Below are 144,179 nucleotides of genomic sequence, written 5' to 3'. Positions count from 1 at the left end.
GAGAGAGAGAGAGAGAGAGAGAGAGAGAGAGAGAGAGGCAGTGCGCTTACGCGTGAGTGCCCACTGATAGGTTATAGGATAGGTTATAGGTTAGTGCTCATCCCATGTGATAGAAAAGGGTGTACATGTTACATGATGCATGGGATGGTGTCAACACATTATTATTGATTACAGAAAGAAAGGTAAGTTATACGGAATATAGAAAGCGAAATTTTAAATGTTAACTTCGTAGATCCGATGGCGAATGCTTCTAGAAAGCGAGAGAGAGAGAGAGAGAGAGAGACGGCGAGAGAGAGATCGAGAGACAGCGAGCGAGACAGCGAGAGAGAGATAGCGAGAGAGAGAGATAGCAATAGAGAGAGACAGCAAGAGAGAGAGAGAGAGAGACAACGCGCGAGAGAGAGAGACGGCGAGAGAGAGATCGAGAGACAGAGAGCGAGACAGCGAGAGAGAGATAGCGAGAGAGAGAGATAGCAATAGAGAGATAGCAAGAGAGAGAGAGAGAGACAGCAAGAGAGAAAGAGAGACAACGAGAGAGAGAGAGAGTGAGTGAGTTTAGTTTTACGCCGCACTCAGCAATATTCCAGCTATATGGCGGGAGAGAGAGAGAGAGAGAGAGAGATAGCAAGAGAGAGACAGCGAGAGAGAGAGAGAGAGAAGGCGGGAGATGTTTGGCCTGTCTGCAATATTCCAGCTACCTGGCATGAGTCTGTAAGTAATGCAGTATGAACTGGACAAATCCAGTGATCGAGAGCATAAGCATCGGTCTACGGAATTGGGATATGATGCCTTGTCAACCAAATCAACCAACTGCACGGCGTTTGTGAGGAACGTCAAAACTGGGATAAACGATGTAGGTTGTTTGGTTGTTGTTTAACGCCGCACTCAGCAATATTCCAGCCATATGGCCACGATCTGTAAATAATCGAGTCGGGACCAGACAATCCAGTGATCAACAGCATGAGCATAGATCTACGTAACTGGAATACGATGACATGTGTCAACCAATTCAGCAAGCCTGACCACCCGATCCTGTTAGTCCCCTCTATCGACAAGCATGGGTTACTGAAGGCCGAGTCTAACCCGAGGTCGAGGGGTGCAGACTCAGGTATATCAGGTACTAGTATCAGGTATATATATATATTGAGTAACTACATGAATAGTTTTACGCCGTTTCTAGCAATAGAGAGGGGGGCGTCTCTCTGACGGACACATGTGGAGTATGTCAGAGATATATCCGTTCTGTTCTACTTGGTTAAACTTGGCAACGCCATGTAAATACAGATCCGCGAAATTACATAATGTAAGCATGCTTTATGTAATATCTGTAATTGAAATGGTTTCATACTGTTATGATACAGTAGGTCAACAGACGTCCCTTGTTTTCTGCGATTAGTTGCAGGTAAGCACAATTCTGACCAATTATATAACATGCATGTGTACCGAATGAACGTCGGTCAAGGGTAAGACTGGTCTTCTAACTCTAGTGATGTACTGTTCTTCTATACTACCCATCAAAAGTTTAGACTCACTTCAAGCACTCACTATATGTTATGTATATAGTATGGTTACATCGAAGATGAATTTTTCCACTAACTTGGGGGAACCAACTGAAAACCTTATGCAGATGAATTGCACGAGGATCATGCATAAAATTGCTGTAAAGCATGTGTAAATATCATGCATGTGAACAGCTGCGTTTTGGTGTAAAGTTTTTTTTACGAATTCGTCAATTTTCACTGAGGGTCATCATTTATTGAGCTCATGACAATAATCTTTTCAACGTTACAAATGTGTTTTACAATACATCAGTTCATTTGTAAACAGTACCTTTAAACAGTATGGAAAGTTTTGCAAAATTTATTTTAGAACAGTTGACTTAAGTAAATGGCTACATTTACACTAGTGAGTCTAAACTTTTGATGGGGAGTATATAAAGACGAATGTCATGCTCGTTTGTAAAAGTACTCTTCTGTACATGGAGTCACTGACCTTTAGACATAATAAGGTTGAGCTGATAAAACAGCTTTACATGGCGTGACAAAACCACTTTCACCCACGTCACATAAAATGATCATCTCACTGTACTTCGCTAGCATTCCCACACCTTTGCGTTCATGTTGACATATTGGCACGTTTTATCATTGAAAAAAGAGCTTCAAATCACGATACATTAATGCTCAATACATCGCAAAGTATTAAGGCGTAGATACCAGAAATGGACAACCATGTGGGAAAGAGAACCCGGATCTGCAGCGTGATAAACGACTGCTGTAGCCACCCCACCGCTCCAGAGAGACAGAGATAACGGGGGCAAAATTCACCGTTGCCCCTGTAGATTTGACTAGTGGTTGGTTTCTAATGAGTGACCTCTCTTACATGGCTCACGAGCGCACGTGCGGAGAAAGCCCGCCTGGCTATGAAAGACTGACTGACTGAGTTTGGTTTTACACCGCTTTTAGCAATATTCCAGCAACATCACGGCGGGGAACACCAGAAATGGGCTTCACACATTGTACCTATGTGGGGATTCGAACCCGGGTTTTCGGCGTGACGAGCCAACGCTTTAACCACTAGGTTACCCCACCGCCCCGGCTATGAAAGAGCACATGTTGATGATTGTGTGTGGACCATACGGAGCATTAAACAGTTTATTCAGAAGTTCATTCTTCTTGATATTCTTGTCAAGTTCACACAGCAACTTACACCCCCCATGTGTAGCTAGGGTATACGTGCGCGAACATAGCAATGAAGAGTAGTATTGACTACATCCTTGAACGGTGACCGTACAACATTTGTATTTTATAAAAACTAAGCCATGGGAAGCCAAATCTCTTCCGCAGCATCAGATGAAGATGTTTTGAGAGGAGAAAAACGGGGTTTTTTGTAATAAAAACAATTTATAAGCTGTATGTCAGTCACAGATTATTACGATGTCAGCTTGAAATAGTTAACCTGCGCATAAACTTGCATCGGTATGCGAGCAACGTATGAGAGTTAAGCGTGATTGATTGTGTAGAGTGAAAAACACACTTAAACGCAAAGATGTAACTCGTTTTAGTCTAACGGTCTGTGATAAAAACTGGGTTGTATAAGGAGACCGAGGTCGGGAGCGACTTTTACATGACTTCGTGATGTAGTCACCATGTAAAGTTTTTACAGTTGATAATAAAACATATACATGTATAGTGACGAGAACTACTCGTTCCTGTTTTTTTATAGTTAAAGGTAAAAAAAATCAACATTTTCCAAGGATGATGGAACTGTCTGGAACACTGCGTGACAGCGTTACCCCAGTAACAACGCCGGAGTTCTGTACTTGTTTATCATTATCTGGCCAATAGGATATTCACTGCTGACCTAAAAGGAAAAATGGCTCTATATTGCTCTAACACCATGAAATAAAATAAGTAAAAAAACAGAAATAATGTTGAACAAGGTAACCATAGGTGACAGTGGGTTTTTTTTCATTTCGTCTAGTTCGCGGCAGTTGTTTTGTGTCCACTGAGTTGGTTTGGTTTGTTGTTTAACGCCACACTCAGCAATATTCAGCCATATCGCGGCGGTCTGTAAATAATCGAGTCTGGACCAGACAATCCAGTGATCAGCATCATGAGCATCGATCCACGCAATTGGGATGCGATGACGCGTGTTTACAAATATTTCGAGGATGACCACCCGATTCCGTTATTCGTCCCTCACGACAAGCATGGGTTGCGGAAGATCAATTCTAATCCGAATCTTCAGGGATCTCATCCCTTGTGGGAGGGATGTTGCGTCCTTTGTGGCCTGAGTCTTAGAATCATGCTTTTGATTTGTTATTTGTTTTTCTAAATCGTTTGTTAGTAGAGTTTGGTATTGCTACAATTTTCGTATTGCTATATATTGTGATATGTGTTGGCGTGTTGCAATATGTATTGCAATATATTGTGAAAGTGTAACACATGGGTTAAGGTAATTAAATTACATGTACTGTTTCCTTTCATTTGAAAGAATACCACTGGCCACTGTCAGGACTCAGGTGTAATTGTACAAGACATCAATTGAAAATGTTTCCAATTGAAGACTTCGCTCTAAAGTTTGGAACTCGAGAAAAATCGTCGGCAGGGGCGTCCGCCATTTTGGTTTGTTTATCCTTACCACGAGTGCCGGTTTTATTTATATGGTTTAAAATTAATCACACAAATGCAATTATATGACCAGTAAACATTCGCAAAACTATCAATGTATAATAATATAATGGAAATACAAAATTTAGTGTGATCAGTAATTTTGGCTACATCACGGAAAGTACCGATCGTATCGGATTGACCGGTTCGTGAAAAGTGTACCGCAATATATCGTATTGAGAAGTTAGAATTGCAATATACCAGTTAACCGGTATTATTGCCCACCCCTATTTGTTAGTCATGCCGAAGACCTAGGTTCTCTTCCCAATACCTGTACAATGTGTGACGCCCACTTCCGGTGTCCTCTGTCGTGATATTCTGGATTATTCCTTGAAGCAGTATATAACCATATTCGCTCACTCACTCGCCATAACTGCCCTCGTAGAATTCATCAAACATATTAGGACTGCATCAGTAGTTGACATACTTCTACACAAAGATGGCACGCCGTGGCATTACGGAGGTATGTTCAAAGTTGCATTTATCTCAGCTCTTTCGATCAGTGTTGCCTTACATCCGTTGAATACAGTACGCCAGTTTTCCTGATTTGGGTAGAACTTAGATGAAAACTCAACATGAAAATCACTTTGACCTTTATTTTAACCATTGTACTTTGACCATTTGACCATGCGTCCATTCGCCCCAAATACGATTGGACTGGACAAGCGGAATAAATGATGCATTATTCCCAGTAACGGGAAGTTCTGATCAAATTGTTCAACAGGGCCACAACGGTCGCCATATTGGAAGACATTGATGACCGCCAGCTGATGACCTTCCTGTGAACTGGGTGGTGTTCAGTGAACGTGTACAGTCGGCGTACAGACGCTAGGAATGGAATGTTTTTCTACAATTTTCAGAAAATGGTATTTTCTAGAAAATATATTTCGCATATACGACAGTAACATTCGACATATATATGTTGTCCGTGTGTGCAGCGATATCGCGGTCCGGCTGTTGTGACATAGCTTTAAATCGCTTTGTGAAGACGTACCAAAGTTCGCTGACTGGACGCATAATGGCTTTGTCATCTACTTGTAGTCAATACCATGGTCTTCTGCCATAAATAGAAAGTGGTTATCTGTGTTTCACCGAAGCCTGATTGAATGCATATTCGTTCAGTCCTTGGTGACGACTTTCGTTTTCAGTACAATGAAAGTTGGACGATGCAGTAATGCAGGGAGGGAGTTTGTGTAATCTGTTCAACGGCAGCTGGAGGACAGGTGCCCGGACAAGGGAAGGTCCAGGTCTGGATTCCTGACCGCGTCAAACCAAATGGCGTAAAAAGATGCTTTTTTGTTACTCTGCCTGGCGCTCAGCGTTAAGGGACTAAACATGGATTGTTCTTCTAGGAGTCTACTGTCTGTGTCTGTGTAGGGTATCCGTGTTATACCTTGTTCTGGCCTCTAGAAACTGGAATAATTGAATTGTCTGGTTCAGTGTCGATTAATTATAGACTGCTGCCATATAGCCGGAATATTGCTGGACGTGGTGTTATAGAACACACAAACAAAAAGCAACAACAAATTGGCTTTTAGTCTGGTCTGAAACATGTAGCAACACACACAGACGCACCAATACCATCATGCATGATAGGCGGTGTATCCACTGTAGATCAGTCACTCACTCTCACACACACATACACTCACATTCAACACACAACCACACACATGTTTGTACAACTTGTATCTCTTGAGTCCCACAGACTCATGCACGCACGCACACACACAAAATCACACACTCAACCACACATACACTCTCTCTCACACATACACCCACATTCAACACACAACCACACACAAGTTAGAACAAGTTGCACCCCCCTTGAATCCCACTCATACACACAACCACACACATACTCTTTCTCACACACAACACACATACACTCACATGCAGCACACAACCACACACACACTCACTCACTCACTCTTTCACGTTGTTAAATGAACGCAACAGTTTCAAAAGTAACTTTCAGTACTTTTTCATATCCCTCACTTTCGCATCAAGGACCATATTTGAAATCCTTGTAAAAGTGCCAGGAGAGTTTATAAGTCTCTCAGACGACGAGGAGGAAGTTTATTTCTCAGGAATCGCGAGAAAGGCATTGAGAAGTTGACAAGCAAAACATTATATACCCAGTAATGTGTCATTAAATTTAATGTTTTGTCGAACTTGACGTTTATGTTTTCAAACCAAGTTCATTTTAGGGATAAAATCTTTACTTTCATGACTAGACTTCTCTTCAAAGCACATGTTAATCAAATAGTTCCCTCATTTAGACAAGTCCTATCCGCGTAAGCAGATCATTCTAGGTTTCTGTGATCATAAAAACAAACATATTCAGTTCATAGCATACCCTGCCATCGACATAATTACGGTCTGGCTGGCAACTCTCTTCTCGGCATGGCAAGAGCCGTTTGTGTCATTTAAGCAATTGGATGTGAATGTTGGTTAGTTGTGGTTACGCTTTACAGGCAACCGTTTACAGTTTACATTTTGTGAAAAACACAAGAGAGGCATTATTTTTTGTCATCTTTAATGAGACACCGCGTACCTTAAAATGTTTTACCATGATTGATTATATTTGTGCATTTACGAAAGAGGTTAATTTCAAAAAGCAATTTCGCTTACAATGGAGTCTAAGTAAATGTGGGCGTCACGAGTTGAATTTTGAGTATGAAGTAGTTTGAATATGATGGTTGCCTTTTAGTTTTACAAATATTGAACTGGAGTAATATCCAGTTAAAACTTTAATAAGCCTTGTACCAAAAATAACTTTGAAGAAGCCTATTTTTTCTCTGTTATGGTTAAGGGGCGATCGATAAAGATTAATCATTTACACGTAGTTAGCCCTTGTGGGGGTAGGGGGGGGGGGTTTGGATGACTTCAGATTCTTCATGACATCAATCAAGAGGGTTGAATGACATCGGTCGGGGAGGGGTGAGCGACATCGGTCAGGGAGGTGTGAATGACATCAGTCGGGGGTGGGGGTGGGGAGGTGTTGAATTACATATCAATCAGGAAGGGGTAGATGTTGCTCAAGACATTAGCTTCATGTCTCATGTAACATGGACTCTTAAGCGTGGTAGCGTTCATTGCAGGTTCATCAACTTCACAACTAAGCTCTTTTTCTGAGATTTTGGACATTGTTTCCAATGTAAGACAACGAATAAATGGACGGAATGAAAGACACAAACTCAAAGTGTTTAAAAGGACTCCTGGATCGCTTGTACTGCCGTGCAACACATTTTGCTATCTCTGCACCTTGTTATGGGACCGCCTGGAGCCAACTGACTGCCTTGTTCAAACGAACTGTTCTTAACAATGGCGTAAAAAGGTCAATGAAAAAGCAACTGTCTTAAGCTGTCATCATGGCTTCATTTAAAGAATCCGCGAGGGAACAACTCGATCATACTCTTCTGAAAAAGGTGTTGATTATTGAGTTTTGTTTTTACATTTTGATTTAGAAGTTCCTAGATTGGGAACGTCACTTCACTCACTTCACACATGACGTTGATGACATTCGGAGTCGCCTCACTCATACTTTTTAGTCCTATAGAATGATTCTTCTTGAAGTGCCCAGTAGAATCGTCCTCTATGAATAAATAATAATCGGTCTGAAATATCTGCGAAGCGGATTCCTTTGGGAGTAAAATGTTCAGAAGTGGTTAGATTACAGGTTTGCATTTCTAGTAATCAGGAGCTCAGGACAAGTGTAAGCAGGTTGTGCTCTAATTTATTCACCCAGTATGTGTGTTCCTACAATAGTGTTACGTGTCCATATCCAGTTTGAAATAATAACTTTACCAGAAACCTGTTTGTGAAAGAATTCGGTATTAAAGCAACAAACGACAAAGAAATATTAATGCAATAAATAATTGTATATAGCACAATGAACTGTGTTTACAAATCATAATATACTGCTGAGGAATTCCATGGCAGTACAAAAAGAGAGGCAGTGCCAATACAATAGTTGATAAATACATAAGTACTGATTTTAGCAATTAAAACAGGTTTGATAATAATTGTGGTCAAGCTTATGAAATACGCCTGGTCACGGGATCTAGGTATGATGTGATTAAAACTGAATGTAATGGTCTCTTTGTGATGTGAGGCGAAAGAGACTGACTCTATGAAGTGTGTATATCTCTTCTAGAACATTCTGTGACAAACTGGGTTAGATGATGCAGGATTGTGCCGGGCGCTCTAGAATGCTTCCAGGGGCCCGTTCCACAAAGCGATCGTACTGCTGCGACTGCCGTTAAAGTATCGGAGATCATCTTAGCGCTACGCTCGCTTTGTGAAACTGGGCCCTGATTAATAACAAGCACATCTGTGCCTTTTAGTCTTAACAGAAACAATGTAATAGATTTGCAGTATTGATAAAAATGAATTAGACCAATCTGGAACAACAGTTATATGTGATCGCCATGTCCTTATAACAGTACATCTACCCACGGAACCTGGTCGATATGTACTTCACGGATACTTTGTGGGGGCGACAATATCAACTGAGAGCATTGATTGTTCAGATTAATGTTGAAAAAGCTTCTACGTAAACAGGTTTTTACATACAGGCTATGAAAGATAACAAAATAGAAACAAACATGTATTCTTTTGAAAACAAACCAGACTGGTAGTCTCTAGTGTCAGTCTGTTCAGCCATTGTGTAGCAAGGATTTGTGTTCTGGGCCAAAAGGGCATGTTTGTCAGGTGTTGTCAGCAACAATACTGGCAGGGAAACAGAGACCCGCGGTGCATGTATTCAGTCAATTAAGTCATTTATTAACTTGAATGATTTGATAGAAAGGCACAAAGGTTCATAAAGTACAACTTGGAGAAAATTGATCCAAATATTTATTATTTCACTCAAAGAGTTCTCATTACCGTTGTTAATTATTAAAATGATGTTGGTGAGCCTGATTATTGACGCAATGCGTGATTTATTCAGAATGATTAACCACGATTTCATTATTGACGTTTATGAGTTTGGTTTTACGCCGCTGTTAGCAATATTCCAGCAATATCACGGCGGGGGACACCAGAAATGGGCTTCACTCGTTGTACCCATGTGGGGATTCGAACCCGGGTCTTCGGTGTGACGAGCCAACGCTTTAACCACTAGACTACCCCACCGCCCCTATTTACGTACATAAACCAATGTTTGGATACATGGGATGTTTTGTTTGTTTGTTGTTTAACGCCGCACTCAGCAATATTACAGTTATATGGCGGCGGTCTGTAAATAATCGAGTCTGGACCAGACAACCCAGTGATCAATATCATAAGCATAATCGATCTATGCCAATGGGATCCTATGAGATGTGTCAGCCAAGTCAGTGAGCTTGACCACCCGCCTCTTACGACAAGCATGGGTTGCTGAAGACCAATTCTAACTTGGGTCATAACGGATCACATTTGATGTGTAAATGCAAGGTGTCGTGAGGTACAATTATTTAGTATCTAATGCACCAGTTTTTGTACCTGTACAGGGAAATGTCTGAGTATGTTAGTGTGTGTACGTGTGCGTTCGCCCGTCACGTCGAAGACCCGGGTTCGATTCCCCATATAAATACAATGTGTGAAGCCCATTTCTGGTGTCCCACGCCATGATGTTCCTGGAATACTGCTAAAAGCGGCGTAAAACACACTCACTCACTTTACACATTCAAAGCTTTCTGCTGAAGGAATGATACCGGAATTTCACAAGGTAGTTCTTATGTTTATGTCCAAAGTCGGCCTTTCATATTCGAAAACCGTCTTAGCATTTCCTGTCGATATTGTGCTTTAGATAACACGAAAACACCGTAAAGCAAGTCACGCCTTTCCGCCTCCATACTGACTCGTTGATGCGATTTTGTGTTTAGCCGTTTGATGTTGTGTCATGACCTGTGTTGGATCTTCTGAATCTTGTAATACGTTGTGATGAGTTAAGCATTAATGTATCGTGATTTGAAGCTCTTTTCAATGATAAACCATGCCCTTGGTAATATGTCACGTTGACGCAAATAGCCTAAGTAAAGGTGTGGTAATGCTAGCTCATTGCACGTACAGTAAGATGATCATTTGTGTAACGTTGGTGTAACTGTTTTTGTCACGCCATCTAAAGATGTGTTATCAACTCAACCTCATTATGTCTAAAGGTCAGTGACTCCATGTACAGAAGTCTAAATTTACAGATGAGCATGATAATGCTTATTTGTACATCTTCAATATGCCAAATCGTCATGATATAATGCTGACCTCTTACTTAGAGACCGTCGTTCATTCGGTACACCTGCACGTTATGTGACTGCTCGGGATCGTGCTTACCTGTAACTGATCGCAGTAAACAAGGGACGTCTATTGACCTATCATAATAGTATGTAACCATTTCAATTACAGATATTACAAAAAGCATGCTCATAGTTACGTAAGTTCGCAACTCAGTGGATCAGGACTTACACGGCGTTGCCAAGTTTATCCAAGTAGAAAAGAGTTGATATCGCTCTTACATACACCACATCGGTCCACCAGAGAGCAATACCAGAAATGGGTTTCACACATTGTACCCATTTGGGGAATCGAACCCGCGTGTTCAGTGTGACGAGCGAACGCTTTAACCACTGGGCTACCCTAGCCCCATGCACGTATATCTGTGTAATACAACCCAGTAACCAACGAAGGCCCAACTGTGTGAGACATCTGACGTTGATGTCACATCCCACGACCGTATGAATGATGCACACGATGTGCCATTCCCGAGGGAAAAGCTCTTTAATCCATAGCGGTTTTTTCACTCTATATTCAAACATTTCACCTTGACCTCATCGACGTTCCGTCATGTCTGACGTCTATTACGTGTGAACGTTACTGACGTAGACGTGACAATGCCAAGTATGCTGCAAACAGCCCTTAGACAGAATCACTCGCACCTGTGGGTCATATATAGCAGGAGGGTTTACGGCCAGAGCGTGTACAATATGAACGGTATGTCGACATACGGCGTCTTTATATCTCCGTAGATCACGCGTGGAAACCATAACTGTTAAAGTATGTAAATAATGTGCTCATTTTCACCAGAACTAAGCGCCGATTGTGGCACATGATCACATGGCCACAAGGTCAGCGTGATTAGGGGTAGTGTTTCCTGTTTGCTTTCAAGTTGCAAACGCCATTGTTGAACTTTGCAATTGCTGCTGCTCAAAGATTAGTGACATATTATTCTGTCCTAATTCTTCCATAGACAGCCCAAACAAGGCTGAGGAATTCCTTTAGTGAATGCAGTATGAAGGTTAAAGGTGAAGGTCATGAAAAAGCAATAAACATAAAAGGTTTTAAATTACAATTTAACACTAATTGATCATAAATTGTGATTTGCAACATTCATGACCTGCTGTTAAAGGCTAAATTAAGTCTAAGGTCAAGGTGAACATTCAGGCGTTGAAATAGTTCGTTCATTGTTCGTCTCTGAGGTATGGGTGAAGATACGATTCATTATATTTACATCCGTGTTTACGAAACCTTCCACAGCTTATGTTGGCTCCATGTACAGAAAACAGAATCATAGTTGTATTAATAATTGCAATTTACCATCGCAAACCTGAGGCCGCTGTCCTGTCACTCGGTAATGGCTGATGCATCAAAACCTAACAGATTAAAGTCAAGGTCAGTAAGTAATATTTTAGGCTTCTAGTTGAGAGGGGTGTTAAAGACTTTAGGAGAAAAAAGGGCAATTGGTCTTTCTGTACTTACAAATACATCAAGTGTCCAAACTGTTTCTAAATTGACTTATATGTTTAAATCGGCGACAGAGTTCATGCCGGCCTATGTCCAACATCTGACAGTGATGTCCTACTGCCGCTTAAATAGTGTCTTTATGTCGTGCTAACAACGTGAAAGTGACGTTTTACCAATACCGTGTTATTTCTCACTCTGTGATACATTTTACCTTGACACTAACTCGACGTAGCGTCACGCCTGACGTTTGTGGCGTTTTAGTACCGTTTTACGATCAGTAAGAATTGCTGAGAATGTAATGTATTCTCATTCCGCTCTTAGACACAATCACTTGCATCTGTGGGTCAAATACACCAGGGAGGTTTACGACAGGGCGTGTGTAGGATATGCACGGTATGTCGAAATACGTTGTATTTATAGCACCGTGGGTCACGCGCAAAACCATAACTGTTTAAAGTAGGCTTATTATTTTGTCAATGAGCTCATTTTTACCAGATCAAAGCTATTTACAATCAACAGTGAAGCATTTCTGAAAATGTAATGTTTTCGGGTCGATGGTGGCAGCTCATCACGTGATCAAAAGATCAACGTGATTAGCTGTATTGTTTCGTGTTTGCATTAAAGATGCAATCGTCACTTGTGAATGTTCTGATGGCTGCTTCAAGAAGATTATTGGCATATTAAGTGGTCGAACTCCTTTCAATGGCCTCTTCGGGATGGAATTATTGCACTTGGCATTTTTTAACATACCGCCTAGGCCAAGGTCACGAGAAATGAAAAAGCAGTAACGTTTGACATTGATCACAAAGATGTCATTAAAAATTACAGATAATTCTTCCGAAAAGGACCTTGTTGGAAGGTCAAGGTCATTGTCAGTTTCTGAGCCACCGTTACTCTCAGAGAAATGGAATTCATATTAACATTTTCCTGTGACATCCAGACACATTAAATATCAACTGCATTCCTAACAAAGGTCAAGGTGGCCTGTAAGATAACTGCCAATTATATTATCTTTTGAATATGAAACCTGCTCCTGTTTTAAAGCTCAGATATGAAATGTGAATTGGTCTCGTTTGAGGCATCAGTCTTGTATATGTCCGAAGTAGATGAACAAAATAAAAAAGGTATGATCAGGAATCTATTCCAAGATTCAGAATCTTCGCTCTCAACACCATCGAACCTGAAGTTCCTGTGTGAGGCCTGCATTTTTCGGGCTTCCCTCGCTCATGAAGCTGTCAAGCCATTATAAACCAAAATCCAATTGGACTCTGCCTGGGACACAACACACTAGACTATTACATGACGACAATTACCATAATATTAGATTTTTTAACACTGCGTATCTCTTACAAATATGTGGGTGTATGTCGGAAGTAAACCACATGCCACAGAAGACGTGCATGTTGTTAAACAGTCTTGTTCATTAGAGGTACTCCCTTACTGTGACAGGTCATTACACGTTTAAAAGTCCATCTAATTATAAAATGTCAAAGATACGAAACAGAACGCCTAAAATTGCTTTTTATGTTCCCGTGTGGATTTGAGGTCAAACACATACGAGTCTTGGGGTGTAAGTGAAGCTAATTGGAGCTTACATGTGCTCATTTATATTGTGTGGTGCAGATATTTGTCAAGTGCTTCTTGGAGATCTGATTACATTCATAGCTTGATAGTCTTTTACTTTGGTCTTTCTCAAGCTCACTACCTTAGGATGTTCAGGATAGGAATATCGTAAACGCTTTACATTCAAGTCACATTAAATTAATTAACTTAAAAAATGTAATGTTTCTTTGTTACAATTATACATGAAGGACACGCTGGGTCTTTTTGTAGCTCACAGTTTCAAGAATAGGACACCTTCGTGATCTAGTAGACAGAACGTTTGAACCCCATACGGGTCATGTCGAGATATATTATTTGATGGTACTTGTTGGTCTCCTGCCTTGTACTTCGTATTTAAGGAGTGAGTGAGTTTAGGCTACGCCACACTCAGCAATATTCCAGCTATATGGCTGCGGTCTGTAAATAATCTGGACCAATCCAGTGATCAACAGCATGAGCATCGATCTGCGCAATGGGAAACCGATGACATGTGTCAACCAAGTCAGTGAGCCTCTTACGACAAACATGGGTGAGTGAGTGAGCTAAAATTTAACGTCACATCGGCAACATTTCAGCCATATCGTGACGAGAACAATTAATTTTATGCATAATAAGCAATGGCAAACTATAAAAACCTGTCAACGAAGGACAGTAAAATAACTAGATTATCACAGATTCGAATTTAAAACTAGCAATCAAATCTAAAACAGTCTAACTATAGGACAATACAAGGTAAAAACCGGCTATATATTGCCAACAACTGAAGGTAGATCACCATGGGTTACTGAAGATCAATAATCTATTTAAGAATGAGATCGGAGCCTGTGTAAAGTGGCTGACTGGTTTGTGAGTGTAAAACTTTGAGATGGCATTATAGTGGGATGACGCACCTACAAACATGCGTGCATGTCTGTAAATAATCTGGACCAGACAATCCAGTGATCAACAGCATGAGCATCTATCTGCGCAATGGAAAACCGATGACAAGCCTGACCGCCCGATCCCGTTAGTCGCCTCTTACGACAAACATGGGTTATTGAAGATCAATAATCTATTTAAGAATGAGATCGGAGCCTGTGTAAAGTGGCTGACTGGTTTGTGAGTGTAAAACTTTGAGATGGCATTAAAGTGGGGTGACGCACCTACAAACATGCGGCATGTCGCGACACACGTGCAAGAATCGACGCCAAACCCCACTTTACCTAGCGTTAGACAGATCATGTCAAAGTGTGCTTCAATACAGTCACACAGCCACTTAAGCTAAAGATGATAATTATTATGAAACATTTTAGGGCAGTATATGATTGCACCCTAGCATCCTTACAACGTCCATTTAAAAATTAAAACAAGTACGAATGACAGTGAATTGTGGCAACCAGTATATCAGCTTATTGCTGCTGAGTCCGAGGTCGTCGACGTTTAAAACCATAGGAAAACATACGACGCAGTATTCCAGCCATATGACCTACCGTGAGGGACACCAGGAATGGATCTCACACACTGTAACCATGTGGGGAATCGAACCAAAGGCGAGCGAACGCTTTAACCGTTGGGCTGCTCCACCGCCCAGAAAACTAACGAACACGGGTTTGCTGCTGATAATGCATCATAGTCAGAGTGAACCTTGGATACAAACCCACGCACAGCCTCGACTGGGAAAATAACTAGGGGACGTAACTCTATTCTGAGAATTGCAGAGGCCTAGAATCCTGAGCCGGCAGTTGGAAGTAATATCAGGGAAATCATGTTTCGTGGCATTCAAAAGTGCTTTGTACGTAGTCACGGCGGTCATACCATTTGTAACCACACACTTATTATTCTTCTTGTTTAATAGACGTGTCCCTTCTCTCTAAGTCAAAAACCATTGTAACTGAGTTATTTGAATTGCACTCTCCCGTTAAAGGGTTGGCGTAAGTACTTCCGATCCATAATGCCAGTAGGTATCTTCTTGCGCTACATTCGCCGCCGGGACTATTTTATTACAAATCATGAATATTCATGAATTGTCCCTTTCCTGCAAAACATATTGTATTCAGCTGAAATAGCCACGTGAATCGTGACAGATGGGGATTGTTTTGCGCAAGTTAAATAAAGAAGATCATTTAGAGCAGGTTATTGAGACGCGATGTCTGAAACGGAACCGAGCCTTTCCGATAGTTTCCTTGTCGGGACGAATTACAGTAATCAACACTCTTTCCTGTCCGCTTGAACAAAACACGAATGGTTTAGCATAACATTTTCACGAAGCAGTTATCGTTATTATTCTGGTGAAGCTTCTGAAAGTTGTGAAAATATGTTAATATCTTTAAGTGGAGTGCAAATTTACCTCATTATTAAGACTAAAAACATACATTTAATACGAATGGTTTTAATGGCTATCCTTCTCTATAGTCTCTGCCATTCGTAATAACTCGCCTCTTTCCGTGACCTACAAGAAGACTCGTACCCCTATCGTACGCCATTATTGCCAAGAATCGTGGCAAACCAATCAAATCGCGCGTATTAAAACGCATTTCGAAGCATGAAAATGGCGACTCCGTTGAACGTTGAAACTTCGCTAAACTATGCAAAGCACAATTTAAACAGATACTTTGAGCTAAAGGTTCAGGAACTTTCAACACTGAAACATATTTACAAAGGGAATGACTGTATTGCTGTTTTGCCCGCGGAATATTGGATATTCTAAGAGCCATGTTTGGAAATTCAGAGTTATCTTTCCTTTGTAATAGTACTAGACTATTTTCATCTCCATGCCCGTTTGCGCTTAGACAGAGCCCAGTCGTAAGCATGGCCACGAGAGGGGTACGAGACGCCACCCCGGCTTGCCGGAATGACACGAGTAGTTACGAATGTAGTCTCTGCTTGACACGTCGTGTACTGGTTGAAGGCCGTTCTCAATGACTAGAGAGGAGACTTCGACTGTCAAACAGTCAACTTTCCTCTGTATGTCGAACAATATTGCAGTCGCTCCGGTCTTTGGTGTACACGCTTCCACTTTTGTATCCATGCTCACCGACAATTTCAAAGAGATGCTTCCGACTCTTTGAACTGGGCTGCAACAATCAATTTCCTTGACAAAGACGTTTTATTGTGGACGCGTGGACGACGTGTTATTGTGGACGTGTGGACGACGTTTTATTGTGGACGTGTGGACGACGTTTTATTGTGGACGTGTGGATGACGTTTTATTGTGGACGCGTGGACGACGTTTTGTTGTGGACGACGTTTTATTGTGGACGTGTGGAGGACGTTTTATTGTGGACGTGTGGAGGACATTTTCTTGTGGACGTGTGGACGACGTTTTGTTGTGGACGACGTTTTATTGTGGACGTGTGGAGGACGTTTTGTTGTGGACGTGCGGACGACGTTTTGATGTGGACGTGTGGACGACGTTCTATTGTGGACGCGTGGACGACGTTTTATTGTGGACGTGTGGAGGACGTTTTATTGTGGACGTGCGGACGACGTTTTGTTGTGGACGTGTGGACGACGTTCTATTGTGGACGTTTTATAAAGACATGGTTACAGGTGGCAGTTTTAGTCTGTCCTTGAAATACAACACCTTGAGAAGCATAACAAACTGTCAACAACATCCCTGGGGCTGGGACGGGAGACAGGCGTGGGGAAAGGGGATGCGGGGATGGGATTGGGGGAAGGGGGAGTAATGTTGTGGGCAGCGGGGTTGCTTTGTGGTGGAAGGAGGGGCAGAATTTGCTCTTATGATTTTAAGCTTGTTTTAGTGTTATATTTTCATATAATGCTTATCTCGCGGATCGGAAAACATTGTTGCCATTGAAATTTGGGAATTGCTTCCCAGTGTTGATTTGACCTTCAAGATTGTGGCAAATATTGCAAAATTATTTTTCAGTTTTTCAAACTATCAAGTAATTCTTTCGTATTCTATTTATATGCCAGTTTAGATCATTTCAAATTATTACAGACACAATCATCGGTCGTGTATTGACAAATACATTATTAAATGCCGTTTACTTCTCCGTTGTGGTCAGTGTATCTGCACATCTACATGTTAAAGCGAATCTTGAAGAGATTAGGTCGCTTTTTCAGTTCTCAAACCGCCGATGATCGATGCTGTTCATGGGAAAATTGTCAAACAGGGTGACTTTTGTGTAGACTATCGAGACTGTATACCTCACTGTATTTGGAGATTCTGTGATGTTCATGTAAAATCACATTAGTGGGTTTAACCTTTGATAACACCTTCTGACATGTCTTCATGTGTGTGTGTGTGTGTGTGTGTGCGTCAATAAGAAAACTCCGTCAGTATATATATGCACAGTATGGCCTTTAAACCACAATAAATACACAAATTTTGGCTAGGTTAACCGATTGCATTTCCATGTAGTGGAAGTTGAACTTTTCAAACCCCAGTTCAGCACTAAAACTGTCACCTACTTTGGAATATCTCTGCACACATTCAGCATAAGTCATTGTGTTAAAAACAACTGCACTAAATATTGGAAAATGTGGTCAGTTTTAATTATATTTAAAACACACACAAAATCTTACACAAAATCATCCAGTCAAAGCTGTAAGATGATTTTGCACTGAAGGAAAGGTGTTTGTTAAACTACCGATTCTGATTTGGTGTACCGTAACCTTCAGGTAGTCTATGTGGACGTTTGTTCCACGTCTCATAAAAACAGTGGTACATGTATATGTCTGTTGTATATCATGAGGATGCGCTTACCTTGAATGATTTACGCATGCTGTTTTCATGTCTATGGAAGTCTGGAGTAGTCTGTCTCCAAGATCCTAGAGAACAAAGGAAAATGGGAATCAAGCGCAGAATAACTTGGCAAGTTAAGAGTGTTCCAACTGTTGTTCTTCATCAAGCATTGTTTTTGTACATTTGAATTTTAATTTAAGAGAGATTTATTGTTAAATGGAATACTGTTATTCATGGGATTCCATGATACCGTATGTGAAATATCAGCCACTAAAATAATTTAAAATTCGTAGAGCATTAATAGGAGTTATGGTTCATTTTGATTGATCAAAGTTATGTTTACAAGCTATTTCGGTACCATTTCTGATTGTCTTGTCCATCACGTCATTGTCTCATCGCGACTCGCTGCTTAAATGGAGCACTGCTTTGTGGCGTCAGACAGCATAGAAATGCTTCTTAAGCGAATTGTGTGAGGGGCTACCGGAAGGACAGGTCATTTTCGCAAACACCTGGTGTCATCACTGATCTATTTTCTATGACCCATTCATATACTTTTACAGCTATTTTGCATTCACCCTCGATACTTTCCAGGGTATACGTTACGATCACTCTCCACTAAACCCTCGATGCATCCACGGCTTGGCCCGATGATTTTATTACCTCCCTTTGCTGGCTCCAATCAGCCAAGCCGCCTTTACGTACGAGCTTGCCAGTGTCAACAAAGATAGCGGTCGCAGTCGCGAAGGTTTCTTCGCAGTGACATTCAGCTTTTTGAGGAAATAATACATACCAATTGACAGGTCTGAAACTTTAAAAAAATATATAAAAGAACTCCTTCTACCGCTTTTAATTTCAGAGTACCTCTGCATCAATTGTGTTGCCAAGTTTAAACGGTTAGATAATTTAAGAAGCGAAAGTGAGTTGTGATTGGGTTCGCTCAACATCCCAGCGTAGACACCTGATTGGATAAAAAGCCAGCCAAGGGAGGTAATAAATCATCGGACCAAGCCGTGGATGCATCCAGGGTATAGTGGAGAGTGATCGTAACGTATACCCTGGAGATTACCGAGGATGTTTTGCATTGTACTCCCAAATGATCTTACCGCGGATACCCAAAACGTGCAATTCCCTGGTCTTCACATTTTATGTTTCTGTGTACTGAAACGATTTGGACAATCATGCGCAGGCGTAATGAATGATATCTAACTTTTAATCGATTGATGTAATCCTAAATGTCATCATGGTGTCGTATTCGAGGTGGTTTAATCCAGTTACTACCCATACCTCATTTACGACCTGCCACAAACCGTTATGCACTTTAGATCGATTGTCGGCAGTCTGCTTCCGGTATGCCTCGCTTTCGTTCAGTGGTTGTTATGAGGATCAGCCTTTACATGACAGATTCCAAATTGATTGCTGTGGGGATGGCCATTTCAGACTGTTGTGTAAGGGCATGTGGGTGTTGTGAATAAAGTCATGTGGACAAAGGGCCTGCTGCTGATGGCATGTGGCGTGTACAGCATCTCTGATTACAAGATAAATTCTATGGGCTGCAGAAATACATTCATGTGAAAGATTGGACATTAAACACAGCGAAAACGTAAATATTTTCGTTCATTGGACCTGCATGTCATTCTGTATTAATGATGATTCTTTTAATAACAGAAGCATGCATCTTTGATTTCTGTGACGGGACGTTAAAAATGAAATGTTCCAAGATGAAGGATTTAAGTCCAACCTACACGTAGTACCGACAGATTTGTCAGATTACTACAACTGATGTACATATTGTCGCCAAACCAAGACTGTTCAATGGCACAAATAGAACGTGAACCACATTATTTTCTCGTCCGCCCTGCCGTTACTGTTATACCATACTTCTAAATGATGCGAGTCTTGATTTTTCAGAGGGTCAGCTTTTGATTCTCCTATCTCACACAAACTCTATTCCAATGTAAATTGCGTTTTTCCTTTCTATTAAATCATACAACTAGTCTTCTGGACAGGGGGGTGGAATGTGATAATTCTGTTTGACCCTGCTCCAAACCCTTGCATTCCGGGCAATTAGTTTTTCAAAGTTATTTGACAAACACAAGCCACCTGAACATGTTTATTGTATTTCACCACTGCAGACATGGCACGAGGGAATCAATCATTGTACAGCCTCATTCTGGTGCAATTCATAGGATACAAATATTTCGGAGTTGTTGAGATACGATACTGCCTGTTCCGGCTACGAATTAGTGGTTATTTCATGTGCATGCTGATCTCAATGGAAATTTCATGTCTGAATATTGACCGTCACAATTGCTGAACCCATTATCCGGGTTCTAGATTAGGTTTTCTTTTCCTCAGTCTTCGTACGAGTCTTTCATCATAAGGATAGGATTTTGTTGCCAGGCATTTTAAGAGGGGCATCTTCAGCATTCCATGGACAACAAACACGTAGATCGTGAGCTGTCCAGATACCTGACACTGTAGCACAACACAAAGAGCCGGACACCGACCTCCATATCTTCGGCATTTTCCATTATATTAATGCGGTTTCATCAGCTTTCGCAGACTCCTCAATAGTCGGAGATCACGGCCTGGGATCCGCAGACTGACATCCCACAATGAGGTATCGTCATCAATTATGCGTGTCCTGCCAGAGAGGGTGTTTTAGCGGGTTGTTATTTTTGTAACAACTGTTTTTGTGATGCATGTGTCTCATGCCAACGGCAGCACTCCAGGATTAATACACCCTTGTTCTCGGCACTTGGTCTGTTGTACCTGCTGACTTGAGAATAGGTTGGAATAGTTGTACGAATTGACGATTGTTGTAGATTTGGCTGTTTGTGGATTTGATTGTTTTGTAACTAACTACCGTACGACCTATGGATGTGGTGGAACTGGTTTTGGTATGTGACTTTGTAAGACTGGATGTTGCTGATGAATGAGTGAGGGCTGTTTGTTGATATGTATGATTACAACTACAGTAATGTAATGCACATTACAACTACTAACAACTTTAGTAGATGATTACATTTATCAGAAAGTCTCATTGTATCAATATGTTTCCATAGTACACCTAATCTCCTTTATCAGTTTAATATTTTAGAATTCAGCAAGCATTCGTCGTGTAGTCTCTGATCATAAGCCCGTTGGTAATTGCCAATTACCATCTCCTCAAGTCGCCGGATATTACGTTTACAAGTACACTTGCGCGGATCGCTGACCTTGAACCACGTTGTGTGATCAACCAACAAATCCTACTGACTTGGTCAGAGACCCCGTCCCACATTAACGAAACGGTGTACAGGTTGCGCAGCTTGTCGTGGCGTCTCACCAACGACTTTGTCGATGGTCGTTGGCTGACGTAATCCATGAATGTGGTCTCAACACAGGGAGAACTGGTCGGTCAGACCTGCCAAACCACTTTAATCTTGATCTGGATTCATTGTGAATATGTTCTCGATGACTGACCAGTGATGGCCACTGACATTATTCAAGAAAAGCAGTTTCGACATTTTGTCTCGTACGTGCGAGTTGAACCCCAGACTTGTTCAGCGATTGTACTTAGACAGAGATATTTGGTTGATTTGTTTAGCAGCTTAACGGTATTACAAACAAACCGCATTTGCCTTCCGGGATGTTTAGAGGTATCGAAAAAGGTTTTCGTTAAAAATTTGTTGCCGTTTTTAGAGTTGCCATTTGTGACTGTTGCCATTCTGTGCAAATAATTGAAGTACCATGTGGAACTAGCGTTGCTCGTTTGCCAATCTGTGTGAGTTCCTTACACATGCTCGTAAGCAAACACTTCCAGACACTGACTGCCACCGCCGACCCCCATCTGTTGAAATCAGGGGTCAGCCGGGGGCCTTTAAGAGACTGTTAAATTCCAACCAAGATAACTGACCCTGTTGATGGCGGGCGGTCAGAACTTTTAATTACTGCACTAAAAATGTTCTGTTGACAGTGCTCTTGAGTTTGTGTAACCCCAGGCATGTAATTAATCAACAACAACCCTCTTTTTGTTTTCAACTTTATTCCAACGGGCGGTTTAGTACCATCGCTTATCACCAGAAGGGTACGTTCACATCATGGACCAAGCATCTAAATACTGCCAAGTGGGTTGTTTACGGTCATGAGCGCTTCAAGTTCAATTTATAGTTGCTGTCTGTCTGAAGTTTTTCGAGTTCTGAAGTCTTGTGTTAATGGTTACATAAAAAAACTCCAAATGATTATGTGGCATTAATCGACAAACCAAACGTATTTTGGGTTTGTTAGTATAAACCAGATAGTAATTAGGCCACGTCCACTAACGGACAACCGTTTTGATTGGTTGGTTGTGTTGCATTTAGTCCGCTGAATGATGTCGTTAAATCAACACAGCTGTTGTTGGTTCCTTCTTTATATATGTTAGTGATTTAATAGACAATCAGTGAGATTGATATTGTTATCATTTTATAAAGAAATTGCGGATGGACTCAGCGTTCAATTAAAGTAAAAAATTGAAGTCATTTTTGAAAAGGTATTTGATGAACTAGCTGTTATAAAGGTAATGTTACAAAAAGCATCTATCGTGGAGAACAGGTACATCAGACCCAGTATGACGACGGGGAATGGAAACTCATGAGGTCTTGTGGCACACGGTTCTAGTAGATTCATTTACATACCAATTGTTCAGGTACAGTACAGGGCAAAACAAAGATACTGAACACTTCTTTTGAAAAAACGTTATTAAAACGTCGCTAGGCTGGAAACTTTCCCTTCCCCGGCTTTTAGTTTGAAATAGAGTTCAGCAATTATATAGGTCTTTCATCTCACCAGTGTTGGAATTATTGTGATTATATTTGGAATAGTTTCTCAAAGAACTAAGGACTACAATTATCGTAACATTAGAACCTTAGATATATTAAGTACCAGTCAGAGAGCCTATGGATATATACTGTGTGCATTGATATGATTTAACTTATTATGAAATATGTCAAAAAACGATGCTACTATCATAGAGTCGATAGTGCCAGACATCAGTACCACAAGTGAATGACCCAATATTATTCAGGAACCAGGAACAGCAGGTGCCTGAAAGAGACTTCTAAATTTTAACCAAAATTCACAATTCTTACCGCTGAGGTGCAGCGGGGTAGCGTAGTGGTTAAAGCGTTCGCTTGTCACGCCGAAGACCCGGGTTCGAATCACCATGTGGGTACAATGTATGAAGCACATATCTGGTGTCCCCCGCCGTGATTGTGCTGGAATATTGCCAACAACGGCGTAAACCAAAATTCACGCACCTAATGCTGAACGGCAAAGGTTAATACCTTTTACTGCCACACTAATGTTCTGTTAATGGAGTTTGTTAGTTTTTATAACCTCAAGATTGTAATTAATCACCAGCAAACCTTAATTTGTTTTCAAGTTTATTCTAACATGTGCTGTTTAGCAGCATCGCGTTACAGCGGAAGGGCGTTTTGCAGACCGCTAAGCGTCGCATCTAAGTAATACAAAGAGGTTGGTTTCCGGTAATTAAACGTGTGTGTCTGTCCTACTTATCTTTGAAAAGGTTATTCACTTTCTGCGTCCTCTGTCAATGTTTATATGTGTAATTGGCTAACGAGAAGAGCGAACCAAGTGGTATCGTAACCCACATCACGGTTCCTAGAGAGCTACTTGAGATCAGGTATAGCGTCGGAGCCGGGATAGACCCGTGAAGACTTAGCGTTGCTAAATATCTACAGGCTAAAATCACAGGCTCATCTCAAGTCCCAGCAGCCGTATTCAAGGCACTGCCTAAACTCCCAAATCCTAGACTATAAATTGAATGGTAGTCCTTTTCATGTCTAGGATGATTTGGCCATTCTAGATTGCCTCAGCTCCTGAGCTCAATGTGTTGTTTTGGGGTTATTTTTAGATAAATATATTTTAATTATATTTGTAAATGAAATAATATTATTTCTGGAATCAAATGTCAGTTCAACAAAACACTCTTTTTGTACTGATAATAGATATCAACGTTTATCATTCGCTTTACCCCACTGGCTCAGATTTTATGCTAACGGCCAAAGAGTTATATACTGTGAAACTGGGATTCGAACCTTCCATTTACGGTTTTCAGGATCCTTCATCTAAGGTTGTGTGGTAGGTTACAACAATGGATGTCTCTGTAAAGCTTTGAACGTTCAGTGGAAGAATTTACACGAATCAATATACAAAATGATGTCTGAAGCATTTCCTCAGTTTGACCTGTACCATATGTTCTGGTGTTTTTATGCGAACATTTGTCTTGCCTGTGCATGTGTTTGGGTCATGTGCCATCATTGGTGCGCAACACGTTCACCTTTTCGCAAGCACCTGGTGTCTTTACTAATTCCCAAAGCGGTTCATGAGCTACTGATGTCTGAATGGTAAAACGGACTAAATTTCCAAATTTGATGCATCAGTGACAAAAATGATGTCCGATGTAATTCCCTATTTTGACATTTACCATACGTTCCCGAATTATTTCAGGTGAATAAATAACTAGACTTAGTATGTGTTTATGACCGGTGCCACCGGTGGGGCAGGATACGCTCACATTTTCGCGAACACCTGATATCATCGCTATTTCATAGTGATTCATAAACACATGCTCCGTCTTCGTATCGCATGGTGACAATCACTGGATTGTCTGATTCAGACCCGATTTGTTTACAAACAGCTTCATACAGCTGTAATACAGCTGAAACAAATATCTGCTCATGATATAGTCACAACTGTACAATCGGTTTTTGGTAGAGATTTCTTATGAATGTGGAAAGGGTTTTGTCGCTTCTATATCATTTCCTTATAAGAATGTTATTTGTTACTATCATCATAATGAACGGTTTAACATGTGTTAACAAGGTTGTATCCAGGTGTGATGAAGCTCTTTCTGAGTACCGATACATCTTTGTCAGTGTGAGTGATCGTGAGTGTACCTGAAGTACTAAAATAAACACTCAACAGTAGCTTTCGCAACAGCGAACCAAGACGCAATGGAGAAGCGTCAATCGGGCAAAACACATCGCTGTGGGAGAGAAAAGTGCTAACGAGCGGTCTGACTACGCGAGTAGGTTATCAGCGAGTGGGTGAGTGAGTTTAGTTTTACGCCGCACTCAGCAATATTCCAGCTATATGGCGGCGGTCTGTAAATAATCGATTCACACAAGACAATATCATCTAACTCAACATTTCGGTATTCTGCACCACTGGCTTGCTTCACACAAGACAATATCATCTAACTCAACACTTCGGTATTCTGCACCACTGGCTTGATTCACACAAGACACTATTATCTAACTGAACATTACGTGGTAGAGATTAAACACGTATATTTACATTAAGTGAGTGAGTGAGTTTAGTTTTACGCCACACTCATTAATATTCCAGCTATATGGCGGCGGTCTGTAAATAATCGAGTTTGGACCAGACAATCCAGTGATCAACAGCATGAGCATCGATCTGCGCAATTGGGAACCGATGACATGTGTCAACCAAGTCAGCGAGCCTGACCACCCGATCCCGTTAGTCGCCTCTTACGACAAGCATGGGTTACTGAAGGCTCATTCCAACCCGGACCTTCACGGGTCAGGTTATCAGCGAACTCTTTTAGACTGTTCTGTATGTGGGCCAGGTCTTCAGAAGGAACATACCCACATACTTTCCAGCAGTCATTCCAGTAGTCGTTCTTGTGGAATATTGCTGAGCGAAAAGTAACCACACTCACTCACTCACTCAAAATTGCAAACAGGGTTACAGAGCAGGGGTCAAGTAGAGGTCACTCTGGCGCATGTATAAAGAGTTACAGGTCGGGAGAGACATATTTCCGAAACAGATAGCCAAACTTAATGTGGCTCACCCGGCAATAGTTATGGTTGCGTGAACATGGAATGTGGCTCCCCCCGGCTATGTTGTCAAAACATGCTTAATGATTGAAACGGATTTCCGTATTTATCAAAACAAGACATATTTTATTTCCTCATATTTTAATTCAGATCACAACAGATTGTATTTCTATAATCAGCCCAATATTATGTAGTATTACTAATCTTACATATAATATTATCACATTATAATTAAAAACCTTAATCTGTAAAACATAATGGTAAAGATAACGGTTACTCAAGTCTTTATGAGTTGCTGGTCGACTCAACTTGAGATGTACTCGCAAGGGCAGGTGCAGACTTCAGAATCTATTCCAATCAGAAGGGGCATATTCCAGGGGAACTCCTTCAGTCCTCTGCTTTTTTGTCTGTCCTTAAATCCTTTGAGTTTTCTGCTCAATAAAGAGGAGGGGTACCATCCCGGACCCCTCAGCACAGATCCCCAACAGCGCTTACTCATCTCCTTTACATGAATGACATCGAGCTCCTTGCCAAAGGAGACGCCAATTTGAAAGACCAGGTTCTCCTAGTCGAGTCCTTTTCTAATGATATCGGCATGACTTTTGGACTCGACAATTAATACTCTTCTTTTGAAACGTGGCAAGGTAGTTAATGGTGGATCTTGGCGCAGATCAGGAGAGTGCCCGGGTTCTCCACCGGGAGCACAGCCCTTCTGACACTCTGGGTAATGCAGAAAGCTGCAGTGTTGGGGAGTCTACATATTTTCCGGAATGTTCTTGGTGGGTTCGACTAGGCAGCGTTTCCTGGGAGAAGTGGGAGAAGTCCCATTCGCTGTCTTGGCTGCGTGTAGAGGTCCCTGAGCTGATGATGAGCCTTACCAGCCTGACTGTGCTAGGATCACCCGAACCCTCTCTGCTGCATTTTCATCTTAATCTGTAAAACAATCATAATGGTTAATTTTTTGGGCAAGTGTACATTTCTTATGAAAACTTTCTGTGAGGCGTGGACGTCCACTTTTGGTCTATCTACGGTGACCCCAGTCTGTCTGTAGCGCTGAATAAGTCTTATAACCGTGATATGGTGGCATCCAAGGGCGTTGGCAACAGCACTGTATTTACACACTCTACAACAGTTATTTCTTGTTTTAATAATTGAAATATGGTGACTTTAAATGGTTTATCTCTGTCTAGAGCAGAATTTTATTTCAACCTTTCTTTTGGACATCTAAATCACTGTTATTGGTTTATTTCGGCATGGTCGAAAATAGGACAATTTAACTCTTCTGAAAAAGATGCATTTAACCTAAATATGAAAGCGTTTGAGAATTTGATTCGTGATTTGCATAAAGCTGTGTTGTTAAGCTTTCTTGTAAACTAATACCTTCCAGTATACTTTTGATAGTTTTTAAAGGTCACATGCAACGTAAAACACAACTTTGCAGATTCTGATACCTTTTGTTACTTACCATACAACTGATCAAAAATGGATATTCATAGATGGTAGGAGGGTAACGTTTCTTTTCGCGATTAGTATTTGGTCTTTTACCGGTTAAGGTAATCCATTAATTAATTAATCTACTGGAAATGTGGCTTTACCGGCTACAGCCATGTACTTGAAGCTCACTTACGTATAAAGCTCCCTTACAATTCGTTTCCTCTGCCCTCTTTCCGTAACCACTCAGTATATGGCGTCATTGATCCGATGATTTTAGCAACACTCTGTTTGTGCCGTGCAACTACCACCATTCCCTCAAAGCTTCAATAGGATCATTCCGAATGCTTAACAATAACAATTAAACGTACATCCTTCCCGGAACTAAGGTTAAACACTCTGAATGAACGAAATGTTTTCTCGCTGTTCACCATTAACATGGGATAATAATTTACACTGGCAGAAAACCTTCACGACTTCCGCTTAAATAGAAACAGACGACCATTAATCTTCGGGGTTTGTTCCAGGTAATCATAGCGCTAATGTTTACCACAGATACCCGTGTAGAAGCATGGTGTTTTCTGTTAATAACATATAACGGCCATTATCTAAAAGGAAGCTTCTTGTACAGTTTCCGTAGAGCTTATTAGTGGATGGTGAAAATCACATCATGACATTCCTTGTGGTCTGCTTCGATGGATGGTGATCAACATTGTTTTGTTATGGCGTTGGAGTTACTGTGTGAATGTGGTTTTAGGCCGCATTTGGCAATATCCCTGCAATATCACAGCGGGGCACATCCTATACTGGTTTCACACTGGTACCCATGACTGGAATTGAACCCAGGTCTTCGGCGTAACAAGTGAACGCCTTAACCACCAGGCTATTCGGCCTCCGTCGTTGATTTTTTGTGTGTTTGTTTTGTTATTTAACAACACATCATTTCGTGTCGTTTATATCTAAATACGCCTAAACGTTTGCAAGAATTCTTTCCGCAATTTGTAACTCTTTCTTGTATCAGTTTTATCCCGAGGTGAATCACCTAGACTTAGATAGTGTATATAATTGATTGGTAGTACATGTTTCAGCTGCTGTGTTTGTTTACAAAATCTCCCATTGTAAGAACTGTCAGGACCGCCACTTCTTCTAATGAATTGTTAAGTTGCATAGCAACTATGATTCCATTCCATGGTGAACGACAATACTGATCAGGGACAAAAATAAGAAATAGTTTTGATTTTGTCAGTGTTTAGTTTGGGGATGGGGTATCTTTAACTCGAACTATGACACATTTTTTTAAAGTGGAAAATTGGATTGTAATTACAGTGCTTTAATTTACGTATTTTATGGTGTGGAGTGATCCGCCGCCGCCGTCATCATCATCATCATCATCATCATCATCATCATCATCATCATCATCATCATCATCATCATCATCATCACCATCATCATCATCATCATCATTATCATTATCATCATAACTATATTTAAATGTACTTGAGTTAATATAACAGCCTACCACCGTGTACTTTTCAACATATCATTTTAACAGATGTTTTAACCATTCACAGTTCAAAAGCAAAGATTCATTTGTTCAGTGAAACTTAACGATTAACACAACACTCGTGTATTAATCCGCCTCCGCTAGGGACTATTTCGAGAACATTGCCTAACCCCATTCAGCAGGTGTCTATATCACGATCAGTGAGACGGCTGTCAACACTGACATGCCAACGCAATCAATCGGACACTTAAATGCATACTCCACCATAAAACGTCAAACACAATGGGACTTTCTTGTTCACGTAGCTCTCACGTGACAGGAAATAACCGGTTCCTGTCACCACGAAAGCCTCGTCTATGGGAGTATCGGAAAGTTGCTATATTAGAATCATTCCTCCTGGCTTTGTGTATTCGTTGCTAGGCAACGAACATTTTTTGTTATTGTTACGTATCTTGACAAACAAAAGCTGACTTCCTTGTACAGTGTCTGATTGCATGCTTCATGTTTTTAACAGAAATGGTTTGACGTTTGATGCCTTGAAAATACACTTTCTCAGAAAAAATCTGGCTAAATGTCAAACTACAAATGATTCCTGTACGATGATAGGTGGGCTGAAAAAGATTTCTAGCCGAAGAGAACACGAAATAAGTATTGCAAAGCCAAGACGCTGGCTCCTCCGTGGTTTAGAGGGTAGAGTGCCTTGCCGGAGAGCTGAATGTCAGGCGGTCGAATCCCGGCCGCGTCGTAACAAAGTGCATTAAAGATGGTACTTCTTGTTACTCTGCCTTGTGCTCGATCCGGGTTAGCATTGATCTTCAGTAACCCATGCTTGTCGTAAGAGGTGAATAACGGATCGGGTGGTCATGCTTGCTGACTTGGTTGACAGACGTCATCGTTTCCCAGTTGAGAAGTTCGATGCTCATGGTGTTGATAACTGGATTGTCTGGTCCAGACCCGATTACTTGCAGACCGCCGCCATGTAACTGGAATATTGCTGAGTGCGGCGTTAAACAATAAATAGTTCAACAAATCTCATCTCCAACCTCAACTAGCAAGAGTGTCGGCCGGCTCAAAATGCGCCCTTTTTACAACAAACAAACACAACAAATAGACTCACACATTTTCTAAATATAATAATCAAGACGTAATATTGCTGTATGTGATATGGAGATTTTTGCCACAACTATCCCATGATAACTGCCGTAAACAAAACACTAGGGTAAATTGTTCCTGACAGGAAGTGACATCATATATTAAAGAAAAGTCAATATGTGTCAGATTCTTGCACGACATCGTGCTTGCTGTTGGTCATCAGGTTTCGCAAGGAAATATCTTTATTCGAAAAGCTGGTGTACAATTATGTATTTGATCATTCATTTGTAAACACACCCAGAAACTAGCCTCCGTCAGTGTCGTAATTCTGTACACTGATTGTACGCGGTTACCTGAAAACTGGGAATGCAAAAGAAGCGATCCCTACCCGGATTCCAGAGAATCACCAACCCGCGAGTACACTGAGACGAATACTCCTATGGAAATCGAATGAAGTATGTGATCATCAGCTAAGCTAATTCCTCATTGTGTTAGCCCTTCCACTGCATGGCTCTATCTTGAGATTAGATATAATAATATAATCTTTTCGGAATTTGAATAGAAACAACTTTTTCAAATTGAAAAGGAGACCCAATGATGTTACCTGCAGAGATTTAAACTTGCTTCAATTAGAGGTTTTGCATTACAGACAGAGTTAAGCAGAAAGGGAAAATAACGTGGGTCTGGGATTGTGACACAGACTAACCTGGGTACATTTTTAAACTCATATACATTTTATCTATTTATAACGAACATGTAATTGTACACTGTTATAATATAGTTGATATACAATGATTTCAGTGTAAACAACCCGTGAAGATCCGGGGTAGAAAAGGTCTTCAGCAACCGATGCTTGCCACAAAAGGCGACTATGCTTGTCGTAAGAGGCGACTAATGGGATCGGGAGGTCAGGCTCGCTGACTTGGTTGACACATGTCATCGGTTCCCAATTGCGCAGATCGATGTTCATGATGTTGATCACTGGATTGTCTGGTCCAGACTCGATTATTTACATACTGCCGCCATATAGCTGGAATATTGCTGAGTGCGGCGTAAAGCTAAACTCACTCAATCACTTAATGTAAACATACGTGTTTAATCTCTACCACGTAATGTTGAGTTAGATGATATTGTCTTGTGTGAATCAAGCCAGTGGTGCAGAATACCGAAATGTTGAGTTAGATGATATTGTCTTGTGTGAATCAAGCCAGTGGTGCAGAATACCGAAATGTTGAGTTAGATGATATTGTCTTGTGTGAATCAAGCCTGTGGTGCAGAATACCGAAATGTTGAGTTAGATGATATTGTCTTGTGTGAATCAAGCCAGTGGTGCAGAATACCGAAATGTTGAGTTGGATGATATTGTCTTGTGTGAATCAAGCCAGTGGTGCAGAATACCGAAATGTTGAGTTGGATGATATTGTCTTGTGTGAATCAAGCCAGTGGTGCAGAATACCGAAATGTTGAGTTAGATGATATTGTCTTGTGTGAATCAAGCCAGTGGTGCAGAATACCGAAATGTTGAGTTAGATGATATTGTCTTGTGTGAATCAAGCCTGTGGTGCAGAATACCGAAATGTTGAGTAAGATGATATTGTCTTGTGTGAATCAAGCCAGTGGTGCAGAATACCGAAATGTTGAGTTGGATGATATTGTCTTGTGTGAATCAAGCCAGTGGTGCAGAATACCGAAATGTTGAGTTGGATGATATTGTCTTGTGTGAATCAAGCCAGTGGTGCAGAATACCGAAATGTTGAGTTGGATGATATTGTCTTGTGTGAATCAAGCCAGTGGTGCAGAATACCGAAATGTTGAGTTAGATGATATTGTCTTGTGTGAATCAAGCCTGTGGTGCAGAATACCGAAATGTTGAGTAAGATGATATTGTCTTGTGTGAATCAAGCCAGTGGTGCAGAATACCGAAATGTTGAGTTGGATGATATTGTCTTGTGTGAATCAAGCCAGTGGTGCAGAATAACGAAATGCCGCCTGTACATAGTTTCACAGTATTTTTATTAGCAAAAACCTAGATTGGACCATTGCTAACAGTACAGTAGTACTAAATGTTTATCACTGACCATCACAAAATCTCCATTCGCCCTTAAACGTTGTCTATCCCAAGAATGTCAGGGGCTCATTTGCTTGTAACATTACACAGTGCTTGCAGCTGTTGTTTCCAGGAGATGCCCAAGGGTACGCATCTGTGTAACCTTTGACCAACAAATAAATTGATTACGACAGACAGATGCGATAATTCTCTATCCTACGAGGATCCCAAGCATGTGAAAGTTGCCCGTTAGGGTGGTGATTATACTGATGCTATGACCTGCTGGGGGTGGGGGTGGGGGTGTGATGGGGACGGGCAGATGTTCTACCTATGTAGCAGCTGGGATACATTTCAATGTTTAGTGAGTCTGTTGAATGTTGTGTAAGCAGGAAGACATGCTACACCGTGCCAATCATTATTCTTCAGATCAACAATGCAGTCATATCTTTACAACGTCTTCAGTCTGTGTCCGTGGTTGGCTCCGCCTTCAGCAATATACCAGCATTATCAGGACGTGAGATATGGGAACTTTGCCTGTAGGGGTACTTTAGGTGTATACAGTAACGTACCCTAGTCAAACTCAGAACACAGAAACCTACCCTAGTCAAACTCAGAACACAGAAACGTACCCTAGTCAAACTCAGAACACAGAAACGTACCCTAGTCAAACTCAGAACACAGAAACCTACCCTAGTCAAACTCAGAACACAGAAACGTACCCTAGTCAAACTCAGAATATCGAAACGTACCCTAGTCAAACTCAGAACACAGAAACGTACCCTAGTCAAACTCAGAACACAGAAACGTACCCTAGTCAAACTCAGAACACAGAAACGTACCCTAGTCAAACTCAGAACACAGAAACGTACCCTAGTCAAACTCAGAACACAGAAACGTACCCTGGTCAAACTCAGAACACAGAAACGTACCCTAGTCAAACTCAGAATATCGAAACGTACCCTAGTCAAACTCAGAACACAGAAACGTACCCTAGTCAAACTCAGAACACAGAAACCTACCCTAGTCAAACTCAGAATATCGAAACGTACCCTAGTCAAACTCAGAACACAGAAACGTACCCTAGTCAAACTCAGAACACAGAAACGTACCCTAGTCAAACTCAGAACACAGAAACGTACCCTAGTCAAACTCAGAACACAGAAACGTACCCTAGTCAAACTCAGAACACAGAAACGTACCCTAGTCAAACTCAGAACACAGAAACGTACCCTGGTCAAACTCAGAACACAGAAACGTACACAGAAACGTACCCTAGTCAAACTCAGAACACAGAAACGTACCCTGGTCAAACTCAGAACACAGAAACGTACCCTAGTCAAACTCAGAACACAGAAACGTACCCTAGTCAAACTCAGAACACAGAAACGTACCCTAGTCAAACTCAGAACACAGAAACGTACCCTAGTCAAACTCAGAACACAGAAACGTACCCTGGTCAAACTCAGAATATCGAAACGTACCCTAGTCAAACTTAGAACACAGAAACGTACCCTAGTCAAACTCAGAACACAGAAACCTACCCTAGTCAAACTCAGAATATCGAAACGTACCCTAGTCAAACTCAGAACACAGAAACCTACCCTAGTCAAACTCAGAACACAGAAACGTACCCTAGTCAAACTCAGAACACAGAAACGTACCCTAGTCAAACTCAGAACACAGAAACGTACCCTAGTCAAACTCAGAACACAGAAACGTACCCTAGTCAAACTCAGAACACAGAAACGTACCCTAGTCAAACTCAGAACACAGAAACGTACCCTAGTCAAACTCAGAACACAGAAACCTACCCTAGTCAAACTCAGAACACAGAAACCTACCCTAGTCAAACTCAGAACACAGAAACGTACCCTAGTCAAACTCAGAACACAGAAACGTACCCTAGTCAAACTCAGAACACAGAAACGTACCCTAGACCGAGTCCTTTCCGCATTGTGCCGTTTTCTTGATAGTAACTGTCATAATGTTGTATTAGTTACATTTGAATGCGTTATATAAGAAACACGCGGACACAGTAGCAAATATTTCGCCATGCACAATACCGCTGGCAATTAGTTGAATGGGCATAGCTTCGTATGGTTTTGGTTTGGGGTTGTGGAATATGGACGTGTCGCCCGTTTAGGGTACCGGGTACGTGTCTGTATTTTGACTTTGTTTACAGTACATTGCTGCCTTCAGGAGTACCTCGAACCCACCTGCGGGAGAAGGCAAACGCTTTAATCACTAAACTACCCCACAGCTACCCCAAGTCAAGATTACAGTAAGGGTTTAGGAAAGAAACAAAAAGATGCTGTTAAATTGAACATGAGCCCAAGCGAGACGGGAAATTCAGAACCTGCGGAAATCTAGACTTGCTTCATTTCGGCTTTAGCATTGCAGAAAGGGCTGGACGGAAGAAAACTTATTACGGGTCAGGGCCTGTTAGACAGACTAGGTCTGGAGTAACACATTTAGCAGCCAGAGTGCTCTACACATCAATTATACTACACTAGAGCTGTCGCACGCATTTGTAATACCCATGGAGATCCGGGCTACTGGTCTAAAGCAACCCATGCTTGTCGTAAGAGGCGACTAACGGGATCGGGTGGTCAGGCTCGCTGACTTGGTTGACACATGTCATCGGTTCCCAATTGGGCAGATTGATGCTCATGTTGTTGATCACTGGATTGTCTGGCCCAGACTCGATTATTTACAGACCGCCGCCATATAGCTGGAATATTGCGAAGTGCGGCGTAAAACTAAACTCACTCACTCACTAATCATACATAGTTAGTTTTTAGAATACATTCACCAAAACCAGAAACTCACGTATCGGGGGCGCCTTAATGTGACATGCAAGGTACGAACTTCCTCTTTTGATAGAATACATATCAAATTATCGAGGTCTAACACAAGATGGTGCGTAATGGCACGGTCAGCTTGGTTTACATTGGTGCCACTGGCGAGTAGTAATAACAAGATATCCCCCCCACCCCCTTGATCGTGACACCTTATACTGTGCACAAGGACACAACAATATAATCCCTGTTTCATTTCATGGCAATCAAACCGGTTGATGACTCACAAACCTAGTTATTGAGTAGATACGACCTCCTTTACGACCCAAGGCAAAGGAAGTTCCGATAAACTAGATCCTTTATCTCAGTCCATGTACATATTTGGTCTAAACCAGGAGAGTGGTACACGGGTGTAATACAGATATTCCCAGCCTCTGGTGGTCGGTATATCCTGGTCGGGATATCGTTGATTGTTATCAACGGAGACAAATTATACGTCTGTACAGAGGTACTGAAAGATTAACTATCGAAAATAATAATTGTGTAAATCAACTCGTTAATAACCCAATATCACCATGGGCGGATTAGTGTGTTCTTCGTCGAGTAGAGTGACTGCGATAAGGATCAATGTGAAGTGATGACGACCCACTTTCGCTCAGTGATTCAGATAATGTTGTCTGTCTCTCTGTGTCTGAAACATGGTATTTTCACTTGTGCACAGCCCCTACTGTTACTCTACAGACCTTAGCCTGTTCAGATTTCCCATAGCTTCTAGACATTCTATCTAACTAAGATCCTTTTAAGTTTAAATGCAGATGTTTGTTTCTATCAAAATTATAAATCAGAAGCTATGTTAGTGTCCGACCATTACTTTAACACAAATGAAGTAGAAGCACTAAAATCGCTTTGTGTGTATAACCCTAAGCTCTCGTAATCCCTGAACCATATTGTTTTCGGTTGTAATCCGACTGCCTAGATTATCCCCAGGTTCGGGAATCTCAGTCTCCCATCTCACTGGGCACTGGTCCAATTTATTTATTTATTTCTATCAAAATGATAATTTTGCTGTGTCAGTTAGGCGTTTCTGTGTGCTGGCGATTAGGTGCCTGACTCTGAAAACGTTTGTTCGAATCCCGGGTGGAACTTAATCCAACAAAAGTACTACAATCTGTACTTTACTGAGAAAGTGTAATCCCGAATATACAATGTGTGGCGTTATATTGCGCCTGTATCCACGCTTTTATGCATGATCAAAAAAATGTACAATACAATTAGATGATAATATACAAAATATATATGGTGGGCTTGAAGAGTTAGCAACAGGTGTTCTTGAAAACATAGATTTGAAAGTTGTCAGAGAATCCGAAAGTTGACAGGCAGAGAATTCCACAGACATGGAGCTGTGGGAATGATCACTTGCCGAGTGACGCAAAGCGGATCTTGGGGACTGTTAGCAAGAGCTTGTTCTAGGATCGAAGAGTTCTGTTTAAGGTGTATTCTGTGACGAGATCAGTGAAATAAGCTGGCGTAAGATCTTGTTGATACTTGTAGACAAGGCAGAGAGGCTTAGAGTCAATACGAGATGGAATCTAGGATTTTGACATTGGCCTTTATGTCATCTGATTTTATAGAAACAATGCGAGCAGCTGTACTTTGAACTTCCATGCCTCTTGCCCTTAATGCCGACAGACAAGGTAACAACAAATAACATGTTTGAAGTGTTTTGATGTGCCGCGGTTGGGGACCAAAGTACCGACTACCCAATGGCCAGGGGAACGCTGTGTACATTACACAGCGGGCTGCCGTTCTCAAACAGGAAGTACGCAGGAGAATGATTTCCCAACTGCAATCAAGGTCTAGACATTGCAATTAGTGCCAATGCACCGTGGTAAATTGAGGCACGTATCCAGTTATGTTGCATCATTAGTTTCAAACGGCCAAGTGAATGCAGGGCTGGCTAAAATTGTCCACTTGTGCCGTAACTATTGAGTATCAACTATCTTAAACATCCGCCATTTGGACACTCAGTTTAAGATGAACAAAGTCTCCTAGTCGCCCGTTTCGTGTAAAGTACAGCTCTGATATTCCCCATGACACCTTTGGCGTTTCGGTGTGAAATTCATTCTAAACAAGACTGAAGTTTAGTCCTTAAAGTAACATTATTTCATTAAAAAATGCATCTTCAGCAAATACGGAATACCTTACAATCTTAGATCTGAAGCAATCGAGACTAGACGTGAGTTGGACTCTTTTTAATGTTTTCCCCAGGGCCTGAGAAACAGGTCCCAGATATATTCAACTAAATCGGCAATCAGAATCAGTAACTTGGCTAACTGTCTGTCGTTGTGTCTAGTCGTCGTGAATCTTCAGTAACTGTAACCTTCGGTGCCCAGGCTTGAGTATGTACACAGCCAACTATGGTTATAACGATGGCATCAGTAATTATAGTTCGTTATAACTGTAATTCGATATACGCATTTCCAGTAATATACACGACAAAAGATTGGGGCAAAAAAAATCGTGATGTCAGTCAATTCGTTATAACCGTGTTCGCGTAAATCTAGTTTACTGCAGTTGCCATGAAATACTGCAGGCGACTGCGTCGTTAAACGACACTCATTGCCTCAGCTAGTTGGTAAGCACCCTATCCCGACTGTACATTCTAATATGTCGGTACAACCAACCGTTAAATCATTGTAAATGATTACTTAATGCCAAACGTTCCACATATCTTTTGCTCCTCGTCATAAGTTCCTTGTCTCTAAGTGTTTTCCTGCGATAAGGCTTCTTGAAGATGCTCAAGAAAAACGAGTCACAAAAGAAGGAGAAACACGAGTAGTAACAAGAATGAAGTGGGTGCTAGCGATGCGCTCGGCTTATCCTGCTGTTACGTGTATGTATACCGTTATATCTCACTTCAGGACTGCTAGATGTACTGTGTGATAATGATATGTATGTATAACGAAAACCGGACATCTGTCATTCGATGTCAGTTTCCAGATTGCAACATCTGTGCATAGATGTTGCAGCAAGTGTATCTATTTAATGCACAAAAAGAGATTAGGAATGTTCCTTGGAATATTTCGGTTTAAAACATAAGAAAAACAACAACCTAAAACCAAGCCTTGATAATTCGAGATTTAATCTAACCTACTGTAACCTAATATGAAAACATACAGGGCTCCAGATACTTTTTCAACATCAGGAGTACATACTCCTTATTTTTTCAATATAGGAGTACTGGAAAAACTTAAGAGTACATTTAGAGTACTGAGTGAATTTTAATGGAGTATCGGTATTCTTGTGCGCCGTTTCATATATGCATCACATCATTGCTACTCTTGTGTAAACAGGCAGAAAAAAACAAAACTTTTTCAGACAAATACGCCTGTAAATGATTCTAAGACGGCACACCATTTCTGTGGTGCGTATCTACTACGTTTTCTAAATTATTCCCTACCGCATCATGCATATAATTTTTAGAGTACATACGCCGTAACGGCCCTTATCTGGAGCCCTGAACATAGTTTTATAGATGTTGTGTTTTTCGTGTAATTTCGAATTTAACCTGTTGCAGTTTTGAAGACAGGTCGGGGCTGGTAATATATTATACAGTTTGAGCTGTGTAATCCATGTGTAGTATTATGTCCCTCCCAAATGTGCGTCTCCTCTTGTTTCACTCACTTCAATCTCACCCCGCGCCACACCCGCATCCACCTCCTCAACATAAAAAGAACTCGACCCCGCCTTTGTGCTCACCCTTTACACTCGCCTTCACCTAGACACCTGCATCTTCACCTCACCCTCACCTTACCTCATCTTACACTAACCATACTCCTCGTCTGTTCCCCACCCTCACCTCCCCCAAACTCATCTTACACTCACCATACTCCTCGCTTCATCTCACCCTCACCTTACCCTCACCTCTCCCAACCTCATCTTACACTCACCATACCCCTCACCTTCACTTCATCTTACACGCACCACACCCATCACTTTACCTCACCTTCACCTCATCTTACACTCACCATACTCCTCGCCTCACCTCACCTTCACCTCACCCAACCTCATCTTACACACATCATACCCTCACCTTACCTCACCTTCACCTCACCTTCACCTCACCCAACCTCATCTTACACGCACCACACCCCTCACATTACCTCACCTTCACCTCACCTTACACTCACCATACTCATCGCCTCACCTCAGCTTCACCTCACCCAACCTCATCTTACACACAACATACCCTCACCCTACTTCAACTTCACCTCACCTTCACCTCACCCAACGTCATCTTACACGCATCACACCCCTCACCTTACCTCACCTTCACCTCATCTTACACTCACCATACTCCTCACCTCACCTTCACCTCACCCAACCTCATCTTACACACATCATACCCTCACCTTACCACACCTTCACCTCACCTTCACCTCACCCAACCTCATCTTACACGCACCACACCCCTCACATTACCTCACCTTCACCTCACCTTACCCTCACCATACTCATCGCCTCACCTCAGCTTCACCTCACCAAACCTCATCTTACACACAACATACCCTCACCCTACTTCACCTTCACCTCACCTTCACCTCACCCAACGTCATCTAACACGCACCACACCCCTCACCTTACCTCACCTTCACCTCATCTTACACTCACCATACTCCTCGCCTCACCTCACCTTCACCTCACGCAACCTCATCTTACACACATCATACCCTCACCTTACCTCACCTTCACCTCACCTTCACCTCATCCAACCTCATCTTACACGCACCACACCCCTCACCTTACCTCACCTTCACCTCATCTTTCACGCACCACACCCCTCACCTTTCCTCACCTTCACCTCATCTTACACTCACCATACTCATCGCCTCACCTCACCTTCACCTAACCCAACCTCATCTTACACACATCATACCCTCACCTTACCTCACCTCACCTTCACCTCACCCAACGTCATCTTACACGCACCACACCCCTCACCTTACCTCACCTTCACCTCATCTTACACTCACCATACTCCTCGCCTCACCTCACCTTCATCTCACCCAACCTCATCTTGCACACAACATACCCTCACCTTACCTCACCTCACCTTCACCTCACCCAACCTCATCTTACACGCACCACACCCCTCACCTTACCTCACCTTCACTTCATCTTACTCACCTTCACCTCACCTTCACCTCACCCAACCTCATCTTACACTCACCACATTCCTCACCTTACCTCACCTTCACCTCACCCTACCTCATCTTACACTCACCACACCCTCACCTTACCTCACCTTCACCTCATCTTACACTCACCACACCCCTCACCTTCACCTCTCCCAACCTCACCTTACACTCACCATACTCCTCATCCTAATGTTCATCAGGATGGCCCAAATAACATGTGTCCTTTCCTCGTGCCGCGATTGCTGTAAGCGTTAAAACTTTATAGCTCTACAATAAATTTCAAAATTCATGCCGTCATGTTTTTAATATGGGTCATTTGATTTTAAACTTTGAAGTACAGTAATACCAAACATAAATGGGGACACAAAACTCAAGTTCTCCCTAGATGTGCCAAATCCATTACAACTGATGGAATGCATGTCAGTCGTCACGAGACAAAGGAAAACAGGTCTTTGTTAGCGCCGAACTGCGACAGGGTGGACAATGGCACTCGGTGTATTTTAATATCCGGTTTTATCAACAGACTCATGGCGTGTTTCTGAGTTCGTGTCATAGTCCTGGGTCATAGTCATTAAAATTATCTTTTGAGTACTTCGGGAACAGAAATCATTTTAAGGAATGTTATCTTCTTCAATAATTAATGCCCTCAGGATAATAACCAATTTGTCGTAAAGATTAACCATTGTCACAAGTGCCCTTTAAAATTCATGTGTTTTCAAATACGAGGTTGTTCGTACTATCGGGGAAGATAAATTGGTTTATGCAACTTTATGACATTCTATGACGCTGTATCGCGTTATTTGACGTCGTATGACGTGAAATACACAATGAGCGGGTTAGGCGACTGACTTTGTGTGCTAGCGATTAGGTGCCTGTCTCTGAGGGTGTGAGTTCGAATCCCGGATGGGGCTCAACTCAAAAAGTACTAGAATTTGTACTTTACTAAGAAAGTGTAATCCCAAATATAACATATGTTACGTCGTATGACGTTTTAAAGAGTTGCATTTGACCCATACTGAAGCTCCAGAACTTCATCACCAACTGACATCTCAAATCTTTCCACGTGATCAGCAGAATTTGAACGATTTGCAATCTTCGAAAACCACACACATTATTTCAATACGAATCCATGCATATTTTATGCCTTCAGCCAATCCAGCTCAACTAATCGGCGTTTTATAACAGTACACATCGCAGTTACGACCGTCGTCACTGACGTCTTCACCTGCTATCGTTTCTTGTTTTAATGACCACATCTAAAATGTATCACGTAAAATTTAAACGTGACCCTTAAAGTCACAATGTCACACATCTTCGACAATATTGTGGCCTATATTATATATATTGGGGCATATGCACTCACTTAAGCTTCCTATTGATGCAATAAAAGACGTATTGTCCCTTACGACTTGCCGGAAATCGATAATTGAAACTTCGAGGCGACCAGCTGCAATATAGAGAATACGTGCCATATATGGAATGTGAACACTTGTCGGTATTTGCCGAACTGGTTTCAGTCACAAGTTGTGCGTAGGATATTCGTAAAGATCGCACCAAGCTAAGGGACATATATGGTTCGCTTGTTCGGCCGGTAGAGGGCGCGAGAGTTGATTAAATGCAACGTTGTATTAATTCATTCAAATTTTTCAATTTAATATTGTAATCTAAATGCGTAATTTTGGGGGGAATAAATTATATGGTAGCTTCCCTGAGGGCTGATTGTTAGTATTATTGAGGGAAATGCGTTATGTATTTTTAGAAAAGCGTGGTGTGACATGTAGACTTAACTCTTATATTTATTCAGGAAAAACTATTTATGACACATGTTATACAAGGATTACATGATCATGTTATGATCAATAAAAGTTATTGTGAAAATGTTTTATGTACCTTGAGGTTTTTCGAAACTGGTAACTCAACACTCCTATGTTTTCTGGAGTGATATCATTTATTTTTATTTAATGGCCATCGGCTGAAGATGGACGACGACGGACAATGTCAAAGTGTCATTTAAAGGCCTTGTTTGTGGTGTTACTCGCTCTTCCTTTTCCATTCAAACGAATGTTGAGAGTGGTGGTGCTGGTGGTGTCCAAGGTAGGCCATGCCTAAACGTTTTGTGAACACCCGGTGTCATCACTGACTTTCTTCACATACAATTTTCTTCAGTATTTTGTCCTCACGGCTAATGAAATCTGTTTAGGCAGATTATCGAGAAATATTATCATTGACGATATATATTTATATACGTCAAAGCAAAATCGTTATTTCCATTCCCCTAACGAGATATACAACAGTTTACACGAACCTTTTAGTGTGACTTGTTTTAATCATGATACAAAATATGTAATTTCCTTTGCAGAAAAATGGTAATTTCGGAAACTGAGAAATATCACATTTTCCCAGAGACTCACTTTTTGGTCATATTACCGGAACTACTTTCTATCATAAGAATAGTTACCCAATTCTTGTAATAACACCTCTTGGTTCCGACATCCAAGTTAACTAGCTGGCCCGAAAGTGGCCCCGTCGAGCCCACTCCCAATCGATAATTGTCGGGTGTTTCCGGTTTTAACCATATTTCTCATTGATCAGACGTAATCTGTACGATCGGAACGTATTCATCAAGATCAGCCAGGATCTCGGCAATTGACGTGTCACCTTCTTGACATACCACTTGATTATATCAGGATTGTCCTAATGGCTGCTGTCAAGCGTTGACAATCACGAACTCAAACACAATAAAGAAGCAATGATTTTAGATGATAAAAAATGATCATTTCAAGTTAGGGAAATGATTACATCGAAGCCAATAAAAACAATACTATTTCCAGATAATATTTTCAATTAACAACAGTTTAACAATTGAGAGATTTTAAGATTTTAAGTTTTCACATCAATCTGAATACATGTCTAATTCGACTGAATTACGTCACTTTAAAGAGTTGCGCCCCTTGTATGTGACAGGTTCCATATGTTGGTCTAATTAAAACCATGCAGAAAGAAAGGAATTGTAATTTATGAACCTATAATACTCACAATGTTATAAATATCTTACATTTACTTTTGAAAGAACACAAACCAACAAGCTGTGTAATCTCATCTAAATTAGAGCTTAAAGTATTGAAATAGGAAGCTCGAACCTAACTCAGCCTCGCTCCGGCTCCACCCCCAAACCGCAACTACAACCTTCCCCACCGACACCAAAATCCCCCACAGTGGATGACTGGCACTACAAACCTCCAGATATATATCTCCTTCAGATTACACGGTCCATGGACTGAGCGAAACAATATCCGCGTTCGCATTCGTTGTGTACGAGTTTTGAATGCTACTTTTATCATACTGCACCGAGCAACAAAGCTACAAATTCCTTCCCTGCAAAGTTATTTCATCAGGGACACTTTTTTGGCATATCACAATATAAATCGCTTCAAATAATTGCTCTATGAATCAGACTGACTGTATGTTTTTTTAAAGAGAATTCGTACTTTTTACACGTACTTAAAGAAATAAATCAAATAATTAGTAGCCCGGAAAGCTGTCTTTTAGCGTCACGTGATAATTTAGTTTATTAAGCACGATCACATAAACCATTCCGCATGAATGTTTTGTTCGGAGCTCCATTTTTGATGTTCTTCTACCGATAATTAGGAGTCGCTTTTCGCTTGCACTCATCAATTCTACTTTAACTTTAAGATTCTTCCGTTTATGAAAGACTTTGGGGCTATTTATCACGATTGAAACAAGGTTTCCCTTTAATAATGCTATCAGTTCGAAATTAAATAAAGGATTTGAAATGAGAATACGTTTCATTTTTAAGCTGGTCATTAAGATCAAAATGGCACTTTTTCCTACTGGCAAATAAGCCAGGTTTTTAGTAATCTATTCCAGTGTTGGATGGGATTTGAGCTGCTTTGAACAGGATTTCAGTCTTATACGAGTTTGAAAATCAAATGCAAACATAGCGGAAAACCAGTTTTCTTAAGGGTTGTGATGTAGTAACACCAAAATACACGTTCAGTTAGAAACAGAAGGGAGAGAACAAGCGGGATAGGGGTGGGATCCACGGATCTTCACACGTTCAACCGTGAGTGCATCAACGAGCCTTGATAATACGTCCTATGGTATTATGTGATGTCGTCACTTCCTGTATTGTAACTGACGCCGTTGGATTAAAGATATACAGACTGCACCATGGTCTGTAGGAATAAACTATGCCTGATTACTCAATACTTGGTATTTCGGACAGTTTGCTCAATACAAGTTCCCTGTGCAAAAAAGCTATCCTAGCATTGAAACCATCCTAACACTGATCGCTTTGTGGGGGTTGACCAAACTGTCGTCTCATGTCACTGCGTATGTCGAAATTCTTTGTTCAAGAATTGTGTATTATCCAAAATGGCCTTTCATTCTATTCAAACTATTCTTCTAATCGAGATACGTCATCAAATGGACCAGTAAGCCAGGGAGCTAACGTTTAACTCAAAGCTGAAACGATTTCATAAAGGCAATTATACATGCACCTCCAGAGTTCGATACCTTTAAATGTTTCAAGTACGGGCGCTGGGTTAGCCTACTGGTAAAAGCCGTCACTCGGCATGGCCAGGTTCGAGTCTTCATTTTGCTGAAGAAGCGTCAGCCAACATTCCACCTCTCTCGTGAGAATATCTATTCTGTGCTGCAACTGAGTAACAGATACATTCCCCCTCTTCTTCTGGTATTCCTCTCCTTAGTTCTTCTTCGCTTTCTCCAGTCTTCTTCTTCGTCTTTGATTTTACTTCTATTTCTTGTTCTGCTTCTGCATCTTCTATTTCTGTTTCCTTTTCTTCCGTCATCATCTTCTTTCGTGTCAGCCATTTCTTCTTCTTCTTCTTCTTCTTCTTCTTCTTCATTCTCGTCTGCTTCCTCCTTGTTTTTTTCCGTCTGTTACGGCTATCCACAATTGCCCTTCGTAAGTATGTTCAAGTTATGTTAGCACATGCAGTGTTTGGGGGGTTTCACCAAAGAGGTAAATGTCAAACGTGTATCACTTAGGTCCTTCGTTCCCCTACCCCAACCACTTCCCACCCATTCACTCTCACCCACTCAGTTCATAGCATCCTTAAACCACAAACAAATTAGCCTCCTTCTATATTCTAATCATCCAGTCATGTTATCAATTCCTCATACACTTCAAAATAAGTAATGGAAAGGTAAAAAAAACAGTCCCAAGAAAGACAATTTCTCCTCAACACCCACTTGATGTATGAATAGGAAATTGGATGGTATCGAATTCACCAGCACCTAACATGCCCACGTGAAACACATCATCCTGATGCTAGAAGGACGCCGGTGTACAAGAACAGTGGCCTCATCACTGGTTTTCCAATATTGGCAATACATGGATCCTTTAGGGAGCTCTCGCCAGTTTAAATGCAAAACACTCCAGACGAGGTCGTAATATGTCCAGCCCTGCTCAGCTGAAATAGAAGATGACTGAGTTGATATATCAGGAAAGACCGTCTTTACTGATTTGTCAAGCAGCTGATCTTAAGATTGGGTTTTTGTGTTTTGCTATAGTTGAATGGAACGTAGCCACGGCTGCTGCAGAATGGTCCGTGGTGTCTGTTGATGTGTTGTTAGTTTATTTGTTGCTTAACGCCGCGCTTAGTAGTAGTCCAGCGGTCTGTACATAATCGCGTATGCACCAGGCTATCCAATGATCGACATCATGAGCATCGATCTACGCAATAAGGATACGATAACATGTGTCCACTAAGCCAGCGAGCCTGACCACCCGATCCCGTTAGTCGCCTCTTACCACAAGCATGGGTTACTGAAGATAAATTCTAACTCGGATCTTCATGGGTCAATGTTCATGTGTACGTATACATAGATAACGATGAAAGTAATATTCGATGTAAAGTAACCACTATTAAGATAACCCAGAACATCCGAAGACCAGATAACTCACAAATTCAAGCGACAAAACTTGTTTTCATATCTACAATATATTTCTGCAAACAAATGAGTCGTTTGCACGATTTTGACTATATCATGTGCATAATTATGTTTATGAATTACTATAAAATGGTTATAAACACTCGGTGTTCGCGAAACGGTAAAGTCTGGAAACCATGATTGCCTATAAACCCTGTTAGTCAGGAAACCCCGGTTGTCAGGCAACGCCACGAGTACGAACTTTGTCAAGACATCCTGTTGTCTGAAAACCCTGTTATTTTGGGCATTCTGTTACTCAAGGAAACATGTTTCCCTGGAAACCAACAGTTGTCAGGCAACGCCTACAGAACGGACCCTGTTAATCAGGATACCCTGTTTGTCTGGAAACCCTGGTAGTCAGAAAACCCTGTTATTCTGGACATTCTGTTAATCTGGAAACGTCTTTAGTCAGAACGTATACAACCAATTGCGAAAGTTTTTGCTACAGATCCCCTTCATAAAGCTGGACTGTTACTGAGTGGGTGTTCGACTAACGCTTAGTCTTTGAATATATATAATTTTGATAGTGACAAATAATCCCATTTTGTTTGAAAAGGAGCCCCGATGAGATGGGAGATCCTGAACCTGAGGGAATCTAGACTTGCTTCATGTGGACCTTCCATCTCACCTCAGAACACAACCGGATTTAGTTGTCTTTAAATCAAATCTAAAGACTTCTCTCTTTACTGAAGTATTTGATGTGGTTCAGTGACTGTGACAGAGAGGAAATCTAGCCTTGCTTCACATGTAGAGCTTTAGCATTAGAGAAGGGACAGGCAGTAGGGAAAATAGTGGGGTTCACTGACTGTGAGAGAGAGGAAATCTAGACTTGCTTCATGTAGAGCTTTAGCATTGGAGGAGGGACAGGCAGTAGGGATAGTAGTGGGGTTCACTGACTGTGAGAGAGAGGAAATCTAGCCTTGCTTCATGTAGAGCTTTAGCATTGGAGGAGGGACAGGCAGTAGGGAAAATAGTGAGGTTCACTGACTGTGAGAGAGAGGAAATCTAGACTTGCTTCATGTAGAGCTTTAGCATTGGAGGAGGGACAGGCAGTAGGGATAGTAGTGGGGTTCACTGACTGTGAGAGAGAGGAAATCTAGCCTTGCTTCATGTAGAGCTTTAGCATTGGAGGAGGGACAGGCAGTAGGGAAAATAGTGGGGTTCACTGACTGTGACAGAGAGGAAATCTAGCCTTGCTTCACATGTAGAGCTTTAGCATTGGAGGAGGGACAGGCAGTAGGGATAATAGTGGGGTTCACTGGCTGTGAGAGAGAGGAAATCTAGACTTGCTTCATGTAGAGCTTTAGCATTGGAGGAGGGACAGGCAGTAGGGATAATAGTGGGGTTCACTGACTGTGAGAGAGAGGAAATCTAGCCTTGCTTCATGTAGAGCTTGAGCATTTGAGGAGGGACAGGCAGTAGGGATAATAGTGGGGTTCACTGACTGTGAGAGAGAGGAAATCTAGACTTGCTTCATGTAGAGCTTTAGCATTAGAGGAGGGACAGGCAGTAGGGATAATAGTGGGGTTCACTGACTGTGAGAGAGAGGAAATCAAGACTTGCTTCATGTAGAGCTTTAGCTTTGGAGGAGGGACAGGCAGTAGGGAAAATAGTGGGGTTCACTGACTGAGACAGAGGATATTTAGACCTTCTTTATGTAGCGCTGTAGCATCGTAGGGAGGACCAAACAGTAGGGAAAGTAATGCGTTTCAGGGACTTTGAGACAGACTATGAGGGTGTTAAACAACGAATGCAACCAACTGTAAGTGCTGACCATATTTCAGCATGTGCTATTTTGAGACTACATAGCTGTTAATTGCCGTTGTCATTAGAAGTTCCGATGTCGGCTGCCAGGAACGTGCCTACTCTCACCCTCCGCTATTTGCAGAACCTGGTTCAGACATTGTTCACATGCTGACCACAAGCGTGTACTTGATACATGTCGATGCATTTGGCACAGCGATACATTAACCATTATTATACTAATTGTCAAATTGACATGTAATTGAAATAACATGGATGTAATAGTACGGGGTACATCCTGCAGCAGCTGAACTCGTGTAGAGTTACTTCCTTCTAAATATCTTCCAATGTGATCCACATGTAACACTATCCTATACAGGTTTAGGCCTGAGTCAAATGGACTTGCCAACTGTAATGCATTAGGATCTGCCGTGTGACCTATTTGGAAACCATAACATGTAATAGATATATATGGAAAGCTCTAGGATATGTGCTTTCGGTGGCCTCACTTAGATCTTTCAAAACCACCGAAATATCACCTTATAGCTCTTTGAAGTTATGGGAATGTAGAACTTCCCGTGACTGGGTAACCCCTTATTCTTCAAGACCAATGTCGAAAACCCCAAATCGTGTGGTCTACGGTTAATACAGACATGGCAGTAATCTCGATCCAGACACACATACACTTTTTTAGACCCTTTTGGTAAAACATCTTTGACTGCAGACAAGAAAAATATATTTGGTTTTTTTCATCATTAATCTGGGCACATACGACAGTTTTTCCAAAAATATTAGCAGTAATCCCCGACTGTCTTATAGACCCGAACAGATGAAAAGGGCTGGGGCGTTTTGTCTGTCTTAAAGATACGATTGTTTGAAAAGGGATCGAGCGTTTGTAGGGAGGTTTATGACTGGCTTAAAGAGACGAATGAGTGAATATTACTGGGGCGTTTGTAGGGCGTTTTGACTGGATTAAAGATACGAATGAGTGAATATTACTGGGGCGTTTGTAGGGTGTTTTGACTGGATTAAAGATACGAATGAGTGAATATTACTGGGGCGTTTGTAGGGTGTTTTGACTGGCTTAAAGATACGAATGGGTGAATATTACTGGGGCGTTTGTAGGGTGTTTTGACTGGCTTAAAGATGCGAATGAGTGAATATTACTGGGGCGTTTGTAGGGCGTTTTGACTGGCTTAAAGATGCGAATGAGTGAATATTACTGGGGCGTTTGTAGGGCGTTTTGACTGGCTTAAAGATACGAACGCATGAAAAGGGCTTGGGCGTTTTGTGGGGCGGTTTAGGCAGTCTTAAAGATACGATAGCATGACAAGGGATGGGGCGTTATTGGCATGCTGGACACTTCATATGTGAAAGTGACAAGAAAAACTTTGTGAAATAGTGTCAATCTTGCAGACTTTCATTGTTTTTTTTAATTTCGAAAGAAATGATTGAAGGAGTCAGTAGTAGTCGGTGATGCATTTAACCACACGTCTATACTATCTGTATCAATATCTCCGGACAAATGAAGTAAAGAAACCCGTACATCAAAATATCACAAAAACTATTCGTTTTATAAAGTGTGAAAGTCAGTCCCGTCAAATTCTTGCACATGTTCGAACATTACAAAAACTCAAAACCGACATCTTGACATGTTTAAACCTTACCAAACAGTATATTGTTGTAAATATTTTCTTATTCTGGCAAAAACGGGGTCCTCATCATATTTTGTCCTTTGTCAGGAGTCAGAGAATACCATGGTTACAGTGCTCAATAAGACATCACGACAATTGAAGTTTTGTATTGACATCTATGGACTTCTAAAAGATCGATAAATGTATAGCATGGCGGCCAGGTAAAAAGGTATTTCCACGTCAACTATATTTTGTAATAAAACTATTCTATTACACATGACACATGAAATGAGCCAGTTTTCAAAATCCTTGGGTCATATTCCCAAGAATGTGTTTTCATCAAAGCTGTAAACGCTGAAATGTCACGTTAAATTGTTTATCAAGCTAATCCACACGGCAGAATATTTGATATTCTTTTGTCTTATTCCTTCCTTGTCTTTGAGTTGGTTGTATTCCCCGACTGGCCATGTTATCATCTCAACATTTAAGAATAAAGTTAGATTTCCTTCAAATATTGACACTAAAACAATGGGTCTGTCCTGCGTCATACGAGCTTGTGAATATGAGGTAATTAGTAAAACTATTATTCTGATTATTATGATCAACCCAGAGACTGACTGACTGAGTTTGGTTTTACGCCGCTTTTAGCAATATTTGGGTTTGACCTTTAAGACACAATGTCACACTTTTTCGACAATAATGTTACGTTGCATTAATTCATTCAAACTTTTTAACTGTAATCTAAATGCGTAATTTTCGAGGGAATAAATTATATGATAGCTTCCCAGAGGGCTGATAGTTAGCATTATTGAGAGAGATTAATTATTTATTTTTAGAGAAGTGTGGTGTGATATAGTGCCTTTAAAATTGCAAACGCTACATAAGCGTTACAAGACTGAACCCAGTCGCTGAAACACTGCATACTGAAGGTTCAGAACACAAGTATTATGTTCGTATGACTGACTGACTGAGTTTGGTTTTACGCCGCTTTTAGCAATATTCCAGCAACATCACGGCGGGGAACACCAGAAATGGGCTTCACACATTGTACCCTTGTGGGGATTCGAACCCGGGTCTTCGGCGTGACGAGCCAACGCTTTAACCACTAGGCTACCCCACCGCCCCTCAACCCAGGGAAGTATGATCTTATCAGGATAAGGAAAATTGGATAACTATATACAAGGCTTTGTAACGGGGTGGAGTAGGGTGGGGGGATTCACAGCACAATTGTCACAATCGGTGTCCTGTTAGATTGTTGTAATACCAGTGTTGATCCTGAGCATGATATTCTGTGATAGAATAGAATAGAATAATACTTTAATGCCTTTTCAGGAATTTGTGTTACATCAGCAGAGCTACTGACACATTAGAGAGATACCAACATATTTACATAAATTCTTGATTTAGATATCTTCACATTTGTTTAAGAGAGATATGGTACTTGGAATAAAGGATGTACGGGCTCTCTTAGTTTTCACAATTGGAACTTTGTATCGGCGGCCTGAAGAGAGAAGGTTGTATTCCGAATTTAAGTAGTGAGTACGGTCAGATATGATTTTGACAGCTTGATTCACGATTTGCCGCGCATATATTGATGATAAACATTCGAATCTGACTCCAGCGATTTTACTTGCAGTGTTAACAATTTTGTCTATTTTAGATTTGAGATGAACTGAGAGAGACCCGTACCAGCAATTGAAGGAAAATGTTAAAATACTCTGAATAAATGCTACATAAAAAGATGACATTCACAAGCCGTATCGCAAATAGTTATGATTAAACCGTTTCTTCTTCAGCTCCGAGGGCTCGACTTGTGTTTTCCACCAATTAAACCGTAGTTCAGTTACATAACGTTATCAGTTACAGCCGTTTTATATCAAGAACTGTTGAAAACATCTTCAAACATTTAAAGGGATGCTAGCCGTCCTATGATTTGTTTGTCCGGAACAAATTGGTTTCATTGTGAAGCTTCCGGATTGATTAAGATAATTGGCATCATACAGAGTGCAGCGATATTCGGAGATTGGTCCCGGTGAAATGGACGAACAAGTACACACACACTGAGAATATATCACCGAATTTATTTTATACCTATGTAAAAGATTTTATGTGTGAGTTTCGCATGACAGATATTTTCCCAAAATACAGAAGCCAGAATAACGCTAGTAAATGTTATGCGCAGATGACCCTCTGAGAAATCATTACAGATAGCGTCCACGTTATATGTCGTAACTGTTAACGACCCAAGAGATGCGGTAAAATGAAATAGGTATATGACGTAAGGTTTGTGACTGTCAGTAACATATCAACTTCCCATGAAACATTCGGTAGTTTATTTCGAGTATTTCCAAAGTCCATGAACCCGGTCTAGACCATAGCCATGTAAATGTGAGCTTATCGACGCTGAGATTCACATTGACATCAAACAGTATAGATCTACAATATTCTGATATGATTCTAGACGGCGTGGCCTTTTGAAACATCCGGGACCATTTCGTTTGATGTTTGTTTGTCGTTTGGACTATATTCGCCTATTATAAAAACCATTTCTACTGAAAATAACATTTCTATGGAAAAGTTCATATGGAGGGACACTTCAAAAAGGAGAAAAAATACGTTATAAGTTTTTTTTCAACTTTTCGTTAAAATAGATACAAGAAACAAGTTATTGATTTTTTAATATTTTGTGATTAAGGAAACTCATGGGCATATGAAGACATGGACCACTGAGAGAAACCGCCGAGAAATAGAGTGGTAGTATCTGACCATGTATCACAATCAGGGATTCGAACCTGTGATTGGTGGATCAGGGTTATTCTAATACAATGATTACGGAGCGGAAGAAGAGTTTCTAAATAATGACCCTGATCTTGAGGTTGTGTTCAGTTCATATTGACACCGTGTAATTGTTTCTGATGAGATCAGTCTGTATGATGTCCTTCCTGTAAAACTGAATGAATTGTTTAACGCCTGTATGAACCGGGTTTTAGTTTTTTCAGCAATATCAGAAACATGTTATTTTATCCCTGTTGTTGTTTCACTTGTACATTTTCAGCTATCTGTTTCCTAGTGTTTCATTCACCTGATGAAGGATAAGAATAATACTCGAAACATCGTGTTCCTTGAATAAAGAAGTTGACATTCATAAACTCTCGCCTTCATCAAATAACAAATTTCTAAGACACCCAAACCCTGCTTCTTGCGCAATGAGTGCGACCGTTGGATTCGAACCCTCAAGTAACGAGTCCTGGGACGACAAAGGCAGGCAACTCTGCACAATGAGTGTGGAGGATGCTGGGCCACCTGTTCCTCCGTAACGCATGTGTGTACGTACATGTTCATCAGCTACTTAGTCAGCTGTCGACACAGGTGTCAGAAGGATTGGATATACACACCCTGAAGTAATCCTCATTCATCGCCGTCTCTGTCTGAATCTGTGACTGGCGAACTAACACTCGGGGGCAGATAACATCAACAGGAACCTCTGCCCTATGTTTCGAGTTTCTGTGAACACCTGTTGTCATCACTCTTTTGGGGGGGATCTTTCCATGTATGTTAGCTCTGCTATTTTGTTTTTATGCCCATTCGAATCTGCAGCGTGGGATAGTCGAGACTGGTTATTCTGGCATTGATGGCATACAGTTGTTATTTGAAAAATAATTTTACCGGGGTTTTTTTGTGTGTGTGTGTGGGGGTGTGTGTGTGTGTGGGTGTGTGTGTGTGTATTATGGTTTTTGATGTTTTTGGGGTGGGGGGTTGTTTGGGTTTTTGTTTTGTTTTGGGGTTTTCTTATGTGTTTTTTATATGTACACCTCTACAGGCATAAGGTAGGAATGCGAAGACGCACGTTGTAAATAGAATGAATACTTCAGCCATGGAGTCACTGGCAGTGCCAATGCTATGCTGCATTCTGTCGACATTTGTGAGAGACACTGCTGGAGGTAATAATTAGACGATGTTCCAGTTCTCTCCGTTATAAGCGGTTAATCCACTCCACCATTCATTTAAATGAGTGAGTGAGTTAAAATTTAACGTCACACCGGCAATACTTCAGCCATACAGTGACGAGAACAAAGTTAGTATATATGATAAATATATGTCACAAAGGACAGTAAAACATTAGCAACGTACATGTATCACAGAACTCAAGTCTGAAGAGCTGCAAGTGTTACCCACCACGAGGAGGTTGCTCTTCAAGGGTGCCCCATGCCTTTGAAACAAAATGTCATAAATAATAATGTTCATTCTGAGAAGCAGATGCTTAATTGGCACTGATAGGTACAGCAACGGACAGATGGAAGACGCTGATGGAATGAGTTGAAGTACGGACAGGTAATTAACACTCTAATTAACACTGTAATTAACACTGTAATTGACAAGGGAGGGAATTGGTAATTAGTACCGAGACATGATTGTCATGGATAAATGGAAGCCAGCTGGATTAATTGCCTAGATGTATAGAATTGATGAATAGCCATCCAAGATCTTTGAAAGACATTTAGAAGGGATGCACATAAGGAAGAGTTTTATGGATGTCAACTTCTCTATTATGAGGAACGCAATGTTTCTGAGTATATCCTTACTCCTTCATTAGGGAGAGAATTGTATGGATGTCAACGTCTTAATTATGACGAACACAACGTTTCGGAGTGTATCCTTACTCATTCATAAGGCGAGGAAGATAGTTTTATCGATGTCAACTCCTTAATCATGAGGAACACAACGTTAGGGAGTGTATCCTTACTCATTCATTAGGAAGAGAGTTTTATGGCTGTCAACTTCTTTATCACGTGGAACACAACGTTTGGGAGTGTATCCTTACTCATTCATTAGGAAGAGAGTTTTATGGATGTCAACGTCTTAATCATGTGGAACACAACGTTTCAGATTATATCCTTACTCCTTCATGGTGACGAGAGTTTTATGGATGTCAACTTTTTATTATGAGAAACACAATGTTTCTGAGTATATCCTTACTCCTTCATGGGGACGATAATTGTATGGATGTCAACGTCTTAATTATGACGAACACAACGTGAACACAACGTTTTATCGATGTCAACTCTTTTATCAGGAGGAACACAACGTTTGGGAGTGTATCCTTACTCCTTCATGGGGAAGAGAGTTTTATGGATGTCAACTTCTTTATCACGTGGAACACAACGTTTCGGATTATATCCTTACTCCTTCACAGTGGCGAGGGTTTTATGGATGTCAACTTCATTATTATGAGAAACACATTGAGTATATCCTTACTCCTTCATGGGGACGAGAATTGTATGGATGCCAACGTCTTTATTATGAGGAACACAACGTTTCGGAGTGTATCCTTACTCATTCATAAGGTGAGGAAGATAGTTTTATCGATGTCAACTCCTTTATCATGAGGAATACAACGTTTCGGAGTGTACCTTTACTCCTTCATGAGGAAGAGAGTTTTGGTGATGTCAACTTCGTTATTATGAGGATGATGCTCAGGCACTGGTGATATCCTAGGGCTATTGTGATACTAGTGTATGGGCACTGCTGATGTGACGGTGCCACTGTTGTGGTTCGGGGCACTGGGCAGTGTTGTGCTGGTGGATTGTGCTAGTGTGATAATGACAGGACACTGCTGATGTGATGGTGCCAATGTTGTGGTTCGGGGCACTGGGCAGTGTTGTGCTGGTGGATTGTGCTAGTGTGATAATGACAGGACACTGCTGATGTGATGGGGTCATTGTTGTGGTTCGGGGCACTGGGCAGTGTTGTGCTGGTGGATTGTGCTAGTGTGATAATGACAGGACACTGCTGATGTGATGGTGCCATTGTTGTGGTTCGGGGCACTGGGCAGTGTTGTGCTGGTGGATTGTGCTAGTGTGATAATGACAGGACACTGCTGATGTGATGGTGCCACTGTTGTGGTTCGGGGCACTGGGCAGTGTTGTACTGGTGGATTGTGCTAGTGTGATAATGACAGGACACTGCTGATGTGACGGTGCCACTGTTGTGGTTCGGGGCACTGGGCAGTGTTGTGCTGGTGGATTGTGCTAGTGTGATAATGACAGGACACTGCTGATGTGATGGTGCCACCGTTGTGGTTCGGGGCACTGGGCAGTGTTATGCTGGTGGATTGTGCTAGTGTGATAATGACAGGACACTGCTGATGTGACGTTGCCACTGTTATGGTTCGGGGCACTGGGCAGTGTTGTGCTGGTGGATTGTGCTAGTGTGATAATGACAGGTCACTGCTGATGTGATGGTGCCCCTGTTGTGGTTCGGGGCACTGGGAAGTGTTGTGCTGGTGGATTGTGCTAGTGTGATAATGACAGGACACTGCTGATGTGATGGTGCCAATGTTGTGGTTCGGGGCACTGGGCAGTGTTGTGCTGGTGGATTGTGCTAGTGTGATAATGACAGGACACTGCTGATGTGATGGTGCCACTGTTATGGTTCGGGGCACTGGGCAGTGTTGTGCTGGTGGATTGTGCTAGTGTGATAATGACAGGACACTGCTGATGTGATGGTGCCCCTGTTGTGGTTCGGGGCACTGGGCAGTGTTGTGCTGGTGGATTGTGCTAGTGTGATAAATGACAGGACACTGCTGATGTGATGGTGCCACTGTTGTGGTTCGGGGCACTGGGCAGTGTTGTGCTGGTGGATTGTGCTAGTGTGATAATGACAGGACACTGCTGATGTGACGGTGCCACTGTTATGGTTCGGGGCACTGGGCAGTGTTGTGCTGGTGGATTGTGCTAGTGTGATAATGACAGGACACTGCTGATGTGATGGGGTCATTGGTATGGTTCGGGGCACTGGGCAGTGTTGTGCTGGTGGATTGTGCTAGTGTGATAATGACAGGACACTGCTGATGTGATGGTGCCACTGTTATGGTTCGGGGCACTGGGCAGTGTTGTGCTGGTGGATTGTGCTAGTGTGATAATGACAGGACACTGCTGATGTGATGGTGCCCCTGTTGTGGTTCGGGGCACTGGGCAGTGTTGTGCTGGTTGATTGTGCTAGTGTGATAATGACAGGACACTGCTGATGTGACGTTGCCACTGTTGTGGTTCGGGGCACTGGGAAGTGTTGTGCTGGTGGATTGTGCTAGTGTGATAAATGACAGGTCACTGCTGATGTGATGGTGCCACTGTTGTGGTTCGGGGCACTGGGCAGTGTTGTGCCGGTGGATTGTGCTAGTGTGATAATGACAGGACACTGCTGATGTGATGGTGCCACTGTTGTGGTTCGGGGCACTGGGCAGTGTTGTGCTGATGGATTGTGCTAGTGTGATAAATGACAGGACACTGCTGATGTGATGGTGCCCCTGTTGTGGTTCGGGGCACTGGGCAGTGTTGTGCTAGTTGATTGTGCTAGTGTGATAATGACAGGACACTGCTGATGTGACGTTGCCACTGTTATGGTTCGGGGCACTGGGCAGTGTTGTGCTGGTGGATTGTGCTAGTGTGATAATGACAGGTCACTGCTGATGTGATGGTGCCCCTGTTGTGGTTCGGGGCACTGGGCAGTTTTGTGCTGGTGGATTGTGCTAGTGTGATAATGACAGGACACTGCTGATGGATTGTGCTAGTGTGATTATAGCAGGGCACTAGTCATAAACTAGTGCGATATGTTTAGGCGGAGGTTAGGATCACACAGTCCTCAGTCTAAACATCACAAATATGCAGTTTATTGTCTTCAGCCACGAGTCATGGTTCAAGACTGTAATAGCATCATTCACATCGACTCGTTCGGTCCGGATTCACGGGGTGCCACTATTGACGGAGGCTTCACATGGTACAATTGTCGCTCAGCTCTCCCATTTGTGTATATTATAGTTATGCTATACCACAAAAATATCTCTTAAATTTAACTTTGTACTATATTCGTAGATACTATTTTTTTCCCTCCAGCTCTGTGGCTGAAATAATGCTGATGCCACGTTAAGGTTGAACTCTCACTATGTCAACAACGGATGTAACAGCGTGAAAACCCTTTAAGATGAACTCATCACACATACGTATTACGTACGATATATATTGTCCCAATGACTCGACTCGATTGTTTTACTGTAGCAATATTCATTTCCACCTACACAGTCGACAGTATGACCGATGGTTGGAAGGAACGATCTATCATTTTGTCATCATGATCTGATAGTACAAGAGAGTGAGTTTGGCATTACTTAAAAATTAGGCTCTCTCGCCGAAATGTGATAACATTGATAGTTGTTGAAAACACTTATTTCTCTGTATGTCTGAAATATCTGAGTCTTGAAACCAGTCTGCAGATGGGTTGTCATGGCTACAGCCATTTCAACGTTTATTTAACTTTAACTGGTTACACAATGACGCAGTTCTCTGACCAGAAACGCCCCAACTACTTCAATTCATGCCTCTATTTTTATGCGAACCCTTCGGAGAGAGGTCTGTTTTTGTTCTCTTGTAAAAACGTAATCGCGAATATATACTGAGAAGCACATTTCATTAATATGCCATGTTTTCGTGTAAACATATCGGAAATAGATTTAAGACTCATGTGGCTGTGACTTTATACATCTAGGTACATTCACACCTGGAATACAATAAACTGGTCTGTTTACGGTGGGTAATGTAAGCAATTTGTTCCAGCATTATCAAGGCTAAGCGGTCTGAAAAAGGCCTCCTCTCAATGTATCGAACCCAAAGATATGACGTGACAAGGAAATACTTTGACTCTAAGGCTAACCCGACGGCCCGCCATTTCAGAAAAAATGTTCCACTATTCTATAGCTAATTACTTTGAGGTTGTATTATAACACACAGAGAGAGAGAGAGAGAGAGACAGACAGACAAGTACACTACTACACTCACACAAACACATACAGAGAGAGAGAGACAAACAACCACACGCGCGCACGCACACACACACACACCAACACCAACCATTTTCAGCCACATACCACATATGCTGACTAACTGTAAAAGCGCACATAATTATATTATCATGGGGACACATATTCGGGTATTCACCCTTATATTAGGGTTCAGGCTCACTGGAACTATTGATCCAGGCTGCTTAATCTCTGGCGTTGCTTTCCAAAAAGCTTCAACTTGTATTCTTGCTATCCGACATCACAACTAGTATATCATGGCTTCAGCCCCATTTAGTAGTGATTACCCGATGCCCCTTTAACAAACAAAGAGGATAAATAAATGTAACAGCGAAGATGCTTGCTTTCGTGTTTATGAAGAAGCTCGTTCTTTACAATCCTAAATTGTGATTAATTTTCACCATCACCTTGTTCAACTGGCAGACCAAGATATGTTTGGAAGAAATCAATTATGCTGATAAGGACTCCTTGTGCTGTTACAAAAAAAAATGCAGTGTATCCAAATGATAAAAAAACAACCATTTCCATATTCAAAAGACATATCTGCTAAACTTGTGTTGAAACCAGGTGTCCGCGAACATGTGAAACCAGGTGTCCGCGAACAGGTGAACTTATATTGTCCGACCTGTGGCAACCATTGCAAGAACATACAAAGACAAGTCCCCAGGAACATATGGGAGCGCGAAGTACATGTCAAAATAGGCAATTACGTCGAGCATCATTTTTGCACCAAATCGTGAATGGTCCTCATCTCTCCCATAAAACTAACTGAAAGCTTGAACGAGGCGTTGGATGTTGGAACACTGATCTAACAACTGTAAAGGTTTGAGAAAAAACAATGTAACTCCAAAATTTCAAAATAACGATCAGGAAAAGGAACCTCCCGTGCATCAGGTGTGATGATTACAACGCTATCTGGAAAGTGGACAAGCCTCTTTAACAATACCAATGATTCTGTAACACACGTGTGCTGTTAGGTTCGCCATGAGTAGCTCCTACTTGTTACAATAATGGTCAAAACTGGGAATCGGGTGGTCAAGATACATAAACCTAATCGTTGTTCATGCTTTCAATCACGGGTTTGTTGGTCCATAGTTATGTCTTTTGGTTATTCTGATTATTACTGTGACATAGCTGGAATATTGCTTGATTGCAGCACAAAACAACTTTAATAGTAATACTGTTTCGAGAGAAAACAGGTGACTACACACAGGCTTCTAACTATTTGTCCAGTTGTCACATTCGCAGCTAGACAAAAGTGGACGCATTTATGAACTATAATATTCCAATAGTATGTATCTGATTAACCGGCTGAAGAACGTATACACTCATGTCTGGAGATGGCTAAAAATGAAACACACAACAAATGGTCATTCGATACTGATGTGATTAATATGGGTTCTGTTTCGACCGAGGTTTGTCGGTTTTCCCGACTGTTTTCAGTCTAGTAATTTCAATATTTCCGGGTTGTTGTTTTTGTCAAAATCCATTTTTCAAGTGTATACTTTCTTTTACCTGGCATTTGATTTGCCCTTGCAACAGATGGCCTAAAGTTATACCCTTTGACTAAAAGTGAATAATGTGTATATTCTGTTTTCAGCTGATTTCAATTGAGAGCAAGCATCACCAGTCATTCCTCCTGCACAAGGCAGAAATCAGATGTGTCAAACGCATCAACGCATCCGGTGAGTAATACGCTTTATGGTCAGCTCTCATCTCACATTACATGAAAATACCAGCTTCTGGACCCGTGAAGATCCGGGTTAGAATTGATCTTCAGTAACCCATGCCTGTCGTAAGAGGCGACTAACGGGATCAGGTGGTCAGGCTCGCTGACTTGATTGGCACATGTTATCGTATCCCAATTGGGTAGATCAATGCTCATGTTGTTGATCACCGCCGCCATATAGCTGGAATATTGCTGAGTGCGGCGTAAAACAAAACTCACTCACTCACCAGCTTCTGATTGCTGTGACTGTAATCTTATGTGGATATACATCTATGAATACACAATGCCATTAAGAATATACATCGTTATTTTTTCTTAATATTTAACTTCCAGGTGTCATGCGGGGTGAGGTATTGCCTCCAATCTTAATTTCGTTGTACATAAATGATTTTGAACAATTTTACTATCAATAAATTGTTTATCCTGCGACTGTAAATTTCTCAGTATATTTCTGTTCACATAAGCAGATGACTTGTTTCGTGTCTCTGAATCAATCGAAGGCTTACATTGGTAGCTCTGTATTACACCAATGGGATTAGAAGTGAATGTTTCAGGATCTAAAGTGATGGTCTGGAAGGGTTCGCAAGGTAAAGAACGAGGACATGCAATCATAAAATGGGGATGGTGTGGAAATAGTATATTTTCTTGTTGAGGATTTTATCAACCTACAAAATGACAAAATTTACATGCTGTGACAAGCATCGTGCAGATCAAGGTGGAACGCCTTCATTCAAGCTGTATCGTGATGACGTGGTACTTGCCCTAAATACTAAGACAACGCTCTTTGATACATGAACTGCTGGAGTAAATTACTGATAATAGCACCTTCAAGTGATGTCAGAATAAATGTTTGATAACTTTGGTAATAATGAGTAGCCGTCCCTAGCATAATGTTTTCGTTAAATTAATTTGAGGAACTAACAAGGAATAGCATACAGTAAGAAGCCAAATATTCAGTTTCCCTAAGCGTGTGTTATACAAACCTCTTTTTTGATAATCACGTTTCACAACTGACTTGAAAACTGTAGTGACTGGTTTGTACAGAAAAAGAAGTTTCCATATTTGGACATTGTTCATGTCCTTGTAACAGAAACTAGACAATACCAGGCTTTAGAATTTGATAGAAAACGACATGATTACGTTTCAGACATAGAACATGAATTTCATTTTACACTATTATGTCGTTGTATTATGATCTCTGGACAAAGTATATCAAATAATATTACTGAAATACTTTCCGTAATTAAACTTGTAGACCGTTTTAATTTAAAGGATGTAAACTAATATCATGTTTGGATAAATTTCTCGGTAAAGTATGAAATTGACATTTTGACGTTTGATAGTTATGTTCCTCCACGACACGTGAATCCATATCATATATCCTGTTTCATATAGCTGTATCGCCTACAACTAATAAGGAGTGAAGGATATAACCGGATTGAATAACAGGCCTACATACACACGGTGAACAAATCATCAAACCTGAACTCATATACACCAAAACAGATTAAAAATCACTAAAATAGCAAATAAACTTCCAAAACTGCCACAATATCCTCTAAAACCGAAACAATACATCTGTAATGGAAGACTACTCGTTTGAAATGGAAACAAAACTCGCGTATCAGCTACAAGAGCGCGCGAGAACGGTCGCCGAGCGTACGTAACGGCATTCATAGCATCCCAACACGGCAGTCATAGCATCCCGAAAAGGCAAACAAATCGTCAAAGATGGCGGGGAGGGGAGACAAATAGGCTTGGGTACATGTTTTTCGACACTATGAGTTTAATCCTGACAATTTGATATCGGGATGTAGCGCATCAACCCCTATTGTAATAAAGCTTCAAACTTATGTCCATACTTCTCAGTGTCAGGCTTGCAATTCTGCACAATGTGGTCCCTCGTTCGACCGAACAGGGTTTGTTGTCAACATGCCGTGCTACAGTTTCTCTTCAGTTTTTGTAAATGAAGTATTCATAGCATCACAATCATCATTACTATATTTTAGTGATTTAAAAAGTTTACAACAACTTTGCACGGGATGAGTCGTAGGCTCAGTGACAGCTACAATGTTATCACATGGCCACCTTTATTCAGACTGTGTGTTTGTCATCACACACAGAGTCAATATCACTTTCACGTCAAATTGAAAAGGGACATGTTTACATCAGCTCAGACAGCTGTCTGAATGCCAACTGTTTGGTAAAACAAGTATGCACCCTTGCTCGATGGTGAATCAGTACTAAACAAACAAGAATTAGATGCAGATGTATCAGTATCGATATTACCTGTATCACGATCTCAGTAACATAGGATCAGGGTCCAGGCTACCACCGCTCCAGATGTATCATTATCGATATTACCTGTATCACGATCTCACTAACATAGGATCAGTGTTCAGGCTACCACCGCTCCAGATGTACCATTATCGATATTACCTGTATCACGATCTCACTAACATAGGATCAGGGTCCAGGCTACCACCGCTCCAGATGTATCAGTATCGATATTACCTGCACCACGATCTCACTAACATAGGATCAGTGTTCAGGCTACCACCGCTCCAGATGTATCCTTATCGATATTACCTGTATCACGATCTCACTAACATAGGATCAGTGTTCAGGCTACCACCGCTCCAGATGTATCATTATCGATATTACCTGTATCACGATCTCACTAACAAAGGATCAGTGTTCAATCTACCACCGCTCCAGATGTATCATTATCGATATTACCTGTATCACGATCTCACTAACATAGGATCAGTGTTCAGGCTACCACCGCTCCAGATGTATCATTATCGATATTACCTGTATCACGATCTCACTAACATAGGATCAGTGTTCAGACTACCACCGCTCCAGATGTATCATTATCGATATTACCTGTATCACGATCTCACTAACATAGGATCAGTGTTCAGGCTACCACCGCTCCAGATGTATCATTATCGATATTACCTGCATCACGATCTCACTAACATAGGATCAGTGTTCAGGCTACCACCACTCCAGATGTATCATTATCGATGTTTCCTGTATCACGATCTCAGTTTCATAGGATCAGTGTTCAGGCTACCACCGCTCCAGATGTATCATTATCGATATTACCTGTATCACGATCTCACTAACATAGGATCAGTGTCCAGACTACCACCGCTCCAGATGTATCATTATCGATATTACCTGCATCACGATCTCACTAACATAGGATCAGTGTTCAGGCTACCACCACTCCAGATGTATCATTATCGATATTACCTGCATCACGATCTCACTAACATAGGATCAGTGTTCAGGCTACCACCGCTCCAGATGTATCATTATCGATGTTACCTGCATCACGATCTCAGTTAACATAGGATCAGTGTTCAGGCTACCACCGCTCAGATGTATCATTATCGATATTACCTGCATCACGATCTCACTAACATAGGATCAGTGTTATCAGGCGATACCACCGATCTCAGATCAGTGTTCATACCACCACTTGTATCATCGATATTACCTGCATCACGATCTCACTAACATAGGATCAGTGTTCAGGCTACCACCGCTCCAGATGTATCATTATCGATATTACCTGTATCACGATCTCACTAACATAGGATCAGTGTTCAGGCTACCACCGCTCCAGATGTATCATTATCGATATTACCTGCATCACGATCTCACTAACATAGGATCAGTGTTCAGGCTACCACCACTCCAGATGTATCATTATCGATATTACCTGTATCACGATCTCACTAACATAGGATCAGTGTTCAGGCTACCACCGCTCCAGATGTATCATTATCGATATTACCTGCATCACGATCTCACTAACATAGGATCAGTGTTCAGGCTACCACCGCTCCAGATGTATTATTATCGATATTACCTGCATCACGATCTATCTCACTAACATAGTATCAGTGTTCAGGCTACCACCGCTCCAGTAAAAAATGAACGAATTCCCCCTTTCCATAAAAACAGATTGTATTTTATCGTAAGGATAACAGTAAAAAAAAAAACACTGCCCAAAGTTTCAATTTTCTCCTGTCTTGTAATCTTCCCTATTGTCGTTTTTTGTTTTGCTTGGTTTGGTTTTTTTTAGTGTTTTTGTGTTTTTTTGCCGATGCAATGTCTTTGATATCATGCTGGCGTTTAACATTACTACACGACTGGTGCCCAGTATACTGACTCCTTGTCTGCTTCCTTAATGTCGAGGGCGGTGGGGTAGTCTAGTGGTTAAAGCGTTGGCTCGTCACGCCGAAGACCCGGGTTCGAATCCCCACATGGATGAAGCCCATTTCTGGTGTCCCCGCCGTGATATTGCTGGAATATTGCTAAAAGCGGCGTAAAACCAAACTCAGTCAGTCAGTCAGTCCTTAATGTCGACGGCCAGCCAGGGTAACAAAAATACCAACTTTTTAATGTCATTGATTATGACGTGGGTATGGAACCACTAACCTTCCTCTGTATCGTCTCCTAGTTACGTCATCAAATCCAACAGCCTGGCTTTTGAGGGCTGTTGTCACCATGGCAACAAACTAATGGAGAATGAGATCAATTTTGGCTTCCATCTTTCCTGTTCCCGTGTAAAACTTTATCGACAATGGATATGACGTCACGGTTTTATCTCCAGGCTGTTATAACATAATTTTATATCGGTTGTGAGGTTTCCTGGTCCAATTGGCTTCCACACCGTAAGCCAAGATGGAACCCTGTGATTATCTTGCTTAAACAAGTTATGTCATCAGAAGATAATAGCAACATGGGCCAGTATCTCTTCAGCCCTTGAGAATCCTACAGCCTTTAACATAAATATCTTGTCCTTTCTCCAATCTAGGTTGTTTGTCTGGGATTTTTTATTTATTTATTTTATTTATATTGTTTTGCTCTTTGATCCTCGTAATTGAAAAGATTCATACTGGATAGAATGCATAACAGTTTCTCCAAGAAAAGATATTTCGATCTTCTAATGACTAATGAACGGAAGGGGGATTATATACTACCCATCAAAAGTGTAAATGTAGCCACTTACTTCAGTCAACTTTATCCTCGTGCAACCCATCTGCATAAGGTTTGCAGTTGGTCCCACAAGTTGTAGAGAAAATCATCTTCGATGTAACCATAAATGTATACACAACATATAGTGAGTTCTTTAAATGAGTCTAAACTTTTGATGGGTAGTATATTATCACACTGTTGACGCACACACAAACCCATCGTTACTCTCAATGACGTCATCTACTCTGAAGCTCTATAACTTCAACTTCTTTCTGGATAACATGTACTGATAATTGCAATTCTCTATTTGTCGAATATCTGAAACAAATTCTCGAACTTCAGATAACTCGACACGTGATTTGTTGCCACTAGAATTTCGAGTTAACTCGGGTCCACTACATTTTACGTAAATATACTTATCTCTACCCCTGAAAGCAGCACATAGGACTGTTTATTGCATGATGCATATGTCTTATTAAATCAGATTGGGACTTCGACATACATGGCGGCCAGTGGTGCCCTCCGGCTTGGGACCGACTCCTCTGCTGGGACAAAGCCCCTGCAGGACAGACGGTTCACCAGCGATGTCCCAACTACATCAGCGGTTTCGACCCTGACCGTAAGTACCTACACTTTACTAACTTACTTTGGATATGTCGAAGTCCAAGGACACTCAAAATGAGTTCATGCTGTCAGTAGTGATGTCCACGACTGTAGCGTTGATTTTTACTCCTATATCATCGAACAATATAATCGTAATTGTTTTGTTTCTTTGTGTGAGAGTCTGATTAAATACCTTTGCGCTTTTGTCGTGTGCAGAAATGACATAACATCAGGACGTTACCAGGTCATGTGATAAATCAGATCTTCCAGCCTATCGATATTGGTCAATGGCTTTCTCTGTAGTGGGCTGACACTGTTTCTGACAGGGGTACAGGATGTACCTGTGATTAAAGGAGTGTAAGGGATTCGTCACTGGTCTGTCGGAGAGTGGGGTAGTCTTGTGGTTAACGCGTTCGCTCGTCACGCCGAAGACCCAGGTTCAATTCTCCACATGGGTTCAATGTGTGAAGCCCATTTCTGGTGTTCCCTGCAGTGATATTGCTGGAATATTTCTAAAAGCGGCTTAAAACCAAACTCACTCACACAGACCGGCCACTAACATGCCACTGAGATAACGAGAGTGCAACCATTTAGTTTTCAGGATTAATTCCTAAATACATACAGCTCACAACAATATTCAATTCACTTCTTTCCCCTTCCAAGTTCGACTTCATCTCACATATAATTTATCTTATCACAGCACACAAATTCAGTTCAGTCGAGAAAAAGAAAAACAACTTGCAAAACAAATAAGTCATTTTTTACGCAAAGGAAAGACGTTTTTCGATTGTATGACCCTTGTAAACATACTTCTACATGAAGACTACGATTGCTCCAATTTCCCCTTCCTCAGCCTTGTGAATTACAACGTCATCAGTTTTTACATCTGAGGATGTTCATCCGTCTAACTCGTCGTGAAACAGGAAGGAGGCATTGCAATGGAGGCCTCGCTGAGAGGGGGCCATCAATCTAATCCTCGATCGCTCTTCTCGGGGCACGACATCGTGGCTTCTCTGAGATTAACGCTTAAGGGCAGTTGCAGATGTTGTTAGATTGATGCAGAACAGGTTATGAAACCGGAATGATGGACATGTCACTGAAATTACTTGATGAACATACGACCTAACCCGGGTTCATTAAGGAAATACATGAGCAAATCAATTGTTCTATGAACAGTGATAAGATGACATTTTCACTGATTTTCTACATTACATCAGTCAGCTTGTAGCATACTTGTAGTATAGAAATGTAGGTGGCGGTTTTTGGAGGGGGTTCACAAGACCGTTTTAGCAATAGGTGATGAAGTGATGTAAAATGCAAACTTAATATGGTGCATAAGCTTATTGCACTTAAATAACGACGTGCATGCTGGGGTCAGGCTGTGGTGTTGGGGGATGGGTTTGGGTTCAGACAAATACTTGTTTAACATGCTTCCCCACTTAGACACAGTCCTCACGAACATTCCGCTTAGTCAAGGTATTGTAGTCCTAGCCAACCAGTTCTGATTTTGTTCCCTTGGCGAATCATTTTTAAGGTATTTTGGAATGAGTGAGTGACTTTAGTTTTACGCTGCCTTTAGCAATATTCCAGCAACATCACGAAGGGGGACACCAGAATGGGCTTCACATATTGTACCCATGTAGAGAATCGAACCCGGGCCTTCTTCGTGACGAGCGACGCGTTAACCACTAGGTCACCCCGCCGCCCACGTATTTTGGAATGTCGGGGTCGGGGAGCGAACCACCAATCTTCTGCATGACGGCAGAGTCCGCTTAACCAATGACCGCAGACTTAAGTATACCGGCCATCCTCATTGACGCCAACCTAAAGATGTGGGTTAGAATTGGCCTTCACTAACCCATGCTTGTCATATGAGACGACTAATGGGATCGTGTGGTCAGACACGCTGACTTGATTGACACATATCATGGTATCCCGATTCGTTAGATCGATGGTGATGATGTAAATCACTGGACTGTCTGATCCATCTCTTTAAAAACTAAAACCAAAATGCATACACCTTCATACAATTGCTCCTTCGTGTTTTCCCGTGGTTTAAGGGATTACAAATATTTGCTGTCCTACATCCACTGCTCAAGCTTCCGATGAATTGTGTTATATCCATAATCGGTTTAATCCGTCCAAATTGTCTGCATGATATTGATTGTCTTTGTGAATACATGGTGCTCACATTGGTAGTGTGTTCCTCCTTAGAAACACTTCATAAACATTATATCGATGAAAACTCACACGCAGCATTTTTAGTAAACACAATAAAACAAATACAGCTATTTTTAGTCCAGATTGTGTATTATTGGTGTTCTATATTTTATTCATAAATCGATAAAAAACAGAATAAGTTGCATTTCTTTTATTCATCATCAAAGAATACAAATAGTTTATACAGGAAATGTAAAACATATAGCAGTGCTAAAATAGACACAACCTGAATCAAGGATATTTCGATTGGGCTTCCGAGAGTGCTGAAGATGCTCGCCTCTTTGCGAATACCTGCCGTCATCACTGATTTTCAGCGATTCATTTATTTTTTTACTATTAACAGATATTTTGCCTTACGCCCGGTGTAGAATCTAGTTATCCTCTAGCTTTGACGGCCGCCTCTGTGTTGTAGTGGTTAGAGCGTCCGCCCGGAGAGCGAAAGTCGCAGGTTCGATCCCCGCCCGCGTCATACCAAAATACGTTAAAATATGGTACTTCTTGGTCCCTGCCTGGCGCTCGGCATTAATGGATACTACAAGGACTGATCGGCTCGGAGTCAGTATAATGTGTCTGAGTGGGGTATTCATGCTTAACTGAGGCAAGGCATCTCAGTAAGCTAGTACAGTAAAACCAGCTTAAATCTGGGCTAGTACAAGCCGCCACACATACACACGCATGCACGTCGTCATATGAGCGAAATATTCTTAAGTACGACGGTAAACCCCATTTCACCCCACCTCTACCTTTGACGTGTTCCCTTTACAAAATACCAGCATAGTTGATATTGAAGTAACCTCACTTTTTAACTATCTTGAAATATCTTTTTAAAAAAAGGAATTTTTTTTACCTCGTCACCAGTTCGTTCCAAAGCAACAAACGCCTCTAGAAACTCAATAATCGTTTGAAAACATTTTGTTCTGTATTCATTGTATTTTCAAGGAAGAAATTGAAACTAAAAAGGACTATTTAAAAATAATTATCATCTATAAGTTAGAAAAATATAACTTTTTCTGTCTATGGTTTCAGACTATGCTGAGAGAAGCTGCACTGAGAACGGAACATGGTGGTTTAATCCGGACGTCAACAAGACATGGACCAACTTCTCACAGTGCAGTCCAACCTTGAACCTCGAGAACCACGAGGTATTCAATCTCTGGCAGCATTGTAGATAGTATTGGTTGTGGGAAGTATGGTAAGGTGCACCCTTATACTCTCTAGTAGGGTTGTATATGGTATTGGTTGTCATGGTAGCTGGTTGTTGGAAGTGTGGTGTGGTGCACCCTTATACTCTCTAGTAGGGTTTTATATGGTATTGGTTGTCATGGTAGCTGGTTGTTGGAAGTATGGTAAGGTGCACCCTTATACTCTCTAGTAGGGTTGTATATGGTATTGGTTGTCATGGTAGCTGGTTGTTGGAAGTATGGTAAGGTGCACCCTTATATTCTCTAGTAGGGTTGTATATGGTATTGGTTGTCATGGTAGCTGGTTGTTGGCAGTAAGATGAGGTGCACCCTTATACTCTCGAGTAGGGTTGTATATGGTATTGGTTGTCATGGTAGCTGGTTGTTGGAAGTGTGGTGAGGTGCACCCTTATACTCTCTAGTAGGGTTGTATATGGTATTGGTTGTCATGGTAGCTGGTTGTTGGAAGTATGGTAAGGTGCACCCTTATACTCTCTAGTAGGGTTGTTTATGGTATTGGTTGTCATGGTAGCTGGTTGTTGGAAGTATGGTACGGTTCACCCTTATACTCTCTAGTAGGGTTGTATATGGTATTGGTTGTCATGGTAGCTGGTTGTTGGAAGTGTGGTGTGGTGCACCCTTATACTCTCTAGTAGGGTTGTATATGGTATTGGTTGTCATGGTAGCTGGTTGTTGGAAGTGTGGTGCGGTGCACCCTTATACTCTCTAGTAGGGTTGTATATGGTATTGGTTGTCATGGTAGCTGGTTGTTGGAAGTGTGGTGTGGTGCACCCTTATACTCTCTAGTAGGGTTTTATATGGTATTGGTTGTCATGGTAGCTGGTTGTTGGAAGTATGGTAAGGTTCACCCTTATACTCTCTAGTAGGGTTGTATATGGTATTGGTTGTCATGGTAGCTGGTTGTTGGAAGTGTGGTGAGGTGCACCCTTATACTCTCTAGTAGGGTTGTATATGGTATTGGTTGTCATGGTAGCTGGTTGTTGGAAGTGTGGTGAAGGTGCACCCTTATACTCTCTAGTAGGGTTGTATATGGTATTGGTTGTCATGGTAGCTGGTTGTTGGAAGTGTGGTAAGGTGCACCCTTATACTCTCTAGTAGGGTTGTATATGGTATTGGTTGCCATGGTAGCTGGTTGTTGGAAGTGTGGTGAGGTACACTCTGTATGGTAGTTTTGTAAATAATATTCGTTGTTATGGCAACGGTTTGTGGGAAATATGGTCATATACAAATACCGTATTTCCTCTAATAAACCCCTGGAATAAAGCAGCGGGTAAAGAAATAAGTGCCGGGCCTCTAATAAGCGCCCTCATGAACACAGAATGAACCATGTATAAGTAGTAGCAACACCAGTGGTGGTGGTGGTAGTGTATTGGAGTAGTAGTAGTAGTAGTAGTAGTGGTAGTAGTAGTGGTAGTAGTAGTAGTAGTAGTAGTAGTAGTGGTAGTAGTAGTCGTGGTGGTATCGGTAGTAGAGGTAGTAGTAGTAGTAGTAGTCGTGGTGGTAGATGTAGTAGTAGTAGTGGTAGTAGTAGTAGTGGAGGTGGTACTGTTAGCGATAGTAGTAGTAGTAGTAGTCGTGGTGGTATCGGTAGTAGAGGTAGTAGTAGTAGTGGTTGTAGTAGTAGTGGAGGTGGTACTGTTAGCGATAGTAGTAGTAGTAGTAGTAGTAGTGGTAGTCGTAGTAGTAGTAGTAGTAGTGGTAGTAGTAGCAGTAGTAGTAGTGGTAGTAGTGGTAGTAGTAGGAGTAGTAGTAGTAGTAGTAGTAGTGGTAGTAGTAGTAGTAGTAGGAGTAGCAATACAATCACATGTTCTCCTCTGTTATCCAGCCGGGCGCCAACAGACTGGAGCTGCTGTACCGGGTGGGGTACGGGATCTCCCTCGGCTCCCTCATCATCGCTGTCGTCATCATGTTGTGCTGCAGGTAACACATGTTCACATATCCCTGGTTGGGGCCCAATACTCACAAAGCGTGTCCACATCAACATTGTGTATAGGGTAGCATCAATTTAATATAGGTTAAGTTTAAAATGGAATTATTATTATATTTTATTGTTATATTCTGTTGATTTTAATCATTTGGACGCTCTTATGATACAACAGAACCTTCATTAAGTTAATGACGTGCTAATAACACCACGACGTCATTAAAACGTTGGTACAACAGAATTCAATGATACATTAGTTAATGACACGTTAATACTTCATTAAAGTTTAATACAACCGTGTCCTGTAGAACAAGTAAGTATATGGATGACAACTTTTTAGAACTTACGTACATTCTTACTTGAAAACGATACAAGAACCTGTATCGAAACGTCGTGCTCTAGAATAAAAGAAGTTGTCATCCATATATACTTGTTCTACAGGACACGGTTGTTATCCATATACTTACTTGTTCTGTCTGACTTCCAACTTCTAAAATGCCACTCAAATAAGTCAACCGTGTCCTGGTCAATATTATTTATTTATATTTTATTAGAATATGTGCAATGGTTGTACTCATTCAGCAGCAATGTCGCCGTCGAGGTTACGGTGAAAACTGATCATGAAATATGACGGACACTACCGGACAAAACACAGTATGCAGTTGGAAGTGACCAACCGCAAACACGAGTTATCAAAACGTTACTTCCTGTGAAGATCAGGGTTAGAATTGAGTTTTAGCATCCCATTCTTCTCATGAGAGTGTCTGGACCAGACTCCAGTATTTACAGATGGCCATCATATAGTTATAATCGTGTTGAGTGCGGCGTTAAAGAAAACGAAACATTGTCAACCAAACGTAGCTTTATTTAAAACATACGCTGAAACACAGCAAAGATTTAGGTCCGAAACACCACAATAATACCCGTTTAAATCCATCAGCATCGAATACACGTTTCTCATTAGCTGTATGTTTAACCACCATCACATATAGATGCATGAACGAAGCTTAATGTCGGTACTTTTGTAGCACAACATATTATTTTTAGCGAAAGTTCTTGTTGATTCGAATAGGTTTTCGTTGCTTCAACTCTTTTTTCGTTGCTTCGAGTATATTTTCGTAACTTCAAAGATGTTTTCGTTACTTCATATATTTTGTCGTTGTTTCATTTTTTTTTACATTTGAACTTTCGAGTATATATTCGTTTACTTTCTTTCAAAAGTTTGAAGGAACGAGAAAATTCTCGAATCAACGAGATATGAATCGAAGTAACGAAAAGATAATTGACGTAACGAGAAAATACTCGTAGGAACAAGTCAACACTTGAAATTTTTGACAGAAACGTGAAGTAACAAGAAAATACTCGAAGCAACGAGTAAATAATCGAAGCAGCGAAAATTGTCGCTGGAAAACTATGATACAGAAATAGAAGCATTAGGCTTTGGTATGTACGTTCTTTTACTCGGCACTTTATAAAGGTATACCCTGACATTTCTGTTTCACTACTAAGATATTCTCGTCTATATTTTGCAGGCGGCTCAACTCCAAGAGCAACACGCTCCATATCAATCTATTCTTTGCCTTCATTCTACGAGCCTCGATTTCATTCATGAAGGGGGCGCTGTTTGTCCGCGAGGTCGGCCTTGAGAAGGATGTGAGAGAGAAGGAAGACGGCACATTGGAGTTTATAGAAGAGGGGTCGGTCAGTACACTTCCTGCTCTGTGAAGTATTGTGTTGATGTGTTGTCTTATCGTCATAGTGAGGAGGGAGGAGTTTTGACAAAGACACCAGCTTGTTGAAGGATGTATAGAGTAAAATATAAACCCAGGATTACATCGCTTATAAAACATTTTCAACCAAGCATATTGAAGAAAATAATCAAAAAGTTATATTGGTAACGAAAACACGTTAAAAACTCCCTCGTATTCTGAAATCTAAAAAGAGCTAATAAGCATTTTCCACCGAAACGTCGCTCTATGCAACAAACAAGATGTTGTTTTGCACAAACGTTCGTTAATTTATGAGTTGACATTGCATGATAAGCCATGTTTAGTGGAAAAAGATATATTTCATTTGGAATGTGGCACATACAAGACCATAAACTGAATATGTGCATAATAGTAAACCGAATATGTGCTAAATATGTAAATTGAATTGGCATGGAAACTGAATGTCTTGCATTGACCTTTGTAATTGTTGTAGGATGGATGTAATTCATGGAATATATTTTAACAATGAATGTAGTATTACAATACGTTTTTTCGTTTTTCCTTTAAGTTTGTCTTTTTCTATACTTGACGGATGTCTTAAAATGACAGTAACATCATGTTGGCTCCCTTTCCAGTTTTCTCCAAGTCTCGATCGCTGTGCCAAGATTGGCTTTCTTAGCGCTATACTGCTATTTGCGCTCTGAAATGGGACGAACTGACACTTGGTACTTTCATTTGTTGAACTACTTCATCCACTTGAGGCTATCTCATTTTGTGAATTCTGTAAAACGAGTAAATCTGAAAATTACTTCAATGTTGTGTTGATTAATGCAACGTAAAGAACGAAAGTGGCGTACGTCTCCCCACTATGATGTCACAGCTGCAGCTTAGCCGAAGCTCTGATAACAATATGCATATGTGTGGGTCAGGGTAGTTGTTTGTTGATTGTCAGATAAATGAAAATCCATATAATTTTATTTGTGTGTACACGTGTAATGAGTATGACTAGTTTTGATTCAATACACGTCCGTTAAGATGGCGGGATGAGACCCCACTTGAAGTGTCCTTGTCCAATGTACGGATGGGCCGAGATTCAGGAGACAACTTGTCACTGTTATCAGCATGTTATATGCGGTTCTCATTTCACATCGGTTCATTTTTGTATGTGTTTAAGATAATGTTCAAAAAGCTGCTGGGTTTTTAACGAAGCCGAATAGTCACCGTTCTGTGGGCTTCCATTGATATTTGTCAGTGGTACGAAGGCCACAGAGAGTATTTCGAGGGGTGACCGCGTTCCGCAGCTTGACTCCTTGGGTATTTAGGGTTTTTGTCCTCACCCACAGGGTTTACACGTGTGGCGTGCTGTCTCCTTCAGCTACTGACGTTGTTAGGAACATGAATGTATACTCGGCATTGAACGGGTACCCGGCAGGATTAAATGGTAATTTGAATACAGTGGCAATTCTAGTTAATAAGTTCATTAAAAAACAGAGCCTAATTATTTACTTCAAAAACATAATATCAACTATGGGTTTTTTGTCAACTGACTTTGTTAGGAACATGAATGTATACTCGACATTGAATGGGTACCAGGAAGGATTAGATGGCAACTTGAATACAGCAAACATATCAACAATGTATTTTTGTCTGAAGTGTAATATTTAATTCCAACGTGTTCATTGATAAGGTCAGGGTTTGAATTGATCTTCAGTAACCCATGTTTGTCGTGAGAGGCGACTGACGGGATCGGGTGGTCAGGCTGGCTGACTTGGTTGACACATGTTATCGTATCCCAATTGGGTAGATCAATGCTGATGCTGTTGATCACTGGATGGTCTGGTCCAGACTCAATTCTTTACAGACCGCCGCCTAATAGCTGGAATATTGCTGAGTGTGGCGTTAAACAACAGCCAAACCAAACCAATTCATTGATAAAAATCTCACGAACATAAACTTCAGATGTCAAGACCTCTTAAAAAGTATGTTACGTTCTTCAGTAGCATCGGCTAAGGTCGTCCAGAAGTCATTTCATGCTGTCCTTTCGATCAATGGGCGTTAAGTGCCTTAGGTACTATGAAATTATAAAGATAAAAGGCTTCAACTATTTAATTAGTAGCAATACAAGATTCCGGTACTGACGTTACATCAAAACGAATGGAAGATGTTACCGGAACTGGCTTCAGGTAGGGCGGAGTAGGTTGACGCTTCTTTGATAGTTTCTTTCAACAAGCGGAAGTTGGAATATCGGAGAAGAAAGCGGTCATAGTTTCATGCCCGACTACCATCACTTCAGTGAAGAAGTCGACGTATCTGAACACGTACATCAAACGACACTTTTATGTTCGATAACGTCAACTGAGATCAACGTACTTCGAAGTGGAAACAAACCTTCACATGTAGTTCCTTGATGTCAATGGCGCCGAAAGGCCTCTCAACATCTCTTGATCATTCCGCAGTTACACAATTATGAAACATTATTTCTGACAAGGGCTAGCATACAGGCAGTCTAGACCGTATCCACTTAAGTCAGTTTTCATTAGATTCTGATTCATTTATTTTTCATTTTCATTTGTTGATTGTTGTAATAGATTGAATTGGTCTTATCACGAAATATGCCCGTAGGTATTTGAGGTGGAACGTTTACCTGTAACATTAAGGTAGATGTATCTATGATTCGGTGAAGATGGCTGGTGGTCAGAATGCCGGTAGACAGGACTGACTGACTGACTGAGTTTGGTTTTACGCCGCTTTTAGCAATATTGCAGCAACATCACGGCGGGGGACACCAGAAATTGGCTTCATACATTGTACCCATGTGGGGATTCGAACCCTGGTCTTCGGCGTGACGAGCCAACGCTTTAACCATTAGGCTACCCCGCCGCCCCACCGGTAGACAGGACATGCTTATCTATGTCGTGAACACCCGGTGTCTTTACTGGGTTTCGTTCATCCGTTATCAATATTTTCAGTCATACTATCACTTTCAAGCTTATTGAAATCTGTTCCGGTAGATAATTGAGACTGATGATGATGATGATGATGATGATGATGACAACGAAGATGATTTGGAGGTTTAACGTGCGCTCTCAGACATAATGCGCATGCGACTGGTTACTTGAATCGGTATTTTATAATTGTTGACTGGTTGACTGTGTGTCGACGACGTGGGTCCGTGTCTCTCTGTATTAAGGTTTTGAATATCTGATGTAAGCATCATGTCACTTAAATATCGGATGCAGTATATACAGGTAGGACGATGTAGCCATTACTACCGTAAGCTGATTGGACACAAGATCACTGAATATCGCCAGCACCGGAAATTACTCTTTCGTTGTGGATAATGAATACATTTGTTTGCTGCGTGGGATAACGATCATCTGTTGTAGAGCGTCGATGCCCACGGCTTACCAGCAACTGATGTCCAGACATTTTGGTGTGACACGTTACATTTCATAACATTAATTACCAAGTGGATCTAATCAGAAGAACAAATCGGTGTTGAACGAGTTTCAGAAATGGGATAGGGTTACCGGTTGCCCCAAGTTATTCCCCGGGTTATGTGTGGCACACTGAACAGGAAGGACAAACAGAACTGAAATTATTTAATGTAACCCCTATACGTCTTACTGTGGATTTCCGTGAAAGTAATATATGAACAAATCGTGTCATCGTTCTTTGAAGACAGATAGGTTGACAGTTTTGCTGATTTACTATCGTACATCTAAGAGTACTCGTGGCCTACTTCCAGTTTAAAGGCTATAAAGTGAATCGGAGTGGTCTCCTGTCAGTAGGTCGTGAGGAGACGTGACGAAATGTCTGTTTGTCTGTCTATCAGTCTGTCCGTCTGTCTGTCTGTCTGTCAGTCTTTACGTGTTTATATTAAAATATATTGGTGTAACCCCTATACAACTATATATAGCTATCGTGTATCTTGTAAATCTCACACTCTTTGTCTCTCCCTCTACCTCTACCTCTCTCTCTCTCTCTCTCTCTCTCTCTCTCTCTCTCTCTCTCTCTCTCTCTCTCTCTCTCTCTCTCTCTCTCTCTCTCTCTCTCTCTCTCTCTCTCTCTCTCGCTTTCTAGAAGCATCCGCCGTCGGATCTACGAAGCTAACATTTAACATTTCGCTTTCTATATTCCGTATAACTTACCTTTCTTTCTGTAATCAATAATAATGTGTTGACTACACCATCCCATGTATCATGTAACACGTACACCCTTTTCTATCACATGGGATGAGCAATAACCTATAACCTATCCTATAACCTATCAGTGGGCACTCACGCGTAAGCGCACTCACTCTCTCTGTCTCTCTCTCTCTCTCTCTCTCTCTCTCTCTCTCTCTCTCTCTCTCTCTCTCTCTCTCTCTCTCTCTCTCTCTCTGTGAGATAGGAGAGAGGAGAGAGTGTGAGCGAGTGCCCACGGATACGGTTCATCACGTGATTGCTTGATACAATTGTAACAGCTGAGTATTATGATTATCTGAAAATAACTCGGGCGGGTTACAACACCATCACGATCTTTAAAGTAATCTAACGACAAACATACATAGAGCGGACAGCCACCCCTCAAGTTGTCGTTTTAGGGGTAAGAGTAGGGTTTGGTTTGTTATTATTTTGGTCTCGGTCGCCTTCAGGGTTTGTTTTGTTATTATTTTGGTCTCAATGATGCCTCCATGACGTACGCTGTGATATATAAATGTATCTCACGAGGTTGAGCAGCCAAAGAGTCTATAAGACTCCATAATTCAGTGTATTGTTCGAACACACCCTTGAGCTTCTGCTACGTCAGTCGCCTGCTGGGAACCAGCCACAAGATGAAGCAACAAGGAATACTTGTGTGGGGGAAATAGCAACATAGAATGACGACTCAATATACATATTTCGCCCACAGGCGAGAAATTAAATATAGCTATCTGAATTAGATAAATAAATTAAAATGTGTTGAATTACGTGTCATTGTGCTTGCAGTATTAACTTCATACATTTGCAAACTTGACATGAGTTTCAAGCAAATGGATATGTTATCGCCCTCGAGCGAGTTATTTAACTGAACGTATAATGAGTTGTAATGGTTCTTGTAAACATATCGTTATGAGTTTGCAAAACCAGATCCTGAGTGCTGAGCACGGAGTAATACTCCCGGCATGTGCACATAGAGTAATGGCTTTCAAGAATATATATTGCACGAGTTATATGTAATTATGGATGTAAGTTGTGAACAAATTGGTTTCATCATTTAAAGTGTATTCTTTCTCACAGGCTTTATGGATATGGCGCCTCAATTCTTAATAGATTGAGCGTACAAGAAACATGTCTTCGGGTTTGCTGTACATTAGGCAGACATGCCGTGATACAGTTGATAAACCACACTCACTCACTCACTCCACTGTTCACCCGAAACTCACTCACTGTACCATTTACCCATAACTCACCCACTCACTCACTCAACCGTCCACCCAAAACGCACTCACTCACTCCACCATTCACCCAAAACTCACTTACACACTCCACCGCTTACCCAAAACTCACTCACTCACTCACTCACCATCAAATCAAAACTCATTCACTCTCTCAATCGTTCACCACTCACTCACTAACTCACATCCCCGACCGCGTCATACCAAAAGACGTTAAAATATGGTACTTGTTGGTCCTTGCCTGGCGCTCGGCATTAATGGGTACAACAAGGACTGGTCGGCTTGGTGTCAGTAAAACGTGTCTGAGTGGGTTATTCATGCTTCACTGCGGCATGGTATCTCAGTGGGCTAGTACTATAAAACCAGCTTACGTCTGGGCTAGTACAAGCAGGCGCACATACACATACACACGCATGCACGTCGTCATATGAGCGAACTTTTCTCAAGCACGACGTTAAACCCAATTTCATCTCACCTCACTAACTCACTGTTCACTCAAAACTCACTCACTCATTCCACCACAAACTCATTCACTCACTCAAGCGTCCACACAAAACACACTCTCTCACTCACTCAACCGTCAACTCAAAACTCACTCACTCAATCGTCCACCACATAGTCACCCACTCAACCGTCCACCACTCTCACTCACTCACTCACCACTCACCCACTCATCCATTCACTCACTAACCCACTTATCCATTCACTCACTCACCTACTCACTCACTCACTCACTTGTGTCGCCTGTCGTAATAATTCATTTTTTAGGGAACATACAAAATGTACTTCAAACAACAGACTCGTAGACTCATCTTCTTAATCTGCACACAAACATCTCGTATCTTCCATAACATCCTCTTCGAGTGTATTACAATCCCACGAAGCGCCAGACAATTATCTCCCCAAATGAATCCATAGAAGCGATGTGATATTACTAAGGAATTCACGACAAGTCTAGACACAAGCTAACGTGATTGTGGCATCAATTCCAGACAAATGAATTGCAATGTTTTCAGTCTGCGTATGTCAAAATTCCTTACCATTGTTTCTATGACTTTTGAAAAATATATGATGCCGTTTGAAAGACAAAGTGTTATTTACAAGGCAAGCATTTTCCAGAAATATTAATCTTGCTGCTCTCGTATTCAATATTTCTACAACGCCACGGGCTTAACGCCATCAACACACGTATCAGCAATATGGTCGCTTGTTTTAGTGTGTTACTTCATACATACACACTGAATTTTCCCTTATTCGGAAGGGCTGTGGGATAGCCTAGTGGTTACAGCGTTATCATGTAACGCCGAAGACCCAGGTTCGAGTCCAAAATTGGTACAATTGTGAAGTCCATTTTTGGTGTCCACCGACGTGATATTGCAGGAAAGTTTGTTAAATGCGGCGTAAAGTTTTATTCACTCATCGATTGTAATGTGATTAGCTCCGGGTAAGCCTGTATCACCATTTGAAGTGATGTTCTCTTGTGACGTCGTCATGACTGTCCCAGTATTGTCTTCTTGTACGATCAGTAGGGATAAGCCTGTATCACCATTTGAAGTGATGTTCTCTTGTGACGTCGTCATGACTGTCCCAGTATTGTCTTCTTGTACGATCAGTAGGGATAAGCCTGTATCACCATTTGAAGTGATGTTCTCTTGTGACGTCGTCATGACTGTCCCAGTATTGTCTTCTTGTACGATCAGTAGGGATAAGCCTGTATCACCATTTGAAGTGATGTTCTCTTGTGACGTCTTCATGACTGTTCCAGTAATGTCTTCTTGTACGATCAGTAGGGATAAGCCTGTATCACCATTTGAAGTGATGTTCTCTTGTGACGTCTTCATGACTGTTCCAGTAATATCTTCTTGTACGATCAGTAGGGATAAGCCTGTATCACCATTTGAAGTGATGTTCTCTTGTGACGTCGTCATGACTGTCCCAGTATTGTCTTCTTGTACGATCAGTAGGGATAAGCCTGTATCACCATTTGAAGTGATGTTCTCTTGTGACGTCTTCATGACTGTTCCAGTAATGTCTTCTTGTACGATCAGTAGGGATAAGCCTGTATCACCATTTGAAGTGATGTTCTCTTGTGACGTCTTCATGACTGTTCCAGTAATATCTTCTTGTACGATCAGTAGGGATAAGCCTGTATCACCATTTGAAGTGATGTTCTCTTGTGACGTCTTCATGACTGTTCCAGTAATATCTTCTTGTACGATCAGTGGGGATTAGCCTGTATCACCATTTGAAGTGATGTTCTCTTGTAACGTCTTCATGACTGTTCCAGTAATGTCTTCTTGTACGATCAGTAGGGATAAACCTGTATCACCATTTGAAGTGATGTTCTCTTGTGACGTCTTCCTGATTGTCCCAGTAATGTCTTCTTGTACGATCAGTAGGGATAAGCCTGTATCACCATTTGAAGTGATGTTCTCTTGTGACGTCTTCCTGATTGTCCCAGTAATGTCTTCTTGTACGATCAGTAGGGATAAGCCTGTATCACCATTGGAAGTGATGTTCTCCTGTGACGTCTTCATGATTGTCCCAGTAATGTCTTCTTGTACGATCAGTAGGTGTGTGTGATCTTCAGGAACGTGTGTTTGAGCACTGGAAGCGCCGTCTTCTTGTAACGATCTCATGTACGTTTATTGCAGTATTTGGAGTGCCGCCATCTTGTTACGAGCCTCATGTACGTCTGTTTCAGCATTTGCAGTGCCGTGTTCTTTTTTTAATCCTCATCTCTGTCAATTCCAGTAATGGGAGAGACAACTTCTTTATATGATCCTCATGTACGTTTGTTTCAGCATTGGGAGTGCCATCGTCTTTGTATGTTCCTTATGAACGTCTGTTTCAGCATTGGGGTGATCCTCGTGTACGTCTGTTTCAGCATTGGAAGTGCCATCGTCTTTGTATGTTCCTTATGAACGTCCGTTTCAGCATTGGGGTGATCCTCGTGTACGTCTGTTTCAGCATTGGGAGTGCCATCGTCTTTGTATGATCATCATGAACGTCCGTTTCAGCATTGGGAGTGCCATCGTCTTTGTATGATCATCATGAACGTCTGTTTCAGCATTGGGAGTGCCATCGTCTTTGTATGATCATCATGAACGTCTGTTTCAGCATTGGGAGTGCCATCGTCTTTGTATGATCATCATGAACGTCTGTTTCAGCATTGGGAGTGCCACCTTCTTGTAACTATCTTCCTGTACGTCTGTTTCACCATTTGGAGGGCAACCTTCTTGTAACTATCTTCCTGCACGTCTGTTTCAGCATTGGGAGAGCCGGCTTCTTATAATGATCTTCATGTATGTCTGTTTCAGCATTGGGAGTGCCGCCTTATTGTAACGATCTTCATGTATTCCATCTGTGTGAGTCAGCTATGGATCTTCATGGAGGGTCTGTATCTCCACAACCTCATCTACAGGACTCTATCCACGGAGAGGAGAGGTGTCAAGCCCTACATATTCCTTGGATGGCGTGAGTACCATAATGTCACTTAGTATGGTATTGCAGGCGATTTACACGTCCAATTATAACAAACATGTCACAGTTGCTGACTATTACGTTACTCCATTATAGTCAGCAACATTCCAGCTTTGTCACAACGTAGAAATGAGCAGTACACCTCAGAAGAAGAAAACAGCTCCATAATCGTAGGGTTAGAGCACCTTTCTAAAAATATGTTTAAAGTTACAGTTATAGAGCAATAGTCTACTATATTACAGCAATGTCACAACGCAGGAGTCAAATCAAATTAATGTCACAACGCAATTGTCAACAACACAAATTAATGTCACAACGCAATTGTCAACAAAACAAATTAATGTCACAAGTCGATCTGGCGTCAGCGTTAACAAAAAATGTAACAACGCAATAATACAAGAGATATTACGTCAATGCAACTACGTCAGATACGTTACGTCAATGTAACAACGTCAGGTACGTTACGTCAATGCAACCACGTCAGCTACGTTACGTCAATGTATCAATTCAGCTACGTTACGTCTATGCAACCACGTCAGCTACGTTACGTCAATGTAACAACGTCAGCTACGTTACGTCAATGTAACCACTTCAGATACGTTACGTCAATGTATCAATTCAGCTACGTTACGTCCATGCAACCACGTCAGATACGTTACGTCAATGTAACAACGTCAGGTACGTTACGTCAATGCAACCACGTCAGCTACGTTACGTCAATGTATCAATTCAGCTACGTTACGTCTATGCAACCACGTCAGATACGTTTCGTCAATGTAACAACGTCAGCTACGTTACGTCAATGTAACCACTTCAGATACGTTACGTCATTGTATCAATTCAGCTACGTTACGTCCATGCAACCACGTCAGATACGTTACGTCAATGTAACGTCAGCTACGTTACGTCAATGCAACCACGTCAGCTACGTTTCGTCAATGTAACGTCAGCTACGTTACGTCAATGCAACCACGTCAAATATGTTACGTAAATGTAACAACGTCAGCTACGTAACGTCAATGTAACCACTTCAGCTACGTTATGTCAATGTAACAACATCACGTACATTACGTCAATGCAACAACGTCAGATACGTTACGTCAATGCAACCACGTCAGCTACGTTACGTCAATATATCAATTCAGCTACGTTACGTCAATGTAACCACGTCAGAGACGTTACGTCAATGTAACGTCAGCTACGTTACGTCAAGGTATCAATTCAGCTACGTTACGTCAATGCAACCACGTCAGATACGTTACGTCAAGGTAACAACGTCAGCTACGTTACGTCAATGTAACCACGTCAGATACGTTACGTCAATGTTACAACGTCAGTTATCAGCAATAACAAACACAGTACATATCAGTACATCATACTGTGAGTTGAATTCACCCTAGATGGCTTCGCCGGGGAAGATATTCGTGTTGTCTTATATATAAGTTTAATCTAAGCCGACAGTCTGGACACAGTTACAAAGGTTACAGCAGCATAATCTTCTAGTGTGTCTCAACCAATAACTGGAGTTGACATGAAGGCTGACTATTTCCACAAAAGATTAGACACCATAGTCAACAACGAAGCCTCGGTTCCTGGGTGGCTGAAGGCCAGATTAAACCTATTTTAAAAACGTGACCTTTTCGTGCCACAGGACGTCCATCTAAGACTGGTATCGAAGGTTGCCAGAAATACTCACTATCCATGGTGAACCCGAGTTTTATTACTCGCCCGTGGATGATACTGTAGTATAATATTTTTACGGCAATATTACACAAGTGTAATACCGCTAGACATATTATTAGTTACATGGTGTTTTGAAAGGGTGTGGGGGACTGTAAGACCCTTGTAAATTCCGTATTTCCTGTGGCGCAGAATTTACAAGGGTCTTGCAGTCCCATACACCCTTTCAAAACACCGTATAGATTCGTATACTGTTGTCAGGCAAGTGGAAAGCAAGTGGCAAGCATGAGTATCTTGCCTTTGTCACCCTTCGCTGTCCCCATGATTTCAAATCTGCTGATATTTTTATCCTTTGATTTGTTTCATGTTCAGCTAGTGATTGATAAATGTCATTTTCCTGTTTCAATAAATTAAAACATCTACGTAGATCAGATTGTCTCATCTTACAAGAGGACAAGTATCATCTCCGTAGATTTAGAAGAGATTAAGAAATAAATTTTACGGAAAGTATAACAGTGCTAAAAGTAGAATGTCATGTGCGCTTCATGTTTTCTTTGTGAAATATCTCCTTTTCAGCGAATGACTGATTAGTTCCTTTCACGTTTCAGTCTTGCCTTTCACATTCCTTATACCCTGGGTCGTCGTCAAATATGCTCTGGACAACCATTTGTAAGTACACAGAAAACCCTCTTAGTCCAAACCTCGATTACCCGGACATCGCGTTTTCCGGACGTACATTGCTAGTAGTTTTAAATCAGGAGAAAAATTCACGTGGAAAACAATATATACTTATATGAAGAGATATTATTTAATTAATTACTAAGAAGTCAATTAAATTTGAAGATTACTTAAAATTATAGATTTATGAAAACATTTAAGTCATATGCTTTTAACTTCGGGCTAAAACTATCACATAGAATCAGATACAACTAACGTTGATCATCCGAAATAGGCTGTAAATTATGAAAATAGTGCTACGATGAAATTATTACAGAGAATTCGAGTTCCCCTTCCTATCATTATACCGAAAATGTTTTCTGCATATACTAGCATGTATCTCTATTGTTTGGTCTTATTCGATGTACAGACAACTAGATACGGAATTGTAAAATGGTACGGATTAAACAGCACAAGTCACGATGCAATGGAAATAATATGAGGTGCAAGGCTTTGGGTTTGACCTTTAAGACACAATCTCACCCGTTTTCGACAATAATGTTACGTTGCATTAATTCATTTAAACTATTTAACAGTAATCTAAATGCGTAATTTTCGAGGGAATGAATTATATGATAGCTTTCCAGAGGGCTGATAGTAAGTATTATTGAAGAGATGAATTATTTATTTGTAGAGAAGTGTGGTGTGATATAGTGCCTTTAAAATTGCAATCGTTACATAAGCGTTACCCAGTCGCTGAAATACTGCATACTGAAGGTTCAGAACACAAGTATTATGTTCGTATGAAATACATACCAGTAAATAACACTCTTCTTGTTACGTTTTAGTTTATTCACTAACAGACTTGAACTTGAACAAACTACAAAAACTCACTGGGTTAAAGATGGCATGGCAGTAAAGGTTAAAACTGCTTTGCCTGATGTCATTCATGAAGAACGTTTGTGTTCATGAATATACAAACGAGTCCGGCAATTCCGCACGACCAGTAATTCTGCGTAATAGCGTACTTCCGTATCGAAGGTAAAATCGTCTGCTACCACGTTTACGCTTGAAATCGGGACATTTCTACAATGGACTGGCTTTTAATCACTCAATGTAAGTGAACAACAGTAATTGACAGATAAATTGACAGTTTTATGAAAATCGTTTTCTTCAGACTTTTAAACCTTTTTCTTCATTAATCATAATTGGATTTAATATGAAGCACGTACCCTTCCTTACATTGATGAAGTGATTTTTGAAAATAATCTGGCCCTAATACGCTCCCATCGTTCGGATCTCCAGCTGGATGTTGTGCGCATCAGTTGCTGCGCAGAATTACCGGACAGCAAGCGATGTCGTCAGATTGACTGACTGACTGAGTTTGGTTTTACGCCGCTTTAAGCAATATTCCAGTAACATCACGGCGGGGGACACCAGAAATGGGCTTCACACATTGTACCCATGTGGGGATTCGAACCCGGGTCTTCGGCGTGACGAATGTCGTCAGAACGCCGGTAGGGTCAACCGTATGGCATAATGCAACGTTAGAATCTTATAGTCGTCATGTTAAGCATGTTTAGTCACGTAAACCACAAACAAATAGAGACGTTAGTTGCCGTGTTGCGATCGATGTGCTTAGGTGCGCGGAATTACCGGACTACATTGTACAGTAAACTATGTATAAAACGAACCCGCTTATGACGAACGGACGGATGTATCGAATGTTTAGCGGGGTCCTGGACACTTGTTGTAATTTTAGTCGAAATGCATGGAACGTTGTAACAAGCTAAAATTAGTTGTCCTGTTGAGTTCGCTACAATCGTAGATTGATGTTCAAGGAACGGATTATTGAGGTGATTGGAGTTCGCTATAACCAGGTTCTCTGTTTACTGAGGGTCACATGTCTCTGTTGTTCTGCAGCTGCTGGACCGTGACTAAAAGGAAAGAATTGTTCTGGATGATACACGGACCTCTGCTGGCTACAGCCGTGGTAAGTAAATGAGTGAGGTCATTTTAATGCCATGGTTGAACAGCTATTCTGTCACAACTGCTTGTCAATTCCTTGCCCTAAGAAATTCCGAAAACTTTGGCACTTTGATGAAATCAGGCGCTGACAGCGATACAGTTCAATCAGCGCCCAGGGTCATAGTGTTCTGGTACATCTCAGGGATGTAACTGAGTATATGGAGTTAACTCGACAGAAGGGATTTGTTTTATGGCTTGTGGTAAACGCTTTGGCACCAATGACATTGTTAAAGCATTTATGGATACAACTCTCGTTTATCTCCTCAATCACTCTGGCACTGATGGGAGTGAGTGAGTTTTTACCCTATATGGCGGTGGTCTGCAAATAATCGTGTCTGGAACCAGACAATCCAGTGATCAACAGCATGAGCATCGATGTGTCAACCCCGTCAGCAAGCCTGACTACCCGATCCTATTAGTCGCCTTTTACGACAAGAATGGGTTGCTGAAGATCAATTCTAATCCGGATCTTCACGGGTTTCCGGCGTTGAGGGTGGAATGATTTGCCCTCTAACGTGTAATAGTGTTTCGCCCGATGCGTACACTGTACAGGTGAAGCAGACACGACACAACAAATGGAAGATTCGTTCATTCTGGAACGTTCGTACAAAAAATGTGAAAAAAAAAGGTTTTGTGACCTGTTTAACAGAAACACATTGCCTTCTGTTTAATTACCTGTCCTGGTTAATTGGGCAGGAAATGTGGGACAAAATACACCCTCGGGTCTCTGCTTCGAAACATTTCTTTGGGCGGTGGGGTAGCCTTGTGGTTAAAGCGTTCGCTCGTCACGCCTAAAGACCCGGGTTCCATTCCTCACATGGGTACAATGTGTGAAGGCCATTTCTGGCGACCTCCACCGTGATATTGCTGGAATATTGCTGAAAGAGGCGTAAAACTCACTCACTAAAAACAATTCTAAGAAATGTAGCAAAGCTATGTCCATTGTACTCACTTATGTTCATCAGTTGATGCGATGGTGTGGTCAGGTTATGGGGCTGTTCGTTTGTGAGTTCGATTCCCAACTCAAAATGCCGTGGCTGTTCAATCGTCCTCGGCATGGTATGGATGAACCAATGGCCAAAATAGCATAATGATGATTCACTCACGCTCAGCTGGTGAAAAATCAAATACATACACATGAAATAATCAGATTTTTACAATCGAGACTTTTGATGGATGTGGGTGTATTTTGTTGATTCTATTCACGAATACTACCCATGTGGGGCATCGAACCCGGGTCTTCAACGAGCAAACGCTTTAACCACTAGACTACCCCAGTCTGACAATATCAATGGTCTAGCACAAAGAACCGGCATGTCTGAACTGGTTCAGGCAGCACACACGTGGATTCATGTCCCAATATAAGAGCAATACCCTTGAACACAACGTTTAACCCAAGTCATCCAAGTGTTTTTGGTAACCTCATATGAAACGACATTGCTCAAGCAAGTTGCGTTATACTCCCGGTTAGTGAGTGAGTGAGTGAGTTTAGTTTTACGCCGCTTTTAGCAATATTCCAGCAATATCTCGGCGGGGGACACTAGAAACTCCCGGTTAGAATTGGTCATCAGTAACCCATGCGTGTCGTACAGAGGCGACAAACTGGATCGCGTGGTCAGGCCCGCTGACTTGGTTGATATCAGCATCCGAATGGCTGGTCAAGAATTGATTATCTACAAACCGCCACATTGGCATATTGCTGAGTGCGGCGCAATACAAACAAAACAAACCCAAATCATACCAATCTGACAGAGTGAATGAGTGAGTGACCATGGTGTATAACACCGCTTAGTACGTGCATGATCCAGAGGGGGGGTTCAGGGGGGTTCAAACACCCCCCACCCCTTTGAAAATGACTTTAGATCACATTGAAGATTTTGTTTTGCGTTGGCGGAGCCAATGTGGGGTTCAGGGGGTTCGAACCCCTTGAGCCCCCTCCTTTCAAAATTCCTGGATCCGCCCATGCATGTGGTTATGGCACTGTCAGTGAGTGAGTGACTTCAGTTTTACGCCACTTTCAGCAATATTCCAGCCAGCATCATTTAACTACGCTATTCAGTGTAATACATTTTCTGTTGTAGATAAACTTCATATTCTTTTTTGGATATATTACGAGTACTGTGTACGAGGGTCCGAGCATCGGCACGACACATGGGGCGTACTAAATACAGGTGAGGAGGCAAGGTGTTATCCGGTATATGAATACCAGCTCTCTTGAATATCAGGCCATCTTAAACATGTTTCTGGTTTCATATAAACTAAGTACTGATTATTTCAAAATTGGAGGTGACAATCACAGTAACATCTCACCCTACCGGTTACCCGTTCACTGCTGAGTGAACAGAGACATTTGTAGGTCGATGTAATATGCACATATAATTCAGTTTGTGTCACAACTGAAGCCCATTAACCTGCAGTCAAGGTTAGAGTACTCGCCTTGGGACCTGCTGCCAAATAAGGTCACCAGCTAGCACAACCAAACTGCTTAGCTTCGCGTGATTAATGACCTCTGCAAGCCACGACCACGTTCCACCCACCACTGGTTTCTCTCTTCCGGATTCGGTTCATGGTGACGTGATGAAGCAGCAAGTGTGCTAACAACGGCTTAAATTCCGGGTTCGAATCCCGGATGGGACTCAACCCAACAATCTGAAGTTCAATCCCAAATATAACATATGTTACATTTGAAAACTTTGCATTGTGTATTTAAGGGCTTAAATATTTACACGCTTTCAATGAAATGTTTTTGATTCTATTCCAGACGATTGGCCAAGTTCGTGTTGGTTCTAATTCCCTTATTTGGAGTTCTGTTCATCGCATTTCATGTGGCTTTCCCCATCAGATTCAAAAATAAATTCGACCTGACACATCTCTATATAGAGATGACGTATAATTCCTTTCAGGTACGTGCAGACTCTCAGTTTCACAAGTCAGTTTATAGTATTGAATCCATGGTACGCTATGGTGAAACGACAATCCCCATTAGTGAGTGAGTGAGTTTAGTTTTACGCCGCTTTTAGCAATATTTCAGCAATATCGCAGCAATATCGCGGTGGGCTTCACACATTGTACCCATATGGGGAATCGAATCCGGGTCTTGGGCGTGACGAGCGAACGCTTTAACCACTAGGCTACCCTACCGCCCCCAGCAAACCGAAACATGAGTCTCATTAACGTATTCAGACAATGACCTACTTTTCAGCCGATCCGAATTTTCTCGTGTGAAAGTGAAAATAGACATCATAAACAACTATGGGAGAGCCTCGTTTTGAGATTTCCACAATTTCCAGGTTCCTGTTTGTCAGAGCTCGCTGTACGACAGAGCACGCTGCACGACGTGTTTGCAAGGATTAAAAGGAGCGTAGTATTGCAATATACAGGTGCTTAGATGTATCAAAGAATACTGAATAATAATTATGTATCCAGTTAAATGAATTGGTCCCAAAAACTTGACTAGTTATTGTACTAAGTTGCGCAATAGGACGGGATCCAGGCAACATGAAACGAGACTGTTGTGTAATCAATGTTTTGACTTGGGTGGGCAAGTAAACTCCCGGACGAAATAAAATTTAACGTTTAAATAAGATTTGATTTATTTGTTTCTCCGTTTTTCATGCGCAGTCCAACTTTTAAGTGCATGCTGTATTTTGACCGGTGAGTTAGGGAAAACGTACTCATGCCGAAGACTATTGTCACTTTATATAGATGGAATGTTCTTAGAAAGGGACGAAAACCCAATTCATTCTCTTAATCCTGTGGGAATTCCTAATTCCACATCTTATGAGCAATTAGGAATGTGAATATTTCTCTCAGCAAGTTCATTGTCTGGACTGGTGTTCGTAGTCCCGCCATTACGCGTACAACCTTCGTGGGGCTCTTGAATTGTTAAAACTGTGAACGTGATGCAAACAACTTAATAAGTAAAGTGTATTACCCGAGTTATGGTTGAAAGGATGGGAAGGAATAATTATTCATTTTTGCTCTACAAACACAGACAGGAAACACTCGAAATGATGCATTTGCATGCTCGAAACTGTTACACAAGTTTTTTGAGTATAATATGATTGCACTTTTAAGTGCCTTTTTAACGTCAGATATTAATTCTGTTTCAGGGATTCATACTGTCGCTGTTGTTCTGCTTTTTAAACGAGGAGGTAAGTAATACATTACTCTTTAGTTTTTCTACTGGACGGCTCAGTGTGTGACCTTAAGACTTTTAAACGTTGACATTTCAACAAGCGTGATGTGACATAAACAACTACCCCGGAGTATATCCTAAATATATTGATCAAACTTTATATGAAATTAACGTGTTATCCATTTCGTCAAGCCGAATTTCACGTTATTTTAGATTTGTGATTGTAAAAAAAAGTCATTTTTCGAAAAAATGTTCGAAATATGTCAAGGATCCAATTCAATTTATAACATTCTCAGCTAATCAAATCGCAGCTCTCACTTCCCACAGTTTGACCTCGTCGTCATTGAGAGTTGAACCAAAGGAAAATATATTTTTCCTAATTTTTGTCGAACAAAATTAACGAAAGATTAAAATATATCCTTGTCAATGAGGAAACTTATAACATTTTACAGTAATATATGTATAAATATTATGCGGGCATATGACACCTTAAACAAGTGTGCGCACATAAGAAACAGCGAAGGGGGAGTTGTTTATGAGGGGCAACCGGCGGTGGTTTATTCTTCTTGACATTATATTGTATAATGTACTACGACTACGAATCTTGTATTTCCTATATGACATACCAACGTTATCTACAGCCTCTTAAAGGGTGTTAATACCATTTACAAGTGTTAAACTATTTACCCATATAAAATATGGATGAGTTCTTCAATACAATCAGCTATGTGAGACAATTCTATGTAATGAACAGGGCGTTAAGTTGGTTTACCCTGCATCAAAATGCTCAAATTTCCAGTGGGACTTTTCTCCAAATACTGATTGCAACATATCGCGTAATTTCGTTCATATACGTTGCCGACCAATACCTAATGGTAACAACCCACTACTCTCAAATAACTGAAATATACGTCGTCCAGTTTGCATCATGAAGTTGCGAGCATATTGTGTTAGCTGGTTCCTGGCCGTCTCCTCAGTTTACAATATGTTAGACGGGACCCAGCTGAAGGTATGTTGAATATCCAGAAACGACATCATGATAGATCAGTAGGAAATAACCACGTTCTCCGCTGTTCAAGCTAATGTATATGTTTGTTTTTCAGGTCCATGCAGAGATAAAGCGCATGTGGTATAGAAGGAAGAGTAGGCGTGGTGACAGTGTGGCCTTGACGAAATCATTTGTGGTATCCTCCTTTAAGAGGGCTTCCTATATCAACAGAGGACAAGTACGAAAAAACGGTACAATAGTGCCAGTGGAGGTTCCCAAAAATGACGATATTTTAGCCAAATTACGCACAAGGGCTTTAAGATTATTCAGAAAGCAGGAAAGTATTGACGATGGAGAACTGAACGAACTCCAATCTGTTGGAGAGAGCAAAATAGCCAAAGACAAGAACGATAACCGTGCAGAGTCTTCCAGTCGTGGGGATTGTTCCGATCGGGTATCGTGAATGCAATCGGAGTAGATCGTTTTTCAAAATGTTTGTACAATGCAATGCGGGATTCCGATTGTCAGATGTTGAATGGTGGACCAGCGAACTGTAAATGTGCACAAATTAATTGTGATCGTGTGTTGATCACAACAATATGCTTAAACGTTATGGCATGTTCAGTGTTAAAGAACATATATCATGTGGACATTTTCTTCGAATCTGCCTAGAACCCGGATGATGGATCGCGCTTGAGGTCCATGGAGTATTTATCTCGGATTTGACATTGCAAGGATGCCTATATGTCACCATCAACACCTTAAACATTTTGTATTGACAGAAGCAATGCCAAATCCTTGTTAACAGTTTGAAAATAAGTATTGTGTTTCTAGAGAATCAATATGTGTATGAGTCGTTGTTCAAAGGGACTGGGATTTTTTTTATGTTTTTTTTTCAGTTTTGTACAGTATTCCCTTAAAAGTGTAACCTGAAACATCATTATGTTTCATGGAACCATACGCTTGTGGTAACAACAGGTGAGAAACTATTTTCCATTTTAAAGCATTTAGAGGAACGTTATTATATTTTAAGGAATCCCGTGTACCCGTATTGTCAGTCTGGTGGTTTATCAAACGTTCGTAATGAGAGCCTCTGGTAAAGAGGCACAGAGATGTATATTTACCTTCCATGGTCAGGGACATGTCATCGCATCCCAGTTACGTAGATGGATGCTCATGCTGTTGGTCACTGGAGTGTCTGGTCCACACTCGAATATTTACGTGTGCGACGTCAAATAACAAACCGACCAACCAATCACGGGTTAGGGAGGTGAAGTAGGGTTTAACGTCGGTTCGAGGTTATGACGCGTGTGTGTGAGTGTGGACGTGGTTTTGGTGCGAGAGTGTGCGTGCAGGCATGTGTGTGTGTGTGTTTGTTTGTGTGTTTGTGTGCGTGCGTGCATGTGTTTGCTTGTACCAGTCCAGACTAACGTCGGTTCGAGATTATAGCGCGTGTGTGCTTTCATCTGAGTGTGGTTTTGGTGCGAGAGTGTGTGTGCTTGTGTGCGTGCATGCTTGTACCGGACCAGACTAACGCCGAGTATTATGAAGCCAATCCCCAAACTTACCATGCCGCAGTTGACATGGATTCTCCACTCAGAATATCGACTCAGATCTGACATTTCTTGTTTTATCGAAATTGATGCCGAGCTCCAGGCAGGGTGACAACAAGTAACCCTTTTAAAGTCTTTTTCTACGACACAGGCGGGTCATCGACAAGAGTGAGTGAGTGAGAATGGTTTTTACGGCGTTTTTAGCAATATTCCAGCAATATCACGGCGAGGGACACCACAAATGGGCTTCACACATTGTACCCATGTGGGGAATCGAACCCGGGTCTTCGGCGTGACGAGCGAAAGCTTTAACCACTAGGCTACCCCACCTCCCCTCATCGACAAGATGTTACAAGAGAAGGACAATACTGATCTGAGACGACAATTATATATCATCGTGGTATGTTGTCATTTCTAATCAGACGGTTGACACAGAACAGAGACACTGGGATTGTTTTCATTTCACGCTGATTATACCCCTAAGTTACACATGTTCTCCAAAGTTTTCTTTATTATAGGGTTGGAAAATAACCGGAAAATTTTGTAATCATATCAGACACGAACAATTTCCAGATGGGGTTTCACGAAGAAATACGAGATGATGATGCCAGGACAGGGTTACTGGGAGTCGCTATTGATCTGATGAGCTCAAGAGATGCTTCAGAGTTCCTTCGCAACGTAGCGTGACGTTATAAATTGAACGACATATGAAGGTTTAACTGTACCAATTGAATTCTGAAAAAAAAAAACACCGAGCCGACGCTGATTTGAATTTAAAAACCTTCAACCTTTCTTATCACTCATGCTATCCAGTGACAAGCCGTTTGGTTTCCGGAAAAGAACGAACGGAAATAATTGCAGTTCAATATCAGCACTTCATTCTTGTCGCTGGATCGGGTCTTCCGTGTCACTTTGCGCTGCATTCAAAGGCATGATCAATAATAACACAGTTGATATGATTGTCAGGAGCAAATTGTTTGAATGTTTGTATTAATGGATCATCCGTTACATGTTAACCGACCACGTAACATGTATGTGAATGGGGCTGGAATTTATATTATCAAGCAATTCGAGTAAGGTGATGGAGTAGATATTTAACACTGCTCTGAACAATACATCGCGGGTGTCGACAATGTGTAGGGTGGGGTGGTGGTTTAACATAAGTTGGGTCGTAGACTTGTACATGAAACCTACGCATATGGATATTGTGCTATGGTGCTGTCAAATAAACAATATGGGTGTCATAATGTTCGTATTTTGAATATTTGCAAATATCCAGGAAATGATTGCTCACAAAGCAGATTCCTCGGCCACTTCGATCGCCATTTTGTGATTCGACTTGTCCGAGAGAGATGCCGAATTTATCCCGACATGTTAATGGTAAACATTTGTCAGGCATTATAGACTTCTGTCATAAATGAAATGAAATCAAACGTGAGTTTCAATTTCATTTGAAAATCGTGTCTTATTACAGATTATTAACTTCACGATTTATTGCTTGTGTGATCAGTGACTGACGATGTTTGACAGAGATTGCATTCAGTGAGACTCTAAATATCCGGCAAAAGAAAGTATACCCTCGGAAATTAAATTTAACAGAAAAAATAAAACGGAATCAAAACTTTACATGGCTGGAAACAGTTGCCGAAACACTTCAAACTTATCGCCCAAAACATAACTGTGATGCAGTAAGAAATAACACAGTAGAACAACCATTTCTGTTGTTTTTCCACCCAGCATAAAACATGGGTGTGCACTTTCTTCTGCCAGGCTGTCGTTTTTTTAAATACATGTATGATAAAATCTTAAATATTAATAATCATGAAATAAATATTCCATATGATGCTCAAAGTGACGACATTTGTTACTGCCAAGACAGGTATGCAGTGACACAATAGTGTTTATTTGTTTGTTTTGTTTATGTTTATTGTGACGTATTTGTGTATATAATTATGCGTAGGTTGTGTTTGTGATCATGTATACAAGACAACACGTGCTATCGGTTGCTCATATTTGTATTAAATATATATCTCGTCAAGTCACAGACTCGTGTTTTATTCAATATGTTTGTTTAATGCCGTATTAAACTGCATTGATGATATGTCACAGAGCATCAACTTCAAGAAAGTCATCCATCCAAGATCATAAGCTGGAAGGCATTGAATAACACTGACAAAGTCTCACAATTACAGCACTCTTCCGTGCACGACACTTGTCGTATGACCTGAGCTTCCGTGTTGTTTAACGCCGTACTCAGCAATATTCCAGCTATATGGCGGCGATCTGTAAATAATCGAGACTGGACCAGACAATCTAGTGATTGTTCCAGTGAACATCGATCTACACAACTGGAATGCGATGACATGTGTCAACCAAATCAGCGAGCCTGACCACCGAATCCTGTTAGTAGTGTTATAAGGCGAAAATGCATCCGTTATTCAAGAAACGTATCACAAATCCATTATTGAGAATTACGGTTATTTCGTCATGGAATCAATGCTATTACTGCTTGGTAATAAACTAAAGGATAGAGAACATGATAACTGTCAGTAACAGAACAGAAAATACTCTTAAAGTAGCGATTAACGGTGAGTCACCGATGAGTTTACAGTAATTCTCTGATTACGAGGTACGACATGAGACCATGGAATGATGTAACTTTAAACGAATCAGAGGGGTTGTATCTGGTCATGTGACAAGGGTGAAGCAGGCTCGAACACCTTAAAAAGATGGGTTAGCACTAGAAAGTGGTGCGGGTTACAAAGTCAGCAGAACGTTCGCATCGCAATCGATCAGTTCCATATCTGGTGAACAGCTTGCCCTATCCTGTCCTGACCATGTCACCTTGTAATGAAGAGAAGGATCGAGTAAACCTATGTGAGTATAGAACCTAGTGTTGAGTTATTTCTTGTAATGACAGAGTGACAGTACATGAATGTAATGTTGTAGTTAGGAGTCTCGGTCGTCAGACCTCACACTCCTAAACGTACAAGCCCCGGACGGGCCAAACGAGTATGTAACCTGAGCTTATATAATTTCATCACCCCTGACAATGCGGAACGGCCATCTTACTAGGTAACTGGTAGTAGGGTTTACTAACACCCAAATCCCGGTTACGACATGGTGGAGATGCGAGTGTTGAAGACCAGTTCTAACCTGGATCATCATGGAGGAAATGCTTTTGTCTGAATATCTCAGTAAAGCTGATGGCAATGATGATGTTGGATAACATATTTTGACAAGTATTAAAAAAACTCTGGTAAGAGTTCCGCGGGTATCCCCGCTTGAAATGTGTTCTATTTATTATGATTATTTCTAGGGTTTAGGTTTTGGGTTTAGATTAAGCATTATGTAAGGTTTAGGGTTTGGGTTTGGGTTTGGGTAGGCTTTCTATAAAAAAACCAAAAACATCTATTCTTGGCATAGAATGATAAAAGACGGGGCTTACGGGCGGAAATCTTTCCAAACCTCTGCCAAAAGTCCACCCTACAATTCCAACTCTGAAATGACCATGTGTTTGTGAAAACAAGTCACATAGTGATGACGCCTGGTGTTCGCGAGAAGCTGAATGTCCCTGTCTCAACAGTAGTCACAAACACACGCTAAGGCAAGGCAATTCTTCACCAAGGGAACATATGGTATAGAAGAAAACAGTGAAATGCTTTCTACATCACAGAATGCAGACAGGCGTATGCTAAAGTGGCTACCTTTATTGTGGGCGCATTAAAACACCACATTGTTGACATTTACAACGTACCCGTGAAGATCCGGGGTAGAATTGATCTTCAGCAACCCATGCTTGTTATATGAGGCGACTAAAAGGATCGGGTGGTCAGAATCACTGACTTGGTTGACACATGTCATCGTATCCCAGTTGCGTAGATTGATGCTCATGCTGTTGATCACTGGATTGTCTGGTCCAGACCGCCGTCATATAGCTGGAATACAGTTGAGCGCGGCGTTAAACACCAACCAACCAATCTTTTACAACGTTGATGCAACGTATATGGTGTTGATGACAAACGAACCAAAGTATAGGGGGGATTTACGAGCCGACCTAAGTACAATCACCCATTCATTCACCGTAGTAATGACTTGCCCAGGCCGGTAAACTCCATTGATTAAGATTCACTTTGAGCTCGGGCAGGTCATTTTCCCGATCATGAGCAGCGAGTGCCTCAGTCCAAGGTAAACGAAAGTCTGGAGTGAGTGAGTGAGTATAGTTTTACGCCGCTTTTAGCAATAATCCAGCAATATCAAGGCGGGGGACACCAGAAGTCTGGAAGCTCCCCATGGAGACAAATCGGTGTGCTGAATGTTTCATACGTATGGGGTGGTGTTTGCTGGCTCATGAGGTATTTTGCTCCATATTATTATTTAACAAAACAATAACACATTACACCAAAGTTTTAAAAAACGGCGTCTGCTTACGGGTGAATATTGGCGTAAAGAGGTACATTGATTAAATAGCGACTTTTGGTAATCTACGAATCAGAAACCTTGCAGTTTTATTCCAATTTGTCACACACATTGCATATTGCTGCAAGCACCAAATCCTAGGGACCCATCTATGGCCTTGTTAGGGTTTGATGTTTCTTGTATCCAGTTATATGTTTAAATAGATATACCATGTCTATAATCAGTCAGAAATCACAAAGGGAACGTACGTGTGTGTGTGTGCGTGCGTGCGTGCGCGCGCGTCTTGGTTTTATTCCACTTTTAACAACACTCGAGCAATATCACGGAGGGGAACACTAGAAATGGGCTTCACACATTGTACCCATGTGCACAAAAGGAACAATATTAGGGGTGGAGAACGTGAGATGTTGAAAGCTGCGATTTTGTATGGAGACGGCCTTTTTATACCACCACCCTCATTATTGTCTTGCCTTAAAATCTTGAAACAATGTATTTTTGTGGTAGACATTTACTTTCAAAATAGTTCTACATCTAGACTAACGCTTAGTGTCCGAATACATATATTTTTCAGAGTAGCAAATAAATCCTTTTAAATTGAGAAGGAGCCCCTGGGAGACCAGAGTTTACCAGAACCTGAGGAAATCTAGTGCTTTTAGCACTGCAGATAGGACTTGGCAGTAGGGGAATTTATGTGGTTCAGGTACTGAGATAGACTATTCTACAGCCTGAAGCAGAGTTAGTTTTGACATGCATCTGTCCCATTGTAATGATTGATTTTCGTTTCTTGTTCAAGGCCGGGTTCACGCAACATTTCAGCTTTATGATGGCGTTACATATGTCATATTTGGGATTATACTTTCTCAGTGAATTACAGGTTATGATACTTTTGTAAAGTTGAGTCGGGTACCTAACCTTCAGCACACAATGTACGTGATCTAATCCACTCAGCCATCGCCGCTCCCTAATGTGAGGCTCAGTGGGTTAGATCGCCCACTTTGTGTGCTGGCGATTAGGTGCCTGACTCTGACAGAGTGTGTCGAATCGTATATTCACCATTATACCTGGCCGTTAAACGCCGAGGCCTTGATCTACTCTGTGACAAGACGTATATATTCGTCTATGAATGTGACCGCATTTGGAAAAGAAGAAACGACAAAAAAAACACATCTTTATTGCGTTTTCTTTGGTACTGTCACATTGGATGTTATTGTCACAAAGTTAGACACCTCGCTTATATTTTTTGTGATGTTTCACGGGCCTTTTACCTATCGCCTCCATCCAAGCACTGACACAGTAAGGAAGCCATTGAATGAGTGGGTAGTCGGCGGTTATTTTGGGGGTCAGTGGCCAAATGCAGTAGATTGGGCGATGAGAAAACCATTAAGCTATGCTGCTCTTATCTGTTGATGGCCATCATCAGAGAGAGAGCGAGTTATATGTAAAGCTAGGTTCCGCCGGCAGTGTTTCAGCATATTGTTACTGATCTCTTTCTCTCTCTCTCTCTCTCTCTCTCTCTCTCTCTCTCTCTCTCTCTCCACTTTTGTCTCTACTCAGAGATACAGTTACTATGAGGATCAGATGGGGGCATCAACAGACCTTTCAGATAGTGATTCATCTTAACGTCTATCCATCATCCAATTGCTGGTTGATTCCACTGTCCCACACCCGTCAACGTTTCGCGGTGAAAGACACTCAAACATCTACAAACTCCACCATCTTGTGATCCAGTGAAATTCCGGGTTAGAATGAACCTTCAGCAACCTATGCTTGTCGTAAGAGGCGACTAACGGGATCGGGTGGTCAGGCTCACTGACTTGGTTGACACGTCATCGGTTCCAAACTGCGCAGATCGATGCTCATGCTGTTGATCACTGGATTCTGGTTATTTACAGACCGTCGCCATATATCTGGAATATTGTTGAGTGCGGCGTAAACTAAACTCACTTAATACCATCTTGTGTCATATCAGACGTGTCAGAAACACTCTTTCAATGTCACAGCAATGTCAGGCGAGGTCAAGGCGACCAAACCGAGAACTGGTGTCATACATCAAGTCCATGATGGGCATCAAACCACTCGTGACGGACGTACAACTAGCCACAACGCCACCGGACATCCCGCCGGGCACCGTAAATACAAGTGTTAACCAGGCTTGATTTCCCACGCAGACCACTACTGCTGGTATCAATATACCCGCTAACATGCAGGGTAAGTGCCTTTATAGAGGCGGAAGTAAAGTGATACCATCAAGCAATGCTTTTAAGGAACCCACAATAATGTACTACTCATCGGAGTGCCTTCGAACGTCCATATCAACTAGTACAGGGAGCCAATAGCAATAATCACATCATGAACCAATGCTCCAAATGACTTTCTGGATTCATATTGGATGTCCTGGGTCGACCAGGTCCACCATACGTTTCTGTAATGAGTCGAGTGAGTGTGAGTGAGTTTAGTTTTACGCCGCTTTTAGCAATATTCCAGCAATATCACGGCAGGGAACACCAGAAATAGGTTTCACACATTGTGCCAATGTGGGGAATCGAACCCGGGTCTTCGGCGTGACGAACCACTCGGCTACCGCACATCCCCTATGCGGGGTAAGGAAATCAAAATGTACTATTAAAAAACTAGTAGCTTTATACTACTTTTCCAGCGTTCTTTGAGAAACAAAGTGGCATTGTAGACGGCAATTGCGATCAGTACGATCTCCAGGAGTGAGTGAGTGAGTTTAGTTTTACGCCGCACTCAGCAATATTCCAGCTATATGGCGATGACATGTGGCAACCAAGTCAGCGAGCCTGACCACCCGATCCCGTTAGTCGCCTCTTACGACAAGCATGGGTTACTGAAGGTTAATTCTAACCGGACCTTCATGGGTACGATCTCCAGGAAAAGAAAGACTTGATTTAACGCATCACATAGCTTCACATAGCTTCACACGTTCACATGGAATTGGACACTACGCACACGTAATGCGCACTACGTAATTATGTAGACAATACGTACTCTTCCGTACACACCACTCGTATGACTTGTTTGCGTGTTGTTTAACGCCGCACTCAGCAATATTCCAGCTATATGGCTGCGGTCTGTAAATAATCGAGTCTGGACCAGACAATCCAGTGATCAACACCATGAGCATCGATCTAAGCAATTGGGATACAATGACATGTGTTAACAAGGTCAGCGAGCATGACCACCCGATACCGTTAGTTGGCTCTTAAGACAAGCATAGATTGCTGAAGACCAATTTTAACCCGGATCTTCAAGAGTGGTATGTATGTAGCGTTTACCTTGTTCTGATTTTTTCATTGCTACGAGAAAGGTTCTGATATCATATTCACTTTGCATTTCCTTTGCAAGTCTGTCACTCATACTTGGTGAGTTGGGAGATCCTTGTGGTTAAAGAGTTGCCTGTTAGGCCGAACACCTGAGGTCGAATATTGCTGGAATTGAACTGGAAAAACTGGGGAGACAATGAAACCATTATCATCAACATTGTCAAGGGGCGGTGGGGTAGCCTAGTTGTCATCGTATCCCAGTTGCGTAGATTGATGCTCATGCTGTTGATCACTGGATTGTCTTGTCCAGACCGCCACCATATAGCTGGAATACAGTTGAGCGAGGCGTTAAACACCAACCAACCAACCTTTTACAACGTTGATGCACCGTATATGGTGTTGGTGACAAACGAACCAAAGTATAGGGGGGATTTACGAGCCGACCTGACGCACAATCACCCATTCATTCACCGTAGTAATGACTTGCCCAGGCCGGTAAACTCAGATGATTAAGATTCACTTTGAGCTCGGGCAGGTCATTTTCCCGATCATGAGCAGCGAGTGCCTCAGTCCAAGGTAAACGAAAGTCTGGAGTGAGTGAGTGAGTATAGTTTTACGCCGCTTTTAGCAATAATCCAGCAATATCAAGGCGGGGGACACCAGAAGTCTGGAAGCTCCCCATGGAGACAAATCGGTGTGCTGAATGTTTCATACGTATGGGATGGTGTTTGCAGGCTCATGAGGTATTTTGCGCCATATTATTATTTAACAAAACAATAACACATTACATCAAATTTCAAAAAAACGTCGTCCACTTACGGGTGAATATTGGCGTAAAGAGGTACATTGATAAAATAGTGACTTTTGGTAATCTACAAATCAGAAACCTTGCACTTTAATTCCAATTTGTCACAAACATTGCACATGGCTGCAAGCACCAAATCCTAGGGACCCATCGATTGCCTTGTTAGGGTTTGATGTTTCTTGTAACCAGTTATATGTTTCAATATATAAATCATGTCTATAATTAGTCAGAAATCACAAAGGGAACGTATGTGTGTGTGTGTGTGTGTGCGTGCGTGCGTGTGTGCGTGCGTGTGTGTGTGCGTGCATGTGTTTTGGTTTTATTTCACTTTTAACACTACTCGAGTAATATCACGGAGGGGAACACCAGAAATGGGCTTCACACATTGTACCCATGTGCACAAAAGGAACAATACTAGGGGAGGGGTGGAGAACGTGAGATGTTGAGAGCTGCGATTTTGTATGGAGACGGCCATTTTATACCACCACCCTCATTATTGTCTTGCCTTGAAATCTTGAAACAATGTATTCTTGTGTTAGACATTTACTTTCAAAATAGTTCTACATCTAGACTAACGCTTAGTGTCTTAATACATATAATTTTCAGAGTAGCAAATAAATCCGTTTAAATTGAGCAGGAGCCCCTGGGAGACCAGAGATTACCTGAACCTGAGGAAATCTAGGGCTTTTAGCACTGCAGATAGGGCTTGGCAGTAGGGAAATGTATGTGGTTCAGGGACTGAGATAGACTATTCTACAGCCTGAAGCAGAGATAGTTTTTACATGCATCTGTCCCATTGTAATGATTGATTTTCGTTTCTTGTTCAAGGCCGGGTTCACGCAACATTTCAGCTTTATGACGGCGTTACATGTCATATTTGGGATTATACTTTCTCACTGAATTACAGATTATGATACCTCCAGCACACAATGTACGTGATCTAACCCGCTCAGCCCCAACAGCTCCCTAATGTGAGGCTCAGTGGGTTAGATCGCCAACTTTGTGTGCTGGCGATTAGGTGCCTGACTCTGGGAGAGTGTGTCGAATCGTATATTCACCATTATACCCGGTCGTTAAACACCGAGGCCTTGATCTACTCTGTGACAAGACGTATATATTCGTCTTTAAATGTGGCCGCATTTGGAAAAGAAGAACCGACCACTCCTAAAAAACTCCATCTTTATTCCGTTTTCTTTGGTACTGTCACATTGGATGTTATTGTCACAAAGTTAGACACCTCGCTTATATTTATTGTGATGTTTCACTGGCCTTTTACCTATCGCCTCCATCCAAGCACTGACACAGGAAGGAAGCCATTGAATGAGTCGGTAGTCGGCGCTTATTTGGGGGTCAGCGGCCAAATGCAGTAGATTGGGCGTTTAGAAACCAATAAACTATGCTGCTCTTATCTGTTGATTGCCATCATGAGACAGAGAGCGAGTTATATGTAAATTTAGGGTCCGACGGCAGTGTTTCAGTCATATTGTTACTGATCTCTTTGAACTCTCTCTCTCTCACACACACACACACACACACACACACGCACACACAGACGCACTCCTCAATATGCCGTGATATACCTCGACATTGACAAACACACCAAATAACTAAAGACACAATTAAACATCTACAAACCCCACCATCTTATGAACCAGTGAAGGTCCGGGTTAGACTATTGATCTTCAGTAACCCATGCTTGTCGTATGACACTGTTGTCACTGCTTGTCACTGACTTGGTTGACACGTCATCGGTTCCCAATTGCGCAGATCGATGCTCATGCTGTTGATCACTGGATTTTGGTTATTTACAGACCGTCGCCATATATCTGGATTATTGTTGAGTGCGGCGTAAAACTAAACTCACCTACTCACTCACTACCATCTTGTGTCATATCAGACGTGTCAGAAACACTCTTTCAATGTCACAGCAATGTCAGACGAGGTCAAGGCGACCAAACCGAGAACTTCATACATCTAGTTCATGATGGGCATCAAACCACTCGTGACGGACGTACAACTAGCCACAACGCCACCGGACATCCCGCCGGGCACCGTAAATACAAGTGTTAACCAAGCTTGATTTCCCACGCAGACCACCACTGCTGGTATCAATATACCCGCTAACATGCTGGGTAAGTGCCTGTATAGAGGCGGAAGTAAAGTGATACCATCAAGCAATGCTTTTAAGGAACTCACAATAATGTACTACTCATCGGAGTGCCTTCGAACGTCCATATCGACTAGTACAGGGAGCCAATAGCAATAATCACATCATGAACCAATGCTCCAAATGACTTTCTGGATTCACATTGGATGTCCTGGGTCGACCAGGTCCACCCAACGTTTCTGTAATGAGTCGAGTGAGTGTGAGTGAGTTTAGTTTTACGCCGCAATATTCCAGCAATATCACGGCAGGGAACACCAGAAATAGGTTTCACACATTGTGCCCATGTGGGGAATCGAACCCGGGTCTTCGGCGTGACGGACCACTCGGCTACCACACATCCCCTACGCGGGTGAAGGAAATCAAAATATACTATTAAAAAACTAGTAGCTTTATACTACTTGTCCAACGTTCTTTGAGAAACAAAGTGGCATTGTAGACGGCAATTGCGATCAGGACGATCTCCAGGAGTGAGTGAGTGAGTTTAGTTTTACGCCGCACTCAGCAATATTCCAGCTATATGGCGATGACATGTGGCAACCAAGTCAGCGAGCCTGACCACCCGATCCCGTTAGTCGCCTCTTACGACAAGCATGGGTTACTGAAGGTTAATTCTAACCCGGATCTTCACGACTACGTTGTAAATGTCCACAATGTGGATTTTCCAGCATGACAACGACCCAAAACGTCGTTCAAAGCATTCACAGGCCTGGTTTCGGACCCAAAATATGACATTATTAGATTTGGTCAGCAGTGAGGCTAATATACTTTGATAAACGTTATCAAATCAATTAACATGCGTTTCATACTTCCTGCACCCGTGTCAACCCGTGATTTAACCGGCGTTACAAACAAGCAAACATAATTCCCAGGTATCGAAGTTTATGTAGCTTTGTTTGGTCAAAACTTTGCGATCTAAAATAACAACAACGGCAATAAACCACGAGAAGCGTTGTTTATAGCATCTTCAACCAGCTTGTTGGCAATGCGTGTGTCCAATAGGCCACGTCAAAGAGCATCTTCCGCTCAAATTCTACAAATAGCATATGATGCTTGTGAAAATGTCAAAAAGAACTGTAACAAGGCAGAACATATTTAGATTTAATTATCACACCAGCAAGACAAGAAAATAGGGCTCTCACGAGTCCAAAATTTGGGACTCGAGTACTCGAGGTGTCAGACCCGACGACCCTACAATTTGGATGCTTATCTGAAACCAACATTCAAACATACACGTAGCTGTTTCAACTTCCAATCTACGAATAATGCAACATGTTTATGTGAATCCAAACGCTCCTGAATAAAGCAATTGATATTCAATGTCAATGGAAGTATCTATTATCTTTTTATTATTGCAAACAGAATGTGAAGGCAACGTAAGTGTCACTGTGACCCAGTTCTACGCGATCAATTATGTGATAAATATTCATGAGCTGGGCCGGTGATACCTCATTACGCCTGTAAATGCTGTAATATGATTGGATGTGTCCGGGAAAAGAAACCAATCAATGTACTTCTCTTTTCTTTTGGTTTTAAGTTTAACTACGCTTTCAAGATTATCTAATATTAATATGTCGATGCAGTTATGACATATTAGCAACTTTTAAACATTCACCTAGACGATGTCACTTAATCAATTAACCTTAATCACGGTTAAAATGCAGCAAAACACGTTCCAAAGCTGGAAGATACATAGATAAAGCATTCATTGATTGGTGCTGCATTAGATACTTGTATCTTGTAAAGATGGATCGACTATGGAACTTAAAGAATATGTAAAACAGGATTGATGTTTATTTGAGACTTCTTATAGTGAAAACGTTTTAGTTTCAAACTAAAGACTATAACCATTTATTAAGGAACACTACACTGTATTTCTTCTTCTGAAACTCTGCTGAACGGAGATCACGTCAATGGTATTCATTGTGATTAAAACTTTCACTATTAAGGATATAGGTCTTCAAGTGTGAATGTTATTTTGAATGCGTATGTATGTGTTGATTGTTGAATATGTAACACTGAAATACGCTGGATAAGAACGACTGAATATCTATCTAGAAAACAAGTTGTTCAAACATAGGTATAGTGAGCAGTGACAGTGATACAGCCGTGAGTGGCTACGCTTGTCCACGCGTCCGTAGTTAGGGCAACGGCAGGTACTGTTTTGGGTACTGATATTTTGTTCTCCTTGCAAACTTCATACGACTTTATGAGGTAGTTGTGAATTGTCGCAGTACATGGGACCTGGTAATTTGGGTTCAATGGTTCACAGAAAGCCCTGAAACCCTCCCCTTTAACAAGACTTAATGGTCGCATATCATTAACGCGCATAAGAACTGCTTTTTGTGTAATACTTTCATACCATTTCCTGTCAACAGGCTTGCGACGTTTGCTATCAAACTTACCGAACTGCCCCAGCGTTGCTTGTTGAGCTGGTTTTCTGTCTACAGTGCTTATTGTGGGTGCTTACAGGACAAATGCTTGTGTTACTAAGGGAAACGCCCCAAAGACGGCATTTCGTATTTTGGCCACTAAATCAAGATAAAAATGCGCCCAGACATTGGATTTTTCTCACGATAATCCATCTTGATTGTGTGAGATGTTCAGAGGTATCTCCCCTGCGAGTCCTCGAGTCCATTCAATTGGACTCGAGTCCTGCTTTACCCGACTCGGCCCCGAGTACCCGAGTACTCATGAGAGCCCTACAAGAAAACATATAATATCCGATAACAGATTACAACACGTGGCTTTAAATGACACTGATGAATGTATTCTAGCCATTGTATGTCCTCGGTAGGCATGAAGAAGCAAAACAGAAGGGAATATATAAATGAATGGTTTGATTCTGAATGTCAACGCATGAAAGGAGATGTATGTAGAGCTCTGATTCAAAAAATATAAGCATAATTACTCTAAGGAGAAATCAATATAATGTAACATGAACAGAAATAGATACAGAACTAGTTTAGATTTAAGAAGCAGGGATAAGGAAACGATAATAATTCGAAGGCAAATCACCTGAAATACTTAATACTGTTTCAGAATTCTTTATTCTATAGGTGAGTAGAGACACTTTCCAAGTTTATCGTTGTTATAATTCCTATACCTATATTATCTATACCCAAATTCCTATGTATGTTGTATGGGCCTGAGGCCTTAAAAATTGAATATATTCTGTCTGTCTGTATAATTCCTTTCATAAGGATATTGAGATGATGAGGTTACACTTCATACTTGAGAAGAAGTGGAAATCTGCTGGTGCCAAATCTGCTGAATACGGAGAGCGAGTTCAAGGAAGGAGACATATTTGTGCCGCAGTGCACTGCCCTTGTGAAGTTGTACACCTTTTGTGTTTGTTAGTGTTTTTAAGGCCGCGCTCAGCGATATGGCGGGGGTATTTAAATAATCGAGTCTGGACCAGACAATCCAGTGATGAACACCATGAGCATTGATCTGCACTATGACATGTCAACCAAGTTAGCGAGACTGACCATCCGATCCCGTAAGTCGTCTCTCACGATATGCCTGGGTTGCTGAAGACCAAATCATTTGTGAGTTTTTCACGACTTGTAGCCTTGCTATTGTGTTGCAGTAGCCTAGGCATAATCGGCATTACTTTGACCATAAATGATCTGACCACTTTTCTGCACTTTCTCCATCAGCATTCTTTAGTAATGCCAGAAAAGCGAAGCCATGACCTTGCGGCTGATGGCACAGACATGGCAATAAACCACACAACAAAATCTGCTGGGTCGCACCTTCAGCTGGCGAATACGATTTAATGGTGATATGCTTAATTGGGCCGTCAAATCACAAAATCGTTGTGATTCACGTGTAGCTGGGGTAACACCCTATATATATATATATATATATATATATATATATACATATATACATATATATATGTTATGTTATGTTCAGAATTTCACTCATTTTCTGAAGGATATATACTACCCATCTAAAGTTTAGACTCACTAGTGTAAATGTAGCCGCTGGTGTAAATGTTGACTTCAGTCATCTGTCCTAAATAAGATTTTGCAAAATATTCCATTACTGTTTAAGGTACTGTTTACACATGAACTGATGTATTGTAAAACAAATTTGTAACATTGAAAAGATTATTGTCATGAGTTCAATAAATGATGAAACTCAGCGAAAATTGCCAAATTCTTAACAAAACATTACACCAAAACGCAGCTGTTCACATGCACGATATTTGCACTAGTTTTTCAGCAATTTGATGCATCATTCTCGTGCATTTCATCTGCATAAGCTTTGCAGTTGGTTTTCCCTAAGTTAGTGGAGAAATCAATCTTCGATGTAACCATATATATACATAACATATAGTGGTAGTATATATGTGCCCGGTTCACCTAAAAAGGGCCTCGGTTTCATATTTTACGGCGCTTCGTGTTTTATGAGATGCCAAAAGCGTCACTTTTCTATACTTCCAATAAAGGTCATACCTTTCATGATTATTTGCTAAAACAAAGTAATATCAGGCATGAACTCAAATATGTTTCATGCACACCAAGAGAAAATAATGGGTAATAAACGAAAATGGATGAAAACCGGTGTGAATGTCTTGGAACATGAGGCGTGTTGCAAACCTTTTATGGTTCACACCCGAGTGAGTGAGTGAGTTTAGTTTTACGCTACACTCAGCAATATTCCAGCTATATGGCGGCGGTCTGTAAATAATTAAATCTGGACCAGAAAATCCAGTGATCAACAGCATGAGCATCGATCTACGCAATTTGGATACGATGACACGTGTCAACGAAGCCAGCCAGCCTGACCACCCGGTCCCGTTAGTCGTCTCTTACGACAAGCATGGGTTGCTGAAGACCAATTCTAACCCGGATCTTCACGGGCTGGTTCATACCATACATTTTAATCGGTTTCGCAATTCACTCTGTATCTCTAAAACTGACACAACTTGTGTCATATAGCTAGGTCCAAGTTAAATACTATTTCAGTGTTTGTACTCGTGTTGTGAGCTGTGAGTTTCTCTGATTCCACATAGGTAATTCAGTCTCGAATGCCGATTGACAAAGGTGACGCTATTTATGTTTAAAACAAAGAAAGACCATGGTACCTACACTACTACTACTACTACACTAGACTACTGTCATGTTTGCATTTATATGCGTATATGACTCTGATGTGACCCCAACAGATACCGCTTGTATCTGTTTACATCCTCCTCCTTAAACACATTCCCATTATACGATAAATCGCAGCTTGATATAGGAGGTCTTTTACCTGTACCATATAATCACATGAAAATACCATGGCAACAAGGATTTCTTGGGTGATGAAAGGGACGCAACTCTGCACAGCTTATTGCGTCACCTCAAATGACTAGAGCTTTCTTGTTTCATTTTAAATCAGATTTACAAAACTTACATTCAAATTTGTGAATATAATTGCCCAATTGTGTGGCAGTGTTGAAGACTGATTGTATTATCATCCAGCACTGTCACTGTTGATAATGATCTTAGTTGAAGGTACAATTGATTTGTCAATTTCTGTCTTGATTCAACTGTTATCTTTAGGTCTATACCACAGTAAGCTATATCATATAGCAGCCTGTATATCACTGAATCCATACCAGACTAATACCAGCGTTTGGTATTAGATATCAGACAGTGTTTGGGCTTTCATATGTTGGATTATCATGAATTCTTGGGTAGACTAGAAGTACTATGATGCAGATCCTGTGATTCTTCACTGAAACTTGGACCTCTCCAGGCCAAGGAATTCCAATGCATTGCCAGCCAGCAAGTTATCCTGAAATGAATTCATCAGGTTAGTGGATTAGTGAATGAGTAAGAGGTGACTGAAATCCATTTTTAAGTGTGCTATAGAGCACCACACACATAATCTAGTTGTGACATTCTAAAACAATGTGTACCTTTTGATGATCCAATTAAACGTAAAACATCACAACAGTTGTCATTTCAATTTATTGTTTAATAATCAGTAAACATTATGTAAACTTGTAACCTTAAAAGTTGTATTTCCTGAAAACTATCATGACTACAAGAATAGTTCAGCTTCATTTGTCCTGAACCCATAAACTAACCCCAAACTATGGTATTGTCCAAAATGGGATTTCCTGTCATGCGCAATGGCATTTAAGATGTCAAGATGGCCACATCCATGATATGCTGTGAAACGGAGAGCCACTGATACACGGTTTGAAAGTGAGTGAGTGAGTGAGTGAGTGAGTGAGTGAGTGAGTGAGTGAGTGTGAGTGAGTGAGTGAGTGAGTGAGTGAGTGAGTGAGTGAGTGAGTGAGTGAGTGAGTGAGTGAGTGAGTATGGTTTTATGCCGCTTTTAGCAATATTCCATCAATATCATGGCGGGGAACACCAGAAATGGGCTTCACACATTGTACCCATGTGGGGATTCGAACCCGGGCTTTCGGCGTGACGAGCGTACGCTTTAACCACCAGGCTACCCCACCCCAAAGATTTGAGTTAGTCAAATTTATTGCATTTTTCTATAAGATGATTCATAGCACATGTATTACTTTGATAATTTCAGGTGTGCCACCTGGGCACATTGAAATATTTCATCTGTGCCATTTCAATATTTAGCATGCCATGACATGCATATTGAGCACAATTCCGATCCCGAAGTGTTGGTTAGTACATCTAGATTGGGGGTCAAGATGATTCTGGTGACGTCAGTTTGCAGAACAAATAAAACAACTAAAAAAAGAAATGTCTGATAGATTTGTCATATGCATATTGCACATATACATCGGGGCACACAGTTTATTAAAAACAGTTTTTGTAATTTAAAAAATGTCCTTCATTAAATACTTTTGTTATTTGGGGTACCTTTAGACTTGCATCAAATCCGTCCATGGACTCCACCAGCTTGCCTGGGTGGTGTTCTCCCAGGGGGAATGGGTAGTCACTCCCAAGCAACACTCTCTCCTGTCACAACAGACAGACAAACATGACAACTCCTTTCAGTTGGAAATCATCAACAGACATTTTTTCAGCAGGATATACCTATCTACAACACTAATCAAGCTCAGACAGGGCCGTTGTACAAGTACCAACCTATAACTACAACCCATGTACCCACCTTCTTCCATTGGGACCTCTAGGGCCCATAAACCATCTACAGCAACCTGGACCTCTTGGACCTATGTACCACCAATGTCAACCTGGACCTCTAGGGTCCATGTACCTACCTACGTCAACCTGGACCTCTAGGGCCCATGTACTACCTACATCAACTTTGACCTCTAGGGCCCATGTACCATCTACATCAACCTCGACCTCTAGGGCCCATGTACCCACCTTCTTCCATTGGGACCTCTAGGGCCTATGTACTACCTACATCAACTTTGACCTCTAGGGCCCATGTACCATCTACAGCAACCTGGACCTCTAGGGCCCATGTACCTACCTACATCAACCTGGACCTCTAGGGCCTATGTACTACCTACATCAACCTGGACCTCTAGGGCCTATGTACTACCTACATCAACCTGGACCTCTAGGGCCTATGTACTACCTACATCAACCAGGACCTCTAGGGCCCATGTACTACCCTGGACCTCTAGGAGCCATGTACTACCTACATCAACCTGGACCTCTAGGGCCCATGTACCATCTACATCAACTTCGACCTCTTGGACCCATGTACTACCTACGTCAACCTGGACCTCTAGGGCCCATGTACTACCTACGTCAACCTGGACATCTAGGGCCCATGTACTACCTTCATCAACCTGGATCTCTAAGACCCATGTACCACCTACGTCAACCTTGACCTCTAGGGCCCATGTACTACCTACGTCAATCTGGACCTCTAGGGCCCATGTACCCACCTACATCAACCTGGAACTCTAGGGCCTACATCCACCCACCCATATGCATACATGAACCATAAACGCCTTGACCCTTATATCATGTACCAACATATAACATCAACCAGGAGCTCCAGTACAAGTCTTATTTACATACCTTGCCCATAACATCAACCAGGATCTCTAGGGTCAGTCTAATGTACACATCTTGCCCATAACATCAACCAGGATCTCTAGGGTCAGTCTCATTTACACACCTTGCCCATAACATCAACCAGGATCTCTAGGGTCAGTCTCACTTACACACCTTGCCCATAACATCAACCAGGATCTCTAGGGTCAGTCTCATTTACATACCTTGCCCATAACATCAACCAGGATCTCTAGGGTCAGTCTCATTTACATACCTTGCCCATAACATCAACCAGGATCTCTAGGGTCAGTCTCATTTACACACCTTGCCCATAACATCAACCAGGATCTCTAGGGTCAGTCTCATTTACACACCTTGCCCATAACATCAACCAGGATCTCTAGGGTCAGTCTCACTTACACACCTTGCCCATAACATCAACCAGGATCTCTAGGGTCAGTCTCATTTACACACCTTGCCCATAACATCAACCAGGATCTCTAGGGTCAGTCTCATTTACATACCTTGCCCATAACATCAACCAGGATCTCTAGGGTCAGTCTCATTTACACACCTTGCCCATAACATCAACCAGGATCTCTAGGGTCAGTCTCATTTACATACCTTGCCCATAACATCAACCAGGAGCTCTAGGGTCAGTCTCATTTACATACCTTGCCCATAACATCAACCCGGAGGTCCAGTACCAGTCTCATTTACACACCTTGCCCATAACATCAACCAGGATCTCTAGAATCAGTCTCATTTACATACCTTGCCCATAACATCAACCAGGATCTCTAGGGTCAGTCTCACTTACACACCTTGCCCATAACATCAACCATGAGGTCCAGTACCAGTCTCATTTACATACCTTGCCCATAACATCAACCAGGAGCTCTAGGGTCAGTCTCATTTACACACCTTGCCCATAACATCAACCATGAGGTCCAGTACCAGTCTCATTTACACATCTTGCCCATAACATCAACCAGGATCTCTAGGGTCAGTCTCACTTACACACCTTGCCCATAACATCAACCAGGATCTCTAGGGTCAGTCTCACTTACACACCTTGCCCATAATATCAACCATGAGGTCCAGTACCAGTCTCATTTACACACCTTGCCCATAACATCAACCAGGATCTCTAGGGTCAGTCTCATTTACATACCTTGCCCATAACATCAACCAGGATCTCTAGGGTCAGTCTCACTTACACACCTTGCCCATAACATCAACCACGAGGTCCAGTACCAGTCTCATTTACACACCTTGCCCATAACATCAACCAGGATCTCTAGGGTCAGTCTCATTTACACACCTTGCCCATAACATCAACCATGAGGTCCAGTACCAGTCTCATTTACACACCTTGCCCATAACATCAACCAGGATCTCTAGGGTCAGTCTCACTTACACACCTTGCCCATAACATCAACCATGAGGTCCAGTACCAGTCTTATTTACACACCTTGCCCATAACATCAACCAGGATCTCGAGGGTCAGTCTCATTTACATACCTTGCCCATAACATCAACTAGGATCTCTAAGGTCAGTCTCACTTACACACCTTGCCAATAACATCAACCAGGATCTCTAGGGTCAGTCTCATTTACATACCTTGCCCATAACATCAACCAGGAGCTCTAGGGTCAGTCTCATTTACACACCTTGCCCATAACATCAACCAGGATCTCTAGGGTCAGTCTCACTTACACACCTTGCCCATAACATCAACCAGGATCTCTAGGGTCAGTCTCATTTACACACCTTGCCCATAACATCAACCAGGATCTCTAGGGTCAGTCTCATTTACACACCTTGCCCATAACATCAACCAGGATCTCTAGGGTCAGGCTCACTTACACACCTTGCCCATAACATCAACCAGGATCTCTAGGGTCAGTCTCACTTACACACCTTGCCCATAACATCAACCAGGAGCTCCAGGGCCCGTGCATCATGAACCAGGGTATCTGTGTAGAACTTCCCCAGATACTTGCGAGGGTTGACATTGTTTTCGGTGGCACACAGATCTGGTCGGACATTGAAACCATGCTCTATCCTGCCCACTGTATAGGGAAAGGCTCCACCTAAAATCATGTAAGAAAACTCACATCAGGTGATGGTAAATGGGGCATGTTCAAGATGTTTACTTACGGAGCTACTGGCAAACAAGGATAAGTTGAGCAGCTACCTGACAATTGATTCGTATTAGCATGTATGAGTGCCGTCCACTGGAGCTTGCCATTGTTAGCCAAGGGGCCCCGGGTTGTCCGCGATCAAGTGTAATGCGACTTGCTACACCGACCTGAGAGTCTTACAAGCAAGCCGTGTGCAGCTACGCGCGGAACCAATTTCATCGCCCACCAGCCTACATCTGCTCTACCTTAACAAACCAAATGGTTTGCTCATTGCCGTGCACCGCCTACTGTTCGTCAACGCGTTCTCTGCACCGGTCCAACTTATCCTTGTTTGCCAGTACACACATCCACGGGTACATGAAAGCCTGTGTCAATGGCTGTTTACCAGTCACGAACATTGCCTGTTTTACACTGCCAGCCTACTGAGGTGAGATACCGCATTTTAAAACTGGAAACCCAACTCACACACAGTCAACTAACTCCAAGACACAAGTCCTTATTTACTCCTACTGAAGCCTAGTGCCAGCAAGGTAATAAGAAGTACCCTCTTTTAATACTTCTGGTGTCAAACAGAAGGACATCAGAGATCATTTATCCACAGGAACACATATTTTTCTACTCATTGGAAACATGCAAATGTTTGGATGTTTCAATACCAACGACCTCACAACATCATCCAGCAAATTGTTTCCTGCAGGAACTATTTGGACCAGTTTGAGAAACCCATGAAGTGATCAGACATCCCTGACGGAGATGATGATTTCTTTCTTGGACGTCAACACCTAATCAACAATCAGGACTGACCTATGGGTGGGGCAACAGATTTGTTGCAGTCCATGATGTTTAGTGTCTTGCAATAATTACCTCCATGAGCAAAGCAGACTTTGAGCTTTGGAAACCGCTCCAGCACTCCACCAAACAGCATGGCACAGATGGCTGTCGTTGTCTCCGCTGGCATTCCTGAAGTTACAATTATTAAAATCTAAATATTTTAGATATTTAAATACTTACCTTACCATAGGTCTTATGCATATTACCTCAAGCTCCGCTTAAAAGAGATCAGACAGCCGTTGATTCGCCATTCTCTAGAATGGCTGGTTCAAATATCGACGAGTGTACAGGAATGGAAGTGACGTGATCTCCCCTCTCCAGGCAAGCGTGGTCTATCCAAAAATCAATTTTACTGACCAGGTCCGAAGAGCCCAGAGAGGGGAGGAGCATCCAGCGTTGGGAGGGAGCTAAAATATTTAGATTTTACTACATTTTTAACTTACCTTACCATAGGTCTTATGCATATGGATTCGACAGAAGGACGGCGGTGTCGGGCTCCAGAGGACCGTCCCATGAAGAAAAACAAGACCACATGCCAAGGGAGACAAAGGAAACTAACTGAATCGGCAGTCGCAGGAAATGCCTGGAACAAGAAATAGATAATGACCCAAGGAAACCCTAAGGAAAACAATACACCCAGGGCATAAGTTATCCTTAATACCAGAAGGTAAGGAGAAGTAGTTACCTAATGGGCGATAGGTCGGGTGAGCTGCTAGGCAACCACCAGTGGACCAAAGGATTGCAGACCTTCAACATCCTCGACGGCCAAATCCTGCAGGTAGTGGCTAGCGAAGAAAGTAGAGACTTCCAGAAGCATCCCTCCATGATGGCTGGAACGGTGCAGCTCCAAAGGAGAGCCATTACGGACGCCAGGGCCCTAATCTCATGCGGGTTATTGGCTGTAGGATGAGGCAGATCTAGTGCATCGTAGGCAGCCAGGATGGTCGTAACGTAGCCAGAGCACAATAGTATTCCTATTAACTTCACCTTTTGCCGCAGAGGAAAATGGGATGAACAGTCTCTTACATCTTAAGAGCCCTACATCAGGACAAAGCAGCTGTTCCTCAGCGTTGTGGGGTCCTAAAATGGAAGACAATGGAGGAATGGAGAACATTCTGTCTGGTTGTCCTGGCAGCTGGTTCTTAGCCACGAAATCCCAAAGCAGTCCCAAATGAACAAGCCCATGCCGTGACTGCTCAAAACGCACCCTGATGACATGCAAAGCGTGGATCTCGCTGACTCTAGCCGCCGTGGCCAAGGCCAAGAGAAACGTTGTCTTCCTGGAGAGGTTCTCGAATGAAGCAGTGTCCAAAGGCTTGTAAGGTGGACCTCTCAGATGCCGGAGAACGATGTTAAGGTCCCAAGCAGGAGGACGAAACTTTGCCTTCTGGTCCTCCAGCTTGAAGGCTTTGAGTACAGCGATGAGCTCCGGCACCTTGGAAATGTTTTTGTCTCACTTGACCGCCAAAACAGAGTTAAGAGCCAATAAATAAGTTCCCATAGTGTTGCCCTTGAGACGCCGGGACTTTCGAAGGAAAAGAAGGAACTCTGCTATAAACTGGGGAGAAGCTTTCAACGGGTCCTTGGACTTCTGTGCACAAAACTTCTCAAAGGAAGTCCACTTATCATCATAGAGTGATCTAGTGGAGACTCGATGAGCACGGGCAATAACCTTGGCTACACCCGTGGAGAAGCCCTTGGCCTTCAGTGCCTTTTGCAGATGATCCAGCAATACAGATGAAATCGAGTTGGATCGGGATGCAGCTGTCGACTGTGTGGCTGCCTGAGCAGGTGAGACAGCAGATCTGGGAACCAGGTTCTGGTTGGCCACCAAGGCGCGACCAAAAGCAGATGAATCGTCTCTGTCTGCTTGACCTTTGCTATCACTGCTGGCAGCAGAACTGGTGGTGGAAAGGCATAGTCGTCCACACCCTCCCACAACAAGGACATGGTGTCGACTGCCCATGCCGCCGGATCTGGAATCAGAGACACTTACAACGGAAGCTGTTTGTTGAACCGAGTCGCAAACAGGTCGATCAGAGGGCGGCCGTGACTGTGACATAGAAGGTTGAAAGCTTCTGGATGTAGCATCCACTCTGTTGGCGACGGCTTGCCTGGCCTTGAGAGAGCGTCTGCTATGACATTCTTGGACCCGGGGATGTGCCAGGCTCTGGCTGTGATGCCATTGTTGTCCAGGAGACAGGAAGGTCTGCTCCAACAACTGCTTGGACCTGGTCGTTCCCTGGTTGCGAATCAACCACACCAGCGTAGAATTGTCCGACGCTATCAGGAGCCTGAATTGTCGAACCGCTAGAATGACAGCTTGGAGCTCCAAGTTGTTGATATGCCAGCCTAGCTCGGCATCGGACCACAGCCCCGAGGTGGTCTGGTCAGTTAGGTGTGCACCCCAACCCTGAAGAAATGCGTCTACGAGAAGTTCGTGATCGTGAACAGACTGTCAAGCAGACTCCTACGCAGACGTTCGACTCTACAGTCCACCAGCGGAGGTAAACGTGGAGATGCAGAGGCAGAAGGAACCTCGACTGGAGGTCGTCCGCTGGGAGATAAGGCAAGAGGAAGCGCTGTAACGGCCGGTGCATTAGACGACCTCTGAGCGTCAAGTCCTGGGCTGAGGTGAGGAGACCTAAGAGGGACTGCCACTCCCTGAGCGTGAGCGGCTGGGACAGACTTCAGCTGGCGAAACTGACAATTTTCCTCCAGCGATCCTGTGGAATCCTGACAAGGTCGCAGTGAGTCAGGAACAAGCCTCCTATAAACGTCAGTTCCTGGGACGGCTCCAGGTGGGACTTGTCTGAGTTGATAATCTGAGGGTCGAGGTGGTTCATGAGACAGTCATCTATATAAGGGTCGAAATCGATGCCCCTGAGATTGAGAAACCGGGTGATCGGCAAGGTTATCCGAGTAATAAGCCACGGGGCAGTGGAAATTCCAAAAGGAAGCACTTTCCACCAGTAGTGGGACCCGTTGAAAATAAACCTCAGGTTCTTCCTGTGACGATGGTAAATGGGCACATGCAGGTAGGCATCCTGAAGGTCGAGGCTGGCCAGCCAGACCCTGGGCACAAGCTTGGCACGAAGCTGTTCCAGGGACACCATCCGGAAGTGAGGCGGCTCCGAAAGGTAAAGGTGGTTGAAAACTGCCATATTGTGAATCATGCGCATTTTTGCTGAGTCTTTCTTGGGAACCAGGAAGGTGGGTGAGTAGAACCCCGGGGACTGTTGTGGGTCTAGCACTTTCTCTATAGCTTCTTTGTCTAACAGAGTCTGAATGTTGTCTGCTAGCAGTGACTGTTGGCCTGGAGCATACACGCATGACTGGGGCGTAGTAGTCAGAGGCGGTGACACGGCGCTTGGCAGCTTGTAACCGGTCCTGAGAATGTTGGTCACAAACGGATCTTCTAGGACTGTCCAATTGGGCCAGAAGATCCCCAGTCTCCCGCCTACTGGATTAGGACGAACCGGCAAGGCTGGGGGCGGGAGGTCCCAGTCGTGTTGGTTCCATGCTTCAGCGACCTGAGTAGGGGCGCTTCCCCCAACCCCTGCCGGGCGTCGAAGCAGGCTCCCGGGGACGGTCCTGCTGATAGCGCTGAAAATCGTGGTCGGACCTGCCACGGCCACGTCCTCTGCCAAAGGTGCTATGGACAGAGTCTCTTCTTGGGACGTAATGGCGCTTCCCTCTAACCCTTGTAGACGACTTGCCACGAAAGGCCGAACTCAGAGCTTTGAAAGTAGACAGGGACACCTCCTTATTAGTAAGCTCCACGTGTTACTTATAAACCTCTGGAATCCTGTCATCAAAGAGGAAGCAGGACGCGAAAGGGGCTCTCAACAGCTTTCTTTTGAACTCCTCCTGCCCAGAGCAACGCTCAAGGAACCCCATCTGCTGAACAACAGTCGTCATGGCCAACGCCGTCCGAAGGTGTGCCAGTATATCATGTTAAACCTTACCCTGCTATTGGAACAGGGTGGTAAGGTGATCTGTCCTCGACGCATTATCTTCAGTTAAGTCCCAAGCTGCAGCCGAAGTTGCAGAGGCCAACGCCGAAACAGGCTTCAACATCCTCTTGACCTCTGCGTCAATAGCCAACATCTTAGAGTCCTGCACTCGGTAAGAAGACTGTGGAGAACCCGTTAAACGTTTGAGGGATTCATCATGAGCCGCGCCTCCATCAGCAAAATCCACGCCATGTATCTTGTAGTCCCCTTTGCGTGACTTAGGAGCCTTAATAGTAGTATTGAGAGACAGTTTAGCAAAGTCGGCATCCAAAGAGGCCACCACATCGGCCACCATTGGGTGAGGCGGGAGGAGTAAAGATCTTTATTATTATTATGCATGAAGGCCACCGGCCCATATACATATAACATATGTACAATCAAAATATATTGGCAACATGATGTAAAACAATTAAGAGTTTAACAAAGTCTCTAAATCGGGAGAAGTCCTAATAGCTCTCGGATCGTCAGAGCCTGAAGAGGGAGAAGGACAATCCGGCAGTCTGTTGGCAATCCAGTCAAATACAGCAGATAGGGGGAGGTAAGTACCCCCATCATCTTCCTCTTGTAACATCTCTTCATTATAATCGGGAGAAAAATAGCGCTCCTCAGCGTCCTCCCAGAACACTGTAGTAGCATTATACCGTTGGCCAGAAGCAGCAGGCGTTGGGCGCTCAGATGACAGTTGAGAAAAAGCACTAAAGGTAACTGTAGAGGAACGTGGTCATCGCGGCGAGCAGCAAAAAGGAGGCGACCTATAATGGGACCGACAGTAGCACCTCCCACAAGTCGGCGACCTTGAACGCCTCTCCCTATCATTGGGACGTCTGGGAGAGCGAGACCTGGAATCAGACCGGCGACGGCGAGTGAGACCGCTTAGAACCATGGGAGCGCTCGGCTTCCTGGCATCGGGAACGCTCTTCCACTAACTTCCAAGATAATCCTCTCGAGACAACGTAGACACAGGAGCCTTCTTGGGGATACGGTAGTATAACAACGGCGTTGGCGTTGGTGTTGGCGTTGGCGTTGGGGGGAGGCGTTTTTGATGCACCAATACAGCAACATCAGAACTAGGTGCCACGGCCGTCGGCGCTTGGCAACTCAGAAGTCGGCGTTGGGACAGCACTCGCCGCTGGAATGGCGCTGGCTTGTGCTTCAACTGCTGCAGGCAAAAGGAGCGTCTTTAAAAGCTTCAGTACCACCGGATGAGATAAGGCGTCTGGCTGAGATAAGTCCACAAAGGCGTCAGACGGGCGCTGGGCGTCAGGCGTCAGCCTTGTCAGCGCAGGTGTAGTCGTCTCTTCAGCTAAAGGAGAGGAGCGTCCGTCCGGCATCCGTGGAAGAAAAGATCTGGAGCCCAACGAAGAAGCAGGTGAAGACATCTTCCTCTTACGCTGCGACAATCGTTTCGTCTTGGCGGCAGTGGAAGCCTTGAAATCGGCGACGGATAAGGGCGTACAAAAATGACAGCGCTCAGCAAGAGAACAGCAAGAGCGCAGTCTGGACACCAAGGGAGGGGATCCTTGGCAGACTTCTGCACCTTGCAGATACATCAAAACTGCCAGATCATGCACATAAAGGCTGTAACACACGAAAAAAAGTAAAACGTATAAACTACATAAACACACAGAAAAAAAAAAAGACCTGCAGAGAAAATGGAAACACCCCTGCAGCAAGAATGGGCACGCCCAATCAATCGGCAGCAGAGTAAACAACCAAGATGGCTGCCCCCACTGAGCCGAAAAGAACATGAAAAACAAGCACAAATTAGGCAACAATATCAAGAAATACAAGACCAAGCATGAACATAAGGAGAAAAAGACATAGGAGAATGCAAAACACCAAACATGCCCAGTGGAGCGACACTCGCGACGTTGGAACACACCCCACACCGAAGTGAGAAACACAAGGCAGCCAGGTAAGTGAAGTTACTTTAATTATGTTCTTCACCCACACAGAGAAGAATATAAGATATAAAAAGCATACATACCGAAAACAAACAAGAACTTTAATATCTGAAAGAATCAGTAATTAAATCACATTTGTGACGTCAACGTCATTCCATTGTTTGCTCGCTCCATTACTTTTTGGGAATGGAGCGATGTGTACCAGTTTCAAATTAAAGCCTTCATTTTGTCATTTTGACATTTAATTTTTATAACAGAAATATCCCCAGTTCTGTATTTTGGGCAGGGTAATATCCTCGTAACTCTCCATTCCTTAAAAATAATGTGCCTCGGACCCTCCGGGGCCTCGGCTCCATTATTTTTAACAAAATGGAGAGTTACTCGGACATTACCCGCTACATAGCGAACTAGCGAAATCAAAAAACGTTTGACACTTGAAGTAAAAGTGATTTTTGGATAGACCGCGCTTGCGCGGGAGAGGGGAGATCACATCACTTCCATTCCTGTACACTCGTCAATACTTGAGGCAGCCATTCTAGAGAATGGCGAATCAACGACTGTCTGATCTCTTTTAAGCGGAGCTTGAGGTAATATGCATAAGACCTATGGTAAGGTAAGTTAAAAATTATGTTGTTATTGCTTGATTAATGGTGTTGTTACAATTCACACACTGGCTGGACCTGTGTCTTATACCTACGTCCAAACTGTGGCCTCACTGAGTAACCAAATAACCAGCTTACTGACCTACTTACAAACCAGCTTACAAGAAATGGTACCCAATACTGACCTACCTACAAGCCATGGTAACCAGTACTGACCTAGCTACGAGCCATGGTAACCAGTACTGACCTTCCTACAAGCCATGGTAACCAGTACTGACCTACCCACAAGCCATGGTAACCCAAACTGACCTACCTACAAGCCACGACAACCAGTACTGACCTACCCACAAACCATGGTAACCAGTACTGACCTACCCACAAGCCATGGTAACCAGTACTGACGTACCTACAAGCCATGGTAAACAGTACTGACCTACCCACAAGCCATGGTAACCAGTACTACCTACAAGCCACAACAACCAGTACTGACCTAACTACAAGCCATGGTAACCATTACTGACCTACCTACAAGCCACGGTAACCAGTACTTGCTCATCCGTCCACCCTGCTCCATGTCCCAGGGATGTACAAAGATAGAACAGTCATGTTCTTCAGCTGCCTGAAAACAAATGAGAACTTTCAGATAAATAATTCCGGTGCATAGAGAATATAGACTTCAATACTGTGATGCCGTTGTTTATATGTTTCAAGTTCAGCCACTTGTAGATAGCTTAAAGACCCTAGCTCCAAGGAAAGGGGCAAACAGGAAACAGGACTGAACTGATGTTGTGAAGGAAAGGGAGTGCGGGCTGCAATGTCAAATAGAGGGTAATTGGATCCTGATATATTTCAGACTTTTCACTTCATGTGATTTTTTTCTTTGCATTCTCAATCCAAAGTTTATAAAATGTGCTATTTAGCTTGGTGGAATGGACATCTTAATTAAACATTAATCTTGGTCACAATTTGTCAGACAAACTTTGGCTATTTATTCGTTTACTTCTTTGCACATTCTGCAAACCAGGCAAGTTCAATTATCTTGTAATGATGTGACACAGTCCATTGTATCATTACATAACACTGATGTTATAGCACTGCTTAGTGGTGCCATAGCATTACTGAGTGATGCCATACCATTCAACAGTGATGTCATAGCATTACTGAGTGGTGTCAATCATACCATTCAACAGTGATATCATAGCATTACTGAGTGGTTTCATACCATTCAACAGTCATGTAATAGCATTACTGAGTGATGTCATACCATTCAACAGTGATGTCATACCATACTGAATGGTTTCATACCATTTAAGAGTGATGTCAAAGCATTACTGAGTGGTGTCATACCATTCAACAGTGATATACCATTACTGAGTGGTGTCATACCATTCAACAGTGATGTCATAGCATTACTGAGTGGTGTCATACCATTCAACAGTGATGTCATGTCTGAAAGTTCACATAAAAGAAGAGCTTCATTGAAATAATAACTCTGTATGTTTTAGATTTAGGTGTTTTTCCACATTCTGCTACTAATGCTGACAGAATCAAATACTCAACTCACAGCAAATACTGGCTGCAACTCGGGAGCATCTAGGTTCCAGTCATTGACATGGGATCCAATCTGAACACCACGAAAACCTTCAGCAAACAGAGGGATACTGGTTAACTGACTGATTGACTGAGTTTGGTTTTACGCTGCTTTTAGCAATATTCCAGCAACATCACGGTGGGGAACACCAGAAATGGGCTTCACACATTGTACCCATGTGGGGATTCGAACCCGGGTCTTTGGCGGGACGAGCCAAAGCTTTAACCACTAGGCTACCCCACCGCCCCAATACTGGTTAACACACATTATGAGTACTATGTAGTATACTTGGGACCAAAATGCTTTTTGTTGACTGTTTTATATAGTTTTCCAGATTGTTGGCCCATTTAGGTGAGTACGTCACAAAAATTAAAAAATGTAGAATTTGAATTTGAAATGTCATTCGATTCCCTGCAATGTTAAGTTGGTAGAAAATAAAAAGTGGAGGTGGGGTGAAGAATGTTTGTTATTTTGATAACAAAAAGTAAATGAATTCAATTTTTTAACATTTTCGTCATATTTGGTCATGGGAACAAGAACCACTGCTTTTCATTCTTTACTTTGAGACATTTTTATGATGTGAATTATGCACCTGCCTCCTTAAATAATATTATAATTCTCTCTTCAAATAAAAGGACTTCCAAAACCAATTCAGTCATGACAGATATGATGATATTCATAATGGAGGCTCTTCAAACAAGAGTTAGTGACAAGAGCAATATGGACATGTGTCAACCCAGTCCGCGAGCCTGACCACCCGATCCCGTTAGTCGCCTCTTACGACAAGCATAGTCACCTTTTGTTGCAAGCATGGGTTGCTGAAGACCAATTCTACCCCGGATCTTCACGTGTCCTTCAAACAAGAGGCCTGGGTTTGATTCTCTACATGGGTGAACCAATGTTTGGTGCCCTCACTGGCATAATGCCTCCCTCACTCACCTAACTCTTTCCTACAACGGATCAGTTCCTGTACTGCCAACTCAGGCGCCTGCATGGGCACTGTTGCCAGCCCTGTAAACCTCTTCGGATACTTCTTGACGATGTCAGCTATTCCGTCATTGAGGATCTTACACAGGTCAAGAGTGTCTTCTGGCTTTGCCTGTTTGGAATATCACTTCTGAAGTTTCTAACATCAGAACAAGAAGCATGTTTGATGACATTTAACAGATTAAATAGAGAATGTCAACCAGATGTTTTTTGACATAAAATACATGCATATGAGCCAATAAAACTTCAAAACTCTGGAGCTTAACGAGGAGTTCTAAATTTTACAGTTCATTTTTCATTAATTTTGATATCAAAAGACTCAGGGTGAGATTCCATTTAATCATCCAAAATCATTCATCCAACTAGTTTTGTTTGTAAATAGTTAAAATCAGTATATTGAGTGTATGAAGTACAGATGACAAACTTCAGTGATGTTAACAGAGAAAAATAGAGATGCACTGTTATCTAATATCATGGTAACCCATGACATCACAATGGCCTGAAGCGATACATGATACCTCCAGTGGAAGTCTGTTGTGAGTGATGAAAGTAAGTGTTACATTTGAAAATTAAACCTGAATTTTGATAAGTTGACACTTTTTCACATGACATTCTATAAAGCATGATACTGCCCTGAAACAAACCCTGCCATGCAGCAATCGAAAGTAGTATTGCCCTGCATACTTATGCCAACACCCTCCCCCAACCCCACCCCACAATTATTTTCTTAAACGAAAGCTCAATACTGATATCACAGATACCAGTGATATGCTAGGAAAAAAACATGGGCTGGGATGATACAATATGTATTGTGATACATTATATACCATGATCATTTATTATATGTCTATATACTGCCACTGGTTGCCAGGGAACAGTTTGAACCAAGAATCCCCTCAGATCTTGAACATGCTAATATATTGAAGATGGTTTTACCCAGTAGCTGAACATGACGGGCACAGTGGACAGAGCTTGAACATCAACTCCTGAAAACAATTACCACATTTCTAAAATAAACTCCAGGTTTGTCCTACAATAATTATTGGATTGCTCACAAAATTTAAAACTTGTTTCCAGATCTTTTCCCAAGTGGCGATATCGAAGACAAAAGGCTTTTTTAAATGGGATCCTTGGTTGATTTTTATAAACTAGCTATTTTGAATGTGATATTAGACAAACTGATGATTATATTTTATTGACATAAGATATATAAATATATTCAATGGTTCCATTATTTGATTCTTACACTGACATTTTTTGTTTGTCATTTTGTGATAAAGATGTAATAATCACAGAACTATCAACAAGAAAGTGACCATGGTTTGATTTGTTCTGCTATTGAGTATATTTTCAGCATGGCGTTTTTGAGATATGTCAGATTTAATGTGTCATCAAAACCCAGCATAGGTCACTCTCCTTGTGAATGAGAATGGCACTGTATAACAAGTGTGAGTGAGTTTAGTTTTACGCGGCACTCGGCAATATTTCAGCTATATGGCGTCTGTATAACAAGAGCAACTGTGATGACTTAATGGTATAACAGTGAGTGAGTGAGTCAGTTTAGTTTTACGAAGCACTCAGCAATATTTCAGCAATATGGCGGCTGTGTAACAAGAGCAACTGTGATAACTTAATGGTATAACAGTGAGTGAGTTTAGTTTTACGCCGCACTCAGCAATATTTATTTCAGCAATATGTCGGCTGTGTAACAAGAGCAACTGTGATAACTTAATGGTATAACAGTGAGTGAGTGAGTTTAGTTTTACGCGGCACTCAGCAATATTTCAGCAATATGGCGGCTGTGTAACAAGAGTAACTGTGATGACTTAATGGTATAACAGTGAGTGAGTGAGTGAGTTTAGTTTTACGCAGCACTCAGCAATATTTCAGCAATATGGCGGCTGTGTAACAAGAGCAACTGTGATAACTTAATGGTATAACAGGGAGTGAGTGAGTTTAGTTTTACGCAGCACTCAGCAATATTTCAGCAATATGGCGGCTGTGTAACAAGAGCAACTGTGATAACTTAATGGTGTTACAGTGAGTGAGTGAGTTTAGTTTTACGCAGCACTCAGCAATATTTCAGCAATATGGCGGCTGTGTAACAAGAGCAACTGTGATAACTTAATGGTATAACAGTGAGTGAGTGAGTGAGTTTAGTTTTACGCCGCACTCAGCAATATTTCAGCAATATGGCGGCTGTGTAACAAGAGCAACTGTGATGACTTAATGGTATAACAGTGAGTGAGTGAGTCAGTTTAGTTTTACGCAGCACTCAGCAATATTTCAGCAATATGGCGGCTGTGTAACAAGAGTAACTGTGATGACTTAATAGTATAACAGTGAGTGAGTGAGTCAGTTTAGTTTAGCAGCACTCAGCAATATTTCAGCAATATGGCGGCTGCACAAGAGCAACTCAATGGTGTAACAGTGAGTGAGTGAGTTTAGTTTTACGCAGCACTCAGCAATATTTCAGCAATATGGCGGCTGTATAACAAGAGTAACTGTGATGACTTAATGGTATAACAGTGAGTGAGTGAGTCAGTTTAGTTTTACGCAGCACTCAGCAATATTTCAGCAATATGGCGGCTGTGTAACAAGAGTAACTGTGATAACTTAATGGTATAACAGTGAGTGAGTGAGTCAGTTTAGTTTTACGCCGCACTCAGCAATATTTCAGCTATATGGCGGCTGTATAACAAGAGTAATTGTGATGACTTAATGGTATAACAGTGGGTGAGTGAGTTTAGTTTTACGCCGCACTCAGCAATATTTCAGCTATATTGTGGCTGTATAACAAGAGCAACTGTGATGACTTAATGGTATAACAGTGAGTGAGTGAGTTTAGTTTTACGCAGCACTCAGCAATATTCCAGCTATATGGCGGCTGTATAACAAGAGCAACTGTGATGACTTAATGGTATAACAGTGAGTGAGTGAGTTTAGTTTTACGCCGCACTCAGCAAAATTCCAGCTATATGGCAGCTGTATAACAAGAGCAACTGTGATGACTTAATGGTATAACAGTGAGTGAGTGAGTCAGTTTAGTTTTACACCGCACTCAGCAATATTTCAGCAATATGGCGGCTGTGTAACAAGAGCAACTGTGATAACTTAATGGTATAACAGTGAGTGAGTGAGTCAGTTTAGTTTTACGCCGCACTCAGCAATATTTCAGCAATATGGCGGCTGTGTAACAAGAGCAACTGTGATAACTTAATGGTATAACAATGCATTTGAATGAAAATATACTGAGGGAAAGAAAAACAGGACCACATGAAAGAATGGCATTCCTTCATCCACTTCTTCCTTTTTTTATTTTGCACTTGGGATATAAAAATCTGAGAACATTTATAAATCAACACTGCCATGATGTGGTATTAACAAATTTGTTTCCTTCAGCATACTAAAATTCCTCCTAAATGCAGGAGAGTGTTTATTACATGCAAGATATCAACAAGGTTGTCATGGTGACCTGACCTGTAGCATCCATCTCCTTGATGCGAGATTCCGGAGACCAGCAGTTGTCATCAATCACACGGAACAGCTTCCCATCCTTCATCATCCTGGCCTTCCCTGCACAGTGATGCTCCAGTTGGATAAACCCTCCGTAGCCATAGCGCTGGAACATGTACTTCATATTGGAGTTTTTTGGTGGCAAATTAATAAACATGAGTGTAAAATTCAAAATTGAATTATATACATTTCAAGGTATGAACAGTTTGAGTTCGCACTTGTAAACACAGCCACATTTCCCCAGTTCTAAAGCAGCTCCACTGGTTACCTGTGAGAGCCAGGATTAAATTCAAGACGCTGTGCCTCACATACAAGTCCCTTCATGGCCAGACCCCACCATACATTGCAACCCCTACAGTCCAGCTCGCGTACTTTGCTAACAGCAGCAAAACCTTCCCTCAGTGTCTTACTACAAACTTAAAACCTTTGGCTACAGAACCTTCTCCTCCATTGCCCCTGTCTTGTGGAAATCTCTCCTCCTTGAGTGAGTGAGTTAAGTTTTACGCCGCACTCAGCAATATTCCAGCTATATGGCGGCAGTCTGTAAATAATCGAGTCTGGACCAGACAATCCAGTGATCAACAGCATGAGCATCGATCTGCTCAATCGGGAACCGATGAAATGTGCCAACCAAGTCAGCGAGCCTGACCACCCGATCCCGTTAGTCGCCTCTTACGACAAGCATAGTCGCCTTTTGTGGCAAGCATGGGTTGCTGAAGACCCGGATCTTCAGGGGTCTCTCCTCCTGACCTGAGACTCTGAATCTGTGGACTCTTTTAAATCAAATCTAAAAACCTCACTCTTTGTTCAATATCACCATCCACAGGCTTTCTAAACGTTTATGTATTATGCATCTATTCCATTGTAGCTTTTTCCTAATTCTGTCTATATATGTATTTTAATGTATTTTAAGCATGCTTACGACCATGGAAAATTGGCGCATTACAAATATGCACTATTATTATTATTATTAAATTGTCAGCTAAATAATTCCAATTGTGTTTAATTATGAGAGTGCCTCCCCTCAAACATGTACCAGCCTACCATTGTATAGTTTCCCTGGAAGCTCTCCACACTGATTGCCTCATTGTGTGATTGTAGTGAGTGAAGATGGTTTTTAGTTGCTTTTAGCAATATTCCAGCAATATCACGACAGGGGACACCAGAAATGGGCTTCACTCATTGTACCCATGTGGGGAATCAAACCTGAGCTTTCAGCTACTGCTTAGCAACAAAACAACCCTTATGTGATTGTATTCCTAATGCATATTGACGGAGGAAGAAAGCCTACATGACAGAACTGTCTCAAAAGCATGCATAGTCATCTATGGCATTGATAGTTCACTGCTTTGGAAAGAACAATGGAAATATGTTACTCTCTCTCTCTCTCTCTCTCTCTCTCTCTCTCTCTCTCTCTCTCTCTCTCTCTCTCTCTCTCTCTCTCTCTCTCTCTCTCTCTCTCTCTCTCTCTCTCTCTCTCTCTCTCTCTCTCTCTCTCTCTCTCTCTCTCTCTCTCTCTCTCTCTCCACACACATATAACAATTATAAAAAATGAAGTTGTTTGATTTAACATGCCTAAAAAGTACTGAGATATTTGATATTGGGTTTGAATCCCAGATTGGGCTCATCCCCCAGAATATCACAATCTGTACAATCCTAAATAAAACACACCTTACAGCCATAATTAGAGCACTATTCATGGATTGGTTAATTAGCATATGAAGATTGGAGTGAGTGAGTTTAGTTTAGCTCTCAGCAATATTCCAGCTATATGGTGGCGGTCTGTAAATAATAGAGTCTGGACCAGACAATCCAGTGATCAACAGCATGAGCATCGATCTACACAATTGGTACACTGTGACATTGTCAAACAAGTCAGCAAGCCTGACCATCGATCCCGTCAGTCGCCTTTTATGATAAAGCATGGGTTGCTGAAGATCAATTCTAACCCGGAGCTTCACAGGTCTATCAAAATTGGAAGGAGGGCATCAAACGCTACACAAACTGGAGATGGGGGAATTAAGAGGGGTTGGGTTAGCATTGTGTGACAAAGGCCATAAACCAAACCCTCTCTCCTGCCTATCATAAAAACGAGTGTGTGAGTGCATATGGTTTTACCCCAAATTTAACATATCAACATCAGAAATGGGCTTCACACATTGTACCCATGTGGGGAATTGAACCCCGTTCTTCGGCACGTCTAGCCAACGCATTAACCCCTAGGCTATCCCACCTATTATAAAAAGCAGTCCATGTTTACATTTGGTCTGTAAATCCCCAGTCAATATAACTAATATTATACCATGCGAGTTTTACAGAACATAACGCAATGATCTAAGCAACAGATAAGCAGAGCTGCCCGACCTAGATGTAAGACACCTGTTGACAAATGTAGCCTCGTTCGGTCGCAGAGTGGCAATCCCGGCTGTCAGCAGAAACCGGTGGTAAGTGGGACTGCAAGCGACGGGGAAACGAATAACAAATTCTGGCCACAATGGCTAATTGTAACGCCCAAAACAAGCACTAATTAAGCCTTACATGGTCAATCAATGGCGATGTATCGTCACTGTATAAAACTGCCTTTTAATAAAGTTTTATATCGTGCTCATGGTAATACCCCGTCATTGACTGTGCGAGACTTCATGCTAGTTTTCAGCACTACAGTACAAATCCCAGTGATTCTGAATCTGATTACAATAAAAATGTAAACACTGTCATAATCCACGGCAATGTCCAGACACATCGTCAAACCATATTGCATCAAGTGTTAAACATACCTCTTTCAAATCTGGCCAATTTTCTGGCAAAATGTGAGTGTGAATGTCGACTTTCATATCGCTTGTTCTCCCTCGTCGTCTGTTGAGCCATATGTCATCGCAGGTCGCGACTGGCAGTAACCAATCAAAATCCTTGTTAGTGGAGGTGTGGCGGTATGTGTGTCACCGTGACCCCTTTCTCCACACAACCAAATTCTCCCTACTAAGTACTGTGTAATAATGTGTGCTGTGATAAAAAGGCCTTTGACGTAAATATATAAGTGTATAATGCCGTCGGTTCCAAATGAATTCCCGTGCTTCAAATACTCAATAACACCCGGAAATTGGCCAACACATGATGTTTATCTCTTAATTACTCATCAAAAACATGCGTGTTGGTGTTTGGTGAAAACCAAACGTGGCCGAGCAGATGTTCAGGGAGATGTCATATTCAAGCTGCTAGTCATCGGCGTGACAAGCGTAACTCTTTTACCTCTAGGCTATCCCACCGCCCCCGTGGTGATGAGTGAGTGAGTGAGTGAGTTTAGTTTTACGCTGCACTCAGCAATATGCCAGCCATATGGCGGTGGTCTGTAAAGAATCGAGTCTGGACCAGACAATCCAGTGATCAAAAGCATGGGCATCGATCTGCGCAACTGGGAACCGATGACATGTGTCAAGCAAGTCAGCGAGCCTGACTACCCGATCCCGTTAGTCGCCTCTTACGACAAGCATGGGTTACTGAAGATGGGGCGCTGGGGTAGCCTAATGGTTAAAGCGTTGGCTCGTCACGCCGAAGACCCGGGTTCGAATCCCTACATGGGCACAATGTGTGAAGCCCATTTCTGGTGTCCCCCGCCGTGATGTTGCTGGAATATTGCTAAAAGCGGCGTAAAACCAAACTCAGTCAGTCAGTCAGTCAGTTACTGAAGATTCCTTCTAACCCGGATCTTCACGGGTCCGTGGCAATGAGGTGGATGTAGACGTTTGCACACAGTTTCTCCAGAAGCTTCAGCTGGATGATTTAAGTTAAAAGCATTTTTGACTCGCCGTTTGAGATCTATTTCACTGAGTGTTTTCCAGGATTGATCCACCCTGTACGCTTGCCGACCGGGGTCACTCTAACTCTGATCTTTCAGCAAGGTTGTGGGTTCGGTGGTACCTGTTCAATATATAGTCGGGCGGTGGGGTAGCCTAGTGGTTAAAGCGTTCGCTTGTCACGCCGAAGGCCCGGGTTCGATTCCCCACATGGTTACAATGCGTGAAGCCCATTTCCGGTGTCCCCGCCGTGATGTTGCTGGAATATTGCTAAAAGCGGCGTAAAACCATACTCACTCACTCACTCAATATAAAGTCTGCTGACCACACTCTGTGGCCGCTAGAACTACCAGTCACCAGCTTATCGATAGCCCGTGGTCGCCCCGGACGTTGTAGAATTGCTAAATACATCAGTACAGTCTGTACCTTGCAGTTAAATTGCCCGAGCAGCTCATCACAATAACTGTATATGAGAACTTAATTTTTGTTTGTTGTTTAACGTCCAACTGGGCGCTGGGGTAGCCTAGTGGTTAAAGCGTTGGCTCGTCATGCCGAAGACCCGGGTTCGATTCCCACATGGTTACAATGTGTGAAGCCCATTTCTGGTGTCCCCCGCCGTGATATTGCTGGAATATTGCTAAAAGCGGCGTAAAACTAAACTCAGTCAGTCAGTCAGTTAACGTCCAACTTAGCAATATTATGTATCTGGAAGTAATCAATAATATATTTTCTTTCGTATGAATGAAATCTGGCTCGGTAAACAGTGAAGACTACTATGCCTCCCTAGGAACACTTTATATAGAAGCTGGTGTGTGATACTAGTTAATGCTAAAGAAATGTTTGTTTTGTAACACCACACTCAGCAATAATCCAGCTATATGGCAGCAGTCTGTAAAAAGTCTGGATTACACAAACCAGTGATCAACATCATGAGCATAGATCTATGCAAATGGGCTCCAATGACTTGTGTCAACCAAGTCAGCGAGCCAGACCACCGATCCCGTTAGTCGCCCTTTGCCACAAGCATGGGTTGCTTAAGATCAATTCTAACCCAGTAGGAACTGAGGTGAAGGTTACACCTACAGGACAAGGTATCTAATCATTAAAATGATAGTTAAAGTCAGAGGCAATTAGACACATTGGGCAGTGACCTTAAACCTCTATCAACCAGGTGCAAGTGATTCCATGGCATTTGATTAACGAACCATTAATCTTGGCACAGCTGCGAGCTGCCCGATTACAGACCAAGTGTTCGGAGTTTGTGTTGACTCAGGAACTGGTCCTGGTTCTTGCCACGAGAGCCGATGGTTGTATGGCAGGTCACCGTAAAGCAAAGAACTTCAAAAGATGCTTCTTTTTGTTACCCTGCCTGGTTCTGCTGAAGGTTATTGTTTTTTTTGCAATATTCCAGCAACATCACGGCGGGGGACACCAGAAATGGGCTTCACACATTGTACCCATGTGGGGATTCGAACCCGGGTTTCGGCGTGACGAGCGAACGCTTTAACCACTAGGTTACCCCACTGCCCACTCCTGAAGGTACAAGAAGGACATACAGGTTATTGATATAACAAGGACTAGACGCTATTCACTTCACGCCCGAGGCGGCAGATTGATACCAAGAGTTAATTAAATCGTCAGTACACCCAGAAGGCCCCGTTTATGTACAGATCACAGCTATGAGACAACTGTAACCTTAACCCTAACCTGACCAAACAACCTATAGTCTGTTTGCAGTGAAAACGTAGCGATGAATTTCACTTTAAACAAAAGAGTAATCAAAGAAATTGAATTTAAGATTGCGAATCCTCTTAATTTTACCCTGCCAATTGAACATTTAAATCTCAGAATTTTATTCAACTATTCACTTTATTGATTTACGTTTTTGTTTAAAGTGAAAATCATTGATACGTTTTCATTGCAAACAGACTATAATGGATCACATGTTCAGCCTTGAGGGACTGCGCCCAGGCATCCATTCTATCCAATACTGGGACATCCCCTTGGGCGACCAGGTGACACAGGTCCAACTGTCCAACACACCGTGCAGTACATCATGGTGACACCCGACGTCCACTTCTCCGATGACCAGCTGATGTATGGCAGAGAATGCAGTCAAGCGGACTGACAGGTTGCGACAAATTGTCAGGTCATGTCACCTCTGCTACAGAATTGAGGCCATTGTGTTGGAGTACTGAACCTTGCGTTTTGAGATGGGAAACAATGAGAATCGCAGGGAAACTCCAGAACAGGGCTATGGATAGTTCAGTTGGCTCAAACCAGAAACAAATGAGCGTTGGGATCAAAGTGACTCTCTACAGGGTTTCTGGGGTTGGAATATCTTGGATTAAATACATCAACTTGTTCTGTGCATTATTGTATTTTTGTCCCCATTCCACTGTTTGGTAAAATGGACATGGTTTTGATTCATATCATATTTTCACTGATCACAGAATTTGATATAAATACAAATGTGTAAATAAAAGTTTTAAAATACCATCAAGATATATAGGAGAAAAAATATATTTCTTCATTTTGCCTATAAAGATAACTCGGTTGACCAAGAAATGCTGTGTCAATGCATTATATTTACTTGCATGATTCTTGTGATGAGAGTTGCTTACATTAATGTTAAATTATTCAACTAAATTCAGCTGATCCTGACAGCCTGAAAGGGACGCAACTCTGTTATGCAAATCACGAGTTTAACAATTCATTCTAGCACGACATTGTGTGATACTCGATTCTGATTGGCTAAGTGAGTAGTGTATAACTGTAGTAGTATATGATGTATGCTTCAAGCATGTATTTTGATTTTTCGTGCCTGACCATTATTTTAATACATTTTTCATTATGACTGTGTATTTTCATAAATAATTCCACTTTCTCCTTGTATTACTTTCAAAAACGTTGAGATATGTGTTTTCATACGTGATCATGATCAAAATGTTGTCAGTTCATGGCTGTCTCTTAACTCTGTACGAATCGTTACTGTCACTCACAATGGTACCTGCACTCATATAAATATCCAGATGCCAGATCGGGGGGAAATCAGTGCTTTACAATAATCTTTTCTTGCTATCAAAAGTGCCTGATATTAATTCGTATGTCCAGCGGGTACTATATTCCGGACAACCACTTCCGGATGTTTTCATTGATGTATTGATCCTGTCATAATATTAAAAGAATTACCGTTGTTATCTCTATGAACGTGTATGTCGCCATGATTCTGAAAACAACAACCCCATTACGATAATTAGTGTAAATTATGATTGCTGAGCACGACTGTATGCTCATAAAATATATATACTCTCCCAAAAAAGAAACGCATCATGAAAATAGCAATTTCATGTAGCAATGAATTAAAACGTGATTCATTTTACAAAAGGTTTTTCTCTGTTTATGAGTCCTATGGTGTTTATGTTTTGAAACATCACAACAAAACGCACCATCCGTAAAATACCCGTATTTAACAGCATGATTTTCAATTTCGGCGTGTAGTGTCACAGAATACACAATTCACATGCAATGCACGTGAAAGTTGGGCATCAGATAGTCTCAATGATGGGTATAAAAGGTTGATCTCTGTCTGTCGATTATTCACTGTATTTGGAATATTGTTGACGAACGCAAAATGCCACGTCTAAGTGAAGCCAACCGTCATATCGCCATTGGTCTCAACGTGCAGTTGCCCGACGCATGAATGTTCACCAAAGCACCATTTCACGGCTCTGGGAGGGATATCGCCGGCAGAATGCGGTAGCAGATGCCCATCGTAGTGGGTGACCTCGAGCGACCACTGCCGCGCAGGATCGCTACATCCGGGTACATCACCTGCGTCATCGAACAGCTACGGCGACCAGTACCACTCGACAAATACCCGGATTGAAGAGGCTTTCTGCACAGACCGTCAGGAACAGGTTGAGAGAGGCTGGTTTACGTGCCAGAAGACCTTAGTTTGGCCCTGTGCTTCGACAACAACATCGTCGACATCGAGTTCAATGGTGCAGCAACGTTCAGGCCTGGAACCTACCGAATTTGCGTAGAATCTGGTTCAGTGATGAATCACGATTTCTATTGGAACGACGCGATGGAAGAATGCGGGTGTACAGACGTCGACGGGAACGTTTCGCCGACGCTTGCGTTCCCCAGGTGGACAGATTCGGCCGGGACAGTGTTATGGTGTGGGGAGAGATCACCTGCCGTAGGAGAAGTGATTTGGTGATGATCCAGGGCAACCTGACAACTCAACGGTAGTGTGACGAAATCCTACGCTCACACCTCCTTCCAATCATTGATCGCCAGAGGGAGTTGTTTCAACAGGACAATGCCAGGCCCCACAAAGCACGTCACAATAGAGACTTCCTCCAGAACTACAATATCAATGTGCTCCCCTGGCCCTCAAGATCACCGGACTTAAACCCTATCGAACATCTGTGGGATGCCCTGGACAGATGGGTGCAACGCCGTAACCCTTCAGCAACTCGCACAGGCACTACAGGCAGAGTGGGCTGCGATTGTGCAACACGAGATTCTGAGACCTATTTGTTCGATGCCGAGGTGATGCCGTGCAGTTCTGGATGCCCACGGTGGTAACACGAGGTATTGACTTCAGTGCCACCACACGTCTCCATGTGACACTCAAACTGACTTTCCTCGAGTTGGTGCCAAAGACGGATAAGTCTACATTCCCAGTGTGCAATTTCGCTATATTTCATTGACTCATAAAGCCTACAAGATGTTTCAAAATAAACATAAAAATACAGTTGAAATTCCTATATGCGTTTTTTTGGGGGGGAGTATATATACCGAGCAAAAAAATAGAATAAAGATTGTGTTTGAAAGGTAACACGCGTTTAATTGCAGATTGAGAATACAAGGTCGCGTTTGTGAGTAGCGTTTGCTACCTTTGGGTAAAAACATGCTCTTTTGGCGAACACCTGGTGTCATGAACACCTGTGTGCCAGTCTCTCCTCAGCTGAGTTTGTAACAACCATAATCGAGACTAGTGATTTTCTTCGATTGACGTGTTAGACTCAACAGGACTAAGTATTACATTTTAGCCAGTGCTTGAAAAAGTACGTAAGGCAAGTTGTATGAGTTTAACAGATTTGGTTACAAAGTTAGCATGTGTTTGATGACAGAGTTTGAACAAAAACAAATACTAGTTCATGTTTCTTATTACATTTGACCGCTACAGAGAATTTTCTTCTGCACTAAACAAGGATCTTGTGGTTCACGCGTTCGCTCGTCACGCTGCCGTGATATTGTTATTTTTTAAGCGGCGTAAAACTAAACTCATTTACTCACTCTTCGTCAGAAGAATGTATACTTGAGGCCTTCCTGCTTAATGTTTCAGTATATTAATATCAATTCCATTAACCAGTAACGACCTATAGAACGTCATGACAATATACTAATTCCCTTAAGACATTGCTGATCGATAGAACATCAAGAGCGAGAGTGAGTAGGAAAGCACTGAGAGTGATTGGGGTAATTACACGTATATAACGGCTTTCTTGGAGTAATTCAACTCTAGTGGTATTTACTGCATAACATAATGGATATAGCATTAGAAGATATTCTACAGTGACCCCATCAGTTTGTGTTGCCGTCAGTAAGAGGAATTAAATTCCAGAAATAGTTTTCCCCGCAGGTAAAAAACAACGCGATGTTTGTCCTGCAGTCAAACGTTAAATAGACCGGGAATAATGCTCTTGTGTCGTTTTTTATAGTTAATAATTACCACGACCCTTTCCGAAAAACATGTTGGGTTCTGTTCTTGAATGAACACACGAACAATTGTTATGATTTCAAAGACGCCAATCTGTTTCTTTAAATGGTTCAAGTTTTTTGTTTTGTTTTTTTGTTTTTTTTATTTTTGTAATTTAAATTTTATTTCTGATCCCCTGTTACAGTCAAAACTCAGCAGCCAGGGAACTGCTAAGCCAGAGGATATGCAGCAATCTAATGGTGGTGGTGGTGGAATTGGGTTTAACGTCGTGCTTGAGAATATTTCGCTCATATGACGACGTGCATGCGTGTGTATGTGTATGTGCGGCTGCTTGTACTAGCCCAGACTGAAGCTGGTTTTATAGTGCTAGCCCACTGAGATACCATGCCTCAGTGAAGCATGAATACCCCACTCAGACACATTATACTGACTCCGAGCCAACCAGTCCTTGTTGTACCTATTAATGCCGAGCGCCAGGTAGGGACCAACAAGTACCATATTTTAACGTCTTTTGGTATGACGCGGTCGGGGATCGAACCCAGAACCTTCCGCTCTTCGGGCGGACGCTCTAACCACTACACCACGGAGGCTGTCTCAATCTAATGGGATACAGGTGAAAGTTTTAGGAAACACGAGAAACCATTCACACAAACACAAGATTATTTTAATTATCAAACAAATTAATCAAGAATATAGTTAATTCAGTCGTCTTTGAATAAGCCATGATACAAGAGCTATTTAGAAAAAAATTCGGCATTACAGCTTTTGTTAAAGAAAACATATTTTTCAGTACTATCTCTCAGTCTCAACTCACTTCTGAACCGAGCAACCGTTGGTAAAGCAGAATTGAGCTTGCATTTGTACAAGTAATATTTTCCCAATAATATGAACAAGTCAAAAACATTTTTCTTACAGCCAAAAATTATCAGTTCAAAAGTGAGTTTGAGGTTATAAAAAAATTGACCGAAAGGTTTGCACAAATTCCCATTCCCATAATAAGTGACAACTAGATTCCTTTCTTCATTACAGAATGAACATAAATCAGTATCTTATGTTTCAATAATTTAAAGAAATGTATTGGTAGTTAACATTCTATGGCGTATCCTGTACTGAAACCATCTCAATTTGGTATCTTGTATGGATTTAAACGATTTTAGGAAAATAAAGTTCCAGTCAAGACCACACTGAAAATCCTCTTGCCACTTTAATTGTGCTCTTGGTGTCCTTTTTGAAGATTACAGGATACAGTAATAGGCTTTTGAACCTTCATTAAATGAAAGTAACAATTAAGTAATTGGTCTATTTCCTGCACATTGTCCAGTATTTTCTTTCACTATTGACAAGCCATCAACATATTTTCTTATTGAGCTAATGACACCATTGTATTTTAAAAAAGATACATTCATTTGATACATTTAAGTAAAATCAACCAAAGACCGATAACTGCCATGTTCATTAACAGGATCACAAATTTAAGAGATACCCCTTTGAAACCACCCTTCATAAAATTGTTTTCTTATCGATAAAAATATTGCTATTATAAAAGATATGACCAGACAAGAACTCTTAAAAACTATCAGGTTTAATTTTACTTGAAATATCATAAAAAGCATTGAAACAATCAATCCAGAAGGGATTTTTTAGATTTCTGACAATTATTTTCAAAGATTCTTTGCCATATCTTATGAAATTCACTACATTTACAATAACTAGCATTTAAATATATTTCCACTTGGATCTTTAGTAACTAGTTTCTCATCCAAGTCACCTTCAAAGCTCTGACATACTCAGATATATTAATAATACCCAATCCACCCTCCTTAACTGGTCTAAATATTCTTTCTCTCTTTATCCTGTCAGGTTTTGATTCCATACAAAATTAAATAACATTTTGTTAAGTTCTTTAAGAAAAACACCAGGAGGATTAGGTAGAGTAAAAACAGATAATTCAGTTTAGAAATAAGTAACGATTTGATCAAAGTAATCTTTCCAAGTGGGATCAAGATTCTGTTTATCTACTAATTCATCGCCTGTTTTAATTCAAAAAGTTTTGAGCTAAAATACACCTGAACAATATCTGAAATGCTAAAATAAACATAAAACCTTGAATGTTGAGGGGTTCCATTGAAGTTTTAAATGAGATAAATGTCTTTTTGTACTGTTTTTAATACTGCTAATCCATTTCACCTCGGATTTATCATAATTAATCTTCAAACCTGACATACTAGCAAAGATATCCAGCGATTCGACAACAGCTTCAAGAGAACGTTTGCTTCCGTCAAGAAGAAAATCAGTATCATCTGCATACTGTGAAATTAGATACTCTGTATCGCTTACATGTATGCCTTTCATATCCTTGTTTTCACGCAACATGCCCGCAAAAATTCCACACACATCAAAAGAATATACGGCGACAAGGGGTCTCCCTGCCTATTGCCCCTTAGAACTTCAAAAGAGGATGAAATTTTGCCATTTATAGTAATACAAGATTGATTATCCTTCAATTCATTTTCTTATGACAGGTTCAAAACCAGTTTAATTTTTGTTCAATGTTCAAGTTTTAATTTACAATATATGTTCTTTATAGATTTTTTTATTTTTGAAAGTTATTAAGTTTATAATTCCCCTTGATACAGAGGATCTAACAAATTATAGGGAGGGAATGTCATAATTCTGCAATATTTAGTTTAAGGTATTAAAGTGAGTGAGGTTATTTTTACACCGCACTCAGCAATATTCCAGCCATATGGTAGTGGTCTGTAAATAATCGAGTATGGACCAGACAATCCAGTGATCAACATCATGAGCATCGATCTACGCATTTGGGATACAATGACATGACCACCCGATCCCGTTAGTCGCCTCTTATGACAAGCATGGGTTGTTGAAGATCAACACGGATCTTCACGGGTCGTGGACGAATGGGAAACATGGAATGCCTCTATGTTCTATGTTGAATGCCTCTATGTTCTATGTTGAATGCCTCTATGTTCTATGTTGAATGCCTCTCTGTTCTATGATGAATGTCTCTATGTTCTATGTTGAATGCCTCTATGTTCTATGTTGAATGCTTCTATGTTCTATGATGAATAACTCTATGTTCTATGTTGAATGCCTCTATGTCCTATGATGAATGCCTCTATGTTCTATGTTGAATGCCTCTATGTTCTATGTTGAATGCCTCTATGTTCTATGTTGAATAACTCTATGTTCTATGTTGAATGCCTCTATGTTCTATGTTGAATGCCTCTATGTTCTATGTTCAATGCCTCTATGTTCTATGATGAATGCCTCTATGTTCTATGTTGAATGCCTCTATGTTATATGTTGAATGCCTCTATGTTCTATGATGAATGCCTCTATGTTCTATGTTTAATGCCTCTGTGTTCTATGATGAATGCCTCTATGTTCTATGTTGAATGCCTCTATGTTCTATGTTCAATGCCTCTATGTTGAATGCCTCTATGTTCTATGTTGAATGCCTCTATGTTCTATGATGAATGCCTCTGTGTTCTATGTTGAATGCCTCTATGTTCTATGTTCAATGCCTCTATGTTCTATGTTCAATGCCTCTATGTTCTATGTTTAATGCCTCTATGTTCTATGTTCATAAAACAAGCTTGCCATTTTTAATTGTTTATTCAAACGCAGCTGCTTCAGATGCGATCGACGATCAATATAACACGATATGGGACACTGGACGAAAGTGGGTGAGTGAGTTTATTTTTACGCCCCACTAAGCAATTTTCCAGCTATATGGCGGCGGTCTGTAAATAAACCAGTCTGGACCAGAGGCGACTAACGGGATCGGGTGGTCAGGCTTGCTGACTTGGTTGACACATGTCATTGTATCCCAGTTGTGTCATATGCTCTGATGAAGGGATTGTCTGGTCCAGACCCGATTATTTTCAGAATACTGCCATATAGCTGGAATATCGATGAGAGAGGCGTTAAACAACAAACAAAAACCCTACGTGAGTCCAGTGAGTGAATGAAATGGGTTAATGTCCCTTTAACGGTATTCCAGTTACATGACGGAGACAAATTCAAAGTGGTCGAGTCTCAAACGCCTAACACCTTAACACCCTTCTTTTATATGACCCACAAAAGATCACTGGTTTCATCCCAGCAATGCAATAACAAGGCGTTAAAATGGTGGGACTTGTTGTTGCCCTGCCTGGCGCTGGGCACCTGGGGCATCAGTCGCCCCAGGGAGGTATGTCGAGAAAAGAAACAATCAAATATATACTACCTATCCCGTGTCAACTTTTTTCTGTGTTGACAGTTCCGTCTGTCCTCGGTGGGCCAGCGTACCATCAACCCTATCTGTCTTGGTTCCCGCTCAGCTACAATTGGTCTTCATCAGTTGAAACTGTCACAAACTACTGCTTTTGTCTGTGTGGACGAAGATGAATGTAATACTATCTCAAATGATGCATGTCCATCTTTCGAAGACGAAAGATTTGGTGACATATTTACAATAAACCCAATATATTATTCACAATACAATACTTCTACGAGCCAAATCACTTAATCGTAATTTGTACCGACACAAAAGCTGATAATATTGGAAAATATAACAATTTCACTTATAAACACATGATTATTTCTCATCTGTAAATCCTTGAAGATCCGGGTTAGGTCTGATCATCCGCAATCCATGCTTGTCGTAAGAGGCGAACGACTATCCATCGTTGGTGTGTGTGTGTGTGTGTGTGTGTGTGTGTGTGTGTGTGTGTGTGTGTGTGTGTGTGTGTGTGTGTGTGTGTGTGTGTGTGTGTGTGTGTGTGTGTGTGTGTGTGTGTGTGTGTGTGTGTGTGTGTGTGTGTGTGTGTGTGTGTGTGTGTGTGTGTGTGTGTGTGTGTGTGTGCATATAATTTCAGCATTAAAGTTTCGGACGTATTGATAGGGCTTGCAGTGTCAATGTTTGTTTATATCTCTGTAAACATTTTCAGCAACCTATCCATGTAAGAGTAAGAGGCGAGTAACGGTCTCAGATGGTTCGTTACCCTATATCCCAGTTGCCTAGATTAGTGCTCGTGATGTCCATCACTGGATTGTCTGGTCCAGACTCGATTTTCACCGACCGTCGCCATATAGCTGGAATATTGCTGAGTGCGGCTTTGAGTGAATGAGTGAGTATGGTTTTACTCCGCTTTTAGCAATATTCCAGCAATATCACGGCGGGGGACACCACAAATGGGCTTCACACATTGTACCCATGTGGGGAATCGAACCCGGGTCTTCAGCGTGTCGAGCGAACGCTTTAACCACTAGGCTACCCCACCGCCCCGAGTGCGGCTTTGAACAACATACAAGCAAACAAATCCCTTATCTGAAGTTGTGGATGTTGCGGCCATATCAAATACAAACATCTTGGTGGAAAGGAGTGTCAGTATGGGAATACTAGTATTTATGAATAATATCAGCAGTAAAGGTGCAGTTGCTTCTGAGGTGTAGTGAGTGAGTGAGTGAGTGAGTGAGTTTAGTTTTACGCCACACTCAGCAATATTCCAGCTATGTGGCGGCGGGCTGTAAATAATCGAGTCTGGACCAGACAATCCAGTGATCAACAGCATGAGCATCGATCTACGCTATTGTGATACGATGACATATGTCAACCAAGTCAGCGAGCCTGACCACCCGATCCCGTTAGTCGCCTCTTACGACAAGCATGGGTTACTGAAGGTTAATTTTAACCCGGACCTTCGCGGGAAGCTTCTGGGGTGTAGTTTACGACGACTGACGACAGGTCATGATATAAGCTGACCAAGCTTTCATGTATGCTTCAAATAGAGGTCTTCACACAAGCCTGTTTAGTTGATATTGGTTGTAGTTAAACTGTTTTAGATTTAACTACTAGTTTTAAGTTTGTATCTGTGATAATCTAGTTGTTTTACTGTCCTCGTTGACAGGTGTTTATAATTTACTTTTAATTATTATAAAATTATAACTTGGTTTAGTCACGTTATGGCTGAAATATTGCCGATGTGTCTTAAAATTTTAACTAATAATAATAATAATAATAATGTGTCCATTTATATAGCGCCAAACTCCACACTAGGTATGCTCATAGCGCTAACAATCAAGGCACGGCACATTATAACCCCGGATAACCCAAGCTGCCTGTTAGGCGCTAGAGGGTTATAGTCATATGACTTTTTTTCCACCGGGTACCCATTTTCCTGCTGGGTGAACAGAGACGATTTTGAACAAACTCACTTGCCTAAGGTGAGACCACATGTGTCACATGTGCTATCTGCATTCCGCCGATGTGTAAGTAATTGTGTCAGGACAAGAAAATTAATTGATTGACACCGGATCAACCACGGCAATTAACCTGGCCACCTGATCCCATTTGTCGCCTCTAATGACAAGCCTGAGTTGCTGAAGACCAATTACAAGCTGCATCTCCATGGGTCTTTAACCCAGACTAATGGTGATCGCCTACAAGTCAAACAGACCACCCCTCTCCTCCTCTCTCTCTCTCTCTCTCTCTCTCTCTGAAACACGCTCACACATACGCATGTACGCACGCACACACACACGCACACCTCTATCTATTTTATCACCTCTCTGCACGTTTGTCTCTACTCAGAGATACAGTTACTATGAGGATCAGATGGGGGCATCAACAGTCCTTTCAGATAGTGATTCATCTTAACGTCTATCAATCATCCAATTGCTGGTTCATTCCACTGTCCCGAACCCGTCAACGTTTCGCGGTGAAAGTGCAATTTGATATCCCCGAGTCTGTATACATATGACCACAGATCATGTATACTTCGAATTCGCTCTGCCCAGTAGAGACCTCACAGAGCTCTAATATCATAATACGAGTACTCAGAAAGCTGCCAAGTGGCGGTACCCAAGTGGCATATATGTGTGAAATGCCTCGTATCATTACGGCAAAATAGGGAATACTGCTGAAGCAGAAATCAATGTGCCATCCCCACCAACTCAATCATTCTGATTTTGCCCGACTTATTTCCAGGATCCGTTCCGTAAAGCCAATAACGCGCCCCGGCTTACTTCTGGAAACCTATTTCCCAAGCAGTTGTTCGCAGCGTGGCCGATTTCGGTAAACCTATGGTATATACTAAGGAGGAAACTATGAATTTTTTTATCGCAATGTCGCCTGCGGTCAGACCCATGTTTTCCTTTCCTAAAAACTGCAAATACACAAAGAAACAATGCAGGTACCATAACGCCGTTAAACTTGATCGACTAGTTCATAGTGCCATAGAGCACCTTGGTACATGGCAGGTAAAGTACTGTTTGTGCAAGTAACTGTATTACAACTGTATTAGAAATCAATACCACTATGATTAGTTGTCGGGAAGGTATTACTGTCTAAGAGAACAAAAGGTGTGGGCGGTTCTTTATTTACATGTTATTGGAAAAAGTCAATAATCTTGGTATATTTGTACAATAAACCTTTACTGTGTGCGTAACTGGACGGTTCACTCCGGTGCGTAACGGTAGCTTAATCATGCCACGGTTTGTTCCCGCTCCGTCAGTACGTAACGATAGCTTAATCATGTTTCGGGTTATTTCCGCTGCGCTCGTAGGTGACAATATCATGTCACGGTTTACCCCCGCCCTTAATAAACTGTCGCTTTATCATTTTTCGGGTTTAGCTTAATCATGTCACTCCCGCCCAGCCGTAACGGTAGTCTAACCATGTCACGGTTTACTCCCGCCCAGCCGTAATCGTAGTCTAATCATGTCACGGTTTACTCCCGCCCAGCCGTAACGGTAGTCTAATCATGTCACGGTTTACTC

General features: G+C 41.8%; 2 protein-coding genes across 3 annotated transcripts; one reads left to right on the top strand and one right to left on the bottom strand.

Moving 5' to 3' along the window:
* Positions 1–59,695: 59,695 nt before the first annotated feature.
* Positions 59,696–92,596, top strand: LOC124253812 (parathyroid hormone/parathyroid hormone-related peptide receptor-like). Its single transcript, XM_046687657.1, has 14 exons — positions 59,696–59,716; positions 59,902–59,986; positions 65,513–65,647; positions 68,878–68,993; positions 70,879–70,973; positions 72,510–72,678; positions 81,426–81,582; positions 83,877–83,937; positions 85,849–85,918; positions 88,035–88,115; positions 88,338–88,375; positions 88,715–88,856; positions 90,066–90,107; positions 91,195–92,596. The coding sequence occupies exons 1-14, from the start codon at positions 59,696–59,698 to the stop codon at positions 91,540–91,542; spliced, it is 1,560 nt and encodes a 519-aa protein (XP_046543613.1). The 3' UTR covers positions 91,543–92,596.
* Positions 92,597–108,529: 15,933 nt separating this feature from the next.
* On the bottom strand, positions 108,530–129,731 carry LOC124253815 (2-amino-3-carboxymuconate-6-semialdehyde decarboxylase-like). 2 transcript variants are annotated; one of them, XM_046687661.1, is made up of 10 exons: positions 129,644–129,725; positions 126,831–126,972; positions 124,287–124,336; positions 123,303–123,462; positions 122,337–122,413; positions 121,298–121,391; positions 114,284–114,379; positions 113,196–113,368; positions 110,156–110,254; positions 108,530–109,097 (listed from the first exon to the last, which is right to left on the bottom strand). In XM_046687661.1, the coding sequence occupies exons 1-10, from the start codon at positions 129,698–129,700 to the stop codon at positions 109,035–109,037; spliced, it is 1,011 nt and encodes a 336-aa protein (XP_046543617.1). In that variant the 5' UTR covers positions 129,701–129,725; the 3' UTR covers positions 108,530–109,034. The 2 variants fall into 2 exon arrangements, with proteins under 2 accessions (XP_046543617.1, XP_046543618.1); XM_046687662.1 differs by lacking the exon at positions 124,287–124,336 and having other exon boundaries at positions 129,644–129,731.
* Positions 129,732–144,179: the final 14,448 nt, after the last annotated feature.

This window comes from Haliotis rubra, unplaced genomic scaffold (genome assembly GCF_003918875.1).
Source record: "Haliotis rubra isolate DU_JTF1 unplaced genomic scaffold, ASM391887v1 Scf554, whole genome shotgun sequence".
In the NCBI taxonomy this organism is placed as follows: Eukaryota; Metazoa; Mollusca; class Gastropoda; order Lepetellida; family Haliotidae; genus Haliotis; species Haliotis rubra.
This window is presented reverse-complemented; position numbering and strand designations above follow the sequence as displayed.

What these genes read in the sequence shown, in the direction of transcription:
- LOC124253815 (XM_046687661.1), bottom strand. Translation starts at nt 129,700, where the DNA reads ATGAAAGTCGACATTCACACTCACATTTTGCCAGAAAATTGGCCAGAT. An exon ending in ATTGGCCAGATTTGAAAGAG is followed by an intron (nt 126,973 to 129,643) that starts GTATGTTTAACA and finishes TACATGTTCCAG; the next exon opens with CGCTATGGCTACGGAGGGTT. An exon ending in GATTTGATGCAAGTCTAAAG is followed by an intron (nt 109,098 to 110,155) that starts GTACCCCAAATA and finishes AATTCATTTCAG; the next exon opens with GATAACTTGCTGGCTGGCAA.
- LOC124253812 (XM_046687657.1), top strand. Translation starts at nt 59,696, where the DNA reads ATGGGTTCTGTTTCGACCGAG. An exon ending in GCACGACACATGGGGCGTAC is followed by an intron (nt 88,116 to 88,337) that starts TAAATACAGGTG and finishes CATATAATTCAG; the next exon opens with TTTGTGTCACAACTGAAGCC. An exon ending in CCCATTAACCTGCAGTCAAG is followed by an intron (nt 88,376 to 88,714) that starts GTTAGAGTACTC and finishes ATTCTATTCCAG; the next exon opens with ACGATTGGCCAAGTTCGTGT.